Consider the following 144,179-nt stretch of genomic DNA (forward strand, 5'->3'; position numbering starts at 1 on the left):
AGTCTCCTTACACGTTCTAAATTGTTGATCCAACCACTGAGACCTGTGACTATGTCTTGCATACTTGTAAAAAAGATTTGCCTTGAAATCTGAAATAAAATTAGCCACATTGATATCTTTTCCAACCAATTCACATCTAGAGCTCTCACTCCCACTCTTCAATGTGTATTTCACCATTTCATAGACCCTTTTTTTCACTATTGTCTTTCCAAGATCTTGTTCACACCCCTCATGGAAACATGTGTCAAACTTGGATAAGCCACCACATTCTGAACACTTCTCATTTAAGCAAGCATTTTTATAAAAGGAACAACAATCAACTCTACGACATAAGAGTTGATCTAACAAGTCTCTTGATGATTTTGGAAGCCCACTAGCCCCACAATCCTCCAACATTTCTTTACTATGCAAAGTAGAACGGATGGAGCATAATAGTTCATGGTGCATAGAAAACTCAACATGATATTTGCAACAACATGTATTTCGAATTTTGAGTGGCACACAATAAAATGGCTTCAAAGATTCAAAAGCCCTTTGTGATATATGAACACTTGGATGACTCTCTCTAAATTGTTTGAACAACATAGTTTGACTTAGCTCCAAATAGTGTTTAGGATGTGGCATGCGGTCTCTAATGCCAATTCTCAACTTTAAGACATCTTTAGCATTGGGTGATACTCGTGAGTTAGAGTGCCAAAATTGTATAATTTCTTCCTTCACATCGTCGGATAGCTTCTCATCAAAACATGAAAGTCTCCCACCAAATGCCCATGTTTCATTTTGAAGAGGATCATCAATTTACTCTCGTCAACTAAATGCTCTTCTCAAAGTAGTATGATTTAGATTCAAATCAATACAAGTTTGTCTCATATATCTACCCTTTCTCAAATGATGACTTACCAAAGAGGTTGTAATAACCCTTCAAGCAGCTCTATTATTCTTCTCTCTGCTATTTTTCCCAACGCTATTGAGAGCACTGAAAAGATTCTTCACAATAATGGCATTTCTTTCCAAATTTTTATTGACATGAATTTTCAATTTGGAAAGCATAGGTCTCATCTTTTGCATCTTTAATAAGTGCATGAAAAGCTGAAATTGCTCTACCACTGTCTTGTTGCCGAAAAACATCTGATATAGTCTTGAAACCGATAACCGAATGGTTCTTTCTGATTTTTTTCCTTCCAAACTAGTCATAATCGTTTCATAAATTTCAATTATCCATTTTGGTGTTTTAGAACCTTCATGTCGATTATAATTAGGAGATATGTAAGGTTCTTGTGCATTAAGTTCCTGTGCATTCTCATCTTCGACATGGTCAATTATGCAATTTGGATTATGACTTGGTGGCATTTTTTCTTAAAAATTTTCAATCTCTACATTTTCAATTTTCGCATTATCATTTTCAATAGGTACATTTTCATTCCCCAACTATACATTTTCATTATTTGACTCTATGATTTCACCTTCTATTAATTCATCATCAACTTGATTGATATTTAGCATACCTTGTCTTTTTTTTTGGTGTTTCATTTTGTCCTTTTCCCTATATGCTACAATGTCTTCATTGGATATCTTCCTTTTATGTTTATTCTTTCGATGACAGCTGCTCCCCATTCAGATGACAAATTCAAACACCTAAGGTTATATTTTCGAATTCTTTTCGATTGGTTGGGCCCCAAAACACGACTTTTTACAAATCCCCTGAAAAAAGAGGTAAAAAAGTAATGTTTTCAAGTCTGTAGGGACAGTCAAATATTTGAAATTGATGCCAGTATAATCGGATATCCGATATAGGAAAAGGACTTTTGGGGGGAAAACTTGCTAAGGTTTCCCTCCTTTGCCACAATAATATTAATATTATGAAAATATTTGGAGGCAAACGACTTTAATTTATAAATAAGTTAATAGTATATTAGTATTAGTATAAAATATCAATAATATTAATATAAAATAGTATTAATATACCTATAGTATCAATATTATTATTATACCTATAATAGTATTAATATTATTAATATAGATATAATAGTGTAAATATATAATGTTTATTTATATTAAGCTACAATATATAGTATTATTATAGCTATAATAACATTATTATTATTACTATACATATAATAATATTAATATTTAGTTTTTATTTATATTATAATTATTATCCTAAAATAGTATAAATAGTATATCCTAAAATATTACGTTATTATATAGATATACTAAAAACATATATATTAATATAATAATATTTATAATATATATTATATTTAATAAAAATATTACGTTGTTATATATATATTATATTATTATGCATATTAATATAATAATATATAATACAAAGAGGGTCATCATTTAATGGGTCAAAGGGGGTCATAGGTCACCCTATGACCCCCTTTGACCCATATGAATGACTCGACTATGTCCCTAGGGGTCCTAGGACCCCTAGGGACATACGTCGTCGTTTAATGGATCAAAGGGGGTCACAGGTCACCCTATGACCACCTTTGACTCATGAACGATTCAAATATGTCCCTAGGGGTCCTAGGACCCCTAGGGACATATGTCGTCGTTTAATGGGGCAAAGGGGGTCATAGGTCACCCTATGACCCCCTTTGACCCATATGAACCATTCGAATATGTCCCTAGGGTCCTAGGACCCATAGGGACATATGTCATCGTTTAATGGGTCAAAGGGGGTCATAGGTCACCTTATGACCCCCTTTGACTCATATGAACGATTCAAATATATCCCTAGGGGTCCTAGGACCCCTAGGGACATATGTCGTCATTTAATGGGTCAAAGGGGGTCATAGGTCACCCTATGACCTCCTTTGACCCATATGAACCATTCGAATATGTCCCTAGGGTCATAGGACCCCTAGGGACGTATGTCGTCGTTTAATGGGTCAAAGAGGGTCATAGGTCACCCTATGACCCCCTTTGACCCATATTACCCATTCGAATATGTCCCTAGGGGTCTTAGGACCCCTAGAGACATATATCATCGTTTTATGGGTCAAGAGGGTCATAGGTCAACCTATGACCCCCTTTGACCCATATGAATGATTCGAATATGTCCCTTGGGGTCCTAGGAGCCCTAGAGACATATGTCATCATTTAATGGGTCAAAGAGGGTCATAGGTTACCCTATGACCCCATTTGACCCATATTACCCATTCGACTATGTCCCTAGGGGTCCTAGGACCCCTACGGACATATGTCATCGTTTAATGGGTCAAAGGGGGTCATAGGTCACCCTACGACCCCCTTTGACTCATATGAACGATTCAAATATGTCCCTAGGGGTCCTAGGACCCCTAGCGACATATGGCATCATTTAATGAGTCAAAGGGGGTCATAGGTCACCCTATGACCCCCTTTGACCCATATGAATGATTCATATATGTCCCTAGGGTCCTAGGACCCCTAGGGACATATGTCATTGTTTAATGGGTCAGAGAGGGTCATAGGTCACCCTATGACCCCTTTTGACCCATATTACCATTCGAATATGTCCCTAGGGGTCCTAGGACCCCTAGAGACATATATCATCATTTAATAGGTCAAGAGGGTCATAGGTCATCCTATGACCCCCTTTGACCCATATGAACGATTCGAATATGTCCCTAGGGGTCCTAGGACCTCTAGAGACATATGTCATCGTTTAATGAGTCAAAGAGGGTCATAGGTTAGCCTATGACCCCATTTGACCCATATTACCCATTCGAATATGTCCCTAGGGGTACTAGGACCCCTAGGGACATCTGTCGTCATTTAAAGGGTCAAAGGGGGTCATAGGTCACCCTATGACCCCTTTTGACCCATATTACCTATTCGAATATGTCCCTAGGGGTCCTAGGACCCCTAGAGACATATATCATCGTTTAATAGGTCAAGAGGGTCATAGGTCACCCTATGACCCCCTTTGACCCATATGAACGATTCGAATATGTCCATAGGGGTCCTAGGACCTCTAGAGACATATGTCATCATTTAATGAGTCAAAGAGGGTCATAGGTTAGCCTATGACCCCATTTGACCCATATTACCCATTCGAATATGTCCCTAGGGGTACTAGGACCCCTAGGGACATCTGTCGTCATTTAAAGGGTCAAAGGGGGTCATAGGTCACCCTATGACCCCCTTTGACCAATATGAACAATTTGAATATGTCCCTAGTGTCCTAGGACCCCTAGGGATATATGTCATCGTTTAATGGGTCAAAGAGGGTCATAGGTCACCCTATGACCCCCTTTGACCCATATTACCCATTCGAATATGTCCCTAGGGGTCCTAGGACCCCTAGAGACATATATCATCGTTTAATTGGTCAAGAGGGTCATAGGTCACCCTATGACCCCCTTTGACCCATATGAACGATTCGAATATGTCTCTAGGGGTCCTAGGACCTCTAGAGACATATGTCATCGTTTAATGAGTCAAAGAGGGTCATAGGTTACCCTATGACCCCATTTGGCCCATATTACCCATTCGAATATGTCCCTAGGGGTCCTAGGACCCCTAGGGACATATGTCATCGTTTAATGGGTCAAAGGGGGTCATAGGTCACCCTATGACCCCCTTTGACCCATATGAACAATTTGAATATGTCCCTAGGGTCCTAGGACCCCTAGGGACATATGTCGTCGTTTAATGGGTCAAAGAGGGTCATAGGTCACCCTATGACCCCCTTTGATCCATATTACCCATTCGAATATGTCTCTTGGGGTCCAAGGACCCGTAGGGACATATGTCATCGTTTAATGGGTCAAAGAGGGTCATAGGTCACCCTATGACCCCCTTTGACCCATAATACCCATTCGAATATGTCCCTAGGGGTCCTAGGACCCCTAGAGACATATGTCGTTGTTTAATGGGTCAAAGGGGGTTATAGGTCACCCTATGACCCCCTTTGACCCATATGTACGATTTGAATATGTCCCTAGGGGTCCTAGGACCCCTAGAGACATATGTCGACGTTTAATGGGTCAAAGAGGGTCATAGAGTGACCTATGACCCCCTTTGACCCATATGAATGATTTGAATATGTCCCTAGGGGTCCGAGGACCCCTAGGGACATATGTCATCGTTTAATGGGTCAAAGAGGGTCATAGGTCACCCTATGACCCTCTTTGACCCATATGAACGATTCAAATTTGTCCCTAGGGGACTGAGGACCCCTAGGGACATATGTCATCGTTTAATGGGTCAAAGAAGGTCATAGGTTACCCTATGACCCCATTTGACCCATATTAGCCATTCGAATATGTCCCTAGGGGTCCTAGGACCCCTAGGGACATATGTCGTCATTTAATGTGTCAAAGGGGGTCATAGGTCACCCTATGACCCCCTTTGACCCATATGAACAATTCGAATATGTCCCTAGGGGTCCAAGGACCCCTAGAGAAATATGTCATCGTTTAATGAGTCAGAAAGGGTCATAGGGCGACCTATGACCCCCTTTGACCCATATTACCCATTCGAATATGTCCCTAGGGGTCCTAGGACCCCTAGAGACATATATCGTCGTTTAATGGGTCAAAGAGGGTCATAGGTCACCCTATGACCCCCTTTGACCCATATGAACGATTGGAATATGTCCCTAGGGGTCCTAGGACCCCTAGGGACATATGTCGTCGTTTAATGGGTCAAAAAGGGTCATAGGTCACTCTACGACCCCCTTTGACCCATATTACCCATTCGAATATGTCCTTAGAGGTCCTAAGACCCCTAGGGACATATGTCGTCGTTTAATGGGTCAAAGGGGGTCATAGGTCACCCTATGACCCCCTTTGACCCATATGAATGATTCGACTATGTCTCTGAGGGTCCTAGGACCCCTAGGGACATATGTCGTCATTTAATGGGTCAAAGGGGGTCATAGGTCACCCTATGACCCCCTTTGACCCATATGAACGATTTGACTATGTCCCTAGGGGTCCTAGGACCCCTAGGGACATATGTCATCGTTTAATGGGTCAAAGAGGGTCATAGGTCACCCTATGACCACTTTTGACCCATAATATCCATTCGAATATCTCCCTAGGGGTCCTAGGACCCCTAGAGACATATGTCATCGTTTAATGGGTCAAAGGGGGTCATAGGTTACCCTATGACCCCCTTTGACCGATATGAACGATTCGGCTATGTCCCTGGGGGTCCTAGGGACATATGTCATCATTTATTCGGTCAAGGGGACTCCCTTTGACCCATTAAAGGACAACATATGTCCCTAGGGGTCCTAGGACCCCTAGAGACATATATCGTCATTTAATGGGTCAAAGAGGGTTATAGGTCACCATATGACCCCCTTTGACTCTTATATATTAATAATATGCATATCAATATAATAATATATATATATACATATACATATTACATTATTATATTTAATGAAAATATTACGTTATTATATAAATTTATTAATAACATACATATTAATATAATAATATTTATAATATATATTATATTTAATAAAAATATTACGTCGTTATATAAATATTATATTATTATACATATTAATATAATAATATATAATACATATTACATTTAATGAAAATATTACGTTATTGTATATATTAATAACATACATATTAATATAATAATATATAATACGTATTTTATATATATATAAATTACGTTATTATATTTAGTATAAATAATAATAATATATATTATATTTATAGATTGTAATAAGATTAACATAAGATATTATTATATATTACTAGATTATATCTTGTATGTTTACATTACGTTATTATATATATATATATAATATAAAAATATGCCTTTACATATTAATATAAGTGAAATAATTTAAAAATAAAAAACTAGAACGTTTAAATCGAATTTTCCTCCAAAATTTGAAGATTTTTTGAATTTGACTACCGAGCCAAATTGGATATCTGATTTTGAATCGGATATCCGATCAGGCTTGGTATTTACCAAGCCTACCCGGTCAACCCCAAAGACATGTTTATAGAGAGTTTTAGTGATACTCAGACTTTGGGTAGCCGTCTGACAATGTTATTTTGATCGAAATTGAATGAAACGAAATGGGTTTTTTAATATCGCTCTCTAGATTCCATCAATATAATTTTTGTCAAATTCTAAGTTCGATAAGTATTTATTAGTTAATTATCAATGAAGATTATTGTAAAGTGTTGATTGACATACTGAATGAAAAATAGCTATAACTTTCAAGCAGTATAATATTTTTTAAATCCAAAAGTTGTGTCACATTCTATACTTCGCCTAGTATAAGAAAAAAACAAAAAAAGAAAAATTTGATCAAATTTTCTATTAGTTAGGGTGGTCAGACATGGGACTTTTTTTAATCCGAAAACGTTTTGGTAGAAAATTCATATTTAATTATTTATTCGGAATAAAAATATCAAAAATAATGCGTCACATCCGAGCATGAGTCTAGTTTTCATATCTATAATTATATTAAAAAAAATTATAATTTGATTTTGATTAAGGTGGTCAGACATACACCTACTTTTTATTTTCACCCTAAAATTTTCTTAGTACTGCATTAAAATTCAAACTTTTGACCAATCAATTATTTTTTTATCCTACTAAGGCCTAGTAGTTTAGAAACTAAATTCAATTTTATACAAATTATTTTCTTACAGCTTTTTGATATAAATTCCATAAGCACTTCAAAATTATGTGTCAAGTTGACATAAACCTGATTTGCTGATTTTTCACTGCCACTTAAGGCCATAGTTTGGTACACCATGATCTTGCACATACCCCATGCAAGACATTTAGATTAACATATCTTCTACTACACTCCACCAATGGAAGCTTTAATAACATATGATATGTTTCTTGAACACCAATGTCTCTTTGTATAATTTTCTCAGTTAGAAGTTTGCCATATGCACATGCAGCTAAATCATCCTAATTTTTTATGTTGGAGAGGCACATTAACATTTGGTGGTATGTTTCTAAGCTTTTCTATAGTTTTGCTACATATTTGGCAATGTATTTCACCACAACATGTTTGGAAAGAATAGATTTCCAATCTATTTTAACTCTCCATAGTTGTAGCACGTGGCGATTATGTGAATTGACTCTTTCATCATTTCTAGCTAGTTCAATCTTTTTTCATCTATTTGTCTGTCTTCATATAATTTTGATCCTTCTAGGGTTAATGGTCAACATGCATTATACCTGTAATAAATATAAGAGAGATATGTACTTAGTCATGTGATGATTGTGACCAATTTTTAGTTTTGGTTTAAATATTGCACTGTAATGAAATGATTACTTGCAAACCATATGTCCCTTTTTCTTTTGAAAACATGCACCCCCCTTACAAATTGTGTGTCTTTCTACAAAATTTAGGATCTCCTCATAGTCATGATCTAGATTTACCTTTGCAAGTTGTCTCGTGTTTTTGAGACATGGGTGTTGTTGAAAATTCATGAAAGGCTACAATTCAAAATAAGTTGAATGAGTAAATTAGGTCATGTCAAATTATACCATAGAATACATATTTATAAACATAACTCTATATTTCACTGGTGAGGATCTTCTCTAGGGTTCCACGCATGAACAATAGAATGAAAACATCTTTCAACACTTTTGTGTTCATACTCATTTGAGATGTCAATGTTGTCCATATTAGGTGCCCCTTCAATCTGTATGAATCCATGCACATGTAGGGATCCCCTATGCTGCCATTCACATCTACACCAAAAATCCTTGACATTCATTCCATTTTTTTAGAATCTCTTTTCTAAGCATAGATTGTCTCAAGTGCATATAGTGTGCCACAATGTAAGGATAATAAATTATATTTTGCCTAAGCCAATTTTGAGCTTCATGTGGATTAGTTGGCATTGTTCCTGGCATTAGGACATGTAAATTGGGCCAATACATATTTGTTGCACTCAATGTGAAAAATATTGTAGGACAACCAATTTGATGAAGCAAATCTATCAGTTCTACATGAGATTATGCCCAGTATGACCTCATTATCCTTAGCATTGTACCAAACTACATCAATTTATCCGCCAATCTAAAGTAAGGTGTAGTTTCTATATGTTGTCATAACTCATTGATGGTGATTAGCATGTCTTTAAAGTTTCTGTTTACAAACATAGAGGATGAATTCTATGCACGATGTCTCATGATCATGTTATTCATGAAATATCTAAATCAAGGATGTTTTCCATAACAATGATCCCTATATCACACAAGATGCTTTAAAAATTCATGAAGATATACATATCACAAGCATGGTTCTAACCAATCATAGGTACCATTAGGAAATAGTGTTGGGAATGCCATATCCAATAATCTTGACGTGACATACTCATTAATAGGTGATACACCAATACTTGGCCAATCTATCAATGATGTTGGGTTTGCATTAGGATTATTAACCCAAGCGTAGATAAGTTCCATTTCCTTTTGTGCATTAGGACGTCTTGAAGCCATTGATGTTGTGTGTTCAATTATATTCCCTTCATTTGTCTCCATAACTAGACCAAGAAAATAAATATCATTTGCATCTGTATCAAATTCCATATTCACCATCTTCAATCTATGAAAAAAATTTCATCTCTATTTCTATGCAGATCATTGAGAGCATTTTCATTAATTCAAACATCAGAGTAAAATTTACCATGCTCTACTTTATATTTGAGTGCACTTTGTATACACAATCTCTATTCACAGTAAAGTTATATTGTGTCCCATGTTGATCTCTCCTTTGAACAGTAATAATTGGCGACTTACCTATTGTATGTGGCAATATGTTTAAAACATGATCTTTATTTTTTGGGAAACTTATTGTGTGTCCTCTATACTTAAATTGGCCACTAGTTGCATGTGTCACTTGTAGTATAGGACTCACACATGCAATTAACATTTCCTCAACTTGTGTCAAGTTTGCAAGCTCCTCAGGTTCAGGTCCTAGATCCATATTATTTGAAGCTAAGAATCTATTATTTCCTCTCTCTTGTCGACATCTATTACACACTAGACCTTTTGAGGTGCATGACACTTTCATTCCTAGATAACATTCTTGACAAATATAACACATGTTTGGCATTCTTAAGATATGCAATTTTGGGTGAAATTACATTTGGAATCTATAGAAATTATCATGAAGGTTTCCATTTTGGGTTTTGTGCATTTTCTACATTGCCTTGTCTAGCTAAATTTATCCCAACTTGAGTTGTATGATAGGGTATTTTAGGAACATGTTCAGTTGTCCTTGAAACTTCACTTTGAAGATCCAATTCCATATTTGTAGTCAAGGTTTGATTATACCTCTCATTGAATTGTAAATCCACTTGATGTCTTCCTTGTATTGTAGAATCCGATACTCCATCAGAATTTGTTTGACAAGAACTTCTATTACTATTTTGTTGATCTCTATTTTCAAATTCCAATTCTTGTATTGATAGTTGTGCCTTTCATCTAGCATAATTTTGTCTTTGGAGTTCATTACTCCTCCTTTCATCTTGTCTTTGATCTTTTGTCATTTTTTCTCTCTCATGTCTTCGATATTCCCTTTGATATTCTCATTAATGTGCTCTCTATTGCTCTATTTGATATTATCTCCTTTCCTCATCAGATTGAAATTTTGGTGCTGATAGACTCATAGCTATAAAGTGAATAAAATATTTAATTAATGTGAAATATTTGGCAATTTATGTTCACAAAAAACATCATGGATAAGAGGGTTGGATAATTGCGCATGTTTTGTAGACTGCGGCTAGGGTCTACATGCCCCAGCTTGTCCCATGACTGGTTTTTTCCTTGCTGCAAGTTGCTGGTTCATTTTCAAAAGTGAGTGCTTGTTGTGGATTGCATGGACACTACTATTTTCTATGGTGTGATCCTCCATCGACCATGGGTGGGTGTCTATCTTATCCTTTGCTATTACTGCATGTGTGGTAGGGTCTATGGGGGGTGTGGTTGAGGGGCCTTTTCCCTTCTTTACCTCTTTAATTTGCTTTGTCTAGGCCCTAGGTGAATGGGGGAACTTGGAATCACCTCCTCCATGCATTCTAGTGGAGATTTGGAGATGGGTGATCTGATTTTGATAGTGCATGATAGTAGTAAGGGTTTGAATGCTAAACCCTAATTAGGGGAAGGAGAATCCTCTTCAAATGGGAAGATACAATTACAAAAATTTAATGGATGTTTGTAGAAGGTTGAGGTCCAGCCAATTTTGGTTATCCAACCTAAGCATGTTTCAAAGGATGTCGATTATTGGAGCAACCATGCTCTTATTTGCAATTTTTTGGGCCTTCGCCTTTCACTACCTGTGTTAGATTCCTGGGGCATCGAATGTGGAACCTAGAAGGAGATATGGAGATTCTGGTAATAGCTAACAATTATTTCATGGTTATCTTCTCAAGCATTTCAGATAGGAATAAGGCTTTTGAAGCTGGCCCTTATTTCTTTAATCAGGTGGGACTTTTTATCAAGCCTTGGCATGCAATCTTTAACTCTACTAAGGAAATCCATTCTAGAGTTCTGATGTGGGTTTGCTTGCAAAGACTTCCTTTGGAATTCTGGAGGGAAGATATTCTTCACTCAATCTCGATGCTTCTAGGAAAACCTGTGGGATCGGCTATGTATAGACTCAAGATCATAAGGTATTATCTTTTTCTCCTATTTGTCTAGAAGTTGATTTAAATAACCCGTTGCCAGATTCTATGGAGATTTGTATGGGTTTAGTTTTCTGGATTCAGTAGTTGGATTATGAGACCCTACCATTTAGATGCAGAATCTACCATGAGTATGGACATTTATTTTGCAGATGTCCCAGGAATAAGAACCCCACCTTGGATGCTCCTCAACCCCCTAGAGAGGAAAAGGGGAAGGCTAAGTTATCTAAAGGACCTATTGATAGCCAGGGATTTACTTAGGCTAAATCTCGTAACAGAGGTAAAGGTAAGAAGAGAACCTAGATGGACAGGCAGACTACAACACCTTTAACAAGTTTGATGTTCTTGGAGACATGGTCCAAGAGGAGGGTAAGTTGAGATTTCTCCTGAGGCCAAAGGTCAACATGAGATTCTAGTTGGGGATATGCAGAGTGAGGATTAGCTTCTAATTATAGGGGATCTATAGGCCAGGCAGCTAGATATTGATTTGCCTCCTCTTGTTCAAGATATTGGAGATATTCATGGGTCATAGGGTTCGAAGGGCTCAATTTTTTTGGCTCCTGACCCCCTTATGCCAAAAGAAACCTCTTATTCTACAAAGAGTAATAAGGCCCCTCTCTTTAGGCATACAGTAGAAATCCTTCAAAAGGGGGCCTTCAGATAAATCGAAAAAGTGTGTTAGAAAGTCTGACCAGGAGAAGGTGGAGATTATGGGTGAAAATTTGGTTGAGTCTGGGTTCGTGAAACCCATTGATTCTCATTTCTCTCACCCTCATAAATGATTGTGCTATCATGGAATGTAAGGGGGTTGAACAGCATCCCAAGACAAAAGGTTATTTGTAGATTAATTGGGTTCTAGTCTCCTGATTTGGTCTTTATTCAGGAAACAAAACTTTCATTGGATGGTTTGGCTAATTGCACTTCATGTATCTGGCCCCAGGGCTCTTGGCAAGGGGTGGGTTCCTTGAACTTTTCAAGTGGGGTGGCTTGCTTCTAGAACCCAAGGAAAGTCTCCCCCTTATGGTGGATCTCCAGTCGATCCTCCATTTCTTTGGTTGCTACTAGCTTTGAGATTGGAGAAAGGTGCCTTCTGTCCAATATCTATGCTCCTACTAATTTTATAGGTAAATCCCAATAATGAGCTCATATTAGATTCATCCAGTCCCTAGATCCCTTTCTCACATGGATTATGGCTAGAGATTTTAATGTAGTTACTAGTCTGGAGGAAAAGAAGGGTGGGCTAGCTAGGTTAGACCCATCTTCTAATTTTCTCGAAGATATGCTCGGCTCATTGAATCTCATTGATGTGAAGCCAACCAATGGTGTCTTTACGTGGAATAATCAAAGATGTGGTGGTGAGGCTATCTCAAAAAGGCTTGATAGATTTTTGGTTTCATGCTATTGGTTGGACAACAGGTGGATCACCAATTCTGAAATTCTTGACTGGAGGGGCTCAAATCATTGGCCCATTAAGCTTTCCATCACTTCATAAAGAGCTACCAAGAATCCCTCTTTCAAATTTTAGCTAATGTGGCTTAGAATCTTGTCTTTACCCAATATTATGGTGAATTGGTGGTATGAGGGGATGCTTTCTCATGGTACATCCATGTACACTTTTAGTAAGAGGCTTCAACATGTGAAGTATGGGCTTAAGAGATGGAACAAATAGTGCTTTAGGTTGCTACATGTTTAGAAGACTGATGCTCAAACCAAGCTAGATGATATTACTCACTAGATTTGTGACCATGGGTTGAACTCTAAGCTGAGTAAAGCTGAGTCCACTACTCTTAAGGATCTAGAAGAATGGGAGCTTCAGGAGGAGATTTTCTAGAAGCAAAAATCTCATATTGATTGGCTTCAGGAGGGAGATAGGAACACTACTATCTTTCACAACTTGGTTAAGGCACATAGGCATGGGAATTCTCTCTCCTCTCTTGTCTTAATAGATGCAGTAGAGATATTTTCTTGTGAAGATATTTCTAGGGAAGCAGTCAATTACTTCTATGATCTCTTGTCTAGGGAGGATCTTTTTGCTGGGCCTAAGGAGCAGGACATTTTGGATTGTATCCCTCACCTTGTCTCTACTGAGATGAATGGTGCCCTCTTAAGTCGTATCTTGCTATTTGAGAGTGGTTTTGGTAAAGAATGTGGTGTAGTCTCTCCCCATTTATAGGTGTTATGTTCAGGTCCCACCCTCTAATTTTGTGAGGGACTTTGATGCTTTATCTTGGGAATTCCTTTTCTCTAGTAGCTTTCTTTCCTTGAAGTGGAGCCTAGTCAAGTGGGATTCAGTGTGTAGACTGAAACATGCTAGTGACCTTGGGCTTTGTTCGATGGCTCTTGTTGTCACAGCCTTGGCTGCCAAGTTGTACTGGCGATGGTGTAACAATCAAGACCAAGATTGGGCAAAGATCCTTTCCCATAAGTACTTTTCTAGTGCAGATTGATATGAGGTGCCATGACTTCCTTTAGTGTGTAAATGCTCATGTATTTGGGATACTCTTAAGAAGGGAGCCCATCTAGTTAAGGAGGGTCTCTTTTGGATTTGCAACAAAGGCTCAAATACTCTTTTTTGGTAGGACTCTTGGGATGGCCATTCTCCCATTATTTCTAGTTTTCCCCAACTTCTTTCCCTTTCCCATACTTTTACTAATGCTGGCTAGCTTTAGGTGGAGCATTTTAAGACCATCAAACAACTAGGCCAGGTTGAGGTGACTTGCTAGAAGGATTCTCAAGAGTGGCTAGTTGGTGGCTCTATTGAGGATCATGCCCTTCTTTCTAAAGTTTTGGAGACCAAGTTTTACAGCTCACTTAATGGTAGGGATAGCTTGGCTTGGAGTCCTAGTCCAAAGGGTAAATTCATAGTGGCTCAAGGCTATGCTACTCTTGATAGGGACTTGCACAATCTGGCTGAAGTGCACTGGTGGAAGAAGATTTGGAGCCACTTTTCTTGGCCCAAATGTAATATTTTCTTATGGCTATTGGCTCAAAAGAAATTCCTCACTTGGGAGAATCTTCACAAACGAGGCTTCTAGGGACCTTTGGTTTGCTTTCTTTGTTTACACAATGAGGAGTGTGCCTCTCACTTATTTTCTCTCTGCCCTTTTTTGAGAGAGATATGGCATAGATGGTGGGAGGCTTGGTGTCATGGCTATATTCATGCCACTTATCTTTTTTATTTTTGGGAAAGTTTGGGCAGACCTCCACCGAAGACTTCTTTCTTATAGGTTGCCTAGATGGTTGGCCCGATTTTCATTCTCTGGAACCTTTGGCTAGAAAGGAATCACAAAAATTATGGAAGGTGATTCTCAATAGGCTCCAGGAAATGATTTATGCAAAGTGTGATATGTCTGATAGTATAGAGTTGGGGGATCATGTTATTGTGAGGAATCTAAACCTAGAAGTTAATAGCTGGAGAGACATTCTAGGAAAAAGACCTAGCCATGTTAAGTAGTGGATGTGTTGGGACGGGAGGTGTTCTCCTCCCTCGACTAGGATTTTGAAGATCAATACAGATGGTTCTTATCAGGGGAACCCTGGTCATGTTGGTATCGGTGCTATTGGTAGAGGTAGTTATGATAATGTAATTTTTCTCCTCTCCATTTACAAGGGTCAACATTCTAATAATCTAATGGAGGCCCTAGCTATTAAAGTTGCTATTAAGCATGGTTGTGCTTTAGGATGGCAAAAGATCATCTATGAGTTTGATTCTCAGATTGTTGTATATATGTTGAATAACTAGAGGTTGGAAGATGTTAATTGGCAACTTTCCTCTATGGATAGACAAATTCTAAGTCTTTGTATGTCCTTAGACTCTATCTCCTTTCGTCATATCCCTCATGAATGGAACATAGTGGTGGACTGTGTAGAAAAGTAGGCTTTAGAGAATATGGGTGAATGAGATATTAATGGCAGGGATGAGTTACCTTATGAGTATTGTGAGATCATTGATTAGTTGTTATTAGAGGATAGGAGTATATAGTGTTGTTTTGGGCCTTTGGCCTTTGCTCTATATCTTGGATTTTAAAAATCATGAATAAGAAATATGGTGATATTTATTTTGTTACCAAATATCAAGGAATTGTAAAAGTAATATAAGAAGAAATTAAAGTTTCATAGAGATTGTTTATAAAACTGGAAAATAGTCGGGGCTATTGTGTTGTAATTAAGATACACATTTCTTTAAAAAATTGAACAAATTGCAAATAGATAAAGGAAAAAGATATTTTCTCCATTGGAGAAATGCATACATAAATATATGAAATACTAAACTCCCATTTATATAAAAACATATATTTAAACATTATAATTCCTAAATATAAGACTAGTTCACTATTTCAAAAGAGAAAGAATTTATTCTAGTGGTGCAAAAACACTTAGAGTTCTTCAGTGATGAAATCAAAATTTTCTCAATAAGAGAACTACATACATAGATATATGAAATACTAAAAACACAATTTTCCTAAGAATCTATACCCATCAAACATGGATTGTATAGAGAAAAATATGACTTTAAATTATTAATGCAAAAATATTAGAGTGGTTCATTATTTTATTAGAGCAAGATTTCATTATAGTGGTGTAGAGAAACTTGGAATTCTTCAATGAGGAAATTATAATTTTCTCCTTCCTTATATTCCTCATCGTAACACATGTTTTTCATATATTCACAAAATTAGGCTCCTTTCCTCCATGCCTCATGAATCCCCTTTGTATAGTCTTCCATTGTAGGATTTGAAGATCTTGTACATCTCAAACACTTAGGCTTGCACCATGCATTTCATTGACCATTATTTTGCACCACTCTGCAATGACTCTTCCCAATCTACCCAAATAGGTTTCATCATTTCCATCTGATTTGATAGAATCTTCTTGAAGCAATGGGCTGCCAATAGTTATTTTAGATTCACTTTGGTCAACATCCATTTTATTTTTTCGAATATGTATAAAATTATAAAACACATCAAAATTTTTAGCTAAAAAAAAGGTAGTCAACTTATATAGAAATTAAATTACTTTTTATTTATTTAATTTATACATATGGGAATGAATATAGATAGAAATAAAAAAACATAAAAATATAATTTTAATAACCTATAGAAGAATGAAATAATTGTTTTGAGTGACTATTTGAGCATTTGTATATAAGTCTTCAGGAAATATTCAAACAAATTGACGTAAATGATTATTGCAATATCTTTAAGTAGATATTTAGTTATATTTTGAAATGACTACAATTTCTATTCTTAAAATATTAAAAAAAAAACTTACAATATAGTTTTACTATCCAAACAAAAACAATAGCTATAATAATTAAATTTGATAAAAAGATAATCTATATTCTAAGTTAATTTAATTTTTATGTGCTTCTGATATTAAATTTGTAAAGTTTTATATTCTAAATTAGATAAAGTAAATAGATAAATGTTTAATATGGTAATACTCTCACTAATTTTTACATTATGAAATTTAGGTCTAATCTTCCATGTTATCTTTTTTGATGCAGTTTCTAAATGATGGTTTGGAAGTGATAAGTTATTTTATAAGAGATGAGAGTAAATGAGACAATTCATTTTAGGCGACAGTCCCTATCCCATAAAACACATTAGTTACTTCATTAATATTAAATTGAGAGTCAAATGTAATGTCCAATCTCTTCATCTTTCTTATAATTGTTATTGATTCTTTAAATTTAATAAAAGCACAATTAACTTAGTGGATAGGAATGTGAACATCAATTTTTTGCAAAAGGCCAAACATTTACACTGAAAATTTCACTGTAGAAAACATTCAAGTTGGAGTCTCCTAATTGTCACTATACTAAATTTTGCAATTAGAGATAGAATTTAAAAAATAGAGAAAAAAAAGATTAAAGAAATAGAAATTTAGAAAAATTATGATTCAAAATAGGATATTGCCTCATGGAAATGACATAGCAAAAAATTATGTCTAAATTAATCTATTAGGAGTAGGATTTTATAAAAATAGATAAAGAGAAACCATGATTTAAAATATGATATAGTCTCATACAAATGACATAGCAAAAATCATGATAAGAATCTTTCCATCTAAAATCTGTCTAAATATTATAATATTTTAGAAATATTCTTCAATATTGATTATACTTAATATATAATTTTCTTAGCTACATAGATCTCTTTATGGTGTAATAGTAATTTGATACTTTTTCTATATTCTATTAAAAATTGTGATCTAGAGAATTAAAAACTACCTTCTTAAAAATTTAAAAGTTACTTTTAACATATGTGTTAATTTTGCACCTAAGTTGCTTCGTTTAATTTTTAAAATTTCAATAAAAATTTAATTTTAAAAATAATCTAAATAAATCATAGAACAAAATTACATCTATAACTATATCTATATCTTTTAAGAATCTATACTTTTATTTTTATGAGAGAAAAGAAAATTTGACTCAATCTAGAAGTGAGATGATCAAATAAGTAAAGAATTGGTAATTTGTGTTGCAAAATAAAATCTAGGGAAAACAAATTCAATGTGTTAATAGGCAATAAAAAAAATAAAATTAAACCTCAATTAAAATTCCAAAGTATTATTCAAAAAAAAAAGATCATGCGAATAGTAGAGATGAAGACCACACCTTTCTTAAAATTTGTAGAAAGAACAAACTTAAAAGTTGTATGTTGTTTTCAATCAGAGTCACAAATTTTTATATGATGGAGCTTATTTTATTACAAATGTTTCAATATATTTTAGTTGCAGAATAAAATCTAGGGAAAACAAATTCAATGTGTTAATAGGCAATAACAGATGATAAAATTAAACCCCAATTAAAATTTAGAGTATTATTCAAAAAAAAATCATGTGAATAGTAGAGATGAAAAACATAACTTTGTTAAATTTTTTAGAAAGAACAAAGTTAAAAGTCATATGTTGTTTTCAATTAGATTCACAAACTGTTATATGATGGAGCTTATTCCATTACAAATGTTTCAATATCTTAGAGTGGTCCATTCATTTCCTGACAAATTCATTAAAAACCATATGTATTTAGTGATACCAATTATGTGTTAAAGATAACACATAATTTTATATGTGAGAATAAAATGTTAAAGGGGTATCAAGATTTTTCTAATACTTTTAATGCAACTGATGCATCTAGTAAAGACAAAAATCGAAACATGCAACATATGGCAGTATATAACTGATCCATTATTGCTTTTTATTTCTTTAAATTCTATTTTCACCTCACATTACAAACAAGTAAATGCCTGTCAATTTTTGTGAAAATTGCTTATTGTTTACATTGAAGATTGCTACCACTGTAGAAAGCCTCTCGACTTAAATATTTGATTTTTTTAAGAAACTTGAATCTATCATTTTTAAAGATAAAATATTGAAAATATCTTTATAGCAATAAAATAACATGTTGACAAATAGTAAATGTGATAAAATAAAAAAAGTTGAATTTTTTAGACTATACACAAAAGTAAGTGTAGATGTTAAAGAAAAAATAAATACTAATATATAATTTAAATAAAAATAATTCCCTATACTAATTCTTTTTCACCAAGCAAGAATTATAAAATTAAAAAAAAATCTAAACACTTAAAAATTTAAAGAATAATGTGAATAATGTTGTAAGCATTATGAACTTTCAAGGAAGTTGCAAATAGAGAAAACTCTCCATTTGGTATTGAATGGAGGGACACATTTACATGGCATAAGAGTGAAGAATATTTCATCATATGTAACTGATTTGTCAGTCTTGGCTATACCTTAGAGTAAAGAATAATGTGAATAATGTTGTAAGCATTATGAACTTTTAGGGAAGTTGCAAATAGGAAATACTCTCCATTTGGTATTGAATGGAGGGACACATTTACATGGCATAAAAGTGAAGAATATTTCATCAGACTAACTGATTTGTTGGTCTTGGTTATACCTCAAAGTAATGATAAGGAAGGGTAAAAGTCAGAGGTCGATCAGAACAAAAGGAATGCAAACTTTAATAAGAAATTATTATTGCTATATCATGTAATATCTAATGTATATAATATCTAGTGATTAGCTTCCCCCAATTTTCTCTCTTCCAAAAATTTGGTAGAATAGTCTTGTCACTATTCAATTGTCTTACCATTAGATTTATGTCCAAGGCATGACCTATTAAACTCTAGCCACTGTGGAATGCTTGTCTAACATGCATAGTGCCACTAGAATTCTTCAAAACACATGTTACAAAGGAATGCCACTATCTACAACCCTTTTTCCATACTAATTTTTTGAGTGAGAAATGTACAATACTACCCAAAAAAGGATGGACAACAATTAGAAAAAAAACATATTAAATCTGAAAAAATCTTCTTGATCCAAAGAAGCAACTAATACAAATTGAGTGATCAAAAACTATAGTGCCTGCTTCTAAATAGGTAGGACAAATAATAAAAGATGGAAATATTGGAGTTCCTGCAATTTCTAATTTATTGATAGGTGGGATAGGTGGAACAAAGAGTTCTAAACCATTAGATTTCTACCTTATTAATTAATGTATACTTGAACACCCTAACTTCATGCTTATCAAAATCCTATGTAGAAATTTCAAAGTTCAATAAATTGTATATTATTTATATTTCACAAGTTCTATTTCTTAAAAAATTTAAGAATTTTCAATTTTTTTATTAAATTAACTAAATTTTACTAAAATTATTTTAATAATTTTAAATATTTGTACTATATTTCTAATTGAATTAATTGCATCTTATTACGTTTTAATTTATTTTTCAAAATTTTAAAAATGTTTGGAAGTCCTTGTTAGTTGCATACTAATATTTTTAATAAATACTAAAATAGTCTATGTACTAGTATCAAACAAAATTATAACTTTTAGGGAAGAAAATAAGGCACCATTTAGCTGAGGATGAGCTTATCAAGCTAAACTATAACTTAGGGAAGAAATTAAGGCCCTTGAAGGTTAGAAAAAATAAATAAGTTTTAATATAAATTTTTTTATAAAAAAAGAATAAATTATATTTAAAATATTATAATAATTTTTAATATTTATAGTATGCTTTTAGAGTCAAATTAATTCTATAGTAATATAATTTATTTTATTTTTAAATTACTTTATTATATTAAAATATTTGAAATATGTTAATAAATATAATATGATTGAAATTTTAAAATAGTCAAGTGTTATAAAAATTTGAAATGATTTTTTTTTAAACTAAAACTATAATTACATATAAATTATAATGATCATACATAACATATAATTATCTATTATAAAAAATTCCAAATATTATTCTCTTAATTTTTTTCACCAAATTATATATCTTTATTTTATAAAATAATTATTTTAAATCTAGATGATAAGAATAATCCTATATTATATTTATTAATTTACTTCAAATATTTTTAAAAGTAACTAAATTCTTACATTTTATAAGAAATAAAATTAACTCTAAAATATAATATATATTACAAACAATTAAAACATATTACAAAATTTTATATATGTGTGTATACATACATACATACATACATACATACATACATACATACATACATACATACATATATATATATATATATATATATATATACACACACACACACATACATATATACATACAAATATACATGTGTGTATAATGTGATGGATTAGAAAGTGTGATTCTAAATGTCGATCTTAAAAACATGTACAATCAAACTCAAGAAGGTAATCATATCATTTTAAATACATTAATTCTAATTAATTTTCAAGATGATATCTCTATCACTCGGCATTGATATTTATCTTAAAAGAATAACCGTCATCTAATTACATTTGAAAAATAAATTTAAAACATATTAAATACATTTGTTCTAATTAATTTTTAGCATCACATATGTATCTCTCCTACATAAATATTCATCTCACAAGAATAATCGTCACGATTTGACCGTGATCTGCAAAAGACATGAGTAGCAACTTGGGCAGATGCTAGTATGGCATGAGATAGCCACTGCCTGCTGGTTAATCCCAGCGCTCACAAACTAAAAAGGGTGAAAACAGTGATAATCCACTTTATACACGTCTTTCCCCATTTCAATTGTCGTAAGAGATAAGTTTAACATTACAGTGATGGAAAACAACCTGATATGGACGACCTGATCTTTCCAATCAATGGTGCAAGTTTCACGGCACCATCCACTTGCAAGGATATCAAATCACATCCCCATTTAGTAGAATGTGTGGGCCAGGCTCGGACAATCAGAAAATAAGTTATTCTAAATATGATTTATAGAATTAATATATATTTCTAAAGTCCAGAAAGTATTGAATTGGGATGATAATGTGGTTAATAATTTGATGAGTTTCGTATTATCAACTCATTGCTTTGAGACGCAAAGGAAGCCCAGGGAATATTGAATTGGGATGATAATGGCGTCAACAATTGAGAAGAAAATGATGATATGTGTGCTACTCTGTGTGGCCTTGGCTATGCAGGATGCTTTTTCTATGTAGGAGGGGAGGGTGGATTTAGCAGTTTCAGGTGGTGGGCGAGGTGGTGGTGGTGGTGAAGGGCGAGGTGGTGGTGGTGGTGGAGGGCGAGGTGGTAGTGGTAGTGGTAGTGGTGGCAGTGGTGCTGGTGCTGGTGGTGGGCAAGGCGGTGGTGGTGGGCGAGGTGGCGGTGGAGGGCTAGGTGGTGCTGGTATTTACTCTGCTCATCATGGCGCCGGTAGTAGAAGAAATGGGAGTGTGATTGGACATCCATGTGTTCCAATGCTTGTTATACTCTCTTGCTTGTTCATGCTCCTCTTTCTTTCTACCTTTAACATGGTCAGCATATATCCAGCCATCAGAATCTAAATTTTATGAAAAAGTTTTTTTTTTTAAAATTAGGAAGTCTTTTTTTTATAAGATTTTAGATTGGATTGATGACTCCTTCCATCTCAAAAATATGGGTAGGCGATGTTTGAGTCTCACTGCAGTCCACTTCAGAAAAACTAAACTAATCATATTAATTACTATCTACATGTTGAAACAATTTGTTTGATGCATGGAACATCAAGATTAGTTCGATCTCTTTTTAGTGTAAAATAAAGGCCCCTTTCCTGAAAGCCAAATGACCTCTATATGTGATTGATCTGAAAAGATGATTGCATAGAAGAGTTTTTTGCAAGGTTGCATGGGGACAGGGTTAGTTAGGGTAATGGTGGGTACGGTTATTTTTTAAAATAACAGATGAAGATCCTTGGTTATGTCAAACTTTTTTTAAATTATCATCTAATATTTATTAGAAAATCTGAAATTATGAGTCACGACAATAGCTTTTCAAAACAATAACGGTAATAAAGTTTATAAATGTGATGTGTTGTTTTCAGTTTGAAATTTGCTATATGTTTGTTATAATAATGTATGACAAATGTTTAAATGCATAACAGAGAGTGTAGACTTTAAACATGAACAAGAAGATCATAAACCATATAACAGTGACATATAGCAAATGATAAACCTCTGACTTGAAAGTGATAATGTTTAGTGTTAATAAGTATTGTATCAAAGTTTTAAAATGCTTATGTTTTGAATTAAGCTTGATAAATAACAAGCTAATATGCAAATAATTTTGAATTAAGCTTGATAAATAACAAGCTAATATGCAAATAAAGAACCTAAAATAATTTAGAAATCTCAATCAATATCTTTAGCAATGCTCCTGTCACTGAGGGTACGTCTACGTACCCTTCACCTGGTACTTGAGTACGTGGGTATGAGTACCAGAAGTATGGGTACAATCAGCACAGGACTAGGCAGGTTATTGTAGCTTCCATGTCCGCTTATTTTAAAACGTCAATCAGTGGATTTATAACAGTAATTAAATTACGGCATAGGCCATATGAAGGGATCTGTTCATTTGAAAAATGTTATGATTCTGTTCTGTAGTTATTTTTCCCTTTACACGTCTCCCATCTTAAAAAATGTTGACGTACGGTTTTAAAGTGGTTGTTGCTTGATGTTTGTTTTCAGTGACTTCAGAAGTGCATTTGTAGTAGTTTCTTGCTTGAGATAAAGTAACGATTAGAAAGTATTAAACCGCTGAGCTTATCAAAAAAATTTAACGGTGTTTGCACTTACAGTTTTTATATTGTGGATTTTATAGCTACCCATAAAGAATGTAACGATAAGAAAGTATTGAAGTATTGAAGTGCCATAAAGAATGGTGCATTTGAGTATACCTGAAATCTGTGTTCTATAAGGTTGTCTTAACTAGCTTACATATATCTGTATATATATTATGTTGAGAGAGGCACTTATTTTCATTTAATTTCAAGGTTATTTTAATTGCACTTGGTATTTATGAAAATAGGTGCATCGAGAATGACTACTCTCGGCATTATATATATATGAGCTAATGAAAATTGCGGCGCAACATGAAAAGTATTGTTAATTTTTTCTATTTTTTGATAAGGTTAGCATCGAACTATTTATTTATTTCTAAATATGGTCGCATTAAGTTATTTCTAAATTAGAGTTAGGGTTTAAAGTTAGAGTTAGAGTTAGAGTTAGAATAAGGGTTAGAGTTAAAGTTAGAGTTCGGGTTCGAATTATGGTTAGAGTTACGGTTACAGTTAGAGTTAGGGTCAGAGTTAGATTTAGAGTTAGTGTTAGTGTTAGCATTAGTGTTAGTGTTAGAATTGGCATTAGAATTGGGGCTAGGGTTAGGGTTAGCGTTAGAATTAGGGCTCAAGTTAGAGTTAGAGTTAGAGTTAGAGTTAAAGTTTGAGATAGAGTTGGGGATAGGGTTAGATTTAGGGTTATGGTTAGATTTAGGGTTAGAGTTAGGGTTAGAATTAGGGTTAGGCTTAGAATTAGAATTAAGCTTAAGGTTAGAATTAGAGTTATATATAGTGTTAGGATCAGGATTAGGGGTAGGGTTAGGATTAGAGGTAGAGTTAGAGTTACGGTTAGTGTTAGGGTTAGGGTTACAATCAGAGTTATAGTTAGAGTTAGAGTTAGAGTCATGGTTAGAATAGGGGGTAGGTTTAGGGTTAGAATTAGAGATATAGTTAGAGTTAAGGTTGGAGTTAGAGTTAGAATTAATGTTAAAATTAGTTTTAGGGTTAGGGTTGTATAGGGTTAGGGCTAGGGTTAGAATTATAGTTAGAGTTAGAGTTAGGATTAGAGTTAGGGTTATATAGGGTTAGGGTTAGTGTTAGGGATAGATTTAGTGTTAGACTTGGAGTTAGTCTCATAGCTAGGGTTAGGGTTAGGGTTATAATTAGGGTTAGGGTTACAATTAGAGTTAGAGTTAGAGTTAGAGTTAGAGTTAGAGTTCAGGTTTGTGTCATTATTGTGGTTAAGATTATTTTTGGGATTACTAATCATATTACAATTGATGTTAATGCTTTTGTTACACTTTAGCTTAGTGTTAGGGTAACTGTTAGGTTAAAAATTTATGTAGGTTAGTCCTATTATAATACCAATGATTAGTGCTATTGTGACACATGTTATTAACTTTTTATAATGTACTCCCTCCCTCTCCCATATCTCTCTCTCTCTCTCTCTCTCTCTCTCTCTCTCCCTCCCTCCCTCTCCCCCTCCCTCCCTCCCTCCCTCTCTAATCTATAGATACACCCCTTAATCTCTCTTTCTCTTCTTCCTTTCTCTCTAGATACACCTCCTAATCTCTTTTTCTCTCCCTCCTTACTCTCGAGATATAGCCTCTCTCTCTCTCTCTCTCTCTCTCTCTCTCTCTCTCTCTCTCTCTCTTTCTCTCTCTCTCTCTCTACACACACACACGCACACACACACACACACACACACACACACACACACACACACACACACACACACACACACACACACACACACACACACACACACACACACACACACACACCTTGTAATCTCTCTCTCTCCCCACTCTATAAACACATCCTCTAATCTCTCTCTCTCTCTCTCTGTAATCCCTTGATATGCCCCCTAATCTTTCAATACACCCCCTAATCTCTCCCCTTCTTTCTCCTTGCTCTCAAGATACAACCCCTAATCTCTCTCTCTCTCTCTCTCTCTCTCTCTCTCTCTCTCTCTCTCTCTCTCTCTCTCTCTTGATTGATCGATACACCATCATATGAATATCTCTGTCTCTCTCTCTCTCTCTCTCTCTCTCTCTCTCTCTTGAAAACATATCTCTATAAGAAACATAATATGAGCCCAGCCCTCCCTCTTGCCTGTGTGTGTGTGTGTTTGTAATATTACTTCTAGTTAGCAGTACATGTAGGGTTAGGTTAAGGTATATAATTTACTAAATACTTAGTACAATCACATATAGAGTTAGAGTTAGAGTTAGGATCTAAGGTTTACAATTTTATTTATATGACACTTAGTGTTATAGTTGGGGTTAATAAGTGGTTAAATTTTACACTAAAATAAGGGACATGATTAAAGAAAGTATGAGATTTAGGTGTAGTATTGGAGTATTTGGAGTACAACAATGGTCAAATTTGGAATATAGGTTTTAAAAATTACTTGAATAGTGGAAAAAAAATAATTGTGTCTTGTTCGTGAAAAGGAAATTATAAGTCCCAACACAACTATTTGGATGATGTAAAAAGTGTGGTAGAATAGATAAGAATCAATTTTATGGAAATTATTTCTCCATGATGATGTGAGAACATTGTATATTGTTGAATTTTTAATATTGCTAATGCAAGTTTTATTGAAATGATTAAGAACTATAATAAAAATACTATGCCTATGATGAAGGACATCTATTTAGAATTATGATTTTCTTTCTTAATTAACATATTTAGTTGCCAAGTCCATTGAAGAAATCTTTTGTTTGAATTTTTTTTTTTTTAAATTACTTTTCTCTTCTTCATGAAAGTTATGTCCAATACAACTAATCAGAAGTAAAATTCTGAAACTGGAGACAAGAATGAACTATATACAAAAAAAACTCTATAATGGTGTAAATACATGTCACGTTCTTAAGTGATTAAACTTCTTTTGTGACCTCTATTTGATCAATGATTGTGAAAGACTTCTTTCATCATTGCGTGAAATCCATAAACTTTTGTAGATGTGTGATGCATGAATTTTTGTGCACCTTTCATCTCCATTACTTCCATTTCCTTAGCATAGTCAATTGATAATATTGTGCTCTCCACAACTTTAATTATAGTTGTTCATGACTCTTTAATTATTTCTAGGTACTTGTCAAACTTGGTCTCAAAGAAATAATGTGTGATTCTTGGTTTGATAAATCAAATAGTAACCTGCAAACTTATAAACAAACATCAACATATAGAAATAGTCAGAATAAAAAATAATAATAATTAAATTTGAAAATTATTTTGAATGAATAATTTTCAAAATAAGATAAGTAAAAATCAAAAGTATTTCAAATGAAACATTTAGATTGTAAATTTTGAAATATGGTGGCACTGTCTTCCAATTTTCAAACATATTACAAACATAAATATTAATAATAAAAATCTATATATACTATGAAAAATATTTAAATAAAATACATACGTAATCTAATTAAATGATGACTAAATATAAACTAAATATATGATTCATCTCTTTTAAATTAATCATTAACTTTAATACAATACATTTTTTTATTGATATGACCACCTTTCCATCCATGTTAATGATAAAATTTCATTATGAAACATGAAAATATAAATATTTTGAAACATGCAACTATAAAATTATTATGAAACATACAAATATAAAAAATTCAAACCAAAAGTATTTTGAAATATACAAATCTAAAACTAATATGAAACATGCAAATCTAAAACCAAACTGAAATATGCACATTTAAAATATGGAAATGAAAAGTATTATCAAATATATAAATCAAATAGATTTTGAATGTGATTTGAATTTTAAATCTTAATCAAACATGCAAGGCTAGACTATTACTTTCAAATCTGAACAATTTGAATGAAATTCTAAATCTGAAATGAAACTAATTGAAATTGAAAACTAAATCCAAGTAGAAAATTATAATTAATTTTAAAACTAAATCTAAATCTAATTAAAAAAGCATAACTAAATCTAAATTTAAATGTACAACTAAATTTTTAAAAAATAGAAATCTGACCTGTTAAAAAGCAAAACTATAATATACTTCTATTCAAAAATTCTAATCTACTCCAATAATCTCCACCTCTTCCTCCCTTTATAAAAACAAAATGGAATGAAATGAGGAGCATTTTTTTTATAACCTATGAGTGGCTCCTCATATCACCCAATAGATGTTTCTTCACATTCCATGAATTTGTTTCAAATTCCCCTACTGTCTAAAAAGAATAAGCATGAATGTGCATGCAAAAATATATTTATTAAAAAAAAGTTTCATAATTAAAATTTTAATAAAATTATTTCAAACCAATTTTTTGGGTCCTACTTTGTTGGCCCTAATTATTCAGGTCCTATTTTTTTCCCTATTTTTTGGGCCCTATTATTTTGGCCTCCATTTGGCTTACTTTTATTTCAGCTAGCTATTATCTTGAGAATACTTTTTTATTTTATAATTTTATAATTTTATATTTAATTTAAAAGTTTTTAACTGCTTTGTTTTCTTTTTTATTAACAATGAATCTATTTTGGCATATTCTCATGCTGGGCATTTGTGTTGCCATTGTATACAACCTCTCTCGATGTAAACATCAAAATATAAATATTTTGAAACATGCAAATATAAAACTATTATGAAAGATATAAATCTAAAACATGCAAACCAACATAATTTTGAAATATGCAAATTGAAAAAATAATGTGAAATATGCAAATCTAAAACTAAAATTGAAACATGAAAATGAAAAGTATTATCAAATATATAAATTAAATAAATTTTGAATGCAGATCTTATTATAAACATAAATCAAACATGCAAGGCTAAATTACATGCAAATGTAAATAATTTTGAATATAATTCTAAATCTGGAATGAAACTAATTGAAATTCAAATCTAAATCAGAATAAAATATTATTTAAATAAATGAAACTAAATCTAAATCTAAATCTAAATACATAACTAAGTCTAAATCTAAATGTAAAATTAAACTAAAAATAAAAAACAAAATTAAAATCTTACCTACAAAACAAATACTGCAAAACTTCAATCTACTCCTCTCTAAACACTCCAATCTACTCCAATGATCTCCACATCTTCCTCCCTGCAAAAACAAAAAATGAAAATGAAATGAGGAGCATTCATTTTAAAACTTGTGAGAGACTCCTAATATCCCCCAATGGATGCCTCTTGACATTCCAAGAATTTATTTTGAATTACCCCACTCCCCACAAAAAAGAACCATGAATGTGCATGCAAAAATATATTTAATAGAAAGAAAATGTTTCATATTAAAAATTTTAATGAAATAATTTCTGTTGGTCCTATTGTTTTAGCACTATTTTTTGAGGTCCAATTTTTTTGGCCATATTTTTCTAGGGCTTATTTTTTTGGCCCTATTATTTTGACCTCCATTGGTATTCTTTTGATTTCAGCTAGCTATTATTTCAGGAACTCTTTTTATTTTATAATTTAATATTTAATTTAAAAGTTTGTAACTATTCCTTTTTCTTTTTTATTGACAAGGAATCTATTTTTGCATATTCCTATGCTAGGCATTTGTGTTGCCTTGTATAGAACACCTCCTAGCATAAATATTCAAGAAAAGGTATTTGAATCATTCTAATGTTTCCTTTTCATTCTAAACATCTCATTTCTTCATAAATGTAAGGAAAAATACAACAAACTCAAAATTAATATTAGATATTTTCATCCACAGAGAAAAATAATATTTAGACTTTGAAAAATGTTGGTTTAGAGGTCTAAGAAAAACTATGAGTACATTTCTCTTTTATCTTTCTATTAGATATGTCAATATCAACAATAGAATCCACTTTTGGACTAATTTGGCTAGAGTTGATTTGTGATTTGCAAAAAATTGTAAATATTGAGAAGGGGAAGAAAACATAATAATATAGTGAGTAGTGGAGAAGGGAGAAGGGCATAATTTTTTGTATAGAACATTTAAAATCCTACAACTTATTCTATTTAATTTAGACATAACATGTTGGTAAAAGAACATTAAAGTTTTATAGTTGAAAATATGTTATCAATTGGAACTCTAGAAAAATAGGATTCATAGAGAGCATACTATGAAGCATTAAGGGCATGTTGTGAAAGAATGGAGAGTGAAATTTTTTTGCTATCAGATGAGCTGAGATTGTGTTTTCCAAAAACATACTTGTCACCATTACATTTTGTTCCTAAACAGATTTGTCACTCAGAGAGTATGTGATTTAGCCCAATGAAATGCGTGGAAACTCAATTTCTCCAACAATCAAATAGGCCCTTGGTATATGGCATTCTCTATGTTTAGAGAGAGAACTTCCTCGTAAGATGTACTTTGGACTTTTCAAATAATGATGTATTCAAACTTTAAAAGATATGAAGAAATCTATGAATACAAATGCACCAAACAACTTTCAAGTGTCCTAAAATCAACTTCAATTGCTAAAATTTTTTTATCAAGAACTATGCTTGAGGGCTAGCATTAGCTCATTGGTAGTTTGATGGCTCACTAAAATTTGCACAATACCATGAAAGCATTAATTATAAACACAATCAACACTCAAATAAATCAGAATTTACAGAAAAGGGAATGCAAAATGTACTTTCTTTTATTTCTTAGCACCTAGAACATAAGAAATTTGTTGATTACAAGAACAAGAATTGCAAGCACTTACCAAAAAATTTATTTCTATCAAAAACATATGTGTCCCCTATCTCTCAATCCAAAATGACCCCCATTACATGTTTAATTCATGAATTTATAATCTATTCTACCATAACTATCTTTTCAAGTTCACAACTACCTAAAACATTAGGATTTAGACATTAGGAATTTATTTCACGACCATTTGCAACCTTTTATGAAGTAAAAGCACAAAATTTAACTTTTCTTACAATAAATGGCACATGTCACTTTTCAATGTAAGTTAATCCTAACTTTGTTTCTCAAAAATTCATTTAGCGGAGACTATGACCTCCATTTCTCTGTTTGAAGTGTGTCTTGCCAAAATTATCTATACCCTATAATCATTAGATGAATAATGAAAACAGGCCAATTTTATGTTTTCCAAACACCTCACACTAAAATTTCTACAACACATTGAGCTATTCAAGGTACTCTAGCCTCTCAAAGTATTATGTCAAATAATTCACGTGGTCTATCATTCCTCTTGTACTCTCCCTGCATGCCATCGAGGTTCACATGGCATGGTTATTGACCACCATCATCATCAAGACTAACATCTTCAATGGTCTTTCTGATATGCTATACCATGTTGAACTTCATCTATACACATCGTAGGGGAGAAGCATCTAGAGAGAGGGATTTGGTCAAACAAATAGCATATACTTCCACAATCTCCTCAAGCTTTGAGCATCGAATTTCATAGAGAATTCAACCAATTGGACCAACTTCATTTGCATATTAAGCCTCCTTGAATGCAAGCTTCGATAGTTTCTTACTTGAATGGTAGTGAATTGAACCCAACATTTCATCAAACATATGACATGAAATGTTGATAGTACCACCACATAGATACATTACTACATTCATTGTTTGGGTGGCATTAGGTTCCATTTCCATACTAACATCATGAATGTGTTGGAAATGTAGTATAGATTGGGTGACTGAGAGGGGTTGAATAAGGAATCAATTAAATCTATGTTGTAACTCAAAAATTAAACATTTACCATGGAATCTGATCTACTTGCATGCATGAAAGACTGAAAGCAATAAACATCCATAACACTTGACACAATATCTGGTAACGTAAAAACCTTCCAAATAGAAAGTAAAACTGTGGTGGGGATGATAACCACAAGCTTTATTACTGCAGTATAAAATTAGCCTATTAAAGCTTACAATTGATCACTTCTAATGATCTTCCCTATTAGGAGCAATAAGAACTGTAAGAATTTGGTAGAGCTCTAATACCATGTAAGAATTTGGTATAGCTCTAATACCATGTAAGAATTTTCCTAAGGAAATAATTCAATGCCAAGATCAAGAATCTCAATAGATAGCACAAGAGAGACTAATGACGATAAAATGATAATGGATATCAGATGATTGGATAATTTGACAATTCAATAAATACATCATAGAGGATGCCTATACATAACGGCAAAAGATATGTCTAGAAGATGCATAAGAGATAAGGATTACAACTCAACACATGTCCACCAAAGGTGGATTATCCTCCATTGAGCATAGGAGTTTGTGCGATAATGAGAGGATAATTTTACATAGGTGTATCTCATAAAGAGATGTTGTAGATACCATGTCCTCTAATAAGTTGCTAACTTCCATTTTGTCAATAAGACAACTCATATGACTATGCATATTCCTAAGTAAACTTAAGTAAAGTGCAATAATAATTATTTATTTACACTAACAAGCCCCCTTAAGTGTAACTTAGGGGAGTGCACTTAAGCTCAAAAAGCTAAATGTAAGATGCAATGTGGAACTCGGCTACTAGGCCATGTTAGGTACCCATGTACAAATGCAATGCTCTACATAGAATGATATGCAATGCAATCTCTCTGGAAACAAAGAAAGAGGGAAAACCTCATGGGAGAAACCCTCCTCCAAAAAGAGATATAAAGAAATAGATGCATGCAAGGATGGAGTAATGAAGACCCTGCTAGTACAACATACATCATATATGTACAAGCATATATCCCACATAAGAAAAAATACATGATGGTATCTCCCCATATTGAGTAATCTCCTACAAGGATGTCATGAAGACAAAAATGTATCCAATGCCTACAAATGACATTTCTCCCTTTAGGAAGAAGATACACCAAGTATAGGTACAAGTATACTTCTCATTATGGATAGGAAGATGGATGAGGAATCCATATGTAGCATGCTTTCGATGTTTCCTCTAAAGTCTACTCATATGATGAATGTAGATGCCACAAGCCAATCCGGTGGATGCCCAAAAGAAGGTGGTAAATAAGGTAACATGTCCATGTATGAAAGTGAATCAAACTCCAAAGACAAGGAATCATCCTTATAGGAAGATATGGGAAGAGAAGAAATGTAGCCTCCCCTCAATGATGAATGCACACCCATGAAAGAATCTCCTCGATGATTGAAGAAGCTGCACCATGAAAACTAAATGATGTTCCTCCTTGTAGGAAGAAGTGGTGCCATAGGTGTAGTAGAGAATGCTCCCCAGCTAGTAGGAAGTATCCTCAAAAGATATGATGTCTGAGGAAACTGGATACAATCTCCAAAGACTGATATGTCCCCTTTGAAGTAAAAGAGTCCTCCTCCAACTGCTAAAAAGAAGTGTCCACAATCATGTTAGTCTCAAAAGAAAGATGAAGTGGTTGAGGGTTAGATTTTTCACTAACAACAAGTGAAGAAGAATTCTCCTCAACAAAGAGAAGATGGATGTAATCAATAATGTCTCCCACATCTTCAATTTAAGACTCCACAAACAACATTGCAATGTCTAGAAGGAAGTCATCCCATGAAGCTGAAATAGGAAGACATGGTGTTTCGTGCTGCACTGATCAAGAGCATATGTGGTTGGAACTAGATCAGTAGAAGCAATAGGAGCACCAAGAGGTATGATCTCAATTGGAGTTGTAGGTACCATAACTAGAGTGATTATAAGGAGAATGTCCTCTAGGAATGGAGGGATTTTTGGGTCTCCATATGCTTTCCAAAGACACATCCAAATTTGATAATGAGTACTTGCCTTTCTAAGGAAAAAAAAAAACAATCCATACTGATATTTATAAAAATAGCTTGAAATATCATTCTAAGAACTGTCTAATCATCAGAAGATGACAGTTCTTTGGAACATAGATAAGAAAATACTTCCTAATGATCAACCATCAAAGCACTCCATTTTCGATAGTTCCTTTTTTTCAATTTAAAACGTAAACCAAACTAACACTTGTGACATGAATCCATGTATCAAATAATGTATGCACCCCCAAAATGCACAAAGAATCAAAGATCCCCCCCAAATGTATGATTTGGTACTTTATATTTAGTGCAATTATAATGGTTACTTACCAATTTAGGGCATAAGTGGACTTTCGATTTTGATGGTTACAACAAAAAATATGAAGCTATATTGGACTCAACAAGATAAGACACAAGACCACTCAAGGATCTAATTAATTACAAGTACCAATAGGCCAAAATGAGACCAAATTTGAAAGTACTATGTCTACTCAGAAATGCTCCAAACTGACACTAGATCTAGAAAATGGACAAAAAATCATGCACTCTCAAAAAAATAGCACCTAAATATGTGTCCATATGAGTTTGAACTAAGCCTTTGAAGTTGCAAAAATTAGGATTTGTGATTTGCAGAAAAATTCAGGAATAGAGACCTCAAACATCCTGCACTAATGTGTAGATCACAAAATTCTAGCCCAAAACAACACATAAAAAAAATTGCTTGAAAAAAGGAATCTGTATAAGGGAGATATTGTTGTTTGGAAATTATCTCTATAATTATTTTTCCTGAATCCCCTCCATCACACCTCCAAAAATCAAATGACTCTAGATTTCACCTCAGATATTTGATTTTGACTAAAGAAAAGTTGATTTGGGGGGTTTTTTGACCTTCTGAATGTGATGTCAATATCTAATTTGCACTAGCAAGCTCCAATTTTTACCTACAAAAAAAATCTCCCCAGTGGCTATGCAATGAAACTCCTATGGGTCTGATACCACGTAAGAATTTGGTATAGCTCTAATATCATGTGATAATTTGGTATAACTCTAATACAATGTAAGAATTTTCCTAAGGCAATAATTCAATACCAAGATCAAGAAGCTCAATAGATAGCACAAGAGAGAATAATGATGATCAAATGATAATGGATATCAGATGATTGGATAATTCAATAATTTTATAGATACATCATAGAGGGTGCCTATATATAAGGGCAACCAATATTGCTAGAAGTCACATAAGAGATAAGGATTACAACTAAACACATGTCCACCAAAGGTGGATTATCCTCCATTGAGCACAAGAGTTTGTGTGATGATGAGAGGATAAGTTTACATGGGTTTATCTCATAAAGAGATGTTGTAGACACCATATGTTCTAATAAGTTGCTAATTCCTATGTTGTCAACAAGACAACTCATATGACTATTCAAATTCCTTAGTAAACTTAAGTAAAGTGTAATAATAATTAATTATTTACACTAACATAGACTATTAGAACCACCTTGTGAAAGGATTTACAGCATACAATGAAGTATGCACTTTGTTTGGAGATTTGGAAAAGACTGTTAAGTCCGCATGGTTAGAGGACTTGGCTAATACCCCTGTTAGGATGAATTAGTGGCTGATCTCTGATCTAGAACTCAGTTTGTTGAATGACATTCCTTTGAAATAAAATGATCACTTGACTATGGTAGAAAAGATTTTTCTTTTCCTTATACTTCTTGTAGCCTTCTCAATTCGCACTTATACTACTTATTTGATTTCCTTCCATGTTATGATTACTACATTGGATATGAAAAGATATATTTCATATATATACCAATCAAATAAGTTACCTTCTAGAGTCAGCTACAATACCAAATTCAAACAATGTACACAAAGTTAGCTCACTATTGTAACTCAGGTTCTAAAGACCACTTGGGTGATGTTCTAATACTTGACAACACTTGTCAACACTCAAAAAACTTTGACACTAATTTGATGTAGATGCTTGGTCCATACTAATCACTTGGAATAATAGGAACTCAGTCAACACCAGATGACTTGGTGAACACTAAAGAACTTAGTAGACTCAGTTAACACTAAAAGGCTTGGTCAACACTACCTTCATTCACTTTGTTAATACTTCCATCACAAGAGATATTATAGAGCTCAGTTAACACTATATCCTATCTTAGATTCTCGGTAGACATTATGAAGCTTGACATGAACTATAATTAGACTAATTGGCATGGTAGCAACTAAAATGCTTGGTTTGCATTGCTAGCAGTATGATAAGCTTGGTAGAAACTAAAACACTTGGTTTACACTACTACTAGTATGATATGCTTGGTAGCAACTATAGAGCTTGATAGAAATGTAACAACCTGACTAAGTTTTAAGTCATTGATAGAAAAATGATTTGACCATCAGGTCAACAATCTCCTCATTTTTCATTAGTGACAAAAACTCTTATCATACCAAAATTTGAATACTCAAAATTCAAGTCAAAAATCCCCCTATTAACATGTCTGGGTCTGTAACTTAGTTTTGAATGTCGTTTATTATTGTTACTACTCAGGAACCTTTGAATCTATTTTTTAATTTTCAAAAAAAAATTTGTAAACATATTTTCTTCTATGTATATGCATCTTGCTCACTATACATGTATTTCCTCCTTGTGTGTGTGTGTGTGTGTGTGTGTGTGTGTGTGTGTGTGTGTGTACGTGCATGTGCACATGTGCATGTGCGTGTGCATGCATGCATGTGTGTGTGTGTGTGTGCGTGCATGTGCACATGTGCATGTGCGTGTGCATGCATGCATGTGTGTGTGTGTGTGTGTGTGTGTGTGCGCGCGCGTGCGCGTGTGTGCGTGTGTGTATTTCTGTGCATGCATGCATGCATGTGTGTGTGTGTGTGTGTATTCCCCTTGATTTTACATATGATATATATCCCCCTTGATTTTGACACAAATGCCAAAATTACATAACTACAAGGTAACACCAAAATGTGAAAGGAAATCACTATGTGCCTTCAAATTATAGACATTTCTCTTTAAAATCATTTGATGCCTGCAAAGCTATCTACACCTCTATCGATAGTTCCATCATGTGATCTTCTATAGAGAAATTATTGTTATGGATCAATTTTTTTGCATTGCATCAATGTTGGGAATTATCATGCCCTGTATATTTGTTAGAGTATCCCTTATCATGGCTTCTTCCCTCAATAATTCTACCTGAAGATCTGTTAGATATCTTAATTTTCCAAAATGTGCAGAATTGGAGCTAGGATCAAGTGACAATTGATGTGCACTTGCCTTCATGTTAGCATCTATCTTAGATAGTTTCTCCTTTATTTCCTTAGTGAAGTTAGATATATCACTCAATTTCACAAATAAGGGAACAACATTATTTATATAATTTTCAAATGAGGCTAGAATGGTGGACAAATCCACTTGTTCAATAGCAATTCCTTAAGCTACCTTCTCCAAAACATTGTTCTCAAACTTCCTTTCTTCCCTCTACAAAAATTTGTCTTGCCCATCCATTTTCTCATTATACTTGTGAACAATGTCAACAAGTTGATCCAAAATTGGTTTTTTATCATCAAACTCAATATTTAGTGCATATACAAATATATTCTTGATGTCTATAAGCACTATATTCTTCTTTTTCTTTTTCTCTCTGAGATTTTGTTATTTTTCCCTCTTCTTCCATAGATCACCAAGGGTATCTATTTGACCAAGAGTTAGATTGGAAATATCCCAATCTGGTATTACAATGTACTCCTCTAGATCAATTTCTTCAATAGAGGCTTCTAACTCTTTACCCTTTTCCTTATGAATAACCAAAGGAATAATTTCCTTGTCTTTCTTCAAAACTTTAGTGCTTGGTTTAGGCTTGATCTCAACTATCATTGCAACCATTATACATCTATGCTTGGTAAATAAATAATAGATGAAGTAACAACAATAGAAATAGTATCAACAACAGATATAACTATTACACCATAAAGAGATCTATGTAGCTAAGAAAATCATATATAAAGTTTAAATAAAGATAAGAGAAAATAGATATATATACATGTACATGTGCATTTGAACATAAATACCTGATATCTCCCAAACGACTCTACATGGTACTATTTGACTCACTCTTACTGATGAACCATCATCATTTGATGAAAAATGTGTCTTGCACCATTCAACAACTTCATGTGCATTGTTTATAGGAACTCCCTTATAATTCATTTGATACTTTCACAAAGCACGTTTGATACAAGCTCCAACACCATCATGTTCACCTTTGCCATGTCCACTTTCAAAGAAACTCCATACATGTGGTATGTTTTCATTACGATGATATCGACAAAGTGCATAAAATGGTCGAGATGATTTGAATTGTGAAGCACACCCATTTGACCAAACATAATGTTTATCGATACTTATGCCTCTTTCTTTGATATATGCAAAAAATTTCTTGAAACAATGTTCTACATAATAATATCGTGTTCTTTATCATCACTTATGTAGAAGTGATATTCTTTCTTGATGACTCGTGTTTCATCTATGCTTTGAATACCATCCAAATTTAACTGTACATGATGGTAACACACTTGTATCATAATAGTAACTTGATCAGAAAAATAGTAGTCTGATTGAATAGCCTTTTGATGAACAAATGAATAGTTTTTTGCAAAGTCAACAACTGATAAAATGGTTCCAATTGGAAAGTTATCTCTAAGTGTTTGAAATTTTTGTGCTTGCCACTTTGCAAAAAAAGCATGATGAATATATGGTTGTATCAAACTTTTAAACTTGTCCATAAATGCTGCAATAGTCATCTCATCTTCAACATATTCTAATCTTTTTTATTCTTTCACAAATTTAGTTTCATTCCTTACATACTTGTAACATTTGCAAGTTATCATTTTTCATCTTCATTATTCAAAGGAAAAAGAGCCAAATTAGAGCACGTTTCACATGTTCCTCTAATGCAATTAATTTGACCAATAGGATCATCTATTTTGTCACATAAAATAGATGAGATGAACTTGCTTCCTCTACTAGGAGGGGCATTTTTATAACCAAAAGTTTCTTCTATAAATTTTTGATAAACTTGATAGTGGAGATCAAATTCAATATTATAACGAAAACAACAAGTTTCAAACACTTTGTTTCTCCTAACATAATATGGCTTCAATCTTTCAAATAATGTCTGTCCAATCTTTATATTAGGATTTGAACTACAAAATGAAACATGTATTTCATGTTGTGTTACGTCCAACCAATGTTTTGTATGATATTCATAAAGCTTAGCTTTAATCCTATGTCAGAGAACATCTCTACTATTTGATGAAGGACGTGTATTATCATTCCAAAACAATATTACAAAATTTTTTATTCTATCATCAATCTTATCACAACGAGGAGCTCTACACATAATTTCCCAATTTCCTTCCAAGGTGTTCTCATCCAAAAACATTCTCCTCTTAATATATTTTGATATGGTTTTTCTACTAAAACCAATATCTGATGAAATTGAAGATATTTGTCTATTTTGGGGTGTACTATTACCAAGAATAGATTGCAACATAACTCTTCTTGTAGTGCTCTTATCTTTACTTTGAGTTTTCTTCCCTATAGAGTTCAACCCTTTCTTAACATTTTCAATAATATCACTTTGCATATTGGAAAATTTTCTCTTTTTTGATGTTGTATCTACACCTAGTAATTTTAATGAATCTTCCAAGTTTTTCTGTATAAGAACATGGGCAAGTACTTGTGCTTTTTCAAGTGAATTCAAAAGTACTTGTGCTTTTGCATATCCATTGTAAGTAAATGATCTAAATTTCTATGAGCGATATTTTTCTTCACACTTGTGGCTAGTCTTATGCATCCATCCATACCAATTTGTGCAACTGATCCTGACCCTTCTCCAACTTCCATTGCTTCATGTCCTAAATTATCATGTCCCAGATTGTCATCTCCTAGATTGTCATGTTTTAGATTCTCATGTCCTAGATTATCATGACTCAAATCTTCATCAACATGTATTTGTTCATCTTGTGATTGTTTGTTAAGACCTATGTATGCATATAAATGAATAAATTTAGAAAATGAATTATAAAATTGAAAACATATATGTACATCCATACATATTAATTTACGCATGTGCATACCTTCTCTTTTTTTGTGATAATTTGCTAAAGTTTTTTCACAATTCCTTTGTTCTACACCAGGTGATCTATTTCTTGCAGATTTCTTTTGTCTTCCTTGTTGTCGTCACATCTCCAATTTTCAAAATATTATGAATTGTCTTTGGTCTTCAATAAATTATCAACAAATTTCAATATTCTTCTATTTTCTTTGAAAAGAGCGAATTTCTTATAAAAAATTTTGTATTGTTATTAAAATTGAATTCTAAATCTATTATATATCAATCTTAAAAAAAAATTAAAAACAAAAATTTGATCGACGCACTTCGTACGAAGCCCGTCGGCTTCCCACACAACATCAACTTTTAAAAAAAAATTGTGATTTCGGGGCTTCGATTGAACCCCTCTGCTTCGAGCGAAGCATCTAAAGTTTTTTTCGGCATTGCCAGAAATTGCCATGGGGGGCTTCGAGCAAAGCACCAATTCAAAAGCAGTTTCCCGCTTTGCAGCTTTGTTCGAAGTTGCTACGAGTGAAGCACTTTGAACGAAGATGTCTTCGCACGAAGCCTCCAAAATGAAACTTTTGTCTAGTTTATATAAAATTCACCCTTTTTTTGCCATTTGGAGGGCTCAAACAAGGGCCAAATAGGTCTAAATTTTTAAACTAAACTTGGAAAAATATTCTCCTTTCAATAAGCTTTCTAATGAATATAATTTTAGCATATATTGTTTTGATTATGATGTTATAGTTGTAGTTTTAGTAAGTATAGGTTTTTTAATCATTTTAGAAACCTCAATTCAAAGCTTCAGGAAAAATATAAAAATGAAGAATTAAAATTTTGAAAAATATGAACATCAAAGCTATATGTGTTAGCTTTCTAGCAAATCAAGAAAAATGTTATTTTGATAAATTCAAGTCAAGTTATATTGATCAAAAGCAAACTATGTCTAAATTATAGTTACTGTCACTTTGACACTAAATAAAACCATCATTTTTTTACGAAATTGAGCAAAACCAACAAAACGTGTTAGATATTGATGTTACTATTCTAGCCTTGAAAGAATTTTGTAATTATCAAATTTTAAAAAAAAAGTTATGTGGATCAAAATACCCATCACTTTTTGAAAATGTCAATTTTCGAATAAACCACTTCTCAAAGGAGATAAAAAAATGGACTTCAAATGAAATTATTCAAAAAATTAAAAAATATCATTAGAAACTAGATAGAAAATGCTAAAAAACACTAGTTTACATCATCACCAAATTCTCTACGGTTTTTTAGTAATATGTATTTGAAAATGAAGTTTTTGTTAAAAATTTCTATTTTAGTGTCAAACTTGGCCAAAAGGTGGGAACCATTACCATAGGACTACCCTTAAAGCAGTTGTGTTTTTATTAAATTTAAAGAATCAATAGCAATTACAAGAAAGATGAAGAGATTGGACATTACATTTTCCTCTCAATTTAATAGTAATGAAGTAACTGACATGTTTTATGGAATGCAGACTATTGTCTAAACTGAACTATTTCATTTACTCTCATCTCTTTAAAATAACTTATCACTTCCATATCATCATTTAGAAACCGCATCAGAAAAGATAACTGGGAAGATTAGATCTGAATTTCATAATCTAAAAATTAGTGAGAGTATTACCATATTAAAAATTTGGCTATTTACTTTATCTAATTTAGAATATAGAACTTTATAAACTTAATATTAGGAGCACATAAAGATTAAGTTAACTTAGAATATAGATTATCTTTTTATCAAATTTAATTATTATACCTATTTTGTTTTTGTTTAGATAGTAAGACTATAAGCTTTTTATATATTTTAAGAATAAAAATTGTAGTCATTTCAAAATATAACTAAATATCTAATTAAAGATATTGCAATAATCATTTACTCCAATCTATTTGAATATTTCTTGAAGACCTATATATAAATGCTCAAATATTCACTCAAAACAAAATTTTATGCAAAATGTAGTCGCTCAAAACAATTGTTTCATTCTTTTATCGATTATTAAATTTATATTTGAACATTTTTCATTCTATTTATATTCATTCCCATATGCATAAATTAAATAAATGAAAAGTAATTTAATTTCTATATAAGTTGACTCTTCTTTTAGCTAAGAATTCTCATGTGTTTCATGGTTTTATACATATCAAAAAAATAAATGGATGTTGACCAAAGTGAATCTGAAATAACTATTGGTAGCCCATTTCTTAAAGATGATTCAATTGAATCATATGGAAATGATGAAACCTATTTGGATAGATTGGGAAGAGTCATTACAAATTATTGCAAACTAAGGGTCAATGAAATGTATGGTGCAAGCCTAAATGTTTGAGATGTGCAAGATCTTCAAATCCTAAAAATGGAAGACTATATAAAGGGTATTCATGAGGCATGGGGGGAAGGAGTCGTATTCTAAGATACAATGAAGACATTAAGCGGATTTAGAGTTCAATGAGAGGTATAATCAACCATTGACTACAAATATAGAATTGGATCTCCAAAATGGAGTTTCAAGGACAACTAAATGTGTTCCTGAAACACCCTATCATACAACTCAAGTTGGGAAAAATTTAGCTAGACAAGTCAATGTAGAAAATGCATAAAACCCAAATGGAAACCTTCATTATAATTTCTACAGATTCCAAATGCAGTTTTGCCAAAACTTGGATAGCATAAGAATGCCAAAAATGTGTTATATTTGTCAAGAATGTTATCTAGGAATGAAAGTGTCATGTATCTCAAAAGGTCTAGTATGTAATAGAGGAAATAAAAGATTTTCTGCTTCAACTAATATGGATCCAGGACCTCAACCTGAGGAGCTTCCAAACTTGACACAATTTGAGGAAATGTTAATTGCATGTGTGAGTCCCATACTCCAAGTGACACATGCAACTGGTGGCCAATTTAAGTACAGAGGAAACACAATAAGCTTCCCACAAAATATAGATCATGTTTCAAACATAATGCCACATAAAATATATAAGTTTCCAATTATTATTGTTTGAAGGAGAGATCAACATGGGACATAGTATAACTTTCTTATGAATAAAGACCGTGTATACAAAGCACTCAAATACAAAGTAAAGCACGATAAATTTTACTTTGATGTTCAAATTATGAAAATTCTCTCAGTGATCTACCTAGAAATAGAGATGAAAATGTTTTTTTATAGATTGAAGATGGTGAATATGGAATTTGATACAGATGTAAATGATACTCTTTTTCTGGGTCCATTATGGAGACAAATGAAGGGAATGTAATTGAAAACACAACATTAATGGCTTCAAGACCTCCTAATGCACAAAAGGAAATGGAACTTATCCATGCCTGGGTTAACAATCTTGATGCAAACCCAACATCATTGATGGATTGGCCAAGTATTGGTGTGTCACCTATTAATGAGAATGTCGCATCAAGATTATTGGATATGGCATTTCCAACACTATTTCCTAATGGTACCTATGATTGGTTAGAACCAAAGTTGTGACATGTATATGTTCATGAATTTGTAAAGCATCTTGTGCAATATAGGGATCATCATTTTGGCAAACATCCAAGATTTAGAAATAACATGATCATGAGACATCCTGGATAGAATTCATCCTCTGTTTTTGTAAAGAGAAACTTTAAAGGCATGCCAATCACTATCAATGAGTTGCGACAACATATGGAAACTACACCTCACTCAAGACTTGTAGATAAATTGATGTAGTTTCGTACAATGCTAAGGGGAACAAGGTCATATTGGGCAAAATCTCGTGCAAAATTGATAGATTTGCTTCATCAAATTGGTTGTCCTACAATATTTTTCACATTGAGTACAATAGATATGTATTGGCCTGATTTACATGCGCTAATGCTAGGAATAATGCCATCTAATCTATGTGAAGCTGAAAATTGGCGCAAGCAAAATATAATTGATTATCATCACATTGTGGCACACTATATGCACTTGAGACACTTAGGAAAGAGATTCTAGAAAATGGAATGAATGTTAAGGATTTTTAGTATAGATATGAATGGAAACATAGGGGATCCCAACAAGTGCATGGATTCATACGGATCGAAGGGGCATCTAATATGGACAACATTGACTAGTGAAATGAGGATGAACGCAAAAGTGCTAAAAGATGTTTTCATTCTATTGTTCATGCATGAAACCTTATAGAAGTTCCTCACCAATGAAATATATAGCTATGTTTATAAATATGTATTCTATGGTATAATTTGATATGACCTAATTTACTCTTTCAACTTATTTTGAATTGTAGCCTTTCATGAATTTTCAACAACACCCATGTCTCAAAAACATGAGACAACTTACAAAGATCAATCTAGATAATGACTATGAGACAATTCTAAATTGTTTAGAAAGACACACAATTTGTAAGGAGGGTGCATGTTTGTGAAGGAAAAGGAGGCACATGGTTTGCAGGTAATCATTTCATTACAATGCGATATTCAAACCAAAATTACAAATTGGTTAGAAGTGTCACATGAATAACTACATATCTCTCTTATATTTATTATAGGTATAATGCACCTTGGCCATTAAACATAGAGGGATCAAAATTATATGAAGATAGAGAAACAGGTGAAAAGAAATTTGAACCAGGCATAAATGATGAAAGAATCAATTCACATAATTGCCACTTACTACAAGTATGGAGAGAAAATATAGATTGGAAACCTATTCTTTATAATTTCATTGTTTATAATTTGATTGGTCATTTTATGCTTTATCCAATACCAAACACTCAACTCCTCTATACGAAGGATGGCATTTTGTGGAAGTCTACAAGGAAAGTCTCCCAACAACCAATAAACCCATTCCAAATGTAATCTGTCTGACATCTTCATAAACTACATGGAAATTATGAAAATTAATTATATCATTAAAAAATGATAAAGAATATGACTTTTCCAAAAAGGAAAGAAATGTTGCATCAAGGATAGTAACCCTCATCATTAAACTAACACGTGTTACATGAAATAAACATAAAATATATTTGATCAAATTGATATCTTGACACACATTTTTTAAACATTAGTATTTTTTGTCTTGAAAAAAATTATTTGAGATAGAGTGATACAAACTTATAAGGGCATAAGAAAATAAGTGGTCATTTTCTTAAATGTAAAGATATTAAAAATAATTTACAAGGGTATATTAAAAGTCTATTTATCTATTATGGATGTGAAAACATGTATTTAAAACATTTGAAATGTGATTCATAGTAGTATACAAGTAAATGAAAACTATATTTAAATACTACAATCATACAATAGTATAGTAAGTTCAATAAAAATTACAAAATATTAAACTAGCAAATTAAAATTTTACTTCCATTAAACAAAGTATTGAAAAAAATATTGCATCAATTTTCTTCTAACAACTTAAGGTTATTTTCTTCATCCTTGCACTTGGCGACTTGTCTATCCTTTTTTATTTCCTCATAGCAATCATACGTGAATGGAAGCATTATTCTTGGACACTGTAAAGATTTAACACAAGAAATTGCCACAAATGCCAATCCTATTCTTTCTCTTGGTCCTATATTAATTGTCACTTTTGGAAGAGTCAAACGATGAGATTTATGTATAGTCAATACCGATGCCAATCTTAAAAGAAATTGAAGTGTTCTAACCTTCTATATTGGTGTTATTGGAATTGTTTTTGGATGATGGTCTTCAAATGGTAGTCAAGAATAGCTATCAAACTCAACCATCACATATGTTGGAGGTTCAGGTGGAGTGCTACCTTATTTGTAGACTATATTTCAAAGGTACCCCAAAGATCCATTTACATTACCTAATTTTACCCATAGATTTGAAGTTAGCATGACCCTTGCATTCTTACAAATTAGCAACTCTAGATCAAGCTCCTTATTTGAATAATCTTTGAATGCATTATCATGTTCTGCTTTTGTCGCAAAACGACGTGCAACATGATGCTTCAATAAATGCAACATTTTTTATTATGACTATGAACATTTTCATTTGTTAAGAATAGATGGACAGAATTTTCAAACTATAAATTTGTTGCACGATCTATGTTGATAGGGGTTCTTGTCATTAGCAACCTCCAATCATCAATCTGTTGGTTTGCATTTCTTACATTCAACAAAAGTTGATCAAATCTTTGTTGATCATCATTTTCCCCATCCTGTCTAAATATCTTATCGAAAGTAATGACATTCTTGAATTCTTGCCATAGCAACTTTGCCCTTCTATTGTTGTCATATGGTGGTTTGTCACTAATGAGAGGAAGCTGGCCCAAATCTCTTAACAAAATAATAGATACACTTGAAATATAAGAATAAAAAATATTTATGTCAGAATGAATAAGTTGTAATTATATTTTTGTAATGTATTAGTCTATATTTTATACATGGTGTACTTGTTAATGAGGAAAAGTGAAATGTTTGACCTATAAAGCTTATATCTAATTTCTGTGGGAATGCTTGTTGAAGTCGAGAGTCTATGTTCTCCAACATGTTTTGACTAATGAAGCTCATTTCATCAATCAAAATATATTTGATATTTGTCATTTCTTCTTAAAAATTGTTGACTCTTGTTCCTTCCAATTGAGAAAAATCTTGTATTGGTATTTTTAATTTTGAATGAACTGTAGAAGCTCCTATGTTGAATGTTGCAACTCCTGTCAGAGCAAGTAATAGAAGGGGAGATATAGAGGGCTTTGCTACATTTTAAAGAGATTGACAAATGATGCCAATTAGATATGACTTTCTAGTGCCTGTTGTTCCTTTAATTATCATGAGCAATGGCTCAACATTCTAATTTTTGTGATAATGTGTCATAATAATGCCAATTACCTTTTTCTATTTGTCACCAAGGGTCATGTAGTTGATGCATTGGGGAATGTCATCATATATGAGACAACCATGATTCTTCATATTACCTACAAAATTGATTGTTGCACGAGTGTACTCTTCACCCTTATAATCAATAGACCAATTTTTATGTTTGTCAATGTCTCTTCTCCCCAACATGTCTATTTCTAAGCACTCTATGTTTTGACCATGACGCAACCTAGATATAATCTCCCATTTGTGTTCTGTTGTATTTCCTTGAACATTTTCATTGTCTTTAGTGTCAGAATCACTTGGGTTGTCATCATTGTCTATCACCATAGTACGTTTAACATGCCAAGGAATGTAATTAAATGTCTCCCAGTTTCATATGATGGTGTCATCATTATGACCAATATCTTGTTCTATATTACAGAATGTCTTGTAGAGAAATGATTCTAATAAACAAAAGTTAACCCATCTAGTTGATTCATGTGAAGGAACAGATACAAATATAGGAAAAAATCTAACTATTGTTGCTTTGTCCCTTGGCTCACATTTATTCTCTTTTCTTTATTTAAGATTATATATCCATGATATTGCTGCATCAATTAATGTGACAACTTCCATACATAGTGGCCTTTTTTTGTACCCATCAATAAAAGATTTTCTTTGTTCTTCAGTATTCTCTTCATCATTTCCGTTTTCATTATTTATAGTTACAGGTTTGAAAATCTCATGCAAGACGTTTAGATTAACAAATCTTCTACTACACTTCACCAATGGAAGCTCTAATAACATATGATATTTTTCTTGAGCACCAATGTCTCTTTGTATAATATTCTAAGTTAGAAGTTTCCTATATGCACATGCAGCTAAATCATCCTAATTTTTGATGTTGGAAAGGCACATTAACATTTGGTGGTATGTTTCTATGGTTTTCTCTGGTTTTGCTATATATTTGGCAATGTATTTCACCATAGCATGTTTGGAAAGAATAGGTTGCCAATCTATATTGAATCTCCATAGTTGTAGCACATGAAGATTATGTAAAATGACTCTTTCATCATTTCTGGCTAGTTCAAATTTATTTTCATCTATTTCTCTGTCTTCATATAATTTTGATCCTTCTAGGTTTAATGGCCAACGTGCATTATGCCTGTAATAAATATAAGAGAGATATGTACTCAGTCATGTGACGCTCGTGACCAATTTTTAATTTTGGTTTAAATATTGCACTATAATGAAATGATTACCTGCGAACCATATGCCCCCTTTTCTTTTGAAAACATGCACCCTCCTTACAAATTATGTGTCTTTCTACACAATTTAGGATCTCCTCATAGTAATGATCTAGATTTACCTTTGCAAGTTGTCTCATTTTTTAGAGACATGGGTGGTGTTCAAAATTCATGAAAGGCTACAATTCAAAATAAGTTGAATGAGTAAATTAGGTCATGCCAAATTATACCATAGAATACATATTTATAAATATAGCTGTATATTTCACTGGTGAGGATCTTCTCTAGGGTTCCATGTATGAACAATAGAATAAAAACATCTTTCAACACTTTTGTGTTCATCCTCATTTGACAAGTCCATGTTGTCCATATTAGGTGCCCCTTCAATTTGTATGGATCCATCCACACGTAGGGACCCCCTATGTTGCCATTCATATCTACACCAAAAATCCTTGACATTCATTCCATTTTTTAGAATCTCTTTTCTAAGCATAGACTGTCTTAAGTGCATATAGTGTGCCACAGTGTGAGGATAATAAATTATATTTTTCCTATGCCAATTTTGAGCTTCATTTGGATTAGTTGGCATTGTTCTTATCATTAGCGCATGTAAATTGGGCCAATACATATTTGTTGCACTCAATCTGAAAAAATATTGTAGGACAACCAATTTGATGAAGCAAATTTGTTAGTTCTGCATGAGATTTTGCCCAGTATGACCTCATTCCCCTTAGCACTATACCAAACTACATCAATTTATCCACCAATCTAGAGTAAGGTGTAGTTTCTATATGTTGTCATAACTCATTGATGGTGATTGGTATGTCTTTAAAGTTTCTAATTACAAACACAAAGGATGAATTCTATGCATGATGTCTCATGATCATGTTATTCATGAAATATCTAAATCTAGGATGTTTTCTAAAATGATGATCCCTATATCACACAAGATGCTTTACAAATTCATGAAGATATACATGTCACAACCATGGTTCTAACCAATCATAGGTATCATTAGGAAATAGTGTTGGGAATGCCATATCCAATAATCTTGATGTGACATACTCATTAATAGGTGATACACCAATACTTGGCCAATCTATCAATGATGTTGGGTTTGCATTCGGATTATTAACCCAAGCACGGATAAGTTCCATTTCCTTTTGTGCATTAGGAGGTCTTTAAGCCATTGATGTTGTGTGTTCAATTACATTCCCTTCATTTGTCTCCATAACTAGAACAAGAAAAATAATATCATTTGCATCTGTATCAAATTCCCTATTCACCATCTTCAATCTATGAAAAACATTTTAATCTCTATTTCTAGGTAGATCATTGAGAGCATTTTCATTAATTCAAATATCAGAGTAAAATTTACCATGCTCTACTTTATATTTGAGTGCACTTTGTATACACAATCTCTATTCATAGTAAAGTTATATTGTGTCCCATGTTGATCTCTCCTTTGAACAGTAATAATTGGCAACTTATCTATTGTATGTGGAAATATATTTAAAACATGATCTATATTTTTTGGGAAACTTATTGTGTGTCCTCTGTACTTAAATTTCCCACTAGTTGCATGTGTCACTCGTCATATAGGACTCACACATGCAATTAGCATTTCCTCAACTTGTGTCAAGTTTGCAAGCTCCTCAAGTTCAGGTCCTAGATCCATATTATTTGAAGTTGAGAATCTATTATTTCCTCTCTCTTGTCGACATCTATTACACACTAGACCTTTTGAGGTGCATGACACTTTCATTCCTTGATAAAATTCTTGACAAATATAACACATGTTTGGCATTCTTAAGCTATGCAATTTTTGGTGAAACTGCATTTGGAATCTATAGAAATTATCATGAAGGTTTCTATTTTGGGTTTTGTGCATTTTCTACATTGCCTTGTCTAGCTAAATTTATCCCAACTTGAGATGTATGATAGGGTTTTTTAGGAACATGTTCAGTTGTCCTTAAAACTTCATTTTGAAGATCCAATTCCATATTTGTAGTCAAGGGTTGATTATACCTCTCATTGAATTGTAAATCTACTTGATGTTTTCCTTATATCATAGAATCCGATACTCCATCAGAATTTCTTTGACAAGAACTTCTATTAGTATTTTTTTGATCTCTATTTTCAGATTCCAATTCTTGTATTGATAGTTGTGCCTTTCATCTACCATAATTTTGTCTTTGGAGTTCATTACTCCTCCTTTCACCTTGTCTTTGATCTTTTTTCATTTTTTCTCTCTCACGTATTTGATATGCTCTTTGATGTGCTCTCTGTTGCTCTATTTGATATTGTCTCCTTTCCTCATCAGATTGAAATTTTGGTGTTGATAGACTCATAGCTATAAAGGGAATAAAATATTCAATTAATGAGAAATATTTTGCAATTTATGTTCACAAAAAAAATCATGGATAAGAGGGTCGGACGATGGCACACGTTTTGTAGACTATGGCTAGGGTCTGCATGCCATAGCTCGTCTCATGACTACTTTTTTCCTTCCTGCAAGTTGCTGGTTCATTTTCAAAGGTGGGTGCTTGTTGTGGATTGCATGGACACTACTATTTTTGGTGGTGTGATCCTCGATCAACCATGGGTGGGCGTCTGTCTCATCCTTTACTATTGCTACATGCATGGTAGGGTCTGTCAGGGGTGTGGTTGAGGGGCTTCTACCCTTCTTTCCCTCTTTAATTTGCTTTGTCTATAGCCTAGGTAAGTGGGGGAACTTGAAATCACCTCCTCCATGCCTTCTAGTGGAGATTTGGAGATGGGTGATATGATTTTGATAGTGCATGCCAATAGTAAGTGTTTGGATGGTAAACCCTGAATGGGGGAAGGAGAATCCTCTTCAAATGGGAAGATACGATTACAAAAAATTAATGGATGTTTGTAGAAGGTTGAGGTCCAGCCAATTTTGGTTATCCAACCTGAACAGGTTTTATAGGATTTTGAGTATTGGAGAAATCATGCTCTTATTTGCAATTTTTTGGGCTTTTGCCTTTCACTACCTGTGTTAGATTCCTGGGCCATCGAGTGTGGAACCCAGAAGGAGATATGGAGATTTTGGTAATAGCTAACAATTATTTAATGGTTATCTTCTCAAGCATTTTAGATAGGAATAAGGCTTTTGAAGGTGGCCCTTATTTCTTTAATCAGGTGGGACTTTTTATGAAGCCTTGGCATGCGATCTTTAACTCTACTAAGGAAATCCCTTCTAGAGTTCTGATGTTGGTTTTCTTGCCAAGACTTCCTTTGGAATTCTAGAGCAAAGATATTCTCCACTCAATCTCGATGCTTCTAGGAAAACCTGTGGGATCGGCTACATAGACTCAAGATCGTAAGGTAATCTCTTTTTCTTGTATTTGTGTAGAAGTTGATTTAAAAAAACCATTGCTAGATTCTATGGAGATTTGTATGGGTTCAGTTTCCTAGATTCAGTAGTTGGATTCTGAGATCCTACCATTTAGATGCAAATTCTACCATTAGTATGGACATTTATTTTGTAGATGTCCCATGAATAAGAACCCCACCTTAGATGCTCCTCAACCACCTTGGAATAATTCTCCCCCTTATGGTAGATCTCCAGTCAGTCCTCCATTTCTTTGGTTGCTACTAGCTTTAAGACTAGAGAAAGGTTCCTTCTATCTAATATCTATTCTCCAACTAATTTTATATTTAAATCCATATTATGGGCTCATATTAGATTCATCTGGTTCCTAGACCCCTTTCTCCCATGGATTATGGCTGGAGATTTTAATGTAGTTACTAGTCTGGAGGAGAAACAGGGTGGGCTAGCTAGGCTGGACCCATCTTCTAATTTTCTTAGAGATATGATTGGCTCATTGGATCTCATTGATGTGAAGCCAACCAATGGTGTCTTTACGTGGAATAATCGAAGATGTGGTGGTGAGGCTATCTCGAAAAGGCTTGATAGATTTTTAGTTTCATGCTATTGGTTGGACAACAGGTGGATCACCAATTATGAAATTCTTGACTGGAGGGACTAAAATCATTGGCTCATTAAGCTTTCCATCACTTCATATAGAGCTACCAAGAATCCCTCTTCCAAATTTTAGCTAATGTGGCTCAGAGACTTGTCTTTAACCGATATTATTGTCAATTCGTGGTATGAGGGGATGCTTGCTCATGGTATGAGCATGTACACTTTCAGTAAGAGGCTTCAGCATGTGAAGTATAGGCTTAAGAGATGGAACAAATAGTGCTTCAGGTTGCTACACAGTTAGAAGACTAATGCTCAAACCAAGCTAGATGATATTACTCACTAGATTTGTGACCATGGGTTGAACTCTGAGCTAAGTAAAGTTGAGTCCACTGCTCTTAAGGATCTGGAAGAATGGGAACTTTGGGAGGAGATTTTCTGGAAGCAAAAATCTCATATCGATTGGCTTTAGGAGGCGGATAGGAACACTACTTTCTTCCACAACTTGGTTAAGGCACGCATGCATGGGAATTCTCTCTCCTCTCTTGTCTTAATAGATGGAGCAGAGATATTTTCTTGTGAAGATATTTCTAAGGAAGCAGTCAATTACTTCTATGCTCTTTTCTCTAGGGAGGATCTTTTTGTTTGGCTTGAGGAGCAGGACATTTTGGATTGTATCCCTCACCTTGTCTCTTCTGAGATGAATGGTACCCTCTTAAGTCCTATCTTTCTTTCTGAGTTGGAGAAATTTGTCTTCAATATGAAGAAAGGTAACACCCCTAGCTAGATGGTTTTCTGATTGAGCTTTTCCTAGAATTCTGGGAGATAATAAAGTATGATCTCCTAGAGGTGGTCTGGGAGTCACATAGAAATGAACAGATGCTGAAGTCTTTGAATTCTACGTTCTTGGCTCTTAAAGCTAAGAGAGAAGGGGCAAGATGGTTGGACCAATTTAGGCATATAGAATTATGTAATGTTGTCTAAAATATTATCACCAAATTGATTGCTGAAAGGCTCAAGCCATTCCTTGGTTCTTCGATCTCTGCTGAACAAGGTAGCTTTGTTGATGGAAGACAAATTTTAGATGGGGTTGTGACAGCAATGGAGGTTGTACACTCTATGGCTACTTCTAAGGAGAAAGCTATGTTCATTAAGCTAGACATGGCCAAATCTTATGATTGGGTGAGCTAGGAGTTCTTACAAAAAAATATTTTGACTTTCAGTTTTATTGAGGAGTGGGTGGATTGGGTTCTTAGCTGTGTGACCTTGTCCTCCTTCTCAGTTCTTATTAATGGAGAACCTTTAGAGCTCTTTGGTGTTTCTTAGGAACTTTGACAAGGGGACCCTCTATCTCCTTACTTGTTCATTATCATGGAAGAGGATCTTAATAGATTTTTGAAAAATCAAGTGCGGCAGAGAGTTATCCAAGGCTGGAGCTATAAAAATGATTGTCCTTTGTATTTTCATCTTCAATTTATCGATGATACTAAATTGATGGGCATGGCTAGAATCAGTGAGGTAGTGAACATCAAGAAAGATTTGGATACCTATTTGAAAGCCTCAAGTAAGAGAATTAATGAGGATAATTCTTTCATTTATTTCTTTAATACTCCTCAGCTTGTTTAGAATAGGATTGTTGGAATTCTTAGATTCCAAATTGGTTCCCTTTGTCCTTGGGTTCTTAGCAGAGGGATTATTGGAAGGGTATTTTGGATAAATTTAGGAGTAAGGTTAGTCATTGGACTCATAGATGGTTATCTTCTATTGGGAGAGTGGTTTTGCTAAAGAATGTGGTGTAGTCTCTCCCCATTTACAGGTATTGTGTTTAGGTCCCACCCTCTAATTTTGTGAGGGACTTTGATGTTTTATCTTGGGAATTCCTTTGGTTTGGTAGCTTTGTTTCCTTGAAGTGGAGCCTGGTCAAGTGAGAGTCAATGTGTAGACCAAAACATGCTAGTGGCCTTGGACTTTGTTCAATGGCTCTTGTTGTCACAACCTTGGCTGCCAAGTTGTACTGGCAATGGTGTAACAATCAAGACCAGGATTGGGCCAAGATCATTTCCCATAAGTACTTTTCTAGTGTGGATTGATCTAAGGTTCCACGACTTCCTTTCATGTGTAAAGGCTCCTATATTTGGGATACTCTTAAGAAGGGAGCCCATCTAGTTAAGGAGGATCTCTTTTGGATTTGCAATAGAGGCTCATATACTCTTTTTTGGTAGGACTCTTGGGATGGCCATCCTCCCATTATTTCTAGTTTTCCCCAGCTTCTTTCCCTTTCCCATACTTTTACTAATGTTGGCTAGCTTAAGGTGGAGCATTTTAAGACCATCAAACACCTAGGCCAGGTTGAGGTGACTTGCTGGAAGGATTCTCAGGAGTGGTCATTCAATGGCTCTACTGAGAATCATGCCCTTCTTTCTAAAGTTTTGGAGACCAGGTTTTGCAGCTCACTTAATGGCAAGGATAGATTGGCTTGGAATCCTAGTCCAAAGGGTAAATTCATAATGGCTCAAGGCTATGCTACTCTTGACAGAGACTTGCACAGTTTGCTTGAAGTGCACTAGTGGAAGAAGATTTGGAGCCACTTTTCTTGGCCAAAATGTAATATTTTCTTATGGCTATTGGCTCAGAAGAAATGCCTCACTTGGGGGAACCTCCACAAACGAGGCTTCCAGGGACCTTTGGTTTGCTTTCTTTGTTTGCAGAATGAGGAGTGTGCCTCTCACTTGTTTTCTCTCTGCCCTTTTTTGAGAGAGATATGGCATAGATGGTCGAAGGCTTGGTGTCATGAGTGTATTCATGCCACTTCTCTTATTTCTTTTTGGGAAATTTTGGGAAGACCTCCAACAAAGACTTCTTTCTTAGAGGTTGCCTAGATGGTTGGCCCAATTTTCATTCTCTAGAACCTTTGGCTCAAAAGGAATCACAAAATTTTTTGTGATTCCAAATTAGGAAGTAGTCAACTATGGAAGGTGATTCTCAATAGGCTCATGAAAATTATTTATGCAAAGTGTGATATGTTTGATAGTATAGAGTTGGGGGATCATGTTATTGTGAGAAATCGGAACCTAGAAGTTAATTACTGGAGAGACATTCTAGGAAAAAGACCTAGCCATGTTAAGCAGTGGATGTGTTGGGATGGGAGGTGGTCTCCTCCCCCAACTGGGATTTCAAAGATCAATATGGATGGTTCTTCTCGGGGGAACCCTGGTCATGCTGGTATCGGTGCTATTGGTAGAGACAATGAAGGTAATGCAATTTTTCTCCTCTCCATTTACAAGGGTCAACACTCTAATAATCTAAAGGAGCCCCTAGCTATTAAGCTTGCTATTGAGCATGGTTGTGCTTTAGCATGGCAAAAGATCATCTATAAGTCTGATTCTCAAATTGTTGTAGATATGCTAAATAACTAGAGGTTGGAAGATGTTAATTGGAATTCTTCAATGAGGAAATTAGAATTTTCTCCTTCCTTATATTCCTTATTGTAATGCATGTCTTTCATATATTCATAAAATCAAACTCCTTTCCTCCATGCCTCATGAATCCCCTTTGTATAGTTGTCCATTGTAGGATTTGAAGATCTTGTACATCTCGAACATTTTGGCCTACACCATGCATTTCATTGACCATTATTTTGCAACAATCTGCAATGACTCTTCCCAATCTATGCAAACAAGTTTCATCATTTCCATCTAATTTGATAGAATCTTCTTGAAGCAATGGGCTACCAATAGTTATTTCAGATTCACTTTGGTCAACATCCATTTTATTTTTTCTGATATGTATAAAATTATGAAACACATCAGAATTTTTGGCTAAAAAAACGTAGTCAACTTATATAGAAATTATATTACTTTTTATTTATTTAATTTATACATACGGGAATGTGATGCATGATGCTCCTGCATCCATCTCTTCTAATGGATTTCAAGTATTAATGGAAGCTTTATGAAGCATTTTTGTTATCTCTCTATCTCCATCTTGTTGCATTTTTTTGGTTGTGAGTTGGTACGGGTGGTGGTTGGCCCGTCATTAGTGGTATCAGAGCAGGAGTTCCTGAGTGTACAAGTAGATCACCGACTGTGAGGCAATTTGTACCAGGACCTTGGTTGGGTGAAGTTTATTAGAGTGGGAGTTCCTGAGTGTGCGGACAGATCGCCGAATATGAGGCAATTTGCACAAGGACCTTGAGTTGGGTGAAGTTTGTGAAGAAGTTCTTGATTGTGTAGACAGATCACCGACTGTGAGGCAGTTTGCACAAGGTTTTTGTTTTGGACGAGATTTTTCTTCTGAAGACTTGATTATGGAGAAGAGAAAGAAGAAGATGACTTTTGTGATTGGATGGATTCTGAGGATTACTCGACTAGAGAAAATTAGGGCAAAAAATCAAGAGGCATTGATAGTTGATTTGTACAAGCAAGTGAATGAATTAGAAGTTGAGTTGCAGAAGAGAAGAGCACATTACCAAAAAAGAGACATTGATAATTATTTGGATGCAGAAAAGGAAGATGATCCAGTGGAAGAGCAAGTGGATGAAGAGGAAATTATTTGTGAACCTAAAGCTGAAGAAGAGCATGAAGATGACAAGATTTATTAACCTGAAATAGATCAAGATGATTTGAAAATTGCAGCAATGGAGGAAAAATTATAGTGCCTTCGTTGGAGATCAAGCAAGTGGAGAAGTAGTTACATGCATTGTTGACGACATGAAAGAGGCAAGCGAAGATGAAGATGTCAAGCAAGTAAATTCTTATGTATCATGGGATGTTGTCTTTGAGATGAGTTTAAAAGATATTAATGATGGTTTGCTTGAGGATCTTGTTAGTCATGTATGGTATCCAAAGGAAGATTGGTATGGTATTGCTAGGTTTATTATAGGTGTGATTAATTCAACAAGATTGGATGAGGATGAGATTTATACTTGGATAGAGTTCATTGTGAAGGAGCATTTTCAGCAACAAACAGTTGTTCTAGCCAGGTGTTGGAAAAGAAGAAAGAAGGAAATATATCGGCATCGAATACTTGTTCCAGCTATGTGTTGGAGGAAGAGAAAAAAAAAAATGTCAACAGTGCCTACTTCATTTTGTGAATCCATATTCACAAAATTTTTCCTACCATGGGAGTCAGATGCTGGAGCATCATGCATCAGCAAAAAAAAATGTGGAAGATTTGCATGTTGGTTTTCTTGTCCCTATTGAGGTGGAAGCTTATGGTGAAGATGAAGATGATTGTATATCTTTCTTTTGGCGTCAAAGTGTGGGACACACTTTTCTATCTACCAAGGGAGTCTGATGCAGGACCATCTTGCAAAACTTTATTATTTTAAGAGAGAGAGAGAGAGAGAGAGAGAGAGAGAGAGAGAGAGAGAGAGAGAGAGAGAAAAGAGAAAAAAAAAATTTGTGGAGAGAGAAAGTGACAAAAATAGAAGGAAAAATAATTTAAAAATAAAATAGGAAAAAGGGAGAAAAGAGGAATTTCTATTTTCAAGGTGCATGGGTGGCATAAATAGAAAATAATAAAAATAGTTGTCATTGCATTAATCGAGGTGTGTAGGTGGCATCTTAGAAGTTTGTGGAAAGATCCTTAAATCATGTATTTAATATTTGTTGGGTGCTTAGTTTTATTTGGGTGGGAATTTAATATTTATTTAAAAGTAGTTGTATTTACCTTTTATCCCACATTGGTTGTGTTTGTAATTTCTTGGGTTAGAAGTGCCTATTTAAGCAAGGCTTATAATCATTTGTAATAAAGTTGGAGAAATAGAAGCTCTTCAAGTAGAAGCTCTTTGTATGTAATCTCTTGTAAGGAAGTTCAAGAAATAGAAGTTCTTGAGTTGTAAGCTCTTCAAATGTAATCTCTTCTAATGAATTTCAAGTATTAATGGATGATGCTTTATGAAGCATTTTTGTCATCTCTCTATCTCCATCTTGTTGCATTTTTTTGGATTGTGAGTTGGTATGGATGACGTGGCCATTCATCAATGGTACCAGAGCATACCTTTGTCAGTGGTAGTAGAGTGTACCTTCATCAGTGGTATCAGAGTGTACCTTCGTCAGTGATGAAGATAACCAGATTTGTATGCCAAAAGTAGATGAAGGTGATTGGAAGACTAAAATAATGGAGGAAGAGTATAGTTCCTTAGTTGGAGATTTGATGAAGGACCAACACCACCCTTACAAAGCTCACAACCAAGATCACAACAATATGGAGACAAGGAGATGACAAAATGCTTCATAAAGAATCTATTAATACTTGAAATTCATTAGAAGAGCTTCTACAAGAAATTACATTCGAAGAGCTTCACTACAAGAGCTTACACTTGAAGAACTTCTACTTGAAGAGCTTGTCTTGAAGAGCTTACACCTTGAGAGCTTCTATTTCTTGAACTTCCTTACAAGGGATTACATTAGAAGAGCTTCACTATAAGAGCTTACACTTGAAAAGCTTCTATTTCTCCAACTTGATTACAAATGGTAATAAGCCTTGCTTAAATAGGCACTTCTAACCCAAGACATTACAAACACAACCAATGTGGGATAAAAGGTAAATACAACTATTTTTAAATAAATATTAAATTCCCACCCAAATACAACTAAGCACCCAACAAATATTAAATACATGATTTAAGGATCTTTCCACAAACTTCTAAGATGCCACCTACACACCTCGATTAATGGAATGACAACTATTTTTATTATTTTCTATTTATGCCACCCATGCACCTTGAAAATATAAATTCCTCTTTTCTCCATTTTTCCTATTTTTCTATTTTTTTAAATTTTCCTTCCATTTTCATCACTTTCTCTCTCCTCCACAATTTTTTTTTAATATTTTAATTTTCCCATGCAAGATGCTCCTGCATCAGACTCCCTTGGTAGATAGAAAAGTGTGTCCCACACTTTGATGTCAAAAGAAAGATATAGAACTATCTTCATCTTCACCACAAGCTTCCACCTCAATAGGGACAAGAAAACCAACATACAAATCTTCCACATTTTTATTTTTTTTTGTCTGATGCATGATGCTCCTGCATCTGACTCCCATGGTTGGAAAAATTTTGTGAATATGGATTCACAAAATGAAGTAGCCACTATTGACTTTTTTTTTTTCTTCCTCCAACACATATCTAGAAAAAGTATCTGGTGCCGATATATTCCCTTCTTTCTTCTTTTCCAACACCTAGCTGGAACAACTATTTGCTACTGAAAATACTCCTTCGCAATGAACTCTATCCAAGTATAAATCTCATCCTCATCCAATCTTGTTGAATTAACCACACCTGTAATAAACCCAACAACACCATACCAGTCTTCCTTTGCATACAAAACATCACTAACAAGATCCTCATGCGAACCATTATCATCTTTCAAATTCATCTCAAATTCAACATCATATAATTCATAAGAATTTACCTCTTTGACATAGTCATCTTTGCTTGCCTCTTTCATGTCATCAACAATGCATGTAACTTCTCCACTTGCTTGATCTCCAACAAAGGCACTATATTTTTCTTCCATTGCTACAGTCTTCAAATCATCTTGATCCATATCAGGTTCATAAATCTTGTAATCTTCATGCTCTTCCTCTTCTCTTTCATCTTCTTCAACTTTTGGTTCACAAATAAATTCCTCTTCATCCTCTTGCTCTTCCACTAGATCATCTTTCTTTTCTGCATCCAAGGAATTATCAACATCCCTTTTCCGGTAATGCGCTCTTTGTTTCTGTAACTCAACTTCTAATTCATTCACTTGCTTTTGCAAATCAACTAGCAATGCCTCTTGATTTATTGCTCTAATTTTCTCAAGTCGAGGGATCCTCAGAATCCATCCAATCACAAAACTCATCTTCTTCTTTCTTTTCTCCATAATCAAGTCTTTAGAAGACAAATCTAGTGGAACACAAGAACTTTGTGCAAACTACCTCACAGTCGACGATCTGTCTACACAATCAAGAACTTCTTGACAAACTTCACCCAACTCAAGGTCCTAGTGTAAACTGCCTCACGTTCGGCGATCTATCTGCACGCTTAGGAACTCTCGCTCTGATAAACTTCACCCAACCAAGGTCCTGGTACAAACTGCCTCACACTTCGGCAATCTAGTTGTACACTCAAGAACTCCTGCTCTGATACCACTGATGACGAGCCACACCACCCGTACCAACTCACAACCAAAAATGCAACAATATGAAGATAGAGAGATGAAAAAAATGCTTTATAAAACATCCATTAATACTTGAAATTCATTAGAAGAGATTACATTAGAAGAGCTTCTACAAGAAATTACATTCGAAGAGCTTCACTACAAGAGCTTACACTTGAAGAACTTCTACTTGAAGAGCTTGTCTTGAAGAGCTTACACCTTGAGAGCTTCTATTTCTCAAACTTCCTTACAAGGGATTACATTAGAAGAGCTTCACTACAAGAGCTTACACTTGAAAAGCTTCTATTTCTCCAAATTGATTACAAATGATAATAAGTCTTGCTTAAATAGGCACTTCTAACCCAAGACATTACAAACACAACCAATGTGGGATAAAAGGTAAATACAACTACTTTTAAATAAATATTAAATTCCCACCCAAATACAACTAAGCACCCAACAAATATTAAATACATGATTTAAGGATCTTTCCACAAACTTCTAAGATGCCACCTACACACCTCGATTAATGGAATGCCAACTATTTTTATTATATTCTATTTATGCCACCCATGCACCTTGAAAATATAAATTCCTCTTTTCTCCATTTTTCCTATTTTTCTATTTTTTTATTATTTTCCTTCCATTTTCGTCACTTTCTCTCTCCTCCACAATTTTTTATTTTTTTTTTCTAATAATTTAATTTTCTCATGCAAGATGCTCCTGCATCAGAATGAATATAAATAGAAATAAAAAAACATAAAAATATAATTTTAATAATCTATAGAAGAATGAAATAATTGTTTTGAGTGACTATTTGAGCATTTGTATATAAGTCTTCAGGAAATATTCAAATAGAGTGAAGTAAATGATTATTGCAATATCTTTAAGTAGATATTTAGTTATATTTTGAAATGACTACAATTTTCATTCTTAAAATATAAAATAATACTTACAATATAGTTTTACTATACAAAATAAAACAATAGCTATAATAATTAAAATTGATAAAAAGATAATCTATATTCTAAGTTAATTTAATTTTTATGTGCTTGTAGTGCCTCTCCCATTTGACTTTTGTAAGTCGTCCTGATGGATGCACCCTTGCTAATCTTTTGTTGTGATGGATCATGATTGTGACCCTGAGTGGTCTACACTGTCGAGGTGTTTGGATTTATATTTTTGTATCAGTTGCCTTATTTATGCTTTTGACTGATCTTTGAGATTATGATGTAATTTTTGGTTCACTAAGGTTTGTGCCAGTGGTTACCAGAATCGATGTGGTATCATGAGGTTGTTCCATGATTACCCTAAGATGTGTGCAGAGATTGCACTATGTTCTTTTACCATGCTACAGTGGACTGGGTTGCTGTAGCAGTAGTTAGTCATGTTTATGACTGTGTTCGCTTATGTGTTTTTAAATGCTTTTTTTAATGCAGAGTAATAAATCATTATTAAATGCATTAATGATTAGAAATGGATTGTTCATGTGAGATTATTTGGTTATGTGTTGCGGACATTTACCTTGTTACATTCTGATTAGAGAGATATTTGTTACTCATGTTATGTTTACATTTGACATGACCTGAGGGTCAAATGTTACTCTTTGATTCCAATATCATAGATATTAGACTACTATGCTGTTCAGTTAATCATATTGCATGATGATGCCATTTTGAGATGACAGTGTGTTTTATGATGATATCTAGTTATCTAGTTATCTGGTATTTGGACATACCTCTAATTTCGCTATATGATGGATTTAATGCTATGGTTATTTACTTCATTCCTGCGTTGCTATGCCTTTTGCGAACGTGAGTGATGTAAATAGATTATTTTAATATAATTAAATAAATGGTTAAATTAGGTGATTTAATGCATTTATTACTTCGGCTATGTTATTATATGCAATTGCACTTGATCGTGTTGTTTAGTGTGCAAGATTTATATCCCTGGCAGTAGCACATGGAGTTAGTGATTCAGCCTTTCATATTTTACCAATGTCATCCTTGTATGGTCGACGTATCTTTAATTAAATGTTTAATTTAAACCTTTCGGTGATTATTAAATCCGAACTCATTTGCATTATGTGATTAGACCAGTAGGCATGTTTGTGCATTTAGAGGTTCGCATTGTCGCGAAAGTTGTTTAGGTGATTTCTGTATTTTTGGGTTTTCGAGCTTTTTAATTGATTTATTTTAATTTATGGCAGCTTTGCCATAGATGAATTCTTATTTATAGGAATAGCCTGTTTTCGTTTGGGTCAATTTGGGGTTTAACTGGATTGGCTGGTTAAATGCCCTAATCGATTATTCACCTGAAAAGTGAATAAATATCCAAAAAGGAATTTAATTCCTCACTTCTCACTTTCAAATTGGAAAGTTGGAGAGTAAAACCCAAAATCCTCTTCATGAGGATTTACTGTTTTGTTCGTTGTGGGAGCTACGGGCGTGGTATCATCGTGAGGTTGAGCTCGTTGGATCCAGCTCGGGGAAACCTTGGATTGCCTCGATTTTTAGCTACTTCTGCAGGATATTTATTTTATGGTTTAGATTCCCGTTTTGCCCTTTTGGCTGTGAGGTAGGGCTTTCCTGTTTTATTGTTTCTGCTCTGTTTCAGCTTCTGTTTTTGGTAGCCGTTTGTTTGGAGGCTAAGAACTAGTGTTTCCCTCCATTTCTGGATGCTAGTTCTACCCGGTTGGGCGGGTATTAACATTTCCTTGTTTTTTGAGATGAGGGTTTGAGATTTTACGCCATTATGCTAGCCGTTTTTGCATACAGTGTCCGATTTCATTTATTTTTGGATTTTTGGGGTTTTTGAACCCAAAGGCCAAATGGGTTTTAATTTTGTAGTTTTCCAAATTTTTGGGGCTTTTACCTCATTTTGCGTGCCGTCCTATTTTCTCGGGTTTTCTTGGCACAATGTGGATCGTGGACCTTGATGATCCATTTGGATATCAGTCAGACCACATTTGCATTGTTATGTTGCATTGGGATGCGTGTTGCATCCGTACTCCCGACGTGTTCGGTTGAGTGATTTTATACATGTTATGGTTTTTTGTTGGACCTTTGGTTTTCTTTCGTGAACGCTAGGATTCGTGTAGAATCCATACTCTCGGATTGAGGCCGGTTGAGTAAGTTCATGACTTTTGGTCTTGTTACATCATTGGGATTCGTGTAGAATCCATACTCTCGAATTAAGGCCGATTGAGTGATTTAATGATGTATGGTTTTATTGGCTTTGGGATTCGTGTAGAATCTCTCCTTCCCATGTTGCTTTTAGTTGGGTGTTTTCTTTGCATTGTGTTCTCATTCCTGTCCTTGTGTTATGATCTTCGTGATGGTGGTGCACCACACACGAGTACGTGCGCGTACATTTGTTGGGTGACTTGCGAGGCCCAATCTTCCGTGGATTTGTCAGAAGTTATGATCATTGGGGTTGGGATGGGAGTATGCATGCCCACGAGTACTTGTCGTAGGATGAGCATGGGTAGGGTAGGGTAGCATTTGGAGGGGACTTCTATCTCGCAGCCTGGTGACCTTAGTCCCATAGGGTTGGCAGAGGAAGTTTTAAATAAGTGATAATTTAAAAAAATGTGTGACTGTTAATAAAACTTAAGATAATAAAACGTGTGTGTGGGGCCCTCCGTTGAGGAGTTGAAACGCACGATCCGAGCTTGGGCTTGTCGATGCCAAGCGACTCTCCATGATGTCAGCCCCTACTTAGTAGCCTTTTGAGTGTCTGACCAGGACCTGCACTCCTTGCATTCTCTTAGGTTCTTGGTTCAGCCATCATACTGTCTAGCGTGAGTGTTAGCCTTAGATGTTGTGCTTTATGTGTGTTTGTGGTTAGATCATTATCTCCATCAGCACGGCGGGTGTGGACCTACGGGTGCCACGTGGTTGGGAGGCGTAGCTACCTTCACCACTGCTAGGGATCGGTGTACAGAGACGATCTTTGTCCTAGTGCGACCGTTGATGGATGTTTTCACTTGGTACTTCAGGTTCTAGAGTATGCTTTCTTGTGATTTATGCTTTCATTGGGATGCTTGTATATCATGTTTAGATGATGTTATTTTATTTGGCGCATTCCCTTATTATGATGTTTAGCATATGATTAGATGATGTGATTTGCTTTAGTAGTATATATGTTGCTTACTATTCTTTAGCATGTGATAGGTGATGTTATCTACTGTAGGATTATCTTATGCGTTATCACTAGCATGTTAGATTTTCTTATGCTATTTTTATGCATGTTTTAGTAGTGATGTCCCTATTACGACAGTACTAACGATATGGTCAGTGGCTTGGGATGTTACGCACGGGGGATGGCTAGGATCCACGATGGTCCTATGATGCTATTGACGGTTGGGAGGAACCATGTACTTAGTTCGGTTGTTTTGTTCTTGAGATGTATTTATGTACATTGCGATGTTGCTTTTGTTCTTTGCGATGTTTGTTTCAGTATGTGCTTTGCTTTCATGGTTTAGATGGATAGATGTTCTTCATTCTGTGTTGTTCTTGCACTCGAGTGTTCATTCCTCGAGCCTTGGTGGATCCGGTACTCCTTGGTGTGGAGGTTCTTTGCTCTATTTTGGTCCTTTTTGCTTCTGGGAGTGTTTTCGTGTTTCTATGGGCGACATTTTTTCAGCATGGGGCGACACTTTGAAAAGTATCGCACGCCCATGCAAACTATGTCGTACGACACTGTAAAGTATCGCACGACTTCTTGAGAAATGTCGTACGACACTGGAAGAGTATCGCATGCCTTCTTGAGAAATGTCGTACGATGCTGAAAAGTCTCACATGCCTTCTTGAGAAATGTCGTACGACACTGGAAGAGTGTCGCATGCCTTAAGGAGAAGTATTGCCCTCCCATAGTAAAAAGTGTCGCATGGTTTTTGTGAATAACCTGCGCATGCCATCAGTGGGCACTTTTCTTCGTGATCTGATCTTTTTGAGAGTGGTTTTGGATACCCTTTGGGGCGTTCTTTGAGCCTATGTTGTTGCATTTCGAATTTAGTTTTTGGGTTTCTGTTGTTGTCGTTCGGGGTTTAAAATATATCGTTTAAGTATATATTTTAATATATGCGACAAATCGTTTGAGATAGGTTTCAGACCTCTCAGAGATAAGTTATGGATTCTAGGAAATTTCAGGGCTTCAAAAATCCAGACTTAGCCAATTTTCAGGGCTTCAGGATTTCAGGCTTAGCCAAATTTTGGGATTCTGCATTTTACACCAGCTTGGTGTTTTGTTGATGAGTGGTCATTTCTTGTGCCCTCACCTTGTTGTGGTGGTTGTTGGTTTTGTTTGGGTGTGTCGGTTTGGTAGTGGCGTTTGGAGATTCGTTGGTTGCCGGGATTGTGTTGAAGTCTTCCGTTGCGATCTTTGTGATCCCTATATGATGTTGTCATTTGCATTCATACTTGTAAAAAAAAAATCTCTTAGCTTGATTTGAATCCTTGTTTCCAAGGATCTCCGGGCGGGGCATTACAGTGCTCCTAATATTAAATTTATAAATTTTTATATTCTAAATTAGATAAAGTAAATAGATGAATGTTTAATATGGTAATACTCACTAATTTTTACATTATGAAATTAAGGTCTAATATTCCCTGTTATCTTTTCTGATGCAGTTTCTAAATGATGGTTTGGAAGTGATAAGTTATTTTATAAGAGATGAGATTAAATGAAGCAATTCATTTTAGGCCACAATCACTATTCCATAAAACACATTAGTTACTTCATTAATATTAAATTGAGAGTCAAATGTAATGTCCAATCTCTTCATCTTTATTGCAATTGTTATTGATTCTTTAAATTTAATAAAAGAACAACTAACTTAGCGCATAGGTATGTGAACATCAATTTTTTTCAAAATGCCAAACATTTACACTAAAAATTTCACTATAGAAAACATTCAAGTTGGAGTCTCCTAATTGTCACTATACTAAATTTTGCAAGTAGAGATAGAATTTTAAAAGTAGAGAAAAATAAAAGATTAAAGAAATAGAAATTTAGAAAAATTATGATTCAAAATAAGATATTGCCTCATAGAAATGACATAGCAAAAAATCATGTCTAAATTAATCTATTAGGAGTAGGATTTTTTTAAAAATAGATAAAGAGAAACCGCGATTTAAAATAGAGTATAGTCTCATACAAATGACATAGCAAAAATCATGATAAGAATCTTTCTATCTAAAAATCTCTCTAAATATTATAATATTTTAGAAATATTCATCAGTATTGATTGTACTTGATATATAATTTTCTTAGCTACCTAGATCTCTTTATGGTGTAATATTAATTTGATACTTTTTTTATATTCTATTAAAAATTGTGATCTAGAGAATTAAAAACTACCTTATTAAAAATTTAAAAGTTACTTTTAACATATGTGTTAATTTTGCACCTAAGTTGCTTTGTTTAATTTTAAAAATTTTAATAACAAATTATTTTTTTAAATAATCTAAATAGATCATAGAACAAAATTACATCTATAACTATATCTATATCTTTTAAGAATCTATACTTTTATTTTTATGAGAGAGAAGAAAATTTGACTCAATCTAGAGGTAAGATGATCAAATAAGTAAAGAATTGGTAATTTTCGTTGCGGAATAAAATCTAGGGAAAAAAAATTCAATGTGCTAATAGGCAATAATAGATAATAAAATTAAACCTCAATTAAAATTGCAAAGTATTATTAAAAAAAAAAGATCATGCGAATAGTAGAGATGAAGACCACACCTTTCTTAAAATTTGTAGAAAGAACAAAGTTAAAAGTCGTATGTTGTTTTCAATCAGAGTCACAAATTGTAATATGATGGAGCTTATTTCATTACAAATGTTTCAATATATTTTAGTTGCAAAGTAAAATTAGGGAAAACAAATTCAATGTGTTAATAGGCAATAACAGACGATGAAATTAAACCCCAATTAAAATTTGCAGAGTATTATTAAAAAAAAATCATGTGAATAGTAGAGATGAAAAACATAACTTTGTTAAAAAATTTAGACAAAACAAAGTTAAAAGTCATATGTTGTTTTCAATTAGAGTCACAAACCGTTATATGATGAAGCTTATTCCATTACAAACGTTTCAATATCTTGGAGTGGTTCATTCATTTCGTAACGGATTCATTAAAAACCATATGTATTTAGTGATACCAATTATGTGTTAAAGATAACACATAATTTTATATGTGAGAATAAAATGTTAAAGGGGTATCAGGATCTTTCTAATACTTTTAATGCAACTAATGTGTATAGTAAAGAAAGAAATCGAAACATGCAACATATGGCAGTATGTAATTGATCCACTATTGCTTTTTATTTCTTTCAATTCTATTTTCACCTCACATTACAAACAGGTAAATGCCTGTCAATTTTTTTGAAAAGTGCTTATTGTTTACATTGAAGATTACTACCACTGTAGAAAGCCTCTCGACTTAAATATTTGATTTTTTTAAGAAACTTGAATCTATCATTTTTAAAGATAAAATATTGAAAATAATTTTATAGCAATAAAATAACATGTTGACAAATAGTAAATGTGATAAAATAAAAAAAAGTTAAATTTTTTAGACTATACGCAAAAGTGAGTGTAGATGTTAAAGAAAACAAAAATACTAATATATAATTTAAATAAAAATAATTCCTTATACTAATCTTTTTTCACTAAGCAAGAATTATAAAATCAAAAAAATCTAAACAATTAAAAATTTAAAGAATAATGTGAATAATGTTGTAAGCATTATGAATGTTCAGGGAAGTTGCAAATAGGAAAAACTCTCCATTTGGTATTGAATGGAGGGGGACATTTACATGGCATAAGAGTGAAGAATATTTCATCATACGTAAATAATTTGTCAGTCTTGGCTATACCTTAGAGTAAAGAATAATGTAAATAATGTTGTAACCATTATGAACATTCAGGGAAGTTACAAATAGGAAAAACTCTCCATTTGGTATTGAATGGAGGGAGACATTTACATGGCATAAGAGTCAAGAATATTTCATCATACGTAAATAATTTGTCAGTCTTGGCTATACCTTAGAGTAAAGAATAATGTGAATAATGTTGTAAGCATTATGAACTTTTAGGGAAGTTGCAACTAGGAAAAACACTCCATTTGGTATTGAATGGAGGGACACATTTACATGGCATAACAGTGAAGAATATTTGATCAGAGCTAACTGATTTGTTTGTCTTGGTTATACCTCAAAGTAATGATAAGGAAGGGTAAAAGTTAGAGGTCGATCAGAACAAAAGGAATGCAAACTTTAATAAGAAATTATTATTGCTATATCATCTAATATCTAATGTATATAATATTTGGTGATTAGTTTCCCCCAATTTTCCCTCTTCCAAAAATTTGGCAGAATAGTCTCATCACTATTCAATTGTCTTACCATTAGATTTATGTCCAAGGCATGACATGTTAAACTCTAGCCACTATGGAATACTTGTCTAACATGCATAGTGCCACTAGAATTCTTGAAAACACATGTTACAAAGCAATGCCGCTATCTACAACCCTTTTTCCATACTAATTTTTTGAGTGAGAAACGTACAATACTACCCAAAAAGGATGGACAACAATTAGAAAAAAACATATTAAATTTGAAAAAGTCTTCTTAATCCAAAGAAGCAACTAATACGAATTGAGTGATCAAAAACTATAGTGCCTGCCTCTAAATAGGTAGGACAAATAATAAAAGATGGAAATATTGGAGTTCCTCCAATTTCTAATTTATTGATAGGTAGGATAGGCGGGACAAAGAGTTATGAACCATTAGATTTCTACTCAATTAATTAATGTATACTTGAACACCCTAACTTCATGCTTATCAAAATCCTGTGTAGAAATTTCAAAGTTCAATAAATTGTATATTATTTATATTTCACAAGTTCTATTTCTTATAAAATTTAAGAATTTTCAATTTTTTTATTAAATTAACTAAATTTCACTAAAATTATTTTAATAATTTTAAATATTTGTACTATATTTCTAGTTGAATTAATTGCATTTTATTATGTTTTAATTTATTTTTCAAAAAATTTTAAAATGTTTGGAAGTTCTTGTTAGTTGCGTACAAATTTTTTTAATAAATATTAAAATAGTCTACGTACTAGTATCACATGGAATTATAAATTTTATTAAAATAGTCTATGTACTAGTATCAAATAAATTTTAATATAATTTTTTTTTTAAAAGAATAAATTATATTTAAAATATTATAATAATTTTTAATATTTACAGTATGCTTTTAGAGTCAAATTAGTTCTATAGTAATATAATTTATTTTATTTTTCAATTACTTTATTATATTAAAATATTTCAAATATATTAATAAATATAATATGATTGAAATTTTAAAATAGTCATGTGTTATAAAAAATTTGGAATAAATTTTATTAAAATAGCCTATGTACTAGTATCAAATAAGTTTTAATATAATTTTTTTTTTAAAGAATAAATTATATTTAAAATATTATAATAATTTTTAATATTTACAGTATGCTTTTAGAGTCAAATTTATTCTATAGTAATATAATTTATTTTATTTTTAAATTACTTTATTATATTAAAATATTTCAAATATATTAATAAATATAATATGATTGAAATTTTAAAATAGTCATGTGTTATAAAAAATTTGGAATAAATTTTATTAAAATAGTCTATGTACTAGTATCAAATAAATTTTAATATAATTTTTTTTTTAAAAGAATAAATTATATTTAAAATATTATAATAATTTTTAATATTTACAGTATGCTTTTAGAGTCAAATTAATTCTATAGTAATATAATTTATTTTATTTTTAAATTACTTTATTATATTAAAATATTTCAAATATATTAATAAATATAATATGATTGAAATTTTAAAATAGTCATGTGTTATAAAAAATTTGGAATAAATTTTATTTAAATTTGTTTTAAACTAAAACTATAATTGCATATAAATTATAATTATCATACATAACATATCATTATCTATTATAAAAATTTTAAAATATTATTCTCTTAATTTTTGTCATCAAATTATATATCTTTATTTTATAAAATAATTATTTTAAATCTAGATGATAAGAATAATCTTATATTATATTTATTAATTGACTTCAATTTTTTTTAAAAATAAAAAAATTCTTACATTTTATAAGAAATAAAATTAACTCTAAAATATAATATATATTACAAACAATTAAAACATATTACAAAATTTTATATATAGTTGTGTGTACATATATGTGTATGTATACATATATACATATATATACATATACTTATACATATACATATACATATTCATATACATATACATACATTTATGTGTGTGTATAATGTGATGGATTAGAAAGTGTGATTCCAAATGTTAATCTTAAAAATATGTACAATCAAACTCAAGAAGCTAATCATATCATTTTAAATACATTAATTCTAAATAAATTTTAAGATGATATCTCTATCACTTGGCATTGATACTTATCTTAAAACATATATGTATCTCTCCTACAGAAATATTCATATCACAAGAATAATCGTCACGATTTGACCGTGATCTGCAAAAGACATGAGTAGCAACTTAGGCAAATGCTAGTATGGCATGAGATAGCCACTGCCTGCTGGTTAAGCCCAGCGCTCACAAACTAAAAAGGGTGAAAACAGGGATAATCCACTTTATACACGTCTTTCCCCATTTCAATTGTCGTAAGAGATAAGTTTAACATTACAGTGATGGAAAGAAACCTGATATGGATGACCTGATCTTTCCAATCAATGGTGCAAGTTTCACGGCACCATCCACTTGCAAGGATATCAAATTACATCCCCATTTAGTAGAATGTGTGGGCCAGGCTCAGACATTCAGAAAATAAGTTATTCTAAATATGATTTATAGAATTAATATATATTTCTAAAGTCCAGAAAGTATTGAATTGGGATGATAATGTGGTTAACAATTTGATGAGTTTCGTATCATCAACTCATTGCTTTGAGACGCAAAGGAAGCCTAGGGAATATTGAATTGGGATGATAATGGCGTCAACAATTGAGAAGAGAATGATGATATGTGTGCTACTCTGTGTGGCCTTGGCTATGCAGGGTGCTTTTTCTATGGAGGAGGGGAGGGTGGATTTAGCAGTTTCAGGTGGTGGGCGAGGTGTGTGAAAAATCAAACTATTGCAGTCACTGATTATTAATCTCCTATCACAAATGATTATTAAACTGCTGAAAATAAATTCCCAGCTAATATCGAAGAATAAAACAACTGTAACTTCACTTATAAAATACGAAAAGAAATGCGCAACACAATGAACACAATATTTTCGGACAAATTGTCCCTGGAAAAACCCCTAAGGGAAAACCAGTGCTAACACTGCGCCCTTGCTAGCACTGCAAGACTGTTTGATAACACTGCAAACTACTTCTCCAAAAGCTTCTCTTTATCCAAATGACCCAATGACCCCTTTCTATACTACTCCTATTGGTAAACCAACGACCGAGATTAAATCTAACCACTGCTGAGATTAAGACAACTCGACAGCCAATAATAGAATTGGTTGCAAAGTGTCCAAAAGGAATCACTAAAATTAGTAAATAATAACCATTTACTAATTTTTGGCAAGTGGATAAACAGCTGTCCAAACCACCCATAAATACAACTGCTATTCATAGATAAGGATGAACAGCTGTCCAAGCTACCCATAAATAGTGCTGCTATTTCCGAGTCAGAAATAACAGCTGTCCAACTAACAATAATTAACACTCCCTCTTAGCGAGGAAGCTGTTCTGCATGACACCCATCTTATCTCTAAAGAAGATAAATTTTGCCTTTCCCAAAGCCTTCGTCAGAATGTCTGCTACCTGCTCATCTGTAGGTATGTATTGTAGTCGAACAACTCCCCTTTGTACACAATCTCTGATGAAGTGATATTTGATATCTATATGTTTAGACCTATCATGAAACACTGGATTCTCAGACAACTTGATGCAACTCTGATTGTCACAATGTATCACAGTAGTCTCAACCTTCTGACCAAACAAGGCTACTAACAACTTCCGAAGCCATATAGCTTCACATGTCGCCATGCTAGCTGCTATGTATTCTGCTTTTGCTGAACTTAGAGCCACAGACTTCTGCTTCCTGCTGAACCAAGATACAACTCCTGATCCCAAGCTGAAACAACACCCTAAAGTGCTCCTTTTGTCTGTTGTACTTCCTGCCCAATCTGCGTCAGTATAGCCTATCAACCTGATACCTTCACCTCGAACATATATGATCCCATACTCGACTGTACCACACAAGTAACGTAGCACATGCTTACCCACTATCCAATGCATTCTCTTTGGTTCAACCATGAACTGACTAAGAGAGTTTACTGCAAATGCTATATCTGGTCTAGTGTTGACCAAATACATAAGCGAACCAATCAACTGTCTATATAAAGTGGGATCTACATCTTTCTCCTTAGATGTATCTACCTTCCTCCAATTTGTGATCACGGGTGTAGACATGGCTTTACAATCTTCCATCCCGAATTTCTTCAAGATTTCAATGCAATATTTCTCTTGACCAAGGAAAATCTCCCCATCTGTCTGCCACACTTCCATGCCTAGAAAGTAGTGCATAAGTCCTAAATCCTTCATCTCGAACTCTTCTGCAAGGTTCCTCTTGCAATGCACTATGAGCCCTAGTGAACCTGTAAGAAATAGGTCATCCACATAAAGAACAAGAATGAGAATCTCACCCCTAACCATCAAGTAGTAGAGGTTAGCATCTGCTTCACTCTTCACAAAGCCCATTTTCTGCAAGTATGTATCAATGCGCTCATACCACGCTCTAGGAGCCTGCTTGAGTCTGTACAATGCTTTTTTCAATCTGCACATGTGCGTCTCTTTGTTGTGTGCTACAAAGCCTTCTGGTTGTTCTATGTATACCTCCTCCATCAACTCACCATTGAGGAATGCTGTCTTGACATCCATTTGATGGATCTGCCATCCCATCTGTGCTGCAAGTGAGATTACAGCTCATATAGAAGTATACCTGGCAATTGGAGAAAATGTCTCCTCATAGTCTATTCCCTCCTTCTGAGAGAACCCCTTTGCCACAAACCTAGCCTTGTATTTCTCGATGCTACCATCTGCACTATGCTTTATCTTATAGATCCAGCGTGATCCAACTATAGCCCTATCTGTTGGTCTAGGTACTACCTCCCACACATCATTCTGCATTATTGAAGAATATTCCTCAACCATAGCATCTCGCCATACCTAATGTTCTGCAGCTTCCTGATAGCTAGAAGGCTCACTATCTACCAACTGACTAACTAATGCCACATAGTCATTGAACTTGGTTGTTTGTCTTCGCTGTCTAGTACTCTTCCTAGGAGCTCCCACAAACTCCTGAGTATCCCTTTGTGTATCTGGAACCACATGGTTCCTGCTGCCAACTGTAGACGATGAAATGTCAACCTCTAAGTCTTCTAGATGCATTTCCTATTGCACCTGTTGCTCCATACTCTGTGAATCTTCACTAACTGAGTCTACACTCGTACTGGTAACTGTACTTGAGCTTTGATGCCCTTGACTTGGTCTTGGAGCTTCTGTTGGCTGCTCACTCTGATCATCTGCTGGCAAATCTCTGGATCTCTTAAATGCCTTGTCCTCCATGAACTTGACATCCCGTCTGACAATAACTCTTTTAGTCCCCAGAATGAAAATCCTGTATGCCTTTGAGGTCTCACTGTACCCAACAAAGTACCCCCTCTCTGCAGTCTGATCTAACTTTGTACGTGTATCTCTAGGAATATGACAATATGCCAAACTCCCGAATATCCTGAAGTGACTAACATCTGGCTTCTTCCCTGTGAAAGCCTCCTCTGGTGTGTCATCTTCCCTAGCACCTTGTGTGGAACTCTATTCTGAATGTAGACTGTTGTATTACACGCCTCTGCCCATAAGTAACAGGGCATGTCCTGGTCATGTAGCATAGCTCTTGCTGCCTCCGATATAGAACGGTTCTTCCTCTCAGCAACTCCATTCTGCTGTGGATTGTAAGGAACAGTTCATTCTCTCTTGATTCCTTCTCTGGTGCAGAACTCTTGGAAGACATTTCCTTTGTACTCGCCTCCATTGTCTGACCGAAGAACCTTTATCTTCTTTCCTGTCGAGTTCTCCACAAGAGCCTTGAACTCTTGGAATCGACTAAAAACCTCATCTTTGGTCTTCAAGAAGTATATCCAGTTCTTTCTAGAGAAGTCATCAATAAAAGTAACATAGTACTCATATCCTCTGAGAGATTTCGTTGACATTGGTCCACAAACATCTGAATGTACTAGATCAAGAACACCCTTAGATCTAGTGTCACTCCTTGGAAAAGATTCTTTCGCAAACTTCCCCAACACACATCCCTTACATACATCGTCATGCTCCGTGCTCACCTCTGGAACACCTGTCACGGTCTCATGAAGCAATCTAAGTGCTCCATGATGAATATGGCCCAAACTCCTATGCCATAGCTCTCCAAGATCTCTAGGATTATTGTTGCTCATAAGTGCCTTAGGAGTATCAAACTGCAATCTATAAAGGCAACCACTCCTAACTCCAATAGTTATGGGTGATTTCCAATCCTTGTGCTTAATCAACACATGTGTCCCTCTAAAGAGTATATTATACCCCCTATCCTGAAGAATAGATACAAAAATCAAATTCATACCTAAGCCCGACACATATAACACATCATGAAGAGGAATTATCTTTCCATTCTCCCTTTGAAACTAAACAGTCCCTTTCCCAACAGGGTTGAGTTTGGACAAGTTTTCCATAGAAATCTAGATGTTGGTGTCCTCCTCCTTGTAACTGGAGAAGTACTCTCTAACTCCTGTCATATGAAATGACGCCCCACTATCTATATATCAAACACACTATGAGCTTGAGCTAACCATACAAGCTATGAGTGCAAACTCATCTTCCATTCTACTGGAGAGTTCTTCTGCACTTGCTGAAGTTGCCACCTGCTTCTTACCCTTTTTCCTTTCTGGGCAATCACTGACATAGTGGCCAAACTCGTGACATCCAAACCACTTGACCTTAGAAAGGTCCTTCTTCTTCTTTTCACTTTGTGAATTTGATCCTTTGCTAGATCCCTTCTTTGCTTTCCCTTTACCCGCTAGGGCAACGTTCTCTTGTTCCACCTCATTTTTCTGACTCTTGTTGGCCCCATTGACAAGACTTAGTCTAAACTCCTCCTGAGTGAAATCAGTCCATAGTCGATCCCAACTCGGTAAAGTATCTCATCCATTGACAACTTGAACAAAGACACTCCATTGTTTAGTAAACCCATTTAGGGCTATTCTCACTAGCTCATCATCACTAGGGCTATCTCCAGCAGCTGCTAACTCATCCTTGACAAGTCTGAGCCTAGTGAGGTAACTTGTGACATCTTCTCCCTGATTCATCTGGGTATTCTTTAGCTTCTCTCTGAGAATCAACTTCCTGTTAGTGGTAGCATTCTGGTACAGATTTAGAAGGGCGCCCCACATCTTCTTTGTTGTATCTAGCTCCGAGATATGTGGAACAATATGATCCTTGACACCATCAAGGATAATCCTCCTCGCTTTGGCATCGTCCTTCCTATATGCTGCAAGTTGTGTTGCATCCGTTGGTACAGGTACACCACTGGTAACATAATCCTTGATACCATTCTCTTCCAACAATAAAGAAATTCTGGCATTCCAGACACCAAAATTTGAGGCACCATCCAATCTATCCTGATCTCTCAAACCAGCTGAAGCAATCTCAAGGGTTTAAAGCAATAATAAATCTAAAGAGATCAAAATTTCTTTCCTAGGGCAAAACTCTTCTACCCTTAACAATGCTCTGATACCATGTGAAAAATCAAACTATTGCAGTCACTGATTATTAATCTCCTATCACAAATGATTATTAAACTGCTGAAAATAAATTCTCAGCTAATATCGAAGAATAACACAACTGCAACTTCACTTATAAAATATGGAAAGAAATGCACAACACAATGAACACAATATTTTCGGACAAATTGTCCCTGGAAAAACCCCTAAGGGAAAACCAGTTCTACAGATGAGGAATTATATTAAAGTTTAGCAAATCAAGAGATACAAAATTCCTTGCCTCACACTAGCAGAACTCCGACAACCTCCTAATTTCTGTGCTAACACTGCGCCCTTGCTAACACTGCGCCCTTGCTAACACTGCAAGACTATTTGCTAACACTACAAACTGCTTCTCCAAAAGCTTCTCTTTATCCAAATGACCCAATGACCCCTTTCTATACTACTCCTATTGGTAAACCAACGACCGAGATTAAATCTAACCACGGCTGAGATTAAGACAACTCGACAGCCAATAATAGAATTGGTTGCAAAGTGTCCAAAAGGAATCACTAAAATTAGTAAATAATAACCATTTACTAATTTTTGGCAAGTGGACAAACAGTTGTCCAAACCACCCATAAATACAACCGCTATTCATAGATAAAGACGAACAGTTGTCCAAGCTACCCATAAATAGTGCTGCTATTTCCAGGTCAGAAATAACAGCTGTCCAACTAACAATAATTAACAAGGTGGTGGTGGTGAAGAGCGAGGTGGTAGTGGTAGTGGTAGTGGTGGCAGTGGTGCTGGCAGCGGGCGAGGGGGTGGTGGTGGGCGAGGTGGCGGTGGAGGGCTAGGTGGTGCTGGTACTTACTCTGCTCATCATGGTGGCGGTGGTGGAAGAAATGGGAGTGTGATTGGACATCCATGTGTTCTGATGCTTGTTATATGTTGAGATAATGGGTGTTGCACACATTGCATAATATTGTTATTTTATTATTTTATTTTATTATGTAATGTTGTGCCTAGATGGACGTGCAACATATAAAGATTCCCATGAAATATTCTTGATGAGTTGTATTGTAACATTGTGAAAATATTTCATGTAATTATTTAATATTGGGGGAAAAGAATTAAATGCCCAATATTAAATGTGGGGTTAGTGGGTTAGGTAGCACATGGTTTTAGCACATGGTTTATGTAATACCACTTGGTGGTTTTGTGGGACTTTCTACTATATAAGCAACCACAAGGGTAGTTGTTGTAGATAGAGAGAGAGTGACAAGGAGAAGAAAAAAGGCAAGAGTCGAGCGGGACAAGGCTTGACAGGTTAGCCAAGGGAGCATTTGTGAAGGTTGAAAGCATGGCATGGGATGTGTGGATTCATGCTTGTTCACATAGTTTGCTCGGTTGTGGCTATGGCCATAAAGGCTTCCATGGTTGTATGGCAATGGTATTTTTGCTGAATAATACATGGTGATGGATGCTTTTGGAGGTTGGGTTTTTCCCTCAATGAGGGTTTCCCAGGGTATATATTGTGTCACAATTTTGTGGGTATGTTGTCTATTCTCTTGCATGTGAATTTTAATTCTGTGTTTATTGCAGATCTATTATGGGTTATGTGGAAATGGTTACATTCTTTGTTGCCAAGTTTCCTTACAAGTGGTATCAGAGCTATGGTTTTATTATTGTAACCTTAGATTGAATCCATGGGAATGCATGAGAGGATAAAAGAAAAGGGCAAGATATATGAATGATTGCAGATCTGAGGATTTTGGATTTGCTGTTATGATGGGATGTTAAAAGATTTGGGCATGTAAAATTGTTGGACAAAAATATTTTTTCGGATGTTTCATTTAAATGAGGGTTTTGGGGGGTAGCTTGTAGAAATGACCTCCTGGGTAAAAACAGACCTCACCATTGGATCCGGGTCAACATTTCCATAAATTTTGATATATAATATGCCCTAGTTTGGCCATGTTCAGAGGAAATGAAAGATTTTTTTGGTTTCAGCCCATGATGGCCGTCAAATTTAATCCCGTCGGAATTTTCGTCACTGAAAAAAATTAAAAATGAAAAATCATACTGAAAATGGTAAAAAGACTGTCTTAGTAAAACAGCCATAACTTTCTCTCAGAATATCAGATTTTAGAGTTCTAATAGGCGTTGGAAAGCTAATTTAGAGCACTACAAGATGGTGTAGGTTTGGTTCTATAATTTTGAGATTTTGTCAGATTTTCAGAGCCCTAAAGTTAGATGTTATTTATTTTGACCACGGATTAGGGCATAACTTGGGCATACGGAGTCAGATTTTGGACTTCGAGTAGTCAACGGAAAGCTCTTGGAGAGCTCTACAAATTAGTTCAGATTTGGTATAATTTTGGCATGATTTATTTGGTGATATATTTATCTGAACAGCTTATAGGTATATTTTGACTATGGTAACATTGTGAGTTTATGACATTGGAGATTTAAGTTTTGATGTCATTGTATACTCAGTTCATATTTCAGTTTAGTCTCATGATGATATGGTTATCAATGTTTGATTTGGATATGCATGATGACTTGTTGGGTCTACAAGTTGTGCAGTTTTGTAAGCGTTCTATACTTACAGGTTGCATTTATAGCTTGGTTATGGGTTGTCTTTGCCCATTGATCTTTCATTATTGATGCATATTTAGATTGGTGGCTTGGATTTGGGTTGTCTATGCCCTAAGTCACATGATTTTATCTTCATGTTGAAGGGATGAGATGTTGTTACCAGGTACAGTCATGGTGGAGGATTGTGGTTGACTATTTATGTTGACAGGTTGGACACTTTGAGAGCCAGATGCTCAGTTCATGGATGTGATCATGGTGTCATGGATTTTGGCATGACATGATTGGTTATACAGGTACATCCTTGATGTTCATTAGCTTGAATTTCTGATATAGTTATGGTGGTATATCTTCTTGGTTGAGGATCATGGTTATTTAGTTTCTTTTGAGGAGTTCATGATGTGCACTTTGAGTTCCTTGATGGTTTGATGCCTTGGTTGATTCTCATGCTTAGAGGATGGTTATTTTTTATCATGATGTCATGGATAGCTTGGATACACAGTTTAGTGGGAGCTTGTGACAGTGATGGGGTGACAGTGTAGGATTAATTCCTAGTTTGATTTGGATCTTCATATAGAAGATGGATTTTATGATGCCATAGGTGACTTGGTACCACAGTTGAGTGGGAGTTGTTAGCATTGATATATTTATTGAGTGTTTGCAGATGTTGGAGGTTTGTTTTAGATCTTGTTGCTGCAAAAGCGTCTTTGACATTTGCATGGTGCACTTGTTATCTTCATGGTGTTTGAAGATGGTTAGATCTTGAGGACTCATGGAGTTCTTGGTTATCTTCATGGTTTATGGAGATGGTTCTTCCTAGTATGTGGAGATGGTTTTCTTCATGGTGTGTGGAGATGGTTGCATCTTGAGGACTCACAGGGTTCTTGGCAAAGGTGTGGTTTATGCTTTTATTTGGCATGTTATCCTTGGTATAAGGATGGTATCATTATTATGTCATTGTATACTCTTGATACACGTTTAGAGTTGTGACATGTTATAATATGTTCATGTGGAGCATGTTATCTCTTTGGTTGAGATGGTAAGATCATGTTGTCATGTTTATGTTCTTGAGGCCATGGTTGGAACTTTGACATTGATCTTGGTTTAAGTTTCTTGGTATTGAGTACACTGATCATAAGTTGGATACTTCATGATATTGCTATGTTGCATTTGGAGTTGGCATGGATTGATTGGTTATAGGTGCTCATGGATACTTAGAGATGGTGGTGATGCTGATTTCTCTTGGATTAGAGAAGTATTTGTTGGGATGGTTGATGGTTTCAGCAGGAAGTCCGAGGGGTAGTCACCTGATATGGACTTGAGAGGAGATTGTTCTTAAATGAGTCTTGGTTGGAGACTTGGGTATCTTGATGAGCATTCTCATTCCCCACTCTTGGTCTACTTGGCGGTTTGCTACTTGAGAGGTATAGCCCATTATTTTCTCTTAGTTGCATTATATTTATGCTTGTCTTTCATGGATATGGATCTTGAGCTACGGTATATGAGTTAGTTCTAGAGGGTTCATTTGAGAGATGGTTTAGCATTGGTTATCTCCATGTGCATATGTTGTTATGTTGGTTGAGTTTGGGAGATGATTTTATATTGGGCATATTCCTTGGATTAGGAATGGTTATTCCTTGGTTTAGGAATGGTTTATTGAGTTTGATCTTCTTGTGAGAGGCTTACATCCATGATTAGTTATATGGTATGGTTTGGGTGTTTTTGAGGCTTCTTGTTGGGGTTTTATGGAGGAGATCATACTTGCACAGTTTACATCTAGAGGTGTGTGTAGAAGGACATGATACAGGTTATGATTTGCATGGTTTCTCCAGTCTTGGTTATCTTCTTGGATGTTCAGTTTTGCCTATATTGGATTTGAGATTGGTTGGAGATTGTGACCACTGGTTTGTGCTCATGTATGTCATGTGAGAGATGACATGGTTATTCATTTATCTCTTTCCTTTGTTGGTTGTGGTGAACTTGGGAGACTGTTGGAGACTTGTTATGAGAGTTGTTCTTGCAGGATATCAATTTATGTATTGTGGATATCCTTGATACTACATGGATTCACTTCTTTGAGATGTGTTGAGTGGATTGGTTCTAGATTTGACATTATCTTTTGCAGTGGGAGCTTCTTGGTATATATGTGGCAGGTATTGCTCTTGAGGCTTGTGATTACAGGTTATAGATTGGATATGTCGGTGATATAAGATTCACTTGTTATACCTTTGAGGTATGGATAGTTGGATGGGTTTGGCACTTTGCTGTGGGTGCTATTACAGCTATGGATATTTTGACAACTACGGATACATGTGATTACCTTTGGATCAGGTTATTTGTGCTTGGAATTTCAGTTGGTACAAGATTTTATGATCTTCTAATGTGAGAGATTGGGTGGCTTTCTCTTTTGGATGGCTTCTATGTATGTCCAGTGGTAGTGGCATAATAGGAGGTGAGATCATTCATGTTCGAGATGCTGGATACTTTGATTTTGTTGCGGGTACCAGGATGGAGCAGTTGGTGTATTTTGATCCATGATGGTGGATGTGTTGGGAGGGATTGTTCCCTTGTTCATTTATGTGGCTACAGATTGACCCTATGCAATGTATACAACAAGTGGGAGATTGTTGAGATAATAGGTGTTGCACACATTGCATAATATTGTTATTTTATTATTTTATTTTATTATGTAATGTTGTGCCTAGATGGACGTGCAACATATAAAGATTCCCATGGAATATTCTTGATGAGTTGTATTGTAACATTGTGAAAATATTTCATGTAATTATTTAATATTGGGGGAAAAAAATTAAATGCCCAATATTAAATGTGGGGTTAGTGGGTTAGGTAGCACATGGTTTTAGCACATGGTTTATGTAATACCACTTGGTGGTTTTGTGGGACTTCCTACTATATAAGCAGCCACAAGGGTAGTTGTTGTAGATAGAGAGAGAGTGACAAGGAGAAGATAAAAGGCAAGAGTCGAGCGGGACAAGGCTTGACAGGTTAGCCAAGGGAGCATTTGTGAAGGTTGAAAGCATGGCATGGGATGTGTGGATTCATGCTTGTTCACATAGTTTGCTCGGTTGTGGCTATGACCATGAAGGCTTCCATGGTTGTATGGAAATGGTATTTTTGCTGAATAATACATGGTGATGGATGCTTTTGGAGGCTAGATTTTTCCCTCAATGAGGGTTTCCCAGGGTATATATTGTGTCACAATTTTGTGGGTATGTTGTCTATTCTCTTGCATGTGGATTTTAATTCTGTTTTTATTTCAGATCTATTATGGGTTATGTGGAAACGATTACATTCTTTGTTGCCAAGTTTCCTTACATTATACTCTCTTGCTTGTTCATGCCCCTCTTTCTTTCTACCTTTAACATGGTCAGCATCTATCCAGCCATCAGAATCTAAATTTTATGAAAAAGTTTTTTTTTTTTTTAAATTAGGAAGTATTGTTAATAAGATTTTAGATTGGATAGATAACTCCTTCCATCTCAAAAATATGGGTAGGCGATGTTTGAGTCTCACTGCAGTCCGCTTCAATTTATCTCAACATTACTATTGAGAACAACTAAACTAATCATGTTAATTACTATCTACATGTTGAAACGATTTGTTTGATGCGTGGAACATCAAGATTAGTTCGATCTCTTTTTAGTGGAAAATAAAGGCCCCTATATGTGATTGATCTGAAAAGATGATTGCATAGAAGAGTTTTTTGCAAGGTTGCATGGGGACAGGGTTACTTAGGGTACTGGTGGGTACAGTTATTTTTCTAAATAACCGATGAAGGTACTTGGGTATGTCAAACTTTTTTTGAATTATAATCTAATATTTATTAGAAAATCTGAAATTATGAGTCATGACAATAGCTTTTCAAAACAATAACAGTGATAAAGTTTATAAATGTGATGTGTTGTTTTCAGTTTGAAATTTGCCATATGTATGTTATAATAATGTATGACAAATGTTTAGATGCATAACAGAGAATGAAGACTTTAAACATGAACAAGAAGATCATAAACCATATAACAGTGACATATAGCAAATGATAAACCTCTGACTTAAAAGTGATGAGGTTTAGTGTTAATAAGTATTATATCAAAGTTTTAAAATGCTTATGTTTCGAATTAAGCTTGATAAATAACAAGCTAATATGCAAATAAAGAACCTAAAATAATTTAGAAATCTTAATCAATATCTTTAGCAATGCTCCTGTCACTGAGGTGCACCTGGTACTTGAGTACGTGGGTATGAGTGCCAGAAGTATGGGTACAATCAGCACAGGACTAGGCAGGTTATTGTAGCTTCCATGTCCGCTTATTTTAAAACGTTAATCAGTGGATTTATAACAGTAATTAAATTACGTCATAGGCCATATGAAGGGATCTGTTCATTTGAAAAATGTTATGATTCTGTTCTGTAGTTTATTTTCCCCTTTACACGTCTCCCATCTTAAAAAATGTTGACGTACGGTTTAAAAGTGGTTGTTGCGTGATGTTTGTTTTCAGTGACTTCAGAAGTGCATTTGTAGTAGTTTCTTGCTTCAAATAAAGTAACGATTAGAAAGTATTAAACCGCCGAGCTTATCAAAAAAATTTAATGGTGTTTTCACTTACAGTTTTTATATTGTGGATTTTATAGCTACCCATAAAGAATGTAACGATAAGAAAGTATTGAAGTATTGAAGTGCCATAAAGAATGGTGCATTTGAGTATGTCGATTAAAATGACCAAAAATATCTTGTACCCTGAATAAGTAATTAAAGCACGAATTCTACTCAGCAGTTTCATATTATTTAAACCTCAAATCTGTGTTCTATAAAGTTGTCTAGTAACTAGCTTACATATATCTGTATATATATTACATTGAGAGAAGCACTTATTTTCATTTAATTTCAAGGTTATTTTAATTGCAGTTGGGATTTATGAAAATAGGTGCATCGAGAATTTCTACTCTCGGCATTTTATATATATATATATATATATATATATATATATAAAAGCTAATGGAAATTGCAGCGAAACATGAAAAGTATTGTTAATTTTTTATATTTTTTGATAAGGTTAGCATCGAACTATTTATTTATTTCTAAATATTGTCGTATTAAGTTATTTCTAAATTAGAGATAGGGTTTAGAGTTAGAATAAGGGTTAGAGTTAAAGTTAGAGTTAGGATTAGAGTTAGGGTTCGAATTATGGTTAGAGTTAGGGTCAGAGTTATATTTAGAGTTAGTGTTAGTGTTAGCATTAGTGTTAGTGTTAGAATTGGCATTAGAATTGGGGCTAGGGTTAGGGTTAGGATTAGAATTAGGGTTCAAGCTAGAGTTAGAGTTAGAGTTAAAGTCTGAGATAGAGTTGGGGTTAGGGTTAGATTTAGGGTTAGAGTTAGGGTTAGAATTAGGGTTAGGCTTAGAATTAGAATTAAGCTTTGGGTTAGAATTAGAGTTATATATAGTGTTAGGATTAGGATTAGGGGTAGGGTTAGGATTGGAGGTAGAGTTAGAGTTAGGATTAGTGTTAGGGTTAGGGTTACAATCAGAGTTATAGTTATAGTTAGAGTTAGAGTCATGGTTTGAATAAGGGGTAGGGTTAGGGTTAGAATTAGAGATATAGTTAGAGTTAAGGTTGGAGTTAGAGTTAGAATTAAGGTTAAAATTAGTGTTAGGGTTAGGGTTGTATAGGGTTAGGGCTAGGGTTAGAATTAGAGTTAGAGTTAGAGTTAGGAATAGAGTTAGGGTTAGGGTTAGGGTTAGGGATAGAATTAGTGTTAGACTTGGAGTTAGTCTCATAGCTAGGGTTAGGGTTAGGGTTATAATTAGGGTTAGGGTTACAATTAGAGTTAGAGTTAGAGTTAGAGTTAGAGTTAGGGTTTGTGTCATTATTGTGGTTAAGATTATTTTTGGGATTACTAATCATATTACAATTGATGTTAATGTTATTATTACACTTTAGCTTAGTGTTAGGGTAATTGTCAGGTTAAAATTTTATGTAGGTTAGTCCTATTATAATACTAATGATTAGTGCTATTGTGACACATGTTATTAACATTTTATAATGTACTCCCTCCCTCTCCCATCTCTCTCTCTCTCTCTCTCTCTCTCTCCCCCCCCCCCCTCCCTCTCTAATCTATAGATACACCCCCTAATCTCTCTTTTTCTCCTTCCTTGCTCTCTAGATACACCTCCTAATCTCTTTTTCTCTCCCTCCTTACTCTCTAGATATAGCATCTCTCTCTCTCTCTCTCTCTCTCTCTCTCTCTCTCTCTCTCTCTCTCTCTCTCTCTCTCTCTCTCTCTCTTTCCATCGTGAAGGAATTGGATGGAAAGTTGAGAAACCAAATTTTAATGACTTCGTGCGAAGTAAAGGCTTCGAGAAAAGTGCACATGGCACTTCGCTCAAAGTCAGGTAGCTGAGGCTTCGAGCAAAGTCAACGGCTTCACTTGAAGCAGCGTTCCGTCCAGGGTTCGAGTGAACCCAATTGCTTCGCTCGAAGCCCTGGAAGACCGCCGTCGACATTGATAGCGGCTTTAAAAATGTCGTTTTACCATTTTTCATTTCATTTTTACGGTGACTATTTCTGAAAGTGACTTCTAGAGCGAGCTAGTGACGTACTTCATCAATGCTCGTGTTTGTCTTTTTCACCTTCTAGGTATGTTCATTTTTTTTAATTAATTTTTAGTTTTTTTAATGAATGTTTAATATTATTTTATAAATGTTTAATAGTTTTATATGAATATTTAGTAGTATTTGATAAATGTTTAGTAGTTTCTTAAAAGTTTAGTAGTTTTTTAATGAGTCCTTAGTAATTTTTTATGAATGTTTAATAGTTTTTAATGAATATTTAGGTTTTTTTTATGAGTATTTTGTTTTTTTTTAATCAATAAACAATTGTTTATGGGTATTTTGTTATTTTTAGTATACATCAATTAGTTTTATGTTTATATGTTATATTTTAGTTGAAATGTTAGAAAATATTGAAAAACATAGTTAGATAGGAAAAATTTAACATAAAAACATAGTGATTTTAGACATTAAAAATTAGTTAGTTATAAAATATTGAAAAACATAGTTTAAATGGAAGAAATAATATGTACATGTATACATTAAAGAAATATAAAATGCTAGTTAGAAAAATAATAAAAACAAAAAATAGAAATAGACATGTAGAAAACAAAAAATGATTTCGAACTCCAATTATAAAATATTTCAAAATTTAACATCTAGTTTAAATAGAAGAAATATAATATGTACACATACATTTAGAAATATAAAATACTAGTTAGATAAACATTTTAAAAACAATTTTTTTTATAGAATTATGTAGTTCAAACAAAAAATGAAATTTAGAACTAAAGCATGTCTAACTTTAAACCAAGTTAAACTATTTAATTTAACCATGTAAACATGTAACTAAACCAAGTTAAACTATAACGGGCTCACTTTGAACCTAGAATTGAACCCAAAGTTAAATGTAAAATCCAAATAAGACCCAGGATCTTGCATTATTCATTTAATTGAGGATATCTAAATTTTTATGAACCATACATTCTAGTACCCTAATCTAAAATGATATAATATCAACTTGACCTTGGCTCTAATCTAGAACCCAACTTGTTCAACCTAACAATAAAATTAATTCTAGTTTGAATTTAGATATAGTTAAATCATAATTTCCTTATGTTCCCTAATCAAAATCTTATCTTAGTTCCCTAAGTATAATTAATCCTAACAATTTAATGAAATTATAACCATACTAAAACCTTAACCAGGTTATTAACTTAACCCCTAATTGTAACTCAAAGACTTCCCTCTAATTGAACTTCAAAACTAGAACCTAATCTTAACTATATCGAGCTAAATTTTCTTCAACTATTTAACACTAATTTAACTTTTTAACTTTATACCCCTTTTAATCTTACTCATAATTAAATCCTAATTCTATGATAATAGCCTTAAAATCCTAACCTTAAAATATTCACCCTGGAACCCAATCCTATTAAATGGACCCTAATAGATTCATAATCTGGACCCTAGCCATTTCATAATAATAAGAACCCTAAACTTACTTCACAATTCTAATCTTGAGGTCATGACTCTAATCATTAGTCAAATAATATCCCTAGCCATGTAGTTTCATAACCCTAATCCAAATCATGATATATATAAACTGTATAACCATAACCCGAGTCCTAGAGATCATGATATGAACCCTAAATAGGAAGAATAATATCAGTCCTAATGCTACACTCTAATCCTTGACCATGATGTAAAACTTGACTCTAATCAAGTTAACTTGCTAAACATAAACCCTAGATCCCTATCTATAATTTCCTAAATGTTGAACCTTAATCAAAATCTTAATTATAAATGGAAAAGCCTAATTTTAAATACTTTCTCTCTCCTACTCTCTCTCTCTCTCTCTCTCTCTCTCTCTCTCTCTCTCTCTCTCTCTCTCTCTCTCTCTCTCTCTCTCTCTCTCTCTCTCTCTCTCCCTCTTCTTACTTCCTCTATCACTCTTAACTTTCTCTTGGACCTCAAGTCTTCAATTTCTCTCTCTTACATTTAATTTATTATGATTAACACCTAATATGTACATGTGTGACTTATGAACACCTTAAAAATTACTATCTATATTAAAACCTAATAGGGCCTTATGTATATACATGTGTGACTAGGTAAGACCTTAGAAATACTTTATAATCTACTTAAAATTTAGGACCCTTATGACCTTAGATTAATGATAGAACCTATCACATGATGGGTCTTATTGAATACATGTTCTTGTAATTATACGACATCCCCTTATGAACTCTTGTAATATTAAGTTAACATTTAGTTCAATGCACATTTTGTATATAGATGGCATCCCACGATCAGCCTCAACCTCAGCCTCAGCCTCGAGATCAGGGACATGGACAAGGTCAAGCACAGGAATAGGGATAGGGACAAACCCAACCTTAGCCTCAGGGATAGGGAGAGGGTCAGCCACAGGGACATGGACAGGGATAGGGACAGGTCGTGCCTCAGCCTTAGGGATAGGGACAGGGACCACATGTTCATGTGCCACCTATCCACCATCGCACTCTAGATATGGCGTCTATATTCCAATCTGCCAACATAGAGATTGATAGACTGAGATCAACTATTGAGAGATCTCGGGATCATCTATATAGAGATATATGTTAGCAGATTTTGACTAGTCTTGAGGATCTCACTGCTAGATTTAGATCACAGACTGCATTTTTACCATAGTCTATAGATAGCATTTTTGCTGAGCTTAGAGCAGAGATCTCGGTTGGTATATCCTTAGACCAGGTTCAAAGCCTAGTTTCTAAGGAGACTATCAGATGAGAGGACTTCCCATATTATGATGGAAAGGCTAAGTTTAGGGCATATCAAGTTACTAGATGCGTTTTGTCCCAGATTGCTTGTATGATATACCCTTGATTCTTAGCAGCACATGGTTGTTATCCTAATAATGACCAAATTCCACTATATTTTTCCTAGTAGTTGTATGTGGATTTTCGTTTGGGGCACCGCATCAACTATTTAGATATTCCTGGATATTATGGTCAGGGACGTGGTAGAGTTTGTGATCGTGATGCGTATCATGAGCTGACTCGTGCTGCTCCTCATCATCGTGCATTGGTGGGATCTAGGACCCCAGCAGTGACTCTAGTGATGGCTGCTACTACAGATAGAGTTTTTATTGCTTCTCAGAGGGAAGCAGTTAATCAGATAGGACACATTGCATCTGCAGCTAGGAGCATTACATCTGACACTCTGGGCAAATATTTTTTGAGTAGACCCAATGAGCATAGATCATCTTCTGAGGCATCATCGAGCAGTACACTGAGCCCTGATGAGATCTATAGAGTATCACATCTTCTTACCCTAGGACATATACACGGCCTCATTGGAGAGCAAAGACATATGCAAATGGCCTTGTATCTTCTAGATGATCTTTTACGAGCATATTCGTATATTGCAGATACACAAGTGATACCTTTACATAGTGTCACAGAGGTGATTTCATTGAGGCCTATATTTTGAGTGACCCATGACATACCATCAAGTCATGCACATCAGAGTACACAGGACTCTACAAAGGACTTTGGTGTTGAGCAATCTACACAGCACTCTGGTGCTCAGCAGCCTACCACTCAGCACTCAGCTCAGTACTCTACATAGCACTCTAGCGCTCAATAGTCTACCACTCCGCACTTGGCTGAGCACTCAGATGCACAACAGTTTGTTGCAGCTCCACCTAATGAGGGGGGCTTAGGATTTGAATGAGGTATTTCTGTTTCTAGTTATGGACTTGACATATTTGATCAACAGATACGAGATTTGAGTTAGATTCATGTTCCCACTCAGATTGCATCATATATGGACATGAACTTATTTGAACAGTCTACTGACTCTACACCAGTTCCATCCCCTCTTATTAGTCCTTTGCACTTGTCACTATTACAGAGGATTGAGACTATTAGAGATGGAGTCTCTGTTGATGACACCTTAGTACATGTCAGTGATGACCCTCTTGCTCCTCAGACCTAGGTACACCTCAAATTTAAGTTTCATTTTTACAATTTAACAAATTTCTATTCACAAGTACATATATAAATTTATACATGTATACTCATATTTTCAAATGAATTATATTTTTGTAGGCACAAGTAGTAGAGCATGCTTCTTCTAGTGTGGGCTCTGATCGTAGTGGGAGGAGAGATGCAGCAACACCTGCAGATGTGACACCCACTAGTGCTTAGGTGATTTTTAGATAGATATTTGAAACTAGTTTCCATGTATATTTACAACCTATATATGGCTAATACATTACATGTTGTTAATTTTAATTTGCAGGGCTCAATTGATACCCCACAGACACATGATCCTCATGAGCATCGATCAGAGGGTCGCTCTATTCGTATGCGTTTGGATCGTGACTCTCTCTAGTTTAGGATAGACATGCACGTGTTTACTTTACCATTGATCTTATCAAGACATATGTATTTTTGAAAATGATATTTATATATGTACACATATTGATTTATTTATATATATCATGCACATGAGTAGATCGATCAGAGGTTTTCTCTCTTCATATGCATCTGGATGACTCTAGATAGTTTCTACCTAACATATACATATGCACATGTGTTTATTTTATCATTGATCTTAATCTAGGTTGGATATTTTATGATTATATATATATATATATATATATATATATATATATATATGTATGTATGTATGTATGTATGTATTGATCTTTGTGCCATAGTACATACATGTGTTTATAGATGATTTTTTTTATTAGAATGCACACATGTATACAAAATTGGTTCAATTTATGATTAGATATATATGGTTCATATATATATATATATATATACATGATTAGATGTATGTATGATTGGTTTTTAAATATGGTTAAAGATCTATACGTGCATGTGTGATTCCTTCTTGATTTATGATTAGACATGTTCAATATATATGTTTCTAGTTTCATTCCTTACACATGTATATATATGTTTATAGTTAGATCTGTATGTGTTTATATATGCATTCAATGTATATGTTTAGATAGTTTGAATGTACATGTAAATATGATGTATACGAGTTCATGTATAAACTCGTAACTTGTTTCAATGTATAAAATGAACTTGATAAGAAGTCTTACATACAAATATTGTATGAAATGAACATACATATATAGACATGTGTGTAATCTAAACATATAATTGTCCTAAGTTAAAAACATGAAATGAACATGTACACACATTATATGTTTCTAGAATTTAATTCCTTATGTGTGTGTGTGTGTGTGTGTGTGTGTGTGTGTGTGTGTGTGTGTGTGTGTGTGTGTGTGTGTGTGTGTGTGTGTGTGTGTGTGTGTAGTTAGATGTACGTGTTTATAAATGTGTACATTCAATGTATATGAACTTGGATAGTTTCATAAACATGATATATATGAGTTCATATAAACTCGTAAAGTTTGAATGTATAAAATGAACTCGATAACAAGTCTTACAAATATTGTACCATGAAATGAACATGCATAGACATGTGTCAGACACATATAATTGTCCTAAGTTAAAAATTAAACATAAACACATGTACACACATTAAATGTATTTAAATAAATTATGATAAATTTATAAATTCATTAAAAATATCTTTAAAACAAGTGGTAGAAAGATGACTTGGTACATATAAAACACATGAACTCGATATATAAGATGAACATATAAACTCCTAAAGTTTGAATATATAAAACATGTATGTATAAAATGGTTCTCGATATAAGTCTCACAAGTTAAATGTATGAAATTCAAAAATGTAGACCTCACATGTCTACACATATTTAATTGTCCTAAGTTAAAATGTTGAAATGAACATATATACATGCATGAAATGTATTAAATAAAATATGAAATTTATCTTTAAGCATGTGCTACAAATACATGAAATATGTCAAGTGGTTCCAAGTGATTCCAAACGCCTGTGGAGAAAATTTAATATTCTCTCATGGTCCTCAGTATCTAATCTCCACTTGCGATGTCCACCTTTATGTTTAACTGGATGTAGAAAAATGGATGTAGCAATAACATGGTGACTATATTGAAGCACTTTATTGTTAGGTTGGTAATCAAAAAAGTGAATTATGTGTTTCACTAATTTGTGTTGGCTAAGATATGTTCCCTCCAAAACAACTGAACCTGCATAGTTCATGTGCAAATTTAAAGTTAATTTAAATAACATTGTACACATGTGTAATAAAGAAATTCATGTCATTTAATAATAAACATGCACATAAATAATTTAAATATATAAATTTGAAAAATATAAATACCTATAGGGAATAACATTCCATCACTTTCTTCAGGTTCAATTAACTTCATCCTTTCTGTAGTGCAACACAATAAATAGTAACTCACTCCTTCTACATTTTCAGGCTCAGCAATAACTACAAATACTTTGCCTACACACAATTTAAATAAATAAATAAATATTTTGATATTTTACTACATGTAAATTTATTATTTTTAATTTATATTAAACTTACCAATTTGAACTAGTCCAAATATATGATTATAATCAGTAGAAATCAAAGGAATGTCATCAAAGTTTTCATCTTCATCTCCATTAGCTGTATCAGTAACATCAAGTGGCACCAAAGTCCATAGACCTACATATCCATGATCCTGATTGATGCATCTATTGTAATTCTCAGCAATGCAATCATAACAAAAACATGAATAGTCTCTAGTGTACAATGTCCAATTGTGATGATCGGTACTCATTACAGAATGTAAGGATCGTGTTTTTTCTATCCTCTTGCAACCATGCATAGTATTTCTATCCACACCTGAAGACACATAGGTTAATATATATACAAATAAATTAGATCTACAAAAATATATATTTACATACATGACACAGATGTATATAAACTTTAAATAAAGATAAGAGAAAATAGATATATAGATGTACATGTGCATTTGAACATAGATACCTGATATCTCCCAAAAGACTCTACATGGTACTATTTGACTCGCTCTTGATGATGTACCATCATCATTTGATGAAAAATGTGTCTTGCACCATTCAACAACTTCATGTGCATTTTTTATATGAACTCCCTTATAATTCATTTGATACTTTCGCAAAGCACGTTTGATACAAGCTCCAACACCATCATGTTCACCTTTGCCATGTCCACTTTCAAAGAAACTCCATACATGTGGTATGTTTTCATTACGATGATATCGACAAAGTGCATAAAATGGTCGAGATGATTTGAATTGTCCAGCACACCCATATGACCAAACATAATGTTTATCGATACTTATGCCTCTTTCTTTGATATATGCAAAAAAATTCTTGAAACAATGTTCTACATAATGAATATCATGTTCTTTAAAATCACTTATGTAGAAATGATATTCTTTCTTGATGAATCGTGTTTCATATGTGCTTTGAATATCATCCAAATTTAACTGTGCATGACGGTAACACACTTGTACCATAATAGTAACTTGATCAAAAAAATAGTAGTCTGATTGAATAGCCTTTTGATGAATGAATGAATAGTTTTCTACAAAGTCAACAACTAATAAAATGGTTCCAATTGGAAAGTTATCTCTAAGTGTTTGAAATTGTTGTGCTTGCCACTTTGCAAAAAAAGCATGACGAATATATGGTTGTATCAAACTTTTAAACTTGTCCATAAATGCTCCAACAGTCATCTCATCTTCACCATATTCTAATCTTTTTTATTCTTTCCCTAATTTAGTTTCATTCCTTACATACTTGTAATATTTGCAAGTTATCATTTTTGTGACATCAATATCTTCATTATTCAAAGGAAAAAGAGCCAAATTAGAGCACGTTTCACATGTTCCCCTAATGCAATTAATTTGACCAACAGGATCATCTATTTTGTCACATAAAATAGATGAGATGAACTCACTTCGTCTACTAGAAGGAGCATTTTTATAACCAAAAGTTTCTTCTATAAATTTTCGATAAACTTGATAGTGGAGATCAAATTTAATATGATAATGACAACAACAAGTTTCAAACACTTTGTTTCTCCTAACATAATATGGCTTCAATCTTTCAAATAATGTCTACCCAATCTTTATATCAGGATTTGAACTACAAAATGAAACATATATTTCATGTTGTGTTACGTCCAACCAATGTTTTGTATGATGTTTGTAAAGGTAGCTTTAACCCTATGTCTGAGAACATCTCTAGTATTGGATGAAGGACGTGTATTATCATTCCAAAATGATATTACAAATTTTTTGATTCTATCATCAATCTTATCACAACGAGGAGCTCTACACATAATTGCCCAATTTCCTTCCAAAGTGCTATCATCCAAAAGCATTCTCCTCTTAATATATTTTGATATGTTTTTCTACTAAAACCAATATGTGATGAAATTGAAGATATTTGTCTATTTTGGGGTGTACTATTACCAAGAATAGATTGCAACTTAACTCTTCTTGTAGCGCTCTTATCTTTACTTTGAGTTTTCTTCCCTATAGAGTTCAACCCTTTCTTGACATTTTCAATAATATCACTTTTCAAATTGGAAAATTTTCTTTTTTTTGATGTTGTATCTACACCTAGTAATTTTAATGAATCTTCCAAGTTTTTCTGTATAAGAACACGAGCAAGTACTTGTGCTTTTTCAAGTGAATTCAAATCATTTATTTCTTTCACTATCTTATTCAAAGCTCTTTTCTTGGAAAGAATTAAGGACCTCATATCAGCAAGTAATTTCAATTTATCCATATCTATTGTAAGTAAATGATCTAAATTTCTATGAGTGATATTTTTCTTCACACTTGTGGCTAGTCTTATGCGTTCATCCATACCAATTTGGGCAATTGATCCTGACCCTTCTCCAACTTCCATTGCTTCATGTCCTGAATTATCATGTCCTAGATTGTCATCTCCTAGATTGTCATGTTGTGGATTCTCGTGTCCTAGATTGTCATGACTCATATCTTCATCAACATGTATTTGTTCATCTTGTGATTGTTTGTTAAGACATATGTATGCATATAAATGAATAAATTTAGAAAATGAATTATAAAATTGAAAATATATATGTACATCCATACATATTAATTTACATGTGTACATACCTTCTTCTTTTTTGTGATAATCTGCTTAAAAAAATTCATGATTCCTTTGTTCTGTGCCAGGTGATCTATTTCTTGCAAATTTCTTTTTTCTTCCTTGTTGTCGTCCCATCTCCAATTTTCAAAATATTATGAATTGTCTTTGGTCTTCAAGAAATTATCAACAAATTTCATTATTCTTTTATTTTCTTTGAAAAGAGCGAATTTCTTATAAATTTTTTTGTATTGTTATTAAAATTGAATTCTAAATCTATTATATATCAATCTTTAAAAAAAAATTAAAAAGAAAAATTTGGCCGACGCGCTTCGTACGAAGCCCATTGGTTTCCCAATTCAAAAATGGTTTATCGCTTTGCGCCTTCATTCGAAGTTGCTACGAGCGAAGCACTTCGAACGAAGACGTCTTCACATGAAGCCTCCAAAATGAAACTTTTGTCCAGTTTATATAAAATTCACTCTTTTTTTCCCATTTGGAGGGCTCAAACAAGTGGCAAATAGGTCTAAATTTTTAAACTAAACTTGGAAAAATATTCTCCTTTCAATAAGCTTTCTAATGAATATATTTTTAGCATATATTGTTTTGATTGTGATGTTATAGTTATAGTTTTAGTAAGTATAGGTTTTTTAATCATTTTAGAAACCTCAATTCAAAGCTTCGGGAAAAATATAAAAATGAAGAATTAAAATTTTGAAAAATATGAACATCAAAGCTATATGTGTTAGCTTTCTAGAAAATAAAGAAAAATGTTATTTCAATAAATACAAGTCAAGTTATATTGATCAAAAGCAACCCATGTCTAAATTATAGTTACTGTCACTTTGACACTAAATAAAACCATCAATTTTTTACAAAATTGAACAAAACCAATGAAACATGTTAGAAATCAATGTTACTATTCTACCCTTGAAAGAATTTTGTAATTATAAAATTTTAAAAAAAAGTTATGTGGATCAAAATACCCATCACTTTTTGAAAATGTCAATTTTCGTATAAACCACTTGTCAAAGGAGATGAAAAAATGGACTTCAAATGAAATTATTCAAAAAATTAAAAAATATCATTAGAAACTAGATAGAAAATGCTAAAAAACACTAGTTTACATCATCATCAAATTCTTTACGATTTTTTAGTAATATGTATTTGAAAATGAAGTTTTTGTTAAAAATATCTATTTTAGTGTCAAACTTGGCCAAAAAGTGGGAACCATTACCATGGGACTACCCTTAAAGAAGTTGTGTTTTTATTAAATTTAAAGAATCAATAGCAATTAGAAGAAAGATGAAGAGATTGGACATTACATTTTCCTCTCAATTTATTAGTAATGAAGTAACTAACATGTTTTATGGAATGGGGACTATGGTCTAAACTGAACTATTTCATCTACTCTCATCTCTTTAAAATAACTCATCACTTCCAAACCATCATTTAGAAACTGCATCAGAAAAGATAACTGGGAAGATTAGATCTGAATTTCATAATCTAAAAATTAGTGACAGTATTACCATATTAAACATTTGTCTATTTACTTTATCTAATTTAGAATATAGAACTTTATAAATTTAATATTAGGATCACATAAATATTAAGTTAACTTAGGATATAGATTATCTTTTTATCAAATTTAATTATTATACCTATTTTGTTTTTGTTTAGATAGTAAGACTATAAGCTTTTTATATATTTTTAGAATAAAAACTGTAGTCTTTTCCAAATATAACTAAATATCTAATTAAAGATATTGCAATAATCATTTACTCCAATCTATTTGAATATTTCCTGAAGACCTATATAGAAATTCTCAAATATTCACTCAAAACAAAATTTTATGCAAAATGTAGTCGCTCAAAATAATTATTTCATTCTTTTATCTATTATTAAATTTATATTTGTATTTTTTTTATTCTATTTATATTCATTCCCATATGCATAAACTAAATAAACAAAAAGTAATTTAATTTCTATATAAGTTGACTCTTCTTTTAGCTAAATTTTTTGATGTGTTTCATACTTTTATACATATCAGAAAAAATAAAATGGATGTTGACCAAAGTGAATCTGAAATAACTATTGGTAGCCCATTCCTTCAAGATGATTCAATTGAATCAGATGGAAATGATGAAACCTATTTGGATAGATTGGGAAGAGTCATTGCAGATTGTTGCAAACTAAGGGTCAATGAAATGTATGGCGCAAGCCTAAATGTTTGAGATGTGCAAGATCTTCAAATCCTACAAATGGAAGACTATATAAAGGGGATTCATGAGGCATGGGGGAAAGGAGTCGCATTCTAAGATACAAGGAAGACATTAAGTGGATTTATAGTTCAATGAGAGGTATAATCAACCCTTGACTAAAAATATGGAATTGGATATCCAAAATGAAGTTTCAAGGACAACTAAATGTGTTCCTGAAACACCCTATCATACAACTCAAGTTGGGAAAAATTTAGCTAGACAAGTCAATGTAGAAAATGCACAAAACCCTAAATGGAAACCTTCATTATAATTTCTATAGATTCCAAATGCAGTTTTGCCAAAACTTGGATAGCTTAAGAATGCCAAACATGTGTTATATTTGTCAAGAATGTTATCTAGGAATGAAAGTGTCATGTATCTCAAAAGGTCTAGTGTGTAATAGAGAAAATAACAGATTTTCAGCTTCAACTAATATGGATCCAGGACCTCAACCTGAGGAGCTTCCAAACTTGACACAAGTTGAGTAAATGTTAATTGCACATGTGAGTCCCATACTACAAGTGACACATGCAACTGGTGGCCAATTTAAGTACAGAGGAAACACAATAAACTTCCCACAAAATATAGATCATGTTTCAAACATAATGCCACATACAATAGATAAGTTGCCAATTATTATTATTCGAAGGATAGATCAACATGGGACATAGTATAACTTTATTATGAATAGAGACCGTGTATACAAAGCACTCAAATACAAAGTAGATCATGATAAATTTTACTTTGATGTTCAAATTATGAAAATTCTCTCAATGATCTACCTAGAAATAGAGATGAAAATGTTTTTCACAGATTGAAGATGGTGAATATGGAATTTGATACAGATGTAAATGATATTGTTTTTCTCGGTCCATTATGGAGACAAATGAAGAGAATGTAATTGAACACACAACATCAATGGATTCAAGACCTCCTAATGCACAAAAGGAAATGGAGCTTATCCAAGCTTGGGTTAACAATCTTGATGCAAACCCAGCATCATTGATAGATTGGCCAAGTGTTGGTGTGTCACCTATTAATGAGTATGTCGTATCAAGATTATTGGATATGGCATTTCCAACACTATTTTTTAATGTTACCTATGATTGGTTAGAACCACAGTTGTGACATGTATATCTTCATGAATTTGTAAAGCATCTTGTGCAATATAGGGATCATCATTTTGGCAAACATCCTAGATTTAGATATTTCATGAATAACATGATCATGAGACATTGTGCACAGAATTCATCCTCTGTGTTTGTAAAGAGAAACTTTAAAGGCATGTCAATCACAATCAATGAGTTGTGACAACATATGGAAACTACACCTCACTCTAGGCTGGCAGATAAATTGATGTAGTTTAGTACAATGCTTAGGGGAACAAGGTCATATTGGGCAAAATCTCGTGCAAAATTGATAGATTTGCTTCATCAAATTGGTTGCCCTACAATATTTTTCACATTGAGTACAATAGATATGTATTGGCCTGATTTACATGCGCTAATGCTAGGAACAATGCCATCTAATCTATGTGAAGCTCAAAATTGGCGCAGGCAAAATATAATTGATTATCCTCACATTGTGGCACACTATATGCATTTGAGACACTTAGAAAAGAGATTCTAGAAAATGGAATGAATGTTAAGGATTTTTAGTATAGATATGAATGGAAACATAGGGGATCCAACAAGTGCATGGATTCATACGGATCGAAGGGGCATCTAATATGGACAACATTGACTTGTCAAATGAGGATGAATGCAAAAGTGCTAAAAGATGTTTTCATTCTATTGTTCATGCATGGAACCCTAGAGAAGTTCCTCACCAATGAAATATACAACTATGTTTATAAATATGTATTCTATGGTATAATTTGATATGACCTAATTTAATCATTCAACTTATTTTGAATTATAGCCTTTCATGAATTTTGAACAACACCCATGTCTCAAAAACATGAGACAACTTACAGAGGTCAATCTAGATAATGACTATGAGACGATTCTAAATTGTGTAGAAAGACACACAATTTGTAAGGAGGGTGCATGTTTGTGAAGGAAAAGGGGGCATATGTTTTGCAGGTAATCATTTCATTACAATGCAATATTCAAACCAAAATTACAAATTGGTTAGAAGTGTCACATGACTAACTACATATCTCTCTTATATTTATTATATGTATAATGCACCTTGGCCATTAAACATAGAGGGATCAAAATCATATGAAGATAGAGAAACAGGTGAAAAGAAATTTGAACCAGGCATAAATGATGAAAGAATCAATTCACATAATTGCCACTTACTACAACTATGGAGAGAAAATATAGATTGGAAATCTATTCTTTCCAAACATGATATGGTAAAATATGTTGCCAAATATGCAACAAAAGCAGAGAAAAGCTCAGAAACATACCACCATATGTTAATGTACCTCTCCAACATCATAAATTAGGATGATTTAGCTACACATGCTTATAGGAAACTTCTAACTAAGACAATTATACAAAGAGACATTGGTGCTCAAGAAACATATCGTATGTTATTAGAGATTCCATTGGTGGAGTGTAGTAGAAGATTTGTTAATCTAAATGTCTCACATGAGATCTTCAAACCTATAATTTTAAATAATGAAAATGGAAATGATGAAGAGAATACTAAAGAAAAAATAAAATCTTTTCTTGATGGGTACAAAAAAAGCCACTATGTATGTAAGTTGTCACATTAATTGATGTAGCAATATCATGGATATATAATCCGAAATGAAGAAGAGAGAATAAATGTGAGCCAAGGGACAAAGCAATAATACTCAAAGTGTTTCCTTGATTTGTATATATGCCTTCACATGAATCAGCTAGATGGGTCAACTTTTGTTTATTAGAATTATTGCTCTACAAGACATTCTATAATATAGAACAAGATATTGGTCATAATGATTGCACTTGTGATCCAAATACACCAAGTCATTCCATCTTTCCAATAATTCTTCATTTGGACCCTTGTGATAGCTTATTTTAGATTCTTCTTTAAGAAATTTCATAAGCTTTATACTAAGCTCATCAAAGAAAGTGTGCTTCTTGACATTTACTATTGGGGTAATGATAATTTTATAAATGCATCTTGCAAGATAAATATCATGAATCTCATGGTACAAAGCATTTGGCCATTTGCAAAAGTCTACAACCTCAATATGAAGGTGATGAAATTTGACATCGAAGTTCATCTTCACTTTTGTGGCATAATGGAAGTTGAACTACAGAGCATAGTTATAAAATTTTAATTGATTGTTCCTTGGTCCATCATTTATAATTTGATTGGTCATTCTATGCTTTATCCAATACTAAACACTCAACTCCTCTATACGAAGGATGGCATTTTGTGGAAGTCTACGATGAGAGTCTTGCAACAACCAATACAACCATTCTAAATGTAATCTGTCTGACATCTTCATAAACTGCATGGAAGTTATGAAAATTAATTTTATCATTAAAAAATGATAAAGAATATGACTTTTCCAAAAAGGAAAGAAATGTTGCATCAAGGATAGTAACCCTAATCATTAAACTAACATGTGTTACATGAAATAAACATAAAATATATTTGATCAAATTGATATCATGCGACACATTTTTTAAACATTAGTATTTTTTGTCTTGAAAAAAATTATTTAAGATAGAGTGATACAAACTTATAAGGGCATAAGAAAATAAGTGGTCATTTTCTTTAATGTAAGAATATTAAAAATATTTTACAAGGGTATATTAAAAGTCTATTTATATATTATGGATGTGAAAACATTTATATAAAATATTTGAAATGTGATTCATAGTAGTATACAAGTAAATTAAAATTTTATTTAAATACTACAATCATACAATAGTATAGTAAGTTTAATAAAAATTACAAAATATTAAAGTTGCAAATTAAAATTGTACTTTCATTAGACAAAGTATTGAAAAAAAATAGTGCATCAATTTTCTTCTAACAATTTAAGGTTATTTTCTTCATCCTTGTGCTTGGCGACTTGTCTATGCTTTTTTATTTTCTCATAGCAATCATACATCAATGGAGGCATTATTCTTAGACACTGTAAAGTTTTAACACAAGAAATTGCCACAAATTTCAATCCTATTGTTTCTCTTGGTCCTATATTAATTGGCACTTTTTGAAGAGTCAAATCATGAGATTTATGTATAGTCAATACCGATGCCAATCTTAAAAGCAATTGAAGTGTTCTAACCTTCTATATTGGTGTTATTGGAATTGTTTTTGGATTATGGTCTTCAAATAGTAGTCAAGAATAGCTATCAAACTCAACCATCAAATATGTTGGAGGTTCAGGTGGAGTGCTACCTTATTTTTAGACTATATTTCAAAGGTACCCCAAAGATTTATTTACAATACCTAATTGTATCCATAGATTTGAAGTTAGCATGACCCTTGAATTCTTACAAATTAGCAACTCTAGATCAAGCTCATCATTTGAATAATCTTTGAATGCATTATCATGTCCTTCTTTTTTCGGAACACTACGTGCAACAGGATGTTTCAATGAATGCAACATTTTTTATTATGACTATGAACATTTTCATTTGTTAAGAATAGATGGGCAGAATTTTGAAACTATAAATTTGTTGCACGATCTATGTTGATAGGGGTTCTTGTCATTAGCAACCTCCAATCATCAATCTGTTGGTTTGCATTTCTTACATTCAACAAAAGTTGATAAAATCTTTGTTGATCATCATTTTCCCCATCTTGTCTGAATATCTTATCCAAAGTAATGACATTCTTGAATTCTTTCCATAGCAACTTTTCCCTTCTATTGTTGTCATATGGTGGTTTGTCACTAATGAGAGGAAGCTTGCCCAAATGTCTTAACAAAATAATAGATACACTTGAAATATAAGAATCAAAATATTCATGTCAGAATGAATAAGTTGTAATTATATTTTAGTAATGTATTAGTCTATATTTTATACATGGTGTACTTGTTAATGAGGAAAAGTGAAACCTTTTACCTCCAGAGCTTATATCTACATTTTGTGGGAATGCTTGTCGAAGTCGAGAGTCTATGTTCTCCAACATGTTTTGACTAATGAAGCTCATTTCATCAATCAAAATATATTTGATATTTGTCATTTTTTCTTAAAAATTGTTGACTCTTGTTCCTTCCAATTGAGAAAAATCTTGTATTGGTATTTTTAATTTTGAATGAACTGTAGAAGCTCCTATGTTGAATGTTGCAACTCTTGTTGGAGCAAGTAATAGAAGGGGAGATATAGAGGGCTTTGCTACATTTTGAATAGATTGACAAATGGCGCCAATTAGATATAACTTTCTAGTGCCTATTGTTCCTTTAATTATCACAAGCAATGGCTCAACATTCTAATTTTTGTGATAATGTGTCATAATAATGCCAATTACCTTTTTCTATTTGTCACCAAGGGTCATGTAGTTGATGCATTGGGGAATGTCAGCATATATGAGACAATCATGATTTTTCATATTACCTACAAAACTAGTTGTTGCACAAGTGTACTCTTCTCCCTTATAATAAATAGACCAATTTGTATGTTTGTCAATGTCTCTTCTCCCCAACATGTCTATTTCTAAGCACTCTATGTTTTGACCATGATGCAACCTAGATATCATCTCCCATTTTTGTTCTGTTGTATTTCCTTGAACATTTTCATTGTCTTCAGTGTCAGAATCACTTGGGTTGTCATCATTGTCTATCACCATAGTACGTTGAACATGCCAAGGAATGCAATTAAATGTCTCCCGGTTTTGTATGATGGTGTCATCATTATGACCAATATCTTGTTCTATATTACAGAATGTCTTGTAGAGAAATCATTCTAATAAACAAAAGTTAACCCATCTAGTTGATTCGTGTGAAGACATAGATACAAATCTAGGAAACACTCTAACTATTGTTGCTTTATCCCTTGGCTCACATTTATTCTCTTTTCTTCATTTAAGATTATATATCCATGATATTGCTATTTCAATTAATGTGACAACTTCCATACATAGTGGCCTTTTCTTGTACCCATCAATAAAAGATTTTGTTTTTTCTTTAGTATTCTCTTCATCATTTCCATTTTCATTATTTATAGTTACAGGTTTGAAGATCTCATGCAAGATGTTTAGATTAACAAATCTTCTACTACACTCCACCAATGGAAGCTCTAATAACATATGATATGTTGCTTGACCACCAATGTCTCTTTGTATAATTTTTTCAATTAGAAGTTTCCCATATGCACATGAAGCTAAATAATCTTGTTTTTAGATGTTGGAGAGGCACATAGACATTTGGTGGTATGTTTCTATGATTTTCTCTGGTTTTGCTACATATTTGGCAATGTATTTCACCATAGCATGTTTGGAAAGAATAGGTTGCCAATCTATATTGACTCTCCATAGTTGTAGCACATGGCGATTATGTGAATTGACTCTTTCATCATTTCTAGCTAGTTCAAATTTCCTTTCATCTATTTCTCTATCTTCATATAATTTTGATCCTTCTAGGTTTAATGGCCAATGTGCATTATACCTGTAATAAATATAAGAGAGATATGTACTTAGTCATGTGATGCTCGTGACCAATTTTTAATTTTGGTTTAAATATTGCACTATAATGAAATGATTACCTGTGAACCATATGCCCCCTTTTCTTTTGAAAACATGCACCCTCCTTACAAATTGTGTGTCTTTCTACACAATTTAGGATCTCCTCATAGTAATGATCTAGATTTACCTTTGCAAGTTGTCTTATTTTTTTGAGACATGGGTGTTGTTGAAAATTGATGAAAGGCTACAATTCAAAATAAGTTGAATGAGTAAATTAGGTCATGTCAAATTATACCATAGAATACATATTTATAAATATAGCTATATATTTCATTGGTGAGGATCTTCTATAGGGTTCCATGCATGAACAATAGAATAAAAACATCTTTCAACACTTTTGTGTTCATCCTTATTTGACAAGTCAATGTTGTCCATATTAGGTGCCCCTTCAATCTGTATGAATCCATGCACATGTAGGGAACCCCTATGTTTCCATTCATATCTACACCAAAAATCTTTGACATTCATTCCATTTTTTTAGAATCTCTTTCCTAAGCATAGACTGTCTCAAGTGCATATAGTGTGCCACAATGTGAGGATAATAAATTATATTTTTCCTATTCCAATTTTGAGCTTCACATGGATTAGTTGGCATTGTTCCTAGCATTAGCGCATGTAAATTGGGCCAATACATATTTGTTGCACTCAATGTGAAAAATATTGTAGGACAACCAATATGATGAAGCAAATCTGTCAGTTTTGCATGAGATTTTGCCCAGTATGACCTCATTCCCCTTAGCATTGTACCAAACTGCATCAATTTATCCACAAATCTAGAGTAAGGTGTAGTTTCTATATGTTTTCATAACTCATTGATGGTGATTGGCATGTCTTTATAGTTTCTAATTACAAACATAGAGGATGAATTCTATGCATGATGTCTTATGATCATGTTATTCATGAAATATCTAAATCTAGGATGTTTGCCAAAACGATGATCCCTATATCACACAAGATGCTTTACAAATTCATGAAGATATACATGTCACAACCATGGTTCTAAACAATCATAGGTACCATTAGAAAATAGTGTTGGGAATGCCACATCCAATAATCTTGATGTGACATACTCATTAATAGGTGATACACCAATACTTGGCCAATCTATCAATGATGTTGGGTTTGCATTAGGATTATTAACCCAAGCACAAATAAGTTCCATTTCCTTTTGTGCATTAGGAGGTCTTTAAGCCATTGATGTTGTGTGTTCAATTACATTCCCTTCATTTGTCTCCATAACTAGACCTAGAAAAATAATATCATTTGCATCTGTATCAAATTCCATATTCACCATCTTCAATCTATGAAAAACATTTTAATCTGTATTTCTATGTAGACCATTGAGAGCATTTCATTTAATTCAAACATCAGAGTAAAATTTACCATGCTCTACTTTATATTTGAGTGCACTTTGTATACAGAATCTCTATTCATAGTAAAGTTATACTGTGTCCCATGTTGATCTCTCCTTTGAACAATAATAATTGGCAACTTATCTATTGTATTTGGAAATATGTTTAAAACATGATCTATATTTTGTGGGAAACTTATTATGTGTCCTTTGTACTTAAATTGCCCACCAGTTGCATGTGTCACTTGTTGTATAGGACTCACACATGCAATTAACATTTCCTCAACTTGTGTCAAGTTTGCAAGCTCCTCAGGTTTAGGTCCTAGATCCATATTATTTGAAGCTGAGGATCTATTATTTCCTCTCTCTTGTTGACATCTATTACACACTAGACCTTTTGAGGTGCATGACACTTTCATTGCTAGATAACATTCTTGACAAATATAACACATGTTTGGCATTCTTAAGCTACACAATTTTTGGTGAAACTACATTTGGAATCTATAGAAATTATCATGAAGGTTTCCATTTTGGGTTTTGTGCATTTTCTACATTGCCTTGTCTAGCTAAATTTATCCCAACTTGAGTTGTATGATAGGGTGTTTTAGGAACATGTTCAATTGTCCTTGAAACTTCATTTTGAAGATCCAATTCCATATTTGTAGTCAAGGGTTGATTATACCTCTCATTGAATTGTAAATCCACTTGATGTCTTCCTTGAATTGTAGAATCTGATACTCCATCAGAATTTCTTTGACAAGAACTTCTATTAGTATTTTGTTGATCTCTATTTTCAGATTCCAATTCTTGTATTGATAGTTGTGCCTTTGGTCTAGAATAATTTTGTCTATGGAGTTCATTACTCCTCCTTTCATCTTGTCTTTGATCTTTTGTCATTTGTTCTCTCTCACGTCTTTGATATTCCCTTTGATATTCTCTCTGATGTGTTCTCTGTTGCTCTATTTGATATTGTCTCCTTTCCTCATCAGATTGAAATTTTGTTGCTGATAGACTCATAGCTATAAAGGGAATAAAATTTTCAATTAATGAGATATATTTTTCAATTTATGTTCACAAAAAACATCATGGATAAGAGGGTTGGATGATGGCACATGTTTTGTAGATGGTGGCTAGGGTCTACATGCCCTGCCTCGTCTCATGACTAGTTTTTTCCTTGTTGCAAGTTGTTGGTTCATTTTCAAAGGTGGTTGCTTGTTGTGGATTGCATGGACACTACTATTTTTGGTGGCGTGATCCTCCATCGACCATGGGTGGGCATCTATCTCATCCTTTGCTACTACTGCATGCATGATAGGGTCTATCGGGGGTGTGGCTGAAGGGCTTCTACCCTTCTTTCCCTCTTTAATTTTCTTTGTCTAGGGCCTAGGTGAGTGGGGGAACTTGGAATCACCTCCTCCATGCCTTCTAGTGGAGATTTGGAGATGGGTGATCTGATCTTGATAGTGCATGCCAGTAGTAATGGTTTGGATAGTAAAACCCAATTGGGGAAAGGAGAATCCTCTTCAAATGGGAAGATACGATGACAAAAAATTAATGGGTGTTTGTAGAAGGCCGAGGTCCAACCAATTTTGGTTATCCAACTTGAACAGGTTTTAGACGATGTCAAGTATTTGAGAAATCATGCTCTTATTTGCAATTTTTTGGGCTTTTGCCTTTCATTGCCTATGTTAGATTCCTGGGCCATCGAGTGTGGAACCTAGAAGGAGATATGGAGATTCTGGTAATAGCTAACAATTATTTAATGGTTATCTTCTCAAGAATTTTGGATAGGAATAAGGATTTTGAAGGTGGCCCTTATTTCTTTAATCAGGTGGGACTTTTTATGAAGCCTTGGCATGTGATTTTTAACTCTACTAAGCAAATCCCTTCTAGAGTTCTGATGTGGGTTTTCTTGCCAAGACTTCCTTTGGAATTCTGGAGCAAAGATATTCTCCACTCAATCTCGATGCTTCTAAGAAAACTTGTGGGATTGGCTACATAGACTCAAGATCGTAAGGTAATCTCTTTTTCTCATATTTGTGTAGAAGTTGATTTAAAAAAATTGTTGCTAGATTCTATGGAGATTTGTATGGGTTCAGTTTCCTAGATTCAGCAGTTGGATTATGAGATCCTACCATTTAGATACAAAATCTACCATGAGTATGGAAATTTATTTTGCAGATGTCCCAAGAATAAGAACCCCACCTTGGATGCTCCTCAACCCCCTAGAGAGGACAAGGGGAAGGCTAAGTTATCTAAAGGACCTATTGATAGCAAAGGATTTACTCAGGTTAAATCTCGTAACAGAGGTGAAGGTAAGAATAGAACCTAGATGGACAAGCAGATTACGACACATTTAACAAGTTTGGTGTTTTTGGAGACATGGTCCAAGAGGAGGGTAAGTTGAGATTTCTCCTGAGGCCAAAGGTCAACACGAGATTCTAGTTGGGTATATGCAGAGTGAGAATTAGCTTCTAGTTACAAGGGATCTATAGGCCAGGAAGCTAGATATTGATTTGCCTCCTCTTGTTTAGGATATTGGAGATACTCATGGGTCATAGGGTTCGAAGGGCCCAATATTGGTGGCTCCTAACCCCCTTATGGCCAAAGAAACCTATGATTCTACAAAGAGTAATAAGGCCCCTCTTGCTTTAGGCATACAATAGAAATCCTTCAAAATGGGGCCTTTAGATAAATCGAAAAAGTGTGGTAGAAAGTCTAATCAGGAGAAGGTGAAGATTATGGGTGAAAATTTGGTTGAGTCTGGGTTGGTGAAACCCATTGATTCTCATTTCTCTCACCCTCATAAATGATTTTGCTATCATGGAATGTAAGGGGTTTGAACAGCATCCCAAGACAAAAGGTTGTTTGTAGATTAATTGGGTCCTAGTCTCCTAATTTGGTCTTTATTCAGGAAACAAAACTTTCATTGGATGGTTTGGCTAATTGTGCTACATGTATCTGGCCCCAGGGCTCTTGGCAAGGGGTGGGTGCCTTGAACTTTTCAGGTGGGATGGCTTGCTTCTAGAACCCAAGGAAAGTCTCCCCCTTATGGTGGATCTCCATTCAGCCCTCTATTTCTTTGGTTGCTACTAGCTTTGAGACTGGAGAAAGGTGCCTTCTATCCAATATCTGTTCTCCTACTAATTTTATAGGTAAATCCCAATTATGGGCTCATATTAGATTCATCTGGTTCCTAGACCCCTTTCTCCCATGGATTATGGCTGAAGATTTTAATGTAGTTACTAGTCCAAAGGAAAAGTAGGGTGGGCTAGCTAGGCTGGACCCATCTTCTAATTTGCTCAAAGATATGACTGGCTCATTGGATCTCATTGATGTGAAGCCAACCAATGGTGTCTTTACGTTGAATAATCAAAGATGTGGTGGTGAGGCTATCTCAAAAAGGCTTGATAGATTTTTGGTTTCGTGATATTGGTTGGACAACAGGTGGATCACCAATTATGAAATTCTTGATTGGAGGAGCTGAAATCATTGGCTCATTAAGCTTTCCATCACTTCATACAGAGCTACCAAGAATCCCTCTTCCAAATTTTAGCTAATGTGGCTCAGAGACTTGTCTTTACCTGTTATTATGGTGAATTGGTGGTATGAGGGGATGCTTGCTCATGGTATGACCATGTACACTTTTGGTAAGAGGCTTCAACATGTGAGGTATAGGCTTAAGAGATGGAACAAATAGTGCTTCAGGTTGCTACACAGTTAGAAGCCTAATGCTCAAAAAGAGCTGGATGATATTACTCACCAGATTTGTGACCATGGGTTGAACTCTGAGCTGAGTAAAGCTAAGTCCACTACTCGTAAGGATCAAGAAGAATGGGAACTTTGAGAGGAGATTTTCTAGAAGTAGAAATCTCATATCGATTGGCTTCAGGAGGGGGATAGGAACACTACTTTCTTCCACAACTTAGTTAAGACATGCATGCATGGGAATTCTCTCTCCTCTCTTGTCTTAATAGATGGAGGAGAGATATTTTATTGTGAAGATATTTCTAGGGAAGAAGTCAATTACTTCTATGCTTTTTTCTCTAGGGAGGATCTTTTTGTTGGGCCTAAGGAGTGGGACATTTTGGATTGTATCCCTCACCTTGTCTTTGCTGAGATGAATGGTACCCTCTTAAGTCCTATCTTTCTTTCTGAGTTGGAGTAAGTTGTGTTCACTATGAAGAAAGGTAATGCCCCTAGTCTAGATGGTTTTCTAATTGAGCCTTTCCAAGAATTCTAGGAGATAATAAAGTATGATCTGGACCTAGAGGTGGTCCAGGAGTCACATAGAAATAAACAAATGCTGAAGTCTTTGAATTCTACCTTCTTGGCTCTTATACCTAGGAAAGAAGGGGCAAGATGGTTGGAACAATTTAGGCCTATAGCATTATGTAATGTTGTCTATAAGATTATCACCAAATTGATTGTTGAAAGGCTCAAGCCACTCCTTGGTTCTTTGATCTCTACTAAACAGGGTGGCTTTGTTGGTGGAAGACAAATTTTGGATGGGGTTGTGATAGCAATGGAGGTTGTACACTCTATGGCTACTTCTAAGGAGACAGCTATGTTCATTAAGCTAGACATGGCCAAAGCTTATGATTGGGTGAGCTAGCATTTCTTACAAAAAAATATTTTGACTTTCAGTTTTACTGAGGAGTGGATGGATTGGGTTCTTAGCTGTGTGACCTTGTCCTCCTTCTCAATTCTTATTAATGGAGAACCTTCAGAGCTGTTTGGTGTTTTTCGGGGTCTTTGACAAGGGGACCCTCTATCTCCCTACTTGTTCATTATCATAGAAGAGGATCTTGGTAGATTTTTGAAAAATTAAGTGCGGCAGGGACTTATCCAAGGCTGGAGCTATAAAAATGATTTTCCTTTGTATTTTCATCTTCAATTTGTTGATGATAGTGGACTGATGGGCATGGCTAGAATCAGTGAGGCAGTGAACATCAGGAAAGCTTTGGATACCTATTTGAAAGCCACAAGTCAGAGAATTAATCAGGATAATTCTTTCATTTATTCCTTTAATACTCCTTAGCTTATTTAGAATAGGATTGTCAAAATTCTTAGATTCCAAATTGGTTCCCTTCCCTTGACATATCTTGGGGTTCCTTTGTCCTTGGGTTCTTAGCAGAGGGATTATTGGTAGGGTATCTTGGATAAATTTAGGAGTAAGGTTAGTCATTGGACTCATAGATGGTTATCTTCTATTGGGAGAGTGGTTTTGCTAAAGAATGTGGTGTAGTCTCTCCCCATTTACAGGTGTTGTGTTCAGGTCCCACCCTCTAATTTTGTGAGGGACTTTGATGTTTTATCTTGGGAATTCCTTTGGTCTGGTAGCTTTCTTTCCTTGAAGTAGAGCCTGGTCAAGTGAGAGTCAATGTGTAGACCGAAACATGCTGGTGGCCTTGGGCTTTGTGCGATGGCTCTTGTTGTCACAGCCTTGGCTGCCAAGTTGTACTGGCGATAGTGTAACAATCAAGACCAAGATTGGGCCAAGATCCTTTCCCATAAGTACTTTTCTAGTGCGGATTGATCTAAGGTGCCACGACTTCCTTTGGTGTGTAAAGGCTCCTGTATTTGGGATACTCTTAAGAAGGGAGCCCATCTAGTTAAGGAAGGTCTCTTTTGGATTTGCAATAGAGGCTCAGATACTCTTTTTTGGTAGGATTCTTGGGATGGCCATCCTCCCATTATTTCTATTTTCCTCTAGCTTCTTTCCCTTTCCCATACTTTTACTAATGTTAGCTAGCTTAAGTTGGAGCATTTTAGGACCGTCAAACAACTAGGCTAGGTTGAGGTGACTTGCTGGAAGGATTCTCAAGAGTGGCTGTTCGATGGCTCTACTAAGGATCATGCCCTTCTTTCTAAAGTTTTGGAGACCAGGTTTTGTAGTTCACTTAATGGCAAGGATAGCTTGGCTTGGAATCCTAGTCCAAAGGGTAAATTCATAGTGGCTCAAGGCTATGCTACTCTTGAAAGGGACTTGCACGGTTTGGCTGAAGTGCACCGGTGGAAGAAGATTTGGAGCCACTTTTCTTGGCCCAAATGTAATATTTTCTTATGGCTACTGGCTTAGAATAAATGCCTCACTTGGGAGAATCTTCACAAACGAGGCTTCTAGGGACCTTTGGTTTTCTTTCTTTGTTTGCACAATGAGGAGTGTGTGTCTCACTTGTTTTCTCTCTACCCTTTTTTGAGAGAGATATGGCATAGATGGTGGGAGGCTTGGTTTCATGAGTGTATTCATGCCACTTCTCTTATTTCTTTCTGGGAAAGTTTGGGAAGACCTCTAGCGAAGACTTCTTTCTTAGAGGTTTCCTAGATGGTTGGCCCAATTTTCATTCTCTAGAACCTTTGGCTAGAAAGGAATCACAGAATGTTTTGTGATTCCAAATTAAGAACCAGTCAATTATGGAAGGTGATTGTCAATAGGCTCCAGGAAATGATTTATGCAAAGTGTGATATGTTTGATAGTATAGAGTTGGGGGATCATGTTATTGTGAGGAATCTGAACCTAGAAGTTAATAGCTAGAGAGACATTCTAGGAAAAAGGCCTAGCCATGTTAAGTAGTGGATGTGTTGGGATGGGAGGTGGTCTCCTCCCTCGATTGGGATTTTGAAGATAAATATGGATGGTTCTTCTGGGGGGAACCCTGGTCATGCTGGTGTCGATGCTATTGGTAGAGGTAGTGATGGTAATGCAATTTTTCTCCTCTCCATTTACAAGGGTCAAAATTCTAATAATCTAATGGAGGCCCTAACTATTAAGCTTGCTATTGAGCATGGTTGTGCTTTAGGATGGCAAAAGATCATCTATGAGTCTAATTCTCAAATTGTTGTAGATATACTAAATAACTAGAGGGTGGAAGATGTTAATTGGAAACTAGCCTCTATGGCTAGATAAATTCTAAGTGTTTGTATGTCCTTAGACTCTATCTCCTTTCGTCATATCCCTCATGAATGGAACAGAGTGGTGGACTGTCTGGCAAAGTAGGCTTTAGAGAATGTGGGTGGATGGGATACTAATGGCATGGATGAGTTACCTAATGAGTATTGTGAGATCATTGATTAGTTGTTATTTGGATAGGAGTATGTAGTGTTGTTTTGGGCCTTTGGCCTTTGCTTTGTATCTTGGATTTGATTGAATAAATGTTTACCCCTCTTTTAAAAAAAAATAATAATAATAAATAGAAAAAAAAAAAATTAAAAAAATCACGGATAAGAAATATGTTGATATTTATTTTGTTACCAAATATCAAGGAATTGTGAAAGTAACATAAGAAGAAATTAAAGTTTCATAGAGATTGTTTATAAAATTTGAAAGTAGTTGGGGCTATTGTGTTGTAATTAAGATACACATTTCTTTAAATAATTGAACAAACTGCAAATAGATAAAGGAGAAAGATATTTTCTCCATAGGAGAAATGCATACATAAATATATGAAATACTAAACTCCCATTTATATAAAAACATATATTTAAACATTATAATTCCAAAATATAAGAATGGTTCAATATTTCAAAAGAGCAAGAATTTATTGTAGTGGTGTAGAAACACTTAGAGTTCTTCAGTGATGAAATCAAAATTTTCTCCATAACAGAACTACATACATAGAATATGAAGTACTAAAATCACAATTTTCCTAAGAATCTATGCCCATCAAACATGGATTTTATAGAGCAAAATATTCCTTAAAATTATTAATGCAAAAATATTAGAGTGGTTCATTATTTTATTAGACCAAGATTTCATTATAGTGGTGTTTTTGCTTCATTATATTCCTCATCGTAATGTATGTCTTTCATATATTCACAAAATCAGACTCCTTTCCTCCATGCCTCATGAATCCCCTTTGTATAGTCATCCATTGTAGGATTTGAAGATCTTGTACATCTTGAACATTTTGGCTTACACCATGCATTTCATTGACCATTATTTTGCAACACTCTGCAATGACTCTTCCCAATCTATCCAAATAGGTTTCATCATTTCCATCTAATTTGATAGAATCTTCTTGAAGCAATGGGCTACCAATAGTTATTTCAGATTCACTTTGGTCAACATCCATTTTATTTTTTCTAATATGTATAAAATTATGAAACACATCAAAATTTTTGGCTAAAAAAAAAGTAGTCAACTTATATAGAAATTAAATTACTTTTTATTTATTTAATTTATACATATGGGAATGAATATAAATAGAAATAAAAAAACATAAAATTTTAATTTTAATAATCTATAAAAGAATGAAATCATTGTTTTGAGCGACTATTTGAGCATTTGTATATAAGTCATTAGGAAATATTCAAATAGAGTGAAGTAAATGATTATTGCAATATCTTTAAGTGGATATTTAGTTATATTTTGAAATGACTACAATTTTTATTCTTAAAATATTTAAAAAAATCTTACAATATAGTTTTACTATACAAACAAAAACAATACCTATAATAATTAAAATTGATAAAAAGATAATCTATATTCTAAGTTAATTTAATTTTTATGTGCTCCTGATATTAAATTTATAAAGTTTTATATTCTAAATTAGATAAAGTAAATAGATAAATTTTTAATATGGTAATACTCTCACTAATTTTTACATTATGAAATTCAGGTCTAATATTCCTTGCTATCTTTTCTAATGCAGTTTCTAAATGATAGTTTGGAAGTGATAAGTTATTTTATAAGAGATGAGAGTAAATGAAACAATTCATTTTAGGCCACAGCCCCTATTCCATAAAACACATTAGTTACTTCATTAATATTAAATTGAGAATCAAATGTAATGTCCAATCTCTTCATCTTTCTTGTAATTGTTATTGATTCTTTAAATTTAATAAAAGAACAACTAACTTAGCGGATAGGAATGTGAACATCAATTTTTTTCAAAATGCCAAACATTTACACTGAAAATTTCACTGTAGAAAACATTCAAGTTGGAGTCTCCTCACTGTCACTATACTAAATTTTGCAAGTAGAGATAGGATTTTAAAAATAGAGAAAAATAAAAGATTAAAGAAATAGAAATTTAGAAAAATTATGATTGAAAATAGGATATTGCCTCATAGAAATGACATAGTAAAAAATCATGTCTAAATTAATCTAGTAGGAGTAGGATTTTTTTAAAAATAGATAAAGAGAAACCGCGATTTAAAATAGGGTATAGTCTCATACAAATGACATAGCAAAAATCATGATAAGAATCTTTCTATCTAAAAATCTCTCTAAATATTATAATATTTTAGAAATTTTCTTTAGTATTGATTGTACTTGATATATAATTTTCTTAGCTACATAGATCTCTTTATGGTGTAATAGTAATTTGATACTTTTTCTATATTCTATTAAAAATTGTGATCTAGAGAATTAAAAACTACCTTATTAAAAATTTAAAAGTTACTTTTAACATATGTGTTAATTTTGCACCTAAGTTGTTTCGTTTAATTTTTAAAATTTTAATAACAAATTAATGTTAAGAATAATCTAAATAAATCATAGAAAAAAATTACATCTATAACTATATCTATATCTTTTAAGAATCTATACTTTTATTTTTATGAGAGAGAAGAAAATTTGACTCAATCTAGAGGTAAAATGATCAAACAAGTAAAGAATTGGTAATTTTCATTGTAGAATAAAATCTAGGGAAAACAAATTCAATGTGCTAATAGGCAATAATAGACGATAAAATTAAACCTCAATTAAAATTGAAAAGTATTATTAAAAAAAAAAGATCATGCGAATAGTAGAGATGAAGACCACACCTTTCTTAAAATTTGTAGAAAGAACAAAGTTAAAAGTCATATGTTGTTTTCAATCAGAGTAACAAATTTTTATATGATGGAGCTTATTTCGTTACAAATGTTTCACTATATTTTAGTTCCATAGTAAAATCTAGGGAAAACAAATTCAATGTGTTAATAGACAATAACAGACGATGAAATTAAACCCCAATTAAAATTACAGAATATTATTAAAAAAAAAATCATGTGAATAGTAGAGATGAAAAACATAACTTTGTTAAAAAATTTAGAAAGAACAAAGTTAAAAGTCATATGTTGTTTTCAATCAGAGTCACAAACTGTTATATGATGGAGCTTATTCTGTTACAAACGTTTCAATATCTTGGAGTGGTCCATTCATTTCCTAACGGATTCATTAAAAACCATATGCATTTAGTGATACCAATTATGTGTTAAAGATAACACATAATTTTATATGTGAGAATAAAATGTTAAAGGGGTATCAGGATCTTTCTAATACTTTTAATGCAACTAATGCGTCTAGTAAAGAAAGAAATCGAAACATGCAACATATGGAAGCATTTAATTGATCCACTATTGCTTTTTATTTCTTTCAATTCTATTTTCACCTCACATTACAAACAGGTAAATGCCTGCCAATTTTTTTGAAAAGTGCTTATTGTTTACATTGAAGATTACTACCACTGTATAAAGCCTCTCGACTTAAATTTTTTATTTTTTTAAGAAACTTGAATCTATCATTTTTAAAGATAAAATATTGAAAATAATTTTATAGCAATAAAATAACATGTTGACAAATAGTAAATGTGATAAAATAAAAAAAGTTAAAATTTTCAGACTATACACAAAAGTAAGTGTAGATGTTAAAGAAAACAAAAATACTAATATATAATTTAAATAAAAATAATTCGTTATACTAATCCTTTTTCACTAAGAAAGAATTATAAAATCAAAAAAAATTAAACAATTAAAAATTTAAAGAATAATGTGAATAATGTTGTAAGCATTATGAACTTTTAGGGAAGTTGCAAATAGGAAAAACTCTCCATTTGGTATTGAATGGAGGGACACATTTACATGGCATAAGAGTGAAGAATATTTCATCATACGTAACTGATTTGTCGGTGTTGGCTATACTTTAGAGTAAAGAATAATGTGAATAATGTTGTAAGCATTATGAACTTTTAGGGAAGTTGCAAATAGTAAAAACTCTCCATTTGGTATTGAATGGAGGGACACATTTGCATGGCATAAGAGTGAAGAATATTTGATCAGAGCTAACTGATTTGTTGGTCTTGGTTATACCTCAAAGTAATGATAAGGAAGGGTAAAAGTCAGAGGTCGATCAGAAAAAAAGGAATGCAAACTTTAATAAGAAATTATTATTTCTATATCATGTAATATCTAATGTATATAATATCTGGTGATTAGCTTCCCCCAATTTTCCCTCTTCCAAAAATTTGGTAGAATACTCTCGTCACTATTCAATTGTCTTACCATCAGATTTATGTCCAAGGCGTGACCTATTAAACTCTAGCCACTATGGAATGCTTGTCTAACATGCATAGTGCCACTAGAATTCTTGAAAACACATGTTACAAAGCAATGCCACTATCTACAACCCTTTTTCCATACTAATTTTTTGAGTGAGAAATGTACAATACTACCCAAAAAAGGATGGACAACAATTAGAAAAAAACATATTAAATTTGAAAAAGTCTTCTTAATCCAAACAAGCAACTAATACGAATTGAGAGATCAAAAACTATAGTGCCTACCTCTAAATAGGCAGGACAAATAATAAAAGATGGAAATATTGGAGTTCCTCCAATTTCTAATTTATTGATAGGTGGGATAGGTGGGATAGGTGGGACAAAGAGTTATGAACCATTAGATTTCTACTCAATTAATTAATGTATACTTGAACACCCTAACTTCATGCTTATCAAAATCCTATGTAGAAATTTCAAAGTTCAATAAATTGTATATTATTTATATTTCATAAGTTCTATTTCTTATCAAATTTAAGAATTTTCAATTTTTTTATTAAATTAACTAAATTTTACTAAAATTATTGTAATAATTTTAAATATTTGTACTATATTTCTAGTTGAATTAATTGCATTTTATTACGTTTTAATTTATTTTTCAAAAAATTTTAAAATGTTTGGAAGTCCTTGTTAGTTGCGTACTGATATTTTTAATAAATATTAAAATAGTCTATGTACTAGTATCAAATGGAATTATAACTTTTAAGGAAGAAAATAAGGCACCATTTAGCAGAAGATGAGGTTATCTAGCTAAACTATAACTTAGGGAAGAAATTAAGGCCCTTGAAGGTTAGAAAAAAGAAATAAGTTTATATATATATATATAATAAAAAAAAAATTATATTTAAAATATTATAATAATTTTTAATATTTATAGTATGCTTTTAGAGTCAAATTAATTCTATAGTAATATAATTTATTTTATTTTTAAATTACTTTATTATATTAAAATATTTGAAATATATTAATAAATATAATATGATTAAAATTTTAATATAGTCATGTGTTATAAAAAATTTGGAATAAATTTTATTTAAATTTGTTTTAAACTAAAACTATAATTGCATATAAATTATAATTATCATACATAACATATCATTATCTATTATAAAAATTTCCAAATATTATTCTTTTAATTTTTTTCACCAAATTATATAGCTTTATTTTTTAAAATAATTATTTTAAATCTAGATGATAAGAATAATCTTATATTATATTTATTAATTTACTTCAAATATTTTTAAAAATAAAAAAAATTCTTACATTTTATAAGAAATAAAATTAACTCTAAAATATAATATATATTACAAACAATTAAAACATATTACAAAATTATATATGTGTGTGTGTATACATATATTTATACATATTCATATACATATACATACATATGTGCGTATAATGTGATGGATTAGAAAGTGTGATTCCAAATGTTAATCTTAAAAACATGTACAATCAAACTCAAGAAGCTAATCATATCATTTTAAATACATTAATTCTAAATAATTTTTAAGATGATATCTCTATCACTTGGCATTGATACTTATCTTAAAAGAATAACCGTCATCCAATTAAATTTGAAAAACAAATTTAAAACATATTAAATACATTTATTCTAATTAATTTTTAGCATCATATATGTATCTCTCCTACATAAATATTCATCTCACAAGAATAATCGTCACGATTTGACCGTGATCTGCAAAAGACATGAGTAGCAACTTGGGCAGATGCTAGTATGGCATGAGATAGCCACTGCCTGCTGGTTAAGCCCAGCGCTCACAAACTAAAAAGGGTGAAAACAGGGATAATCCACTTTATACACGTCTTTCCCCATTTCAATTGTCGTAAGAGATAAGTTTAACATTACAGTGATGGAAAGCAACCTGATATGGACGACCTGATCTTTCCAATCAACGGTGCAAGTTTCACGGCACCATCCACTTGCAAGGATATCAAATTACATCCCCATTTAGTAGAATGTGTGGGCCAGGCTCAGACAATCAGAAAATAAGTTATTCTAAATATGATTTATAGAATTAATATATATTTCTAAAGTCCAGAAAGTATTGAATTGGGATGATAATGTGGTTAACAATTTGATGAGTTTCGTATCATCAACTCATTGCTTTGAGACGCAAAGGAAGCCCAGGGAATATTGAATTGGGATGATAATGGCGTCAACAATTGAGAAGAGAATGATGATATGTGTGCCACTCTGTGTGGCCTTGGCTATGGAGGGTGCTTTTTCTATGGAGGAGGGGAGGGTGGATTTAGCAGTTTCAGGTGGTGGGCGAGGTGGTGGTGGTGGAGGGCGAGGTGGTAGTGGTAGTGGTAGTGGTGGCAGTGGTGCTGGCGGCGGGCGAGGCGGTGGTGGTGGGCGAGGTGGTGCTGGTATTTACTCTGCTCATCATGGTGGCAGTGGTGGAAGAAATGGGAGTGTGATTGGACATCCATGTGTTCCGATGCTTGTTGTACTCTCTTGCTTGTTCATGCCCCTTTTTCTTTCTACCTTTAACATGGTCAGCATCTATCCAGCCATCAAAATCTAAATTTTATGAAAAAGTTTTTTTTTTTTTTAATTAGGAAGTTATTTTTTATAAGATTTTAGATTGGATAGATAACTCCTTCCATTTCAAAAATATGGGTAGGCGATGTTTGAGTCTCACTGCAGTCCGCTTCAGTTTATCTCAACATTACTGTTGAGAACAACTAAACTAATCATGTTAATTACTATCTACATGTTGAAACAATTTGTTTGATGCGTGGAACATCAAGATTAGTTCGATCTCTTTTTAGTGGAAAATAAAGGCCCCTTTCCTGAAAGCCAAATGACCTCTATATTTGATTGATCTGAAAAGATGATTGCAGAGAAGAGTTTTTTGCAAGGTTGCATGGGGACAGGGTTACTTAGGGTACTGGTGGGTACGGTTATTTTTTAAAATAACAGATGAAGGTACTTGGGTATGTCAAACTTTTTTTGAATTATAATCTAATATTTATTAGAAAATTTGAAATTATGAGTCACCACAATAGCTTTTCAAAACAATAACAGTGATAAAGTTAATAAATGTGATGTGTTGTTTTCAGTTTAAAATTTGCCATATGTATGTTATAATAATGTATGACAAATGTTTAGATGCATAACAGAGAATGCAGACTTTAAACATGAACAAGAAGATCATAAACCATACAACAGTGACATATAGCAAATGATAAACCTCTTGTGAAAAATAAAACTATTGCAGTCACTAATTATTAATCTCCTATCATAAATGATTATCAAACTGCTGAAAACAAATTCCCAGCTAATATTGAAAAATAACACAACTGCAATTTCACTTATAATACGGAAAGAAATGAACAACACAATGAACACAATATTTTCGGACAAATTGTCCCTGGAAAAACCCCTAAGGGAAAACCAGTTCTACAGATGAGAAATTATATTAAACTTCAGCAAATCAAGAGATACAAAATTCCTTGCCTCTCACTGGCAGAACTCCGAAAACCTCCTAATTTCTCCTGCTGGTATTCCCCACTGCTATCCCCACGCTAACACTGCGCCCTTGCTAACACTACAAGACTGTTTGCTAACACTGCAAACGTTTCTCTAAAACTTCCTATCCAAATGACCCAATGACCACTTTTTATACTACTCCTGTTGGTAAACCAACGATCGAGATTAAATCAAACCAACGGCTGAGATTAAGACAACTTGACAGCCAATAATAGAATTGGTTGCAAGGTGTCCAAAAGGGAATCTCTAAAATTAGTAAATAATAACCATTTACTAATTCTTGGCAAGTGGAAAAACAGCTGTCCAAACCACCCATAAATACAATTGCTATTCATAGATAAGGACGAACAGCTGTCCAAGCTACCCATAAATACTACTGCTATTCCCGGGTCAAAAATAACAGTTGTCCAACTAACAATAATTAACACTTCCTCTTAGCGAGGAAGCTGTTCTACATGACACCCATCTTATCTTTGAAAAAGATAAATTTGGCCTTTCCCAAAGCCTTTGTCAGAATGTCTGCTACCTGCTCCTCTGTAGGTATGTACTATAGCTGAACAACTTTCCTTTGTACACAATCTCTGATGAAGTGATATCTGATATCTATATGTTTAGACCTATCATGAAACACTGGATTCTCAGACAACTTGATGCAACTCTGATTGTCACAATGTATCACAGTAGCCTCAATGTTCTGACCAAACAAGGCTACTAACAACTTTCGAAGCCATATAGCTTCACATGTTGCCATGCTAGCCGCTATGTATTTTGCTTCTACTAAACTTAGAGCCACAGACTTCTGCTTCCTGCCGAACTAAGATACAACTCTTGATCCCAAGCTAAAACAACACGCTGAAGTGCTCCTTTTGTCTGTTGTACTTCCTACCCAATCTGCATCAGTATAGCCTATCAACCTGATACCTTCACCCCAAAAATATCTTATCCCATACTCGACTATACCATGCAAGTAACGTAGCACATGCTTAGCCGCTATCCAATGCATTCTCTTTGGTTCAACCATGAACTGACTAAGAGAGTTAACTGCAAATGCTATATCTGGTCTAGTGTTGACCAAATACATAAGCGAACCAATCAACTGTCTATACAAAGTGGGATCTACATCTTTCTCCTTAGATGTATCTACCTTCCTCCAATTCGTAAATATGGGTGTAAACATGGCTTTGCAATCCTCCATCCCGAATTTCTTCAAGATTTCAATGCAATATTTCCCTTGACCAAGGAAAATCTCCCCATCTGTCTGCCACACTTCCATGCCTAGAAAGTAGTGCATAAGTCCTAAATCCTTCATCTCGAACTCTTCTGCAAGGTTCCTCTTGCAATCCATTATGAGCCCTAGTTAACCTGTAAGAAATAGATCATCCACATAAAGAACAAGAATGAGAATCTCACCCCTAACCATCAAGTAGTAGAGGTTAGCATCTGCTTCACTCTTCACAAAGCCCATTTTCTGCAAGTATGTATCAATGCACTCATAATACGCTCTAGGAGCCTGCTTGAGTCCGTATAATGCTTTCTTCAATCTGCACACGTGGGTCTCTTTGTTGTGTGCTACAAAGCCTTCTGGTCATTCTATGTATACCTCCTCCTTCAACTCACCATTGAGAAATGTTGTCTTGACATTCATTTGATGGATTTGCCATCCCATCTGTGCTGCAAGTGAGATTACAGCTCCTATAGAAGTATACCTGGCAACTGGAGCAAATGTCTCCTCATAGTCTATTCCCTCCTTCTGAGAGAACCCCTTTTCCATGAACCTAGCCTTGTATTTCTTGATCCTACCATCTGCACCATGCTTTATCTTATAGATCCAGCGTGATCCAACTATAGCCCTATCTATTGGTCTAGGTACTACCTTCCACACATCATTCTACATTATTGAAGAATATTCCTCAACCATAGCATCTCGTCATAGCTGATGTTCTGCAGCTTCTTGATAGCTAGAAGGCTCACTATCTACCAACTGACTAACTAATGCCACATAGTCATTGAACTTGGCTGGTTGTCTTCACTGTCTAGTACTCTTCCTAGGAGCTCCCACAAACTCCTGAGTATCCCTTTGTGTATCTGGAACCACATAATTCCTGCTGCCAACTGTAGAGGATGAAATGTCAACCTCTAAGTCTTCTAGATGCATTTCCTATTGCACCCGTTGCTCCATACTCTGTGAATCTTCACTAACTGAGTCTACACTCGTACTGGTAATTGTACTTGAGCTTTGCTGCCCTTGACTTGGTCTTGGAGCTTCTGTTGGCTGCTCACTCTGATCATCTGTTGGCAAATCTCTGGATCTCTTGAATGCCTTTTCCTCCATGAACTTGACATCTCGTTTGACAATAATTCTTTTACTCCCTGGAATGAAAATCCTGTATGCCTTTGAGGTCTCACTGTACCCAACAAAGTACCTCCTCTCTGTAATTTGATCTAACTTTGTAAGTGTATCTCCAGGAATATGGCAATATGCCAAACTCCCAAATATCCTGAAGTGACTAACGTCTAGCTTCTTCCCTGTGAAAGCCTCTTCTAGTGTCATCTTCCCTAGCACCTTGTGTGGAACTCTATTCTGAATGTAGACTGTTGTATTAAACACCTCTGCCCATAAGTAATGGGGCATGTCCTGGTCATGTGGCATAGCTCTTGCTGCCTCCAATGTAGAACGGTTCTTCCTCTCAGCAACTCCATTCTTCTGTCGATTGTAAGGAACAGTCCATTCTCTCTTGATTCCTTCTCTGGTGCAGAACTCCTGGAAGACATTTCCTTTGTACTCGCCTCCATTGTTTGACCAAAGAACCTTTATCTTCTTTCCTGTTGAGTTCTCCATAAGAGCCTTGAACTTTTGGAATCGACTGAAAACCTCATCCTTAGTCTTCAAGAAGTATATCCAGGTCTTTCTAGAGAAATCATCAATAAAAGTAACATCGTACTCATATCCTCTGAGAGATTTCGTCAACATTGGTCCACAAACATCTGAATGTACTAGATCAAGAACACCCTTAGATCTGGTGTCAGTCCTTGGAAAAGATGCTTTCGCAAACTTCCCCAACACACATCCCTTACATACATCGTCATGCTCTGTGCTCACCTCTAGAACACCTGTCACGGTCTCACAAAGCAATCTTAGTGCTCCATGATGAATATGGCCTATCCTCCTATGCCATAGCTCTCCAAGATCTCTAGGATTACTATTGCTCATAAGTGCCTTAGGAGCATCAAACTGCAATCTATAAAGGCGACCACTCCTAACTCCAATAGTTATGGGTGATTTCCAATCCTTGTTCTTAATCAACACATGTGTCCCTCTAAAGAGTACATTATCCCCGTATCCTGAAGAACAGATACAGAAATCAAATTCATACCTAAGCCTGGCACATATAACACATCAGAAGTGGAATTATCCGTCCATTCTCCCTCTGAAACTAAACAGTCCCTTTCCCAACAAGGTTGAGTTTGGACAAGTTTCCCATAGAAATCTAGATGTTGGTGTCCTCCTCCTTGTAACTGGAGAAGTACTCTCTAACTCCTGTCATATGAAATGACGCCCCACTATCTATATACCAAACACACTATGAGCTTGAGCTAACCATACAAGCCATGAGTGCAAACTCATCTTCCATTCTACTAGAGAGTTCTTCTGCACTTGCTGAAACTGCCACCTGCTTCTTACCCTTCTTCCTCTCTGGGCAATCACTGACATAGTGGCCAAACTCGTGACATCCAAAGCACTTGACCTTAGAAAGGTCCTTCTTCTTCTTTTCACTTTTTGAATTTGATCCTTTGCTAGATCCCTTCTTTGCTTTCCCTTTACCCGCTAGGGCAACGTTCTCTTGTTCCACCTCATTTTTCTGACTCTTGTTGGCCCCATTGACAAGACTTAGTCTAAACTCCTCCTTAGTGAAATCAGTCCATAGTCGATCCCAACTCGGTAAAGTATCTCGTCCACTAACAACTTGAACAAAGACAATCCATTGTTTAGTAAACCCATTTAGGGCTATTCTCACTAGCTCATCATCACTAGGGCTATCTCCAATAGCTGCTAACTCATCCTTGAAAAGTCTGAGCCTGGTGAGGTAACTTGTGATGTCTTCTTCCTGATTCATCCAGGTTTTTTTTAGCTTCTCTCTGAGAATCAACTTCCTGTTGTTGGTAGCATTCTGATACATATTTAGAATGGCGTCCCACATCTTCTTCGCTATATCTAGCTCCGTGATATGTGGAACAATATGATCCTTGACCCCATCAAGGATAATCCTCCTCGCTTTGACATCGTCCTTCCTATATGCTGCAAGTTGTGTTGCATCCATTGGTACAGGTACACCACTGGTAGCATAATCCTTGATACCATTCTCTTCCAACAATAAAGAAATTCTGGCCTTCCAGACACCAAAATTTGAGGCACCATCCAATCTATCCTGATCTCTCAAACCAGTTGAAGCCATCTCAAGGGTTTAAAGCAATAATAAATCTAAAGAGATCAAAATTTCTTTCCTAGGGAAAAACTCTTCTACCCTTAACAATGCTCTGATACCATGTGAAAAATCAAACTATTGCAGTCACTGATTATTAATCTCCTATCATAAATGATTATCAAACTACTGAAAACAAATTCTCAACTAATATTGAAAAATAACACAATTGTAATTTCACTTATAGTACGGAAATAAATGAACAACACAATGAACACAATATTTTCAGACAAATTGTCCCTTGAAAAACCCCTAAGGGAAAACTAGTTCTACAGATGAGAAATTATATTAAACTTCAGCAAATCAAGAGCTACAAAATTCCTTGCCTCTCACTGGCAGAACTTCGACAACCTCCTAATTTCTCCTGCTGATATTCCCCACTCCTATCCCCATGCTAACACTGCAAGACTGTTTGCTAACACTACAAATGTTTCTCCAAAACTTCCTATCCAAATGACCTAATGACCCCTTTTTATACTACTCCTATTGGTAAACCAACGACTGAGATTAAATCAAACCAACGGCTAAGATTAAGACAACTAGATAGCCAATAATAGAATTGGTTACAACGTGTCCAAAAGGGAATCTCTAAAATTAGTAAATAATAACCATTTACTAATTCTTGGCAAGTGGACAAACAGCTGTCCAAACCACCCATAAATACAATTGCTATTCATAGATAAGGACGAACAACTATCCAAGCTACCCATAAATACTACTGCTATTTTCGGGTCAAAAATAACAGCTATCCAACTAACAATAATTAACACCTCTGACTTGAAAGTGATAAGATTTAGTGTTAATAAATATTGTATCAAAGTTTTAAAATTCTTATGTTTCGAATTAAGCTTGATAAATAACAAGCTAATATGCAAATAAAGAACCTAAAATAATTTAGAAATCTTAATCAATATCTTTGGCAATGCTCCTATCACTGTGGGTACGTCTACATACCCTGCACCTGGTACTTGAGTACGTGGGTATGAGTAACGCAATTAGAAGTAAATAATTTAAATTATTCCCCCAATCTCATTGACAACACATCTATAGCAAAGCAGCTTTGAAAATTAACTATCCCGACAACACGTCTGACACTTCCCTTGCACAATAAAGAATGAGATTTCGAGATAGATAAACAAGTTCATATTGTTACTTCCTCCAAAAAGTTTGGTTTGTAAATGTAGATTGGTTTAGCACTCTTGAAATGAAAGGAAAGATTTAAACTAAATAACGCTTACGAGAACCAAGCAGCCTGTTAGGATAAACCACAGACAGAAATAAAAAACTACATGCAAATATAACCAATAACAAAAATAATAGAACACACAGAAATGAACACAAGGCACCAAGATTTAACGTGGTTCACCCAATCCCTGGGCTACGTCCACCAAACAGCAAGTCCAATCTTATTACAATCCAGTGATTACAACCTGATTACAATCTGTAATCCCTTACAGCTCAATACCGCCGCAAGAACCAATTTCGTATCACCACACATAAAAAATACCCAACCCTAAGCCCTTTTTATACAAGTATTAAACCGCTTTATGGTTATAACATGTCGGCCATATGTCGGCCATAATATGTTGGCTACTTCCAAAAAAAAAAAATTTTGAACCCCACTATTTATGAAGTATGTATAGTACTTTCCTGATCAGTCACCACAATCTAAGATAGCCTATTTAGACTAAATAATACTTATCTTCTAAAAGAGGTGGAGAATTGGTATTGAAGTATGTAAAGATAAGAAAGTATTAAAGTATTGAAGTGCCATAAAGAATGGTGCATTTGAGTATGTCGATTAAAATGACCAAAAATATCTTGTACCCTGAATAAGTAATTAAAGCACGAATACTACTCAGCAGTTTCATATTATTTAAACCTCAAATCTGTGTTCTATAAGGTTGTCTAGTAACTAGCTTACATATATCTGTATATATATTATGTTGAGAGAGGCACTTATTTTCATTTAATTTCAAAGTTATTTTAATTGTAGTTGGGATTTATGAAAATAGGTGCATCGAGAATGACTGCTCTCGGCATTTTATATATATATATATATATATAAGCTAATGGAAATTGCAGCGAAACATAAAAAGTATTGTTAATTTTTTCTATTTTTTGATAAGGTTAGCATCGAACTATTTATTTATTTCTAAATATAGTTGTATTAAGTTATTTCTAAATTAGAGTTAGGGTTTAGAGTTAGAATAAGGGTTAGAGTTAAAGTTAGAGTTAGGATTAGAGTTAGGGTTCGAATTATGGTTAGAGTTAGGGTTACAGTTAGAGTTAGGGTCAGAGTTAGATTTAGAGTTAGTGTTAGTGTTAGTGTTAGTGTTCGTGTTAGTGTTAGAATTGGCATTAGAATTGGGGCTAGGGTTAGGGTTAGGGTTAGAATTAGGGTTCAAGTTAGAGTTAGAGTTAAAGTCTGAGATAGAGTTGTGGGTAGGGTTAGATTTATGGTTAGGGTTAGATTTAGGGTAAGAGTTAGGGTTAGAATTAGGGTTTGGCTTAGAATTAGAATTAAGCTTAGGGTTAGAATTAGAGTTATATATAGTGTTAGGATTAGGATTAGGGGTAGGGTTAGGATTAGAGGTAGAGTTAGAGTTAGGGTTAGTGTTAGAATTAGGGTTACAATCAGAGTTATAGTTATAGGTAGAGTTAGAGTCATGGTTAGAATAAGGGGTAGGGTTAGCGTTAGAATTAGAGATATAGTTAGAATTAAGGTTGGAGTTAGAGTTAGAATTAAGGTTAAAATTAGTGTTAGGGTTAGGGTTAGGGATAGAATTAGTGTTAGACTTGGAGTTAGTCTCATAGCTAGGGTTAGGGTTAGGGTTATAATTAGGGTTAGGGTTACAATTAGAGTTAGAGTTAGAGTTAGGGTTTGTGTCATTGTTGTGGTTAAGATTATTTTTGGGATTACTAATATTACAATTGATTTTAATGTTATTATTACACTTTAGCTTAGTGTTAGGGTAATTGTCATGTTAAAAATTTATGTAGGTTAGTCCTATTATAATGCCAATGATTAGTGCTATTGTGACACATGTTATTAACTTTTTATAATGTAATCCCTCCCTCTCCCATCTCTCTCTCTCTCTCTCTCTCTCTCTCTCTCTCTCTCTCTCTCCCTCTCTAATCTATAGATACACCCCCTAATCTCTCTTTCTCTCCTTCCTTGCTCTCTAGATACACCTCCTAACTCTCTCTCTCTCTCTCTCTCTCTCTCTCTCTCTCTCTCTCTCTCTCTCTCTCCACTCTATAAACAACATCCTATAATCTCTCTCTCTGTAATCCCTAGATATACCCCCTAATCTTTCAATACACCCCCTAATCTCCCACCCTACCCCCTAATCTCCCAGCCTCCCTTCTTTCTCCCTACTCTCAGGATACAACCCCTAATCTCTCTCTCTCTCTCTCTCTCTCTCTCTCTCTCTCTCTCTCTCTCTCTCTCTCTCTCTCTCTCTCATGCTTGATACACCATCATATGAATATCTCTTTCCTTAGCTTTAATATCTCTCTCTCTACACAAAACTTATCTCTATAAGAAACATAATATGAGACCCACCCCACCCCTGCCAAATCCCCTCTATGTGTGTGTGTGTGTGTGTGTGTGTGTGTGTGTGTGTGTGTGTGTGTGTGTGTGTGTGTGTGTGTGTGTGTGTGTGTGTGATATTACTTCTAGTTAGCAGTACATGTAAGGTTAGGTTAAGGTATATAATTTACTAAATACTTAGTACAATCCCATATAGAGTTAGAGTTAGGATCCAAGGTTTACAATTTCATTTATATGACACTTAGTGTTATGGTTGGGGTTAGTAAGTGGTTAAATTTTACACTAAAATAAGGGACATGATTAAAGAAAGTATGAGATTTAGGTGTAGTATTGGAGTATTTGAAGTACAACAATGGTCAAATTTGGAATATAGGTTTTAAAAATAAGTTGAATAGTGGAAAAAAATTAATTGTGTCTTGTTCGTGAAAAGGAAATTATAAGTCCCAACACAACTATTTAGATGATGTAAAAAGTGTGGTAGAATAGATAAGAATCAATTTTATGGAAATTATTTCTCTATGATGATGTGAGAACATTATATATTGTTGAATTTTTAATATTGCTAATGCAAGTTTTATTGAAATGATTAAGAACTATAATAAAAAACTATGCCTATGATGAAGGACATCTATTTAGACTTTTGATTTTCTTTCTTAATTAACATATTTAATTGCCACGTCCATAGAAGAAATCTTTTGTATGATTTTTTTTTAAAAATTCTTGTTCTCTTCTTCATGAAAGTTACATAGAACAATGGGGAAATAAAAATCCCAATACAACTAATTAGAAGTAAAATTTTGAAACCAAAGACAAGAATGAACTATATACAAAAAATTCTCTATAATAGTGTAAATGCATGTCACGTTTTTCAGTGATTAAGATTCTTTTGCGACCTCTATTTGATCAATGATTGTGAAAGACTTCTTTCATCATTGCAGGAAATCCATACACTTTTGTAGATGTGTCATGCAGGAATTTTTGTGCATCTTTCATCAGCATTACTTCCATTTCCTTAGCATAGTCAATTGATAATATTGTGCTCTCCACAACTTTAATTATAGTTGTGCATGACTCTTTAATTATTTCTAGGTATTTTTCAAACTTGGTCTCAAAGAAATAATGTGTAATTCTTGGTTTGAGGCATCCATAAATCAAATAGTAACCTACAAACTTATAAACAAACATCAGCATATAGAAATAATTAGAATAAAAAATAATTTAAAAAAATTCTTTGGAATGAATAATTTTCAAAATAAGATAAATAAAAATTAAAACTATTTCAAATGAAACATTTAGATTGTAATTTTTGAAATATGGTGGCATTGTCTTCCAATTTTCAAACATATTACAAACATAAATATTAATAATAAAAATCTATATATACAATGAAAAATATTTAAATAAAAAACATATGCAATCTAATTAAATAATGACAAAATATAAACTAAATATATGATTCATCTATTTTAAATTAATCATTAACTTTAATAAAATACATTTTTTATTGATATGACAACCTTTCCATCCACATTAATGATAAAATTTAATTATGAAACATGAAAATATAAATATTTTGAAACATGCAAATATAAAATTATTATGAAACATACAAATATAAAACATTTAAACCAAAAGTATTTTGAAATATAAAAATCTAAAACTAAAATGAAACATGTGCACATTAAAAATATGGAAATGAAAAGTATTATCAAATAGATTTTAAATGTGATTTGAATTTTAAATCTAAATCAAACATGCAAGGCTAAACTATTACTTTCAAATCTAAACAATTTGAATGAAATTCTAAATCTAAAACAAAACTAATTGAAATTAAAATCTAAATCAAAGTAGAATATTATAATTAATTTTAAAACTAAATCTACATCTAATTATAAATACATAACTAAATCTAAATTTAAATGTAAAGCTAAATTTAAAAAAAAACAGAAATCTCACTTGTCAAAAAACAAAACTATAATATACATCTATTCAAAAATTTGAATCTACTCCAATAATCTCCACCTCTTCCTCCCTTTATAAAAACAAAATGGAAATGAAATGAGGAGCATTTGTTTTATAACCTATGAGTGGCTCCTCATATCACCCAATAGATGTTTCTTCACATTCCATTAATTTGTTTCAAATTCCCCTACTCTCTATAAAGAATAAGCATGAATGTGCATGCAAAAATATATTTATTAAAAAATAAATTCATATTTAAAATTTTAATAAAATTGTTTTAGTTCAATTTTTTGGGTCCTACTTTGTTGGCCCTAATTTTTTAGGTCTTATTTTTTCCCTATTTTTTGGGCCCATAATTTCAGCCTCCATTTGGCTTACTTTTATTTCAGCTAGCTATTATCTTGAGAATACTTTTTTATTTTATAATTTAAATTTTTTATATTTAATTTAAACGTTTGTAACTGCTTCATTTTCTTTTTTTATTAATAACAAATCTATATAGAACATTTAAAATCCTACAACTTATTCTATTCAATTTGGACATAACATGTTGGCAAAAGAACATTAAAGTTTTATAGTTGAAAATATGTTAACAATTGGAACTCTAGAAACGATAGGATTGATAGAGAGCATACTATGAAGCATTAAGGGCATGTTGTGAAAGAATGGAAAGTGAAAGTTTTTTGCTGTCAGATGAGCTAAGATTGTATTTTCCAAAAACATACTTATCACCATTACATTTTGTTGCTAAACAGATTTGTTACTCAGACAGTATGTGATTTGGCCAATGGAATGTGTGGAAACTCAATTTCGCCAACAATCTGATAGGCCCTTGGTATATGGCATTCCTCTATGTTTAGAGAGAGAACTCCCTCGTAAGATGAAATTTTAACTTTTCAAATAGCAATGTATTCAAAATTTAAAACATATGAAGAAATCTATTAATACAAATGCACCAAACAACTTTCAAGCATCCTAAAATCAACTTCAATTGCTAAAATTTTTTATCAACAACTATGATTGAGGGCTAGCATTAGCTCATTGGTAGTTTGATGGCTCACTAAAATTTGCACAATACCATGAAATCATTAATTATAAATAGAATCAACACTCAAATGGTTCAGAATTTATAGAAAAGGGAATGCAAAATGTACTTTCTTTTATTTCTTAGCACCTAGAACATAAAAAATTTGTTGATTACAAGAACAAGAATTGCAAGCTCTTTCCAAAAAAATTATTTCTATCAAAAACATAAGTGCCCCCTATCTCTCAATCCAAAATGTCCCCCATTACATGTTTAATTCATAAATTTATAATCTATTCTACCATAACTATCTTTTCAAGTTCACAACTACCTAAAATGTTAGGATTTATAAATTAGGAATGCATTTCATAACCATTTCCAACCTTTTATGAAGTCAAAGCACAAAATTGTAACTTTTCTTACAATAAATGGCACATGTCACTTTTCAATGTAAGTTAATCCTAACTTTGTTTCTCAAAAATTCATTTAGCAAAAACTATGACCTCCATTTCTCTGTTTAAAGTGTATCTTGCCAAAATTATCTATACCCTACAATCATTAGATGAATAATGAAAACATGCCAATTTTATGTTTTCCAAACACGTCACACCTAAATTTCTACACCATATTGAGCTATTCAAGGTACTCTACCCTCTCAAAGTATTATGTCAAACAATTCACGCGGTCTATCATTCCTCTTGTACTCTCCCTACATGCCATCAAGGTTCACATGGCATGGTTATTGACCGCCATCATCATCAAGACTAACATCTTCAATGGTCTTTCTGATATGCTATACCATGTTGAACCTCATCTATACACATCATAGGGGAGAAGCATCTAGAGAGAAGGATTTGGTCAAACATATAGCATATACTTCCACAATCTCCTCAAGCTTTGAGCATCAATAACCATAGAGAGTTCAACCAATTGGACCAACTTCTTTTTCATATTAAGCCTCCTTGAATGCAAGCTTCAATAGTTTCTTACTTGAATGTTAGTGAATTTAAGCCAACATTTCATCAAACATATGACATGCAATGTTGATAGTACCACCACATAGATACATTACTACATTCATTGTTTGGGTGGCATTAGGTTCCATTTCCATACTAACATCACAAATGTATTGGAAATGTAGTATAGATCGAGTGACTAAGAGGGGGTTTGAATAAGGAATCAATTAAATCTATGCTTTAACTCAACAATTAAACATTTACCATTTAATCTAATCTACTTGGATTCATGAAAGACTGAAAGCAATAAACATCCATAACACTTGACACAATATCTGGTAACCCAAAAACCTTCCAAATAGAAAGTAAAACTGGGGTTGGGATGATAACCATAAGCTTTATTACTGCAGTATAAAATTAGCCTATTAAAGCTTATAATTGATCACTTCTGATGATCTTCCCTGTTAGGAGCAATAAGAACTGTAAGAATTTGGTATAGCTCTAATACCATGTAAGAATTTTCCTAAGGCAATAATTCAATGCCGAGATCAAGAATCTCAATAGATAGCACAAGAGAGACTAATGATGATCAAATGATAATGGATATCAGATGATTGGATAATTTGATAATTTGATAAATACATCATAGAGGATGCCTATACATAAGGGCAATATATATGTCTAGAAGATGCATAAGAGATAAGAATTACAACTCAACACATGTCCGCCAAAGGTGGATTATCCTCTATTGAGCACATGAGTTTGTGCGATGATGAGAGGATAATTTTACATAGGTGTATCTCATAAAGAGATGTTGTAGACACCATGTTCTCTAATAAGTTGCTAACTCCCATTTTGTCAATAAGACAACTCATATGACTATGCATATTCCTAAGTAAACTTAAGTAAAGTGTAATAATAATTAATTATTTACACTAACAACCCCCCTTAAGTGTAACTTAGGGGAGTGCACTTAAGCTCACAAAGCTAAATGTAAGATGCAGTATGGGACTTGGCTACTAGGCCATGTTAGGTACCCATGTACAAATGCAATGCTCTACATAGAATGATATGCAATGCAATCTCTCTAGAAACAAAGAAAGAGGGAAAACCTCATGGGAAAAACCCTCCTCCAAAAAGAGAGATGAAGAAATAGATGCATGCAAGGATGGAGTAATGAAGACCTCGCTAGTATGACATACATCATACATGTACAAGCATATATCCCACATAAGAAAAATACATGATGGTATCTCCCCATATTGAATAATCTCCTACACGGATGTCATGAAGATAAAAAAGTATCCAATGCATACAAATGACATTTCTCCCTTTAGGAAGAAGATACACCAAGTATAGGTGCAAGTATACTTCCCATTATGGATAGGAAGATGGATGAGGAATCCATATGTAGTATGCTATGGATGTTTCCTCTAAAGTCTTCTCATATGATGAATGTAGATGCCACAAGACAATCTGGTGGATGCCCAAAAGAAGGTGGTAAATAAGGTAACATGTCCATGTATGAAAGTGAATCAAACTCCAAAGACAAGGAATCATCCTTATAGGAAGATATGGGAAGAGAAGAAATGTAGCATCCCCTCAATGATGAATGCACACCCATGAAAGAAGGTCCGTGATGATTGAAGAAGCTACACCATGAAAACTGAATGATGTTCCTCCTTGTAGGAAGAAGTGGTGCCATAGGTGTAGTAGAGAATGCTCCCCAGCTAGTAGGAAGTATCCTCAAAAGATATGATGTTTGAGGAAATTGGAATACAATCTCCAAAGACTGATATGTCCCCTTTGAAGTAAAAGAGTCATCCTCCAACTGCTGAAAAGAAGTGTCCACAATCATGTTAGTCTCAAAAGAAAGATGAAGTGGTTGAGGGTTAGATTTTTCACTCACAACAAGTGAAGAAGAATTCTCCTCAAAAAAGAGAAGATGGATGTCATCAATAATGTCTCCCACATCTTCAATGTAAGACTCCACAAACAACACTGCAATGTCTAGAAGGAAGTCATCCCATGAAGCTAAAATAGGAAGACATGGTGTTTTGTGTTGCACTAAATCAAGAGCATATGTGGTTGGAACTAGATCAGTAGAAGCAATAGGAGCACCAGGAGGTATGATCTCAATTGGAGTTGTAGGTACCATAACTAGAGTGACTATAGGGAGAATGTCCTCTAGGAATGGAGGGATTTTTGGGTCTCCATATCCTTTCCAAAGACACATCCAAAGTTCATAATGAGTAATGAGTACTTGCCTTTCTAAGGAAAACAAAAAAATCCATACTGATATTTATAAAAATAGCTTGAAAAATCATTCTAAGAACTTTCAGAAGATAGCAGTTCTTTGGAACATAGATAAGAAAATACTTCCTAATGATCAATCATCAAAGCACTCCATTTTCGATAATTCCTTTTTTTCAGTTTAAATCGTAAACCAAACTAACACTTGTCACATGACTCCATGTATCAAACAATGTATGCACCCCCAAAATGTACAAAGAATCAAAGAACCCCCCACCCCCCCCCCCCCCCCCCCCCCCCCCCCCCAATGTATGATTTGGTACTTTATATTTAGTGCAATTATAATGGTTACTTACCAATTTAGGGCATAAGTGGACTTTCAATTTTGATGGTTACAACAACAAATATGAAGCTATATTGGACTCAACAAGATAAGATACAAGACCACTCAAGGATCTAATTAATTACAAGTACCAACAGGCCAAAATGAGACTAAATTTGAAAGTACTATGTCTACTTAGAAATGCTCCAAACTGATACCAGATCTAGAAAATAGACAAAAAAATATGCACTCTCAAAAAAATAGCACCTAAGTACGTGTCCATATGAGTCTGAAATAAGCTTTTGAAGTTGCAAAAATTAGGATTTGTGATTTGTAGAAAAATTCAGGAATAGAGATCTCAAACATCTTGCACTAATGTGTAGATCATGAAACTCTAGCCCAAAACAAAACATAAAAAAAATTGCTTGAAAAAAGGAGTCTACATAAGGGAGATTTTATTGTTTGGAGATCACCTCTATAATTATTTTTCCTGAATCCCCACCATAAAATGTCCAAAAATCAAATAACTCTAGATTTCACCTCAGATATTTGATTTTGATTAAAGAAAAGTTGATTTGGGGGGTTTTTTGACCTTCTGAATGTGATGTCAATATCTGATTTGCACTAGCAAGCTCCAATTTTGACCTACAAAAAGAATCTCCCCAATGGCTATGTAATGAAACTCCTATGGCTCTGATACCATGTAAGAATTTGGTAGAGCTCTAATATCATGTGAGAATTTGGTATAACTCTAATACCATGTAAGAATTTTCCTAAGGCAATAATTCAATACCAAGATCAAGAAGCTCAATAGATAACACAAGAGAGAATAATGATGATCAAATGATAATGGATATTAGATGATTGGATAATAAAATAATTTGATAGATACATCATAGAGGGTGCCTATATATAAGGGTAACCAATATGTCTAGAAGTCACATAAGAGATAAGGATTACAACTTAGCACATATCTGCCAAAGGTGGATTATCCTCCATTGAGCACATGAGTTTGTGTGATGATGAGAGGATATGTTTACATAGGTTTATCTCATAAAGAGATGTTGTAGACACCATGTGCTCTAATAAGTTGCTAACTCCTATGTTGTCAACAAGACAACTCATATGACTATTCAAATTCCTTAGTAAACTTAAGTAAAGTGTAATAATAATTAATTATTTACACTAACATAGACTATTAGAACCAACTTGTGAAAGGATTTACAACATACAATGAAGTATGCACTTTGTTTGGAGATTTGGAAAAGATTGTTAAGTCTACATGGTTAGAGGACTTGGCTAATACACCTGTTAGGATGAATTAGTGGCTGATCTATGATCTATAACTCAGTTTTTTGAATGACATTCCTTTGAAATAAAATGATCACTTAACTATGGTAGAAAAGATTTTTCTTTTCCTTATACTTCTTTTAGCCTTCTCAATTCGCACTTATACTACTTATTTGATTTTCTTCCATGTTATGATTACTACATTGGATATGAAAAGATATATTTCATATATATACCAATCAGATAAGTTACCTTCTAGAGTTAGCTACAATACCAAATTCAAACAATGTGCACAAAGTTAGCTCATTTTTGTAACTTAGGTTCTAAAGACCACTTGGGTGATGTTCTAATACTCGATAACACTTGTCAACACTCAGCAAACTCTGACACTTAGTTGATGTAGATGCTTGGTCTATACTAATCACTTGGAATAATAGGAACTCAGTCAACACTAGATGACTCGGTGAACACTGAAGAACTTAGTCAACTTAGTTGACACTAAAAGGCTTGGTCAACACTACCTTCATTCACTTTGTTAATACTTCCATCACAAGAGATATTATAGAGCTCGGTTAACACTATATCCTATCTTAGATTCTTGGTAGACATTATGAAGCTTGACATGACCTATAATAAGATTGATTGGCATGGTAGCAACTAAAACACTTGGTTTGCATTGCTAGTAGTATGATAAGCTTGGTAGCAACTAAAACACTTGGTTTGCACTACTAGTAGTATGATATGCTTGGTAGCAACTATAGAGATTGATAGCAATGTAACCAACTGACTAAGTGTTAAGTCATTGATAGAAAAATGATTTGACCATTAGGTCAACAATCTCCTCATTTGCCATTAGTGACAAAAACTCTTATCATACCAAAATTTGAATACTCAAAATTTAAGTCAAAACTTCTCTTATTAACATGTCTAGGTCTGTAACTTAGATTTGACTGTTGTTTACTGTTGTTCGTACTCAATAACCTTTCAATCTATTTTTAAATTTTCAAAATTGTTTTTGTAAACATATTTTCTTCTTTGTATATACATCTTGCTTACTGTACATGTATGTCCTCCTTGTGTGTGTGTGTGTGTGCATGCGTGCACGCATGCACATGTGCATGTGTGCGTGTATGCATGCATTTCTGTGTGTATTTGTGTGTGTGTTTGTGTGTTTGTGTGTGTGTGTATTCCCCTTGATTTTACATATGATATATATCCCGTTTGATTTTGAGACAAATTCCAAAATTACATAACTACAAGGTAACAACAAAATGTAAAAGGAAATCACTATGTGCCTTCAAATTATAGACATTGACTTTTCCCAATTCTCTTATAGAACTTTTGATGCATGCAAAGCTATCTACACCTCTATTGATAGTTCCATCATGTGATCTACTATAGAGAAATTATTGTCATGGATCAATGTTTTTGCATTGCATCCATGTTGGGAATTATCATGCCTTGTATCTTTGTTAGAGTATCCCTTATCATGGCTTCTTCCCTCAATAATTCTACCTGAAGATCTATTAGATATCTTAATTTTCCAAAATGTGCAAAATTGGAGCTAGGATCAAGTGACAATTGATGTGCACTTGCCTTCATGTTAGCATCTATCTTAGATTGTTTCTCCTTTATTTCCTTAGTGAAGTTAGATGTATCACTCAATTTCACAAATAAGGAAGCAAAATTATTTATATAATTTTCAAATGAGGCAAGAATGGTGGACAAGTCCACTTGTTCAATAGCAATTCTCTAAGCTACTTTCTCCAAAACATTGTTCTCAAACTTCCTTTCTTCCCTCTACAAAATTTTGTCTTGCCCATCTATTTTCTCATTATACTTGTGAACAATGTCAACAAGTTGATCCAAAATTGGTTTTTTATCATCAAACTCAATATTCAATGCATAAACAAATATATTCTTGATGTCTATAAGCACTATATTCTTCTTTTTCTTCTGCTCTTTGAGATTTTTTTATTTTTCCCTCTTCTTCCATTGATCACCAAGGGTATCTATTTGACCAAGAGTTAGATTGGAAAGATCCCAATCTGGAATTACAATGTACTCCTCTAGATCAATTTCTTTAATAGAGGCTTCTACCTCTTTACCCTTTTCCTTATGAATAACTAAAGGAATAATTTCCTTATCTTTCTTCAAAACTTTAGTGCTTGGTTTAGGCTTGATCTCAACTATCATTGCAACCATTGTACAACTATGCTCGATAAAGAAATAATAGATGAAGTAACAACAGTAGAAATAGTATCAACAACAGATATAACAGGAAAACTTATTGATGCTGATATGATTTAAGCCTATTTCTCGGTAGATGAAGTGATGGAAACTTGACTCATCACTACACTTGGTAGTATTGCTCCACTAGTTATTTGGGTGCTTGGTGAAGTAGTGTTTACCTCAACTAACTCAATAGTAGTCTTCTTTGAGCTAGATGGAACTAAGGCTTTGCTTAACGAGAGGGAGGAGGGCCATTACCTCTGTTGCTATCTTTTTAGGATTTGAGTCTACAATACTCTAAATTTCTACTTCTTGATCCTCATCATCTCCTTTGACATTGTCAATATCATCGATTTTAGCATCATTTATTTCCTCATCATATTTCTAAATATTTACTTCATCATCTATTTGCACAACCTCCTCACTAGGCTTGTGTAGACCATATATGTTCTTCCATAAAATTGTGTTAGAATTCACAACTACTTCAATGTCTTTTGATAGGATCAGGAATGCATTGAATCTAGGGGTTAGCTTTGTTTCATTCTCCCTCAATGATTCCTTCATTTCCTTCTCAAATAGACATGGTATGTGTTGTATAAGAATTTTATCTTTGATGTCTCTAACAAAAATGAATGCCTTCTCCCAATGATGTGTTACTGACTTTAGTAGGATATCAGGAACTTGTTTTGACAATTCCTTTGGGGAGTACTTTCATTTTTCCATCTTAGCCACTAGGGCTTCTTTAGTTTGTTTCTACTCTGCCTTGGTCCTTGTTTCATACTTCAAAAATTTTAAATCAATCATACCTCCACCATCTTGAATTATTTTCAATATTTTTTCAAAGGTGAGGTTTGATCTCTTGAATGATATTTTCTGATCTTCTTCTTCATCATCACCCAACTTCAACTTCTTTTTGGACTTTACACAACTTCTAGTAAAAGGGGAGGACTTTGCAAGTTTGGTTATGTTAACCTTCCCTTTCTTCTTGGCTAGTTCCTCCTCCTAAGATTCTTCTTCCTCTACCTCATCGTCTTCCTCAATGTCATCTCCTTTTCCCTTTGTCAAAAAAAGAGGAGAGTTGAACTTCTTGGCTTCTTTATGAATATTTTCCACTTGCTTTCTTCCTCTCTTCATGGCCTGAGGAAGTTTGATCTCTAATGAGATCCTAGGCTTGGCTTCCTCATAAGTACCAAAGTATGGTGTCCTAGGGTATATTGGCTCATTCACAACAGCCTCAATTATGTCTCTTATGTCATCTATGTTAACATCATGTCCAAGAGGCTTAACGCAGGCTACTCTTGGCCTTACTGCCTAAATGTGCACTTTGTCACAATCTACTAGAAAAAAATATCTTTCTCGTAGTCTTTGTTAGAAGTATTAATCTTTCCTTGGATGTATTTAATTTGGGATATTCCAAGGATCCCTTAACATAGTTTGTCCTATTGTACACAGGTGGAGGACATGTCATTTACTTGTCCTTTAGTCCACATGTGAGAACAACTCATTTTTATTATTCCTTTATTAAGGAATTCAGCTTATCCTCCTTAAGAGGATCTTGACACTTTGCACACACTTATTATGAATGTGGCATTGATAGATATGGGAGTTACACATGCAACTCCTCTCTCATCTCTTTATAATAGATGCTTCTTTCTCTTTCTTCAACACACATCACCTTGATGTTATTGTATTGAGCTATTTAGCTCCACCACTTTTTCTCTCTCTCTCTCTTTCTTCTCTAGGCATTTTCCTTAATTCATAATACTCACAAGGGGTTTTCTTTGCTTTCCCCTTTCAAATATTTTTCTCCATTGTTGATCTACTTTGGTGTATGCTCTTGGATCTTGTTTATCTCATGGTAACATTATTTCTCACTTAACTCACTTGGATTGTTTTCTTTTCCTTGCTCTAGTTTTTCATTTCTTACATGGTATCAAAGCTTGGTTACTAATCTTTGTTTTGAGTTTTAGTGTTGAAGGTTGCCATTCATTGGAGAAGACATTTTTGTTGTGGTTTTTAGCTCATCCTAACATCTTGTGTTTGCAGGCATCTTGTTTTTTTAAAATTATTTTTATCATTTTTTTACTAACCCTCTTTGGAAGGCTTGCCACTAGAGATTATTTATATTTATATTTTTTTTTTAAAAAAAAATTCTTGTTCTAACAAGTAGCATTTATCAATTCTTAGTTTAATAAGTTTTTATTATTATTCTATAGTGTGCAATTATTATTTTTTATTAAATATTTAAAATAAAATTTAATTCCCTAATATTTCACTTAGAGGAAACATTCAATGATCTTATTTGTGATTAATATTTGTATTCATCTCATATTTCTTGGTTAAAACTGATACATAAATCTTTTTTAAAATTTATTTTAATCTTTATCTTCTAGGATTTATTATATATTTAATTTTAAAATTCACTTTTAGTATCTCTGTATTAATATTTTCTTTCCCACTCTAAACTAAATCTTTTTAATTCCTTTCTTGTTTTATTTTAGACATTTACTTCTTTGAATCCTATTTTTTTATCTTTCCTTCCTCAACTATCTAAGTCTAATTGCTACCATTATTGCACTTGGGTTTCATTATTTTTGTTGATACTTGAAGCTTTAAGTGGCTTCTTCATCTTCAAGTGCCTCTTGTTTGCTTGCAATCTTATCTTTCCACTCAAGGATAAGTATTTACAATTTTATTTTCTCCCTTTGTAGTATGTTTTTGGCTCTTGGTGTGTATTTCTCCTTTTCCTGCACTTTGCTTTAAAATTTTAGCATCAGCATTACAATAGCAATTCCTATCAGCCAATAGTTTGGGGAAATCTCATTGCATGTTTTCGTGTTGCATCTTATGTAGTTTGTTCTTGTTTGTAATATGTCATTCCCTTGTTTATGAAACCTTCTTTATTAAATCATTGCAATTTATTCCTCTTCTGAATTTATTCTTTCATTCAGATTTTTAGTAACATTTCCTAAGTCTGTATTGTGCAAACAAGTTTTTTTTTTTTCTAACTTTCTTTTATTAGCTTATTCTCTGCTTTAGTAACATCTTCAATAGTTTCTTTCTCTAACATATTTATATTATTCTCTGCAAGCTTCTCCATTTTTTTCAGTCATTCCATTTCATTTTTTATTTATTTCTCTCTGTAATAATTGGATGTGACATTAATAAAAACAAATTCAAGTTCAAAGCTTTCATTTAAAATGTGGATTTCAAAAATCTAATCACTCTTTTATCTGTATTCATTATAAATTCAATAAAAAAGCATTTCTAACTCTAAGGAGTGAACTTTTTAAGTTTTAAATATTTATAACATTTCCCCTTTTCTGTGTTCATATTCTATTCTTTTAATCTCGATTTCCTTAGTCTTTAAAAATTAGAAGCAATTTAATTTTTTATTTTTTTAATGAAAACAAAGATTCACGTAGTTTTATATTTGGAAATGTTAAAAATCAAACTTTAAACATATCCTTTCTAATATATTTAGTTCTTTTTCTTTCTTAAAACATAGTTTAAGAAAATAGATTCAATTTCATAAAGTTTTTTTAATGATATTTTATTTTTAAAATGGTATATAAATAATTGATTTTTTTTTTCTATAATCTTAAATATTTAAGGGGGATTATTTTTGGCATCAAATTTTCAATAAAAGGGGATTAATTGATTTTTCTCAAATAATTTTAATTTTCAATTTCATTTAGTCAAGGAGTTTTTTTTGCTCCATTAATCTTGTAACTATGTCAACCTTAATTCCAAAAATAAAACTTAATAGTTCAAATTAACACTCTTGGAATACTCACGTTTCATTCATGTTTCATTTTAGACACATGTTAGGCATAGCCACTGATCCTTCTATTGAACCCGATTCAGTAGCTACCCAAGATGAAAAAGATGCTTGGAAAATTAAAAATGAAGAAGCTTTAGATTTAATTGGTATTTCAATCATTCCTGGTTTATATGTATTAATTGCAAAGTGTTCCAAAGCTCATGAAGCCTAGACAATTCTACAAACCACTCATGATAGTCCAAATGAATCCTGCAAAATACAGTTGCAAGATCAACTTGACGACCTCAGGTATACAGATTTCAGAACTATGGATGATTTTTTGTTAAAATTTGATGCTATTAAAAGTCATTTAGTTTGTTTAGGTGTTCAGTTAGTTGACATTCGATTGATTCACATTATTCTTTAAAAATGTCTCCCTAGGCAATTTCAGTAGTTTATAACTAATATACATGCTCAGCTTGCAATTCCTACTTTAACCGCTCAATTGACTTATGTTATTTTTCAAAACTTATTGAAATAAGAAGAAGCTAAGCTAATTCAGTTTGGTACTCTTAAATCAACTGAACATGCATTTATGTCTAGGAATTCAAAAAATAATAACATTTGTGCAAATAATAATAATCATCATCATAATAATCATAATCATAATAATAACAACTCTAATCATTCAAATAATAAATCTAATGTCAAAAATAAAAATAATCATAATAACAACCATAATAATTCCAACTATAATAATAATAATCAAAGGAATCATTCAAATTCCAAACCTCATTGTACTTATTGTGGCAAAGATGGTCATGTTAATTGTTCTAAAAAGGAAAAAGATATAAAACCTATCAATAACAATAATCAAAACTCTAATCCATCTTGTCATGATTTTATTGTTAGTTACAATGTTCCTAAAAATTTAGAATGGATAATTGATACTGGTGCATCTCAACATGTTACTTTTCATAAAGAAGTGTTTGATTCCTTAAAACTTTATCTTTCTAATATTCCAATTCAATTAGTTGATAATCATAGTTGTGAAGTTAAAGGATTTGGTAATGTTAGTATTCCAAATGGAAAATTACATGATGTCCTTTATGTTCCTGACTTGAATACCATTTTCTTTCTATTTTTAAATTATGTCAAGATTACAAAGTTGAATTTCATAGGGACATGTGCTCTGTTATTGATCCTAACACTAATTAAGTTGTTGTTAATGCTATGTTAGGCCATGATAACTTGTTTAAATTTAATGGGTTTACTTCTTTAAGACACTCTTTGCATGAAAATTCTACTTTTAATATGGAGCATGAAAGGCTTGCTCATATGAATATTGATCGTATGTCATCTAATATGGTTGAAATTTTTTTACCTCCCATTGCTCCATCTAAGACTCATCATATTCCTAACAAAGTGAACATAGCATTAAATGTTCAAGTCTTGCAAAAAATGATGTGCATGATCCTTCTAATGCTCAGAATGAACAATTTAGTGGAAGAAAAATTGTGTTAGTGGAGGACCAACCTCCTTCTCTAAAACCTACTCCTCATATATCTACCTTTATTCCTCCTACTATTTCTTACAGTGGTAATGGTACTGATGCAATTATAGATAATGGTAATAATGTTAATGTTCATACAAATGGTACATTCATACAACATGACTAGATTATTCTAGTGATAAATTTGTTAAGAGAAAAACTAAATGGTTACAAAAATTACTTAGTAAAAGAGATAAATTTCTAGAATGGGCTAGGAGGATTAATTATTGCGAATATGGTTTGATGTTTTATCTTATGAATTATAATGATCCTCATTCATCATCTTTGGCATTTCTCTTTAGTATGTTGTAAAACCTAGAAATTATGACTACATGATTTCATACCATGATAGTTTAGGTATATTTATTCATGAATATATATGAGGGTCCACACACACACACACACACACACACACACACACACACACACACACACATATCCTGATAAATATACAAATTATTGTTTCTTTGTGACTTGTCAATTATGAGTGCATTCTTATATATATTTCACATTTGTAAATTTTTTGTTCGCTTTTTATTATTCCTTGGGATTATGAGTTATTATAAACTATTACCTTCAACATTCATTTTGTTCTACTGATTGGCACATAAGTGTAGTTTATGCTTTTCTAGCATCATTCTTTTGCCATATTGGCACTTTATGGTTTATACCATTTATTCTTTGAGTTTCCCTCTAATTTTAGTTAATTTGACCCAAATTAAAGGCTTTTTACTCTTATTTGAAGGCAATCTATTGCTAATACTCATACTTCTTCTCTTTGGTATCTTTAAAAACATGCGATATAATGTTTTGTATACTTCATTACTTAAATCGTGGATCTTGCAAGTTATGGATTGATCATCCATTAACTTGCAGTGAAATGACTTATCAGTGGACTATCTATATCCACATAATTGATGCATTGTTTATGTTGGGCTCATTATTTGGCCTTGTCTATGGTCATTTGTGCCTTGTATACTTCTTCCCTTTGGTATCTTTTAAAGGCATTTTACTCTTATTTGAAGGCAATCTATTGCTAATACTCATACTTCTTCCCTTTGGTATCTTTTAAAACATGCCATTTAATGTTTTGTATACTTCATTGCTTAAATAGTGGATCTTGTAGGTTACGGATTGATCACCCATTAACTTGCAGTGAAATGACTTATTAGTGGACTATCTATATCCACATGATTGATGCATTGTTTATTTTGAGTTCATTATTTGGCCTTGTCTATGGTCATTTTTGCCTTGTATATTCCTTTCTTGAGAGCTTTGATAACATATTTTTTCTTTGAAGAATATGATTTATTTTGATTACTTTACATTTATATTTATCACTCTATTCCAATTTACTCCATGAGAGTTTACTTAGAAATTTTCTAACATGAATATAAGATAAAATTCTCCTTGTAGATAGTTGCCTTGTTTCATGTTTCTATGTTTTAGGTAATACATCATGGCACATACAAGACCTCTTGAAGATGTATCACACTTGAAGGACTATCCACTTCTCTTGGATCTCGGAGGATGTACCCATGATAATACAAGACCTCTTACATGATTGAAGATATTTCAACAAATCAAGTTGTACTATTGTAAATTGGGTTTAACTCTCTTCAATGTAAGCTCCCCAAGTAAAGATTAAGGAGGGATGTTAGAAATATTAATCTTTCCTTGGATGTATTTAATTTGGGATATTCCAAGGATCCCTTAATGTAGTTTGTCCTATTGTACACATGTGGAGGACATGTCATTTTCTTGTCCTTTAGTCCACATGTGAGGAAAACTCATTTTTATTATTCTTTTATTAATACATTTAGCTTATCCTCCTTAAGAGGATCTTGACACTTTGCACACACTTA

This window comes from Cupressus sempervirens, chromosome 10 (genome assembly GCF_028749045.1).
Source record: "Cupressus sempervirens isolate cs-2001-9-10 chromosome 10, ASM2874904v1, whole genome shotgun sequence".
Lineage (NCBI taxonomy): Eukaryota > Viridiplantae > Streptophyta > Pinopsida > Cupressales > Cupressaceae > Cupressus > Cupressus sempervirens.